At 47.2% G+C, this 143,609-nt stretch overlaps 6 protein-coding genes across 8 annotated transcripts in view; 2 read left to right on the top strand and 4 right to left on the bottom strand.

The window, feature by feature from the left end:
- Positions 1 to 8,041: 8,041 nt before the first annotated feature.
- LOC133418677 (ankyrin repeat and SOCS box protein 2-like) lies at positions 8,042 to 32,254 on the bottom strand. The gene is made up of 11 exons (XM_061707493.1): positions 32,099 to 32,254; positions 31,884 to 32,001; positions 31,273 to 31,396; positions 31,066 to 31,218; positions 21,888 to 22,057; positions 20,355 to 20,507; positions 12,664 to 12,909; positions 12,423 to 12,594; positions 10,352 to 10,922; positions 10,131 to 10,275; positions 8,042 to 8,777 (listed from the first exon to the last, which is right to left on the bottom strand). Exons 1-11 carry the CDS (start codon positions 32,252 to 32,254, stop codon positions 8,632 to 8,634), a joined length of 2,154 nt encoding a protein of 717 aa, XP_061563477.1. The 3' UTR covers positions 8,042 to 8,631.
- Positions 32,255 to 41,884: 9,630 nt separating this feature from the next.
- On the top strand, positions 41,885 to 87,062 carry ppp4r4 (protein phosphatase 4, regulatory subunit 4). The gene is made up of 25 exons (XM_061746873.1): positions 41,885 to 42,096; positions 53,440 to 53,513; positions 60,942 to 61,044; positions 61,149 to 61,296; positions 66,761 to 66,834; positions 66,970 to 67,076; positions 67,201 to 67,308; positions 67,989 to 68,110; positions 68,194 to 68,316; positions 68,603 to 68,745; positions 70,470 to 70,589; positions 70,784 to 70,861; positions 73,714 to 73,797; positions 74,450 to 74,623; positions 74,714 to 74,819; positions 74,917 to 75,064; positions 75,151 to 75,295; positions 75,405 to 75,443; positions 79,563 to 79,634; positions 79,708 to 79,771; positions 79,850 to 79,924; positions 79,997 to 80,087; positions 81,664 to 81,725; positions 81,801 to 82,191; positions 86,591 to 87,062. The coding sequence occupies exons 1-25, from the start codon at positions 41,989 to 41,991 to the stop codon at positions 86,631 to 86,633; spliced, it is 2,802 nt and encodes a 933-aa protein (XP_061602857.1). The 5' UTR covers positions 41,885 to 41,988; the 3' UTR covers positions 86,634 to 87,062.
- Positions 87,063 to 93,424: 6,362 nt separating this feature from the next.
- Positions 93,425 to 105,720, bottom strand: serpina10a (serpin peptidase inhibitor, clade A (alpha-1 antiproteinase, antitrypsin), member 10a). 2 transcript variants are annotated; one of them, XM_061746889.1, is made up of 6 exons: positions 105,639 to 105,720; positions 104,763 to 105,044; positions 104,007 to 104,300; positions 102,793 to 103,066; positions 99,933 to 100,080; positions 93,425 to 95,010 (listed from the first exon to the last, which is right to left on the bottom strand). In XM_061746889.1, the coding sequence occupies exons 2-6, from the start codon at positions 105,037 to 105,039 to the stop codon at positions 94,822 to 94,824; spliced, it is 1,182 nt and encodes a 393-aa protein (XP_061602873.1). In that variant the 5' UTR covers positions 105,040 to 105,044; positions 105,639 to 105,720; the 3' UTR covers positions 93,425 to 94,821. The 2 variants fall into 2 exon arrangements, with proteins under 2 accessions (XP_061602873.1, XP_061602874.1); XM_061746890.1 differs by having other exon boundaries at positions 104,763 to 105,047; positions 105,639 to 105,718.
- Positions 105,721 to 106,671: 951 nt separating this feature from the next.
- xrcc3 (X-ray repair complementing defective repair in Chinese hamster cells 3) lies at positions 106,672 to 114,178 on the bottom strand. The gene is made up of 7 exons (XM_061746892.1): positions 114,040 to 114,178; positions 111,021 to 111,158; positions 110,013 to 110,225; positions 108,357 to 108,511; positions 108,078 to 108,290; positions 107,095 to 107,132; positions 106,672 to 107,011 (listed from the first exon to the last, which is right to left on the bottom strand). The coding sequence occupies exons 1-7, from the start codon at positions 114,092 to 114,094 to the stop codon at positions 106,672 to 106,674; spliced, it is 1,152 nt and encodes a 383-aa protein (XP_061602876.1). The 5' UTR covers positions 114,095 to 114,178.
- A 262-nt stretch (positions 114,179 to 114,440) lies between these two features.
- Positions 114,441 to 143,609, top strand: part of brf1b (BRF1 RNA polymerase III transcription initiation factor subunit b) — a 50,313-nt gene continuing 21,144 nt past the window's right edge. Inside the window, exons 1-6 of the mRNA XM_061746877.1 lie at positions 114,441 to 114,895; positions 117,543 to 117,758; positions 129,840 to 129,920; positions 130,945 to 131,118; positions 132,079 to 132,110; positions 132,450 to 132,522. Of these exons, the coding sequence (XP_061602861.1) occupies positions 117,575 to 117,758; positions 129,840 to 129,920; positions 130,945 to 131,118; positions 132,079 to 132,110; positions 132,450 to 132,522 (544 nt within the window). The 5' untranslated portion in view covers positions 114,441 to 114,895; positions 117,543 to 117,574. The remainder of the gene's footprint in view (positions 114,896 to 117,542; positions 117,759 to 129,839; positions 129,921 to 130,944; positions 131,119 to 132,078; positions 132,111 to 132,449; positions 132,523 to 143,609) is intronic.
- The window catches only part of LOC133464396 (BTB/POZ domain-containing protein 6-B-like), an 11,215-nt gene continuing 3,971 nt past the window's right edge, over positions 136,366 to 143,609 (bottom strand). For both annotated transcript variants that reach the window (XM_061746333.1, XM_061746334.1), the window contains exons 4-6: positions 138,156 to 138,246; positions 137,908 to 138,026; positions 136,366 to 137,486 (exon numbers count right to left, since the gene is read on the bottom strand). In XM_061746333.1, coding sequence (XP_061602317.1) covers positions 136,454 to 137,486; positions 137,908 to 138,026; positions 138,156 to 138,246 — 1,243 coding nt within the window. In that variant the 3' untranslated portion in view covers positions 136,366 to 136,453. The remainder of the gene's footprint in view (positions 137,487 to 137,907; positions 138,027 to 138,155; positions 138,247 to 143,609) is intronic.

Raw genomic sequence — 143,609 nt, forward strand, 5'->3', positions numbered from 1 at the left:
CCTCCAGCTGTTTAACGCTCAGGCTTCCTGTTTTTGGAAATTTAAGTTGTCTGACCCACAGATCCAACAAAGGTTGTGGGTTTTATTCTTTTCCATAGTTCTTACATATATCTCACATTTGGGGCTGACAAATCTGGTCCTTCGGAAAGATTACTGCCAGAAGGTTTGTTTAAACTTGCCCCCATAGTTGATTTTCTCAGATGTTTGCAAGTGTAATTTTCACGAAAGGAAAACAATGGGCCACTCAAGGTTTACTCTTATCAGGGTCTGTGATGTCACAGAAGCCTGAACACTCGCGCAGCTCGCTGACGGAGATAGGAAGATGAAAAAAAAATGAGAAGGAGTCAAGGTTTAGATTTTACTGCACTCCCCATCTGTGAGTACTGAATCTTTTAAATCCTACAGAAGCAGTTAAGGTAGTACTTACGATTACCCGTTTGCTTCCAAATCTGCTTAAAGATTTTTAAGCACAATAAATTTAGTTTTGATTTTAGAATAACCACAATATGGATAATCTCTAAAACAGAAAATAAAAAATAGCACTGCTAAATTTTAATTTTAAATTTACCCTTTAACTTAAACCGGATTCCAGACGCAGCTAGAGGGAAAAAGCCGATTTGACTTTGTCAACAGGAAAAGCCGAGATACCAACTTTAATTACTTTTCAAAATTATTTTTGTTCTCCAGACAGTCAAAATTGTTATGCCAGACATTAACAGACAGCTCAGACAAAACACAAACTTTTCCTTCACCTGTCTTAGTATTTATAAGGCACTAAGTCGCCCCCAGACCCAGCCTGGTCACTCTAGATTCCCCGAACCCAGAGACCCCAAGTTCCAAACTTGGAGTAAGTCTACCACTCTCTGACACAAGGCCTCCGCCTGTATGGAAGCTGAGTATCCGGCAAGTCTGCCGACACTACTGCCGATTCAGTAGGTAGCGAGGAGACTGTCGCGCGCAGCTTATTTCGGCTGTTTCTTTCCTCAAAACTCACCCGAAAGAACAGCGAGGTGTTTCTTAAGCCACCGGGTTCGCTACACCCCAATCGGTGAGGGGACTCTCTCAAATTCTCCGGACGTCAGGCCCTCTTCTCGACCTTCACTTGATGGGGGAGTACGAGGTTGTTGCATGCACTTTAATCACCTTCAATCCAGAGGAAAAAAAAAATAATCCGCTCACAGATGGGGTCCCTTCGTGGTCGCCAAATTGTGGTGGCAAAAATTGTTGTTTGTTCAATAAAGGTGTTCAAAAATGAATCTCAGGACACACTTAGCAGTCTTTCTGGAGTTTTAATGAAAAGAGAAACATTCAATGAATGGAGGGTCATACAGTGCCGATCTGAACAGGTGCTCAGTCAGCCAGTAATGCCCTAGCAATGTTTAAGCACACGCTATCTTATAATGGGCAGGCTGGGAACAACTAGACACCCTGGCAACCATGCTAGACTCTGTGTCAAAGGAGTAAGACCTTGCCGAGGAATGTTCACTTGAAAACAGGATTTGTGCATTAGTGTTAAAGCATACAAGGCAAAAAATATTGTTATACCAAAATTTCCCATTACAACCCAAATGACAATTGTTGATTCTATAATCTGACCTTGACAGAGTGGCTTGGCAACTGGTCTAGCAATAATCTCCCTGGATGAATGAAAAAAAGACGCTCTGCTCTGCACCACTAGCCCTCCCCTTCCCCTCAGGACATCTGTGGACCTGTATCAGAACTATACCGAGCCGGCTGATAACACCAAGGGTGTCATTGTCCATTTGGAAGACCCAGTTGTGCCCAAGTTTAAGCTTCCTGGCTGAAGTTGCCTTAATATTTCCATGTAAAGTTCTTTCTTCATGATGCTGTCTATTTCATGAAGAGTTCCAGTTCCTGCAGGAGCAAAACAGCCCCACAACATGATGCTGCCACCTCCGTGCTTCACAGTTGGTATGTTGTTCTCAGGTTTACAAGCTTCCCCCTTTTTCCTCCAAATGTAACGTTGGACATTATGGCACCAAACAGCTCCACCTTAAGGCTGAATTATGGTTCTGCATTAAACCTACTCCATAGGGTACGCGGCTACGTGGGAGTCTCTCCGTAGCCTACGCCGTAGCCTGACGTGCACCTCCCAAAAATTGTAACTACGCGTCGCGGCGACGCAGACCCAACGCAGACCGAGAGGGCTGTGATTGATTTGCTTGGTAGCAACGCATTTCCGGTTCTGGTTCATGAAGCAGTAGTGAACCTTCAGCGCTATTTTCTCCGTGTGTGTGTGATTTTTTTTGTTTTGTTTTTTTGCACAATAGTTGTCCTTATCTCTTTGATTCACTGTGACCGGGAAAGCCGGAAGCTAAATAAAGTATCAACTAGTGCTCTGGGGGGGTATTGCACCGCGGCGAAATGGAGTGACGGAGAAGTCCGAAGGGTTCACGATGGCGTCACGGCAACGGCGTAGGCTCTACGTTGGTTTAACGTAGAACCTTAAATCAGGCTTTAGCTTCATCAGACCACAGGACATGTCTCCAGAAGTTAAGGTCTTTGTCACAAACTGTAATCTGGCTTTTTTATGTTTCTTTAGGAGTAATGGCTTCTTTCTCGCTGGACTCATGCAGGACTCGTTTCAATGTCGATAATGACTCTTTCTTACAACCTTCATCCAGCATCTTCACAAGGTTTTTAGCTTTTGTTCTGGGGTTGATTTGTACAAACCGGTTTCAGTTGAAGTTGGGAAATTGTGTAAAATGTAAATAAAAACAAAATACAATGATTTGACAATCCTTTTCAACCCATATTCAATTGAATACACTACAAAGACAACATATTTAATGCTCAAACTCATAAACTTTATTTTATTTTTCAAATAATAATTAACTTAGAATTTCATGGCTGCAACACATGCAGTAGAAGTTGGGAAAGGGCATGTTTACCACTTCGTTACATCACCTTTCCTTTTAATAACACTGAAAAAATTTTGGAAGAGAGGAGACTAAGGGCCAATCCCAATACACCCCCCTACTTTCTTCCACTAACCCTACTTTCTACCACTAACCCTCCCTCACTACCACTACCCCAAAAAAAGAAGCCACAGATTTTAGGGCACTTGAAATCTTCCCAGGGGCCTGTCCCAATACCCCCCCTACCCCTACTTTCAGCACCACCCCTAAAATCAGGAAGCTGAGATCCAAGAGCAGTTTTATTTCAGCTGTAGCGCTGTTAATATGCCACTTTATTAAGTTTTAATATTTTTTCAGGCGTAAAAGTAATAACGCCTGTTAAGAAATGATAAGATGATAAGAGCTGCCGGCTCGGAGCAGCAGCAGCTCACATACAGACGTTATCGCCAGGTCAACCTGCGCCGTCGTCCCGGGGAGAAACCTGCAGCTACGCCTGTCAGGATTTCTGCCTGCCTGCCGGCACGGGAGCTGATTTATGGTTCTGCGTTAAATCGACGCAGAGCTTACGGCGTAGGGTACGGCGTAGGGTATGGCGTAGGGTACGGCGTAGGGTACGGCATAGGGTACGGCTTACGGCGCACGTTGCCGTGTAACCTACGCCATAGGCTCTGCGTTGGTGTAACGCGGAACCATAAATCAGCCTTTATTCTGGCGAGGTTTGAAAAAGACTTGGCAACAACAGGCAAACGAGTGATTATGTACATTCACTGAGTGAATATTATGAAAGTAAAATATATATTTCTCGCTAGAAATGTAATCAAAACTAAAACTACCTCAAAATATTGATTTTATTCACTAAAAAATAAGAAATGTCCGTCATGTTTTTTTTTTTTGATTCAGTCCGCAAATGACGACGAAAAGCATTCTGGGAAATTTTTCTGGCCCTAGTTCACCTAGGGTGCATCCGAAAACCCTCGATCCGCAGGGCCAGATTCATACCCACTATACTACTTTTCTCCACTACCCCTAGGTGAAAAGAGGAATTGGGACACCAATACCCTCACGGGAACGCGCAAAATTTAAGGGTAGGGCTGAAAAATAGGGGTAGTGGGAGTATTGGGACAGGGCCTAATTCTTTTAGCTTCTCATGTGGAATTCTTTCCCATTCTTGCTTGATGAACCGCTTCAGTTGTTCAACAGTCCGGGGTGTTCTCTGTCGTATTTTACGCTTCATAATGCGCCACACATTTTCAATGGGAGACAGGTCTGGACGGCAAGCGGGCCAGGGGAGAACCTGGACCCTTTTACTTCGAAGCCACACTGTTGTAACACGTGCAGAATGTGGCTTTGCATTGTCTTGCTGAAATAAGCAGCGGCGTCCATGAAAAAGACGTGGCTTGGATGGCAGCATATGTTGCTCCAAAATCTGTATGTACTTTTTTGTATGTACTTCCTCTTTGGTCCGGAGGACACGACGTCCAGTGTTTCCAAAAACTATCTGAAAAGTGGACTCATCAGACCACAAAACACTTTTCCATTGGTAGAGTTTTAACCCGCACTTATTGATGTAGTGACGAACTGTATTTACTGACAGTGGTTTTCTGAAGTTTTCCTGAGCCCATTTGTTGATATCCTTTACACACTCATGTCGGTTTTTAAGGCAGTGCCGTCTGAGGGATTGAAGGTCACGGTCATTCAGTATTGGTTTCCGGCCGTGGCGCTTACGTGCAGTGATTTCATCAGATTTTCTGAACCTTTTGATGTTATTATGGACCGTAGATGTTGAAATCTCTAAATTCCTTGCAATTTTGCTTTGAGAAATGTTGTTCTTAAACTGTTCAACTATTTTCTCACGCAGTTGTGGACAAAGTATATATATAGTATATATACACACACACACACACACACACAGTATGTGTATGTGTGTGTGTGTGTGTGTGTGTGTATATATATGTATGTATATATGTATGTATGTGTATATGTACGTATGAGTGTATGTGCACGTATATATGGACATGCACCACTATATATACATATATGTATGTATATATATATATATATATATATATATATATATATATATATATATATATGTATTTGTACTTCTTTTTTTTTTTTTTTACTTTTTAGTATTGTTCTTTCTAATTTGCATATTCGAAATAAAGCTCAATAAAAAAGTGGTGACCCTCGCCCCATCCTTGCTTGTGAATGACTGAGCATGTTTGGGGAGGCTCCTTTTATACCCAATCATGGTTCCCACCTGTTCCCAATTAGCCTGATCACATGTGGGATGTTCCAAATAGGTGTTTGATGAGCTGTAATGGGAAATGTTGGTATAACATATATATTTTGTCTTGTATGTTTTAAGACTAAGGCACAATCCTGTTTTCAAGTGAACATTCCTATGCTGCCGAAGAGCCGAGGTCAAGCTCCTTTTGACACAGTGCCTGGCATGGTTGTCAGGGTGATATATATATATATTTTGTCTTTTGTTCCCAGCCTGGCTGAAACTATAAGATAGCGTGTCCCTAAACATCTCCAGTTCATTTCATGGCTGACTGCTCATCTGATCAGGCAGCTCTGTGTGATCTCCATTCATGAATGCTCTTTTTATTAAAACACCAGAAAGACAGCTGAGTGTGTCCTGACATTCATTTTTGAACACTTTTTTGAACAAACTCATATTCTCAGTATTTTTTTATTGCCACCTTTCCCAACTTCTACTGGACGTGTTGCAGCCATGAAATTCTAAGTTAATTATTATTTGGCAAAAAACAATTACGTTTATCAGTTTGAACATTAAATATGTTGTCTTTGTAGTGTATTCAATTGAATATAAGTTGAGAAGGATTTTCAAATCGTTGTATTTTTTTTTATTTACATTTTACACAATTTCCCAACTTCGACCGAATCCGGTTTGTACATTTCAGACAAAACACGTTCATTTCTGGGACACAGAGGCCGTCTCCTTCCTGGGTGGTGTGATGGCTGGACATTCCATGATGTTTATACCTGCATATAATTGTTTGAACAGAGGAATGTGGCACCTTCAAACATCATGTCCTGAAACATCATCACAACATGGATGAACCAGACTTGTGGAGCTCCCAATTCTCTCCCTGATTTCTTGGCTGATTTCTTTTGATTTTTCATGATTTCAAACAAGGAAGCAGAGTGTTTGAGGTGTAGTCTTAAAATACATCCCAAGGTGTGCCTTCAATTACCTCATATGGTGTCAGTTAACCTATCAGAAGCTTCCAAAGCCATAACATCATCATCTGGGCTTCCCCACGTTGTTTAAAGACATAGTACCTCAAAGAAGGTAATATACAATTCTTTAAGAAATTCTCTCTCTCATTATTATGGCATTTAGCAAAATGAAATAAATTTGGTAATCCTGACTGACCTGAAACGGGAGAGGTTTAGTCTGATTTAACTTCAGACAGAGAGACAAAAAAGGTAATGTGTCTTTTTACACAGTGTATGTGAACCTCTGGTTTACAAACACTGTGCGTTATATTTGCAGCCTTTGGGACTTACTAATTGCATTCTTTCATATCAGTCTTAGTGTTCATTATCAGGAACTTGTCTGCAGTGACACATCTCAAGAACCTCTACGGTGCTGGGGTTCGGTACTTCAGCGTGACCCCAAGAAAATGCTAGGATGGAGTTGTGTTGACTGTACTGTTTGGGTCTGCTTTAGACACGAGAAGACGTGCTGCCCTCTGTTAGGAGGTGAGTTGAGAGGACCCAAATGCAGGAGATCCACAGGAGGTAAGAAAAGTCCTTTATTTTAACAAATAAACGCTGCCCAGCAGGAATCCAAAATAAAAATGCAAAAAGGCCTCTAACAGGAAACAAAGAAAAGTCAAAACATGATGTAAGGCAGACGGCATCAGAAAAAAAGACAACACAGTTACATCCTCACGGGGGCTGATGAGACACAATCAGGATCATGGAAGTCCAAAAAAATAACTAAACACACAAAGACACACACATTCAAAATAAAACAGGAAACAAGTCACAAACACAAGAACAAACCTAAAGAACGCCATAAAACACAACAAAAGAAATCCCAAAACCAACAGAAATCCTAGACCATGACAGTCTCTCAATGTTTCTTTGAGTTTGAGTCTCCTCTTCTCATCCATCACTACCCTCTGCAGAGCCTGTAAGCACAGCAACCATCTCGGCTCCTTCCATGTTGATCTCATAGTTTTAGGTTAGTTTTAGCGCCTGTTAGTAAAATCTCTATGAATTAAGTAGATTCACTGACGTCTCGTGTAGAAGTTTTACTTGCAAGCAGTCATCAATACATACGCTGATGAGTAGGGATGGGAATTGATATGATTTTTACGATCCCAATTCCATTTTCCATTCTGCTTACCGATTCGGTTCTTTAACAATTCCCTTATCGCTTCCCTTTTGGAGAAAAAGGACAACAATGAGGCAAATGGCGCTAATATGATAGGGAGTGTTCACTAGTTAATTAGTTACCTGCATTAGTATTAGCCAAGGACATGCTAACGTTGCTGATGCTGGAAAACGCCACATTCCTTGATCATTATTGCTGCTGTGTGCGCAAATATTTTTGCATGTTTTTTCCTCCCTTTAACGAAATATTCACTTAGCAAGTATTGCAAATTAGCCTGTTATCGTCTTTTTTACGGAAATATAACCAGACTTTCGTACGTCTGTATCGCTTGGGCGCCATGTCTACTATCGACTGCAAGCTTACGCATGTTACGCAACATGCGTGATGACATCATTCTGGAATCGAAAAGGGAATCGTTTAAATAATAAGTAAACGATTCCAAAGAATTGAAACACTGGGAACCGGTTCTGAAAAAGAACCGGTTCTCGATTCCCATCTCTACTGATGTGAGTACAACACTGACTGGCTCTTCAGTCGGTACAGGCAGTATTTAAGGTTTAACCAAACCCTGACTGAGCGTGTGCACACGCACTCACACACACACGCACGCACGCACGCACGCACGCACGCACGCACGCACGCACGCACGCACGCACGCACGCACGCACGCACGCACGCACACACACACACACACACACACACACACACACACACACACACACACACACACACACACACACACACACACACACACACACAGACTATTTGTGAACAGATGAGATGTACGGGTGTACGGATAAAGCTGGGTTAGAGGCCCGGGAATTGAGGCATCCCAAATCACTGTGTACCTGCTGGACTCTACTGCCCTTACTTTTTAACAACTTGTGCTTTTCTATTATTTTACCTCTTTTCTTATCATTTTATTTCATTTTATTTGTTATTTATGTTTAAATTGTGTCTTGCCGCTTTTAATGTTGATGTAAAGCACTTTGAATTACCTTGTGTTGAATTGTGCTATATAAATAAACTTGCCTTGCCTTGCCTTAAAAGTTGTTGCAACACCATGAAAACTTTCAAAGAATGACTCTCTGACTCTGTGATTCCGACTGACTTACAAAATCACATGTTACATTTAGCTACTGCCTAAGGTGAGCTTCAGTTTGACGCTGAGCAATGTGAAGTTAGATTGTAGTTGCATTGAAGTTCATGTCAAAACACCTTTTTATGACTTTTTGCTCTTAATCCCATTCTGGTTCTGGTGACAGTGAACAGACAACTGGACCAGAACCAACAGTTTCAGGTGTTTGGTGTTGTTCATATCATCTTATAATGTTATTATCCTCATCAGGTGGGTTGACTAGGCTGTATCAGGTGACTTCAGCTGAGAAAACCCCTGACATCGTACTGCAGGAAGCGAATGAGTCTGCTGGGAATCGGCAGAGTGTGGAGATGTCTGAGTCGTCTGATTCCGAGCAGCTGTCGGATCTTCAGCCTGCAGAGTTGCATCAAAGGATGAGGAGGATCTAAAGCCAGAACACAGCAAGAAGAAAAGCACCAATGTTTCAGTCACAACAGAACCAAACGGGTTTCAGTGTCCAGTTAGAAACCAGGGAGAGACCCAGTAGAGACATAGTGGAGACCAGTTATGGCGCTTTTCCACTAGTACCTACTCAGCACGACTCGGCTCGGTTTGGCGGCTTTCCACGTGCCGAGTAGATACTTTTTCTGTATCTATTCTGCCGAGGTTCTAGCTCAGTCGGGCTGTATCTGACATCATCACACTACATGCCACCGATTGGTCGGGGGGTTGGCCCAATCGCACAATCAAGTACGTGACAGCAGCTTCGCTCCAACCCCGCCTACTTCTAATCTGGGAATTTAAAAAAAAGAAACGAGGGCAAGGCGAGTCAAGTCGAGACGAGGCGTGGCGAGTCTAGTCGGGCTGAGTAGGTACTAGTGTAAAAGCGCCATTAGAGACCAGGTAAAAAAACAGGTAGAGACCAGGCAGAAACCAGGTAAAAAACCAGGTGGCGACAATGTAAAAACCAGATAGAGAACCAACAAAGACCAGGTAGAGACCAGATAGGAACCCAATTGAGACCATGCAGAACCCCAGTAGAGAGTAGGTAGAGAAAATGTAGAAACCAGGTAAAGACCAAGTAGAAACCAGGCATGGATGGATGGATGGATGGATGGATGGATGGATGGATGGATGGATAGATGGATGGATGGATGGATGGATGGATGGATGGATGGATGGATGGATGGATGGATGGATGGATGGATGGAACCCTGATTAAGCAGACACAGCTAAAGACTACACTATTGATTGGTCATTGTAGTACATATTTTCTTCTGCTTTTCTGCCTTTTTTTTCCTGCTCCTCCAATGCTACCACGATCGCATTGCCAGCCTTCCAATCACCGGTCCTAACACTACAACTACCAGCATTCCTTAGTTCTCCTCATCACAGACTACACCTGTGCCCTCATCACCTTCATCATCTCTGTGTCATATTGTTTGGTCCTCATTTCTTGTGAGGTCAGTCCACACCTGTGCCTCTGCATGCGTCTTACCGCATTCAGGTTTAATAATAAACTTTTGTCTCGTCTGCGCTTGTGTCCACCTGCTGCTTGAAACGGACACCTAAGCTCTTTTGAAATCAAATTGTTAACTAAACTACAAACACTTCAAAGTTTTTCAAAAATCGAAAAAACCACTGAACCAAATATGTGGTTTCTTTTTTTAAAAAAAGGGTGCCGACTTTTGATTCTTTTCATTTCTATGTAAAAGTTCAACATTTTGTTTGATTTCATAAAGGAGGATAACAACTTGGATGTAAACTGGCAGGCGTTGGAGATGTTTTTGTTTCTTACAAGCTTTGAGTTTTATGTCTGCCCATTCACTGAGACCCTCCAGAATCGCAAGCAGCCGCGAGCAGAGCCGGATGTGACCAACGTAGTCCAACAGCATCTTGGTAATGGGACCGGACATCCGGCAGGTCGAGATGGCCTCACAGTACTGAAACGACACCACCCATTGTGTTACTCAGCCATCTGCACTAACGTGAATCTGTGTTTTGTATGTTAAGACTTGCCTGGATGCAGTGCTTTGACAGTGAATCATCGTGCGACTGCAGGTGTTCTATAGGACGTCGTTGTGGCCTGGCGGGTGGGTGTGGTTTCTGTCCATACAGACAGTCAAAGCAGAGCCGGGCGTCACAGCCGTGGTCCAGCAGCAGTTTGAGCATGCGCAGAGACTGCATGCCAAGCAGGATGGCAGCCGGGAACAAGGACGGCTGTGTGGACATCCGAGCGTTCACGTCGGCGCCGTACCTCACCAGCAGCTCGGCCATGTCCACCCAGCCGAACCGGGCAGCGATGAGCAGTGGGTTGAAGATGTCAAGGTTGGGGTTGGCTCCAGCCTCCAGCAGCATCTCTGCAGCCTCAAAGTTCCCGTTATAGACGGTGGTGTAGAGCACAGTGCTCCGCTTGTCCACGTACATCCTGGAGCGTTCATCTGACAGCTTAGCGTTGACGTCGAAGCCAGACTCGATCAGAAGCTCCATGATTGTGTCTCGGTTTCTCTCTGCAGCGATGTGCAGAGGACTGAGGCCACACCTCCGGACTCTGGTCCTGCTTGTGACTGGGATCAGCAGCGACACGATCCTGAAGATACACAAACCACCTATAAGGAGTCCCACTGGGCTTTTGTTTTTAACCACAGCTTTTTAGTCAATACAAACAAATTACAAAATAATGATGGAAAAGCAAAGAGCAGCCACAGCAGCAGTGTTGTCATTCTTCTGTGTCATCATGGAGCTTTGCATTCAAAACTTTCCTCAGAATTAAAGGGATTCTCCAACCCGGAGCTAGTTGAGTAACAAAATAAACTCCAGGATGTCCTCACAACGATGCAACAACCTTATAAACAAAAAAACAAAACACAAATGTATGTCAGCAGCTTCTCGTTGGGAATGTGAATGTTCTCCATTACGCCTAAAGTCGGTAAAGTCTAAAGTACATCATATTTCCAATGGACAGTTGGTTGTGACCTTGTCTTTCCAGGTCCACAATACTGCGGGGAGTCCAACCAGGAACATTCTTGCTATGAGGCAATAGCGCTAACAACTAAGACACCGTGTTGCTACTACAAACACCTTGGGATCCTGCAAGCAAATGGTAACTATGGAGAGGCTGCGAGGCAATGGGCCACAGCAATGTACCGGAAAGGTGCAAGACAGAACCTGAAGATCCACCTGAAGGGGAAGAACAAAGTCCAAGTGACAGTAGTGACCCGGTGTGGCCTTCTGCTGCTGTAGCCCATCCGCCTCCGTGTTGTGGGTTCAGAGATGCTCTTCTGCATACTTCGGTTTTAACGAGTGGTTATTTGAGTTACTGTGACCTTTTTATCAGCTCCAACCAGTTGGGAACATTCTCCTTCTCTTCAACAGGGCATTTGCACCCACTGAACTGCCACTCACTGGATATTTTCACTTTTTCGGACCATTCTCTGTAAACCCTAGAGATGGTTGTACGTGAAAATCCCAGTATATCAGCAGTTTCTGAAATACTGAATTCAATTAAATTTTATTTATATAGCGTCTATTACAACAGAAGTTGTCTCTAGGCTCTTTCCAGAGATCCAGAACATGACCCCCGAGCAATAATTAGATAAAAATAAACACTGCCAGGTAAAAACTCCCCTAGTGGGAGAAAAACCTTAAGCCAAACAGTGGCAAGAAAAACTCCCCTTTAGGAGAAAAGAAACCTTGAGCAGGACCTGGATCATAAGGGGGGACCGTCCTGCTGAAGGCCAGGAGGGTCCCCAGCCCGTCTGGCCCCCGTTCAAGGTCACCTTAAATCACCTTTCATCCCCATTCTGATGCTGGTTTGAACTGCAGCAGATCGTCTTGACCATGTCTACATGCCTAAATGGACATAGTTGCTGCCATGTCATTGGCTGATTAGAAATTTGCGTTAATGGCCAGTTGGACAGGTGTAGCTAATAAAGTGTCCAGTGAGTGTATGACAGTTAAAGAAAAATACAATGATATAATTATTTTTCTGATGTTGGTCTCTGCATCCAGTGCAAACCAGACACATAAAAATTAAGTCCCGGTTCAACCTCTGCGATTCACGTGCAGTGAAGCCTGCGAGGGTTCAGACCGTGGGTGGTTGTTCCTGACAGCCACATGTAGAGGCAGCAGACCCGATTTGTTGGCTCGGTTGGCGTCGGCTTTCAGCTGCAGCAGCTCCATCACTGCGGGGATGTGACCGTTCTTGCTGGCTTCATAGAGAGGCGAAGCTCCATCTCCAGCCTGTCCATTTATATCTGCACCTGAAAAAACACGTGTACATATGAAGCTGAGGAACACGCAACAACGGTTTGATCCTGAGCAGGACCGACCTCTCTGTGCCAGCAGATTGATGATTCCTGCATGGCCGTGCTGAGCTGCGATGAAGAATGGCTGGATGCCGTACATGTTTCTGGCGTTCATGTCTGCTCCAGCGTCCAATAGCATCTTGCAGATGTTCACACTTCCATGTCTGCAGGCTTCATGAATAATATTTCCTCCCTGACTGTACAAGCGATTCACCTGAGCTCCAGACTTCAGCAGCAGCTCTACGATGTCTTCTTCCATATGCTCACAGGCTGAAACACAACAGCAGATGGCTTTCATAAATTAGCATTAATGATCAGTCCAGCACATGGCTTTTCTGAACTGCATCTTTGTTATAACTGTTTCCAGCACAAAGATGGTGAAAAACTACAAATGTTCAGGTCGCTACCTCATCAATGTGGAATTTAGTTGTAATAATAATAACTTTCCTTTATTAGTCCAACAATGGGGAAACTCTTTCTCTGCATTTAACCCATGATCAGTGGGCAGCCATTTCTACAGCGCCCGGGGAGCAAGAAGGGGCCTTGCTCAGGGCCCAATGTGGTTGACCTCGGTTGCAATCCAGGTGCTTGAACCTGGGTCCTCCAGACATCAGCCTACCTCTGTAACCACTAGGCTACCACTCCCACTTCTGTGTTCTCAAGTGACCCCTGGAGATTTGTTGTCAGGGGAAACCAAGGCAAAATGGTCCTGGAGAAGGTTTTCACTCAAAATCTCACCATACATGGCCCCATTCATTCTTTCCCTTACATGGATCAGTCGTCCTGGTCCCTTTGCAGAAAAACATCCCCAAAGCATGATGTTTCCACCCCCATGCTTCACAGTACGTATGGTGTATAACATTCTCCCAATCCTCTTGTGCATCATCCAAATGTTCTCTAGCAAACTTCATACCTGGACATGTACTGTCTTCAGCAGGAGGAACGTCTGGCCCTGCAGGATCTGAGTCCCTGGTGGCGTAGTGTGTTACTGATGGTTCCTTTGTTACTTTGGTCCCAGCTCTCTGCAGGTCCTTCACTAGGTCCCCGTGTGGTTCTGGGAACTTTACTCACCGTTCTGGTGATCAATTTTACCCCACGGGGTGAGATCTTGGAGCCCCAGATGGAGGGAGATTATCAGTGTCTTGTATCTCTTCCATTTTCGAATAATTGCTTCCACAGTTGATTTCTTCACACAAAGCTGCTACCTATTGCAGATTCAGGCTTCCCAGCATGGTGCAGGTGTACAACTTAGTTTCTCACGTCATTTGACAGCTCTTTGGTCTTGGCCATAGTGGAGTTTGGAGTGTGACTGTTTGCGGTTGTCGACAGGGGTCTTTTATAATGACAACCAGTTAAAACAGGTGTCTTTTATACTGATAACCAGTTAAAACAGGTGCCATTAATACAGGTAACGAGTGGAGGACAGAGGAGCCTCTTAAAGAAGAAGTTACAGGTCTGTGAAAGCCAGAGATCTTGCTCCTTTGTAGGTGACCAAATACTTATTTTATCAAGGAATTTACCAATTAATTCAGTAAAAATCCTACAATGTGATTTCCTGGATTCTTTCTCCCCATTCTGTCTCTCATAGTTGAAGTGAACCTATGATGAAAATTACAGGTATATCTCATATTTTTAAGTGGGAGAACTTGCACAATTGGTGGCTGACTAAATACTTTTTTGCCCCACTGTATATACATACGGAGCTGTGTGCAAGTAGGCAGATACTGAATAATAAGTGATAGTGGTGCATGGCAACAGTGTCCAGGAATTGAAGAGCTGGACAGCCCTGGGGAAAAAAGGTCTCTCTTCTCCTCTGTGTCCTGCAGCTGGGACTGCGAAGCCGGGGTCCTGAGGGGAGCCACTCAACTCCTGCCCAGAGTTCATCAAGGCTCTGGATGTTGTAGGGCTGTCTTGGTTGGCACATTTCTGCAACATTGCGTGGACATCAGGGGCGGTCCCTCTGGATTTGTTTGAAAAAGGAAGGCGGGAGGGTGTGTTCCAGTTACAGGGGAATCACACCTCAGACTCCCTGGTGAGGTCACTGCAGGGGTGGTGGAGAAGACATTCTGATTGATTGTTGAACATCAGATTCTGGAGGAACAACGTGCGTTCCACTCTTGTTGTGAAAACCCTAAACCAGCCATATATCCTGGCTAAGGTCCTGGAGGGACCATGGGAGTTTGCCTGAACCAGTTCAGAGGCAAACTCCCTTGGGGCACCTTGTGGGGGTACTGGGTCCATTGCTACAAGCTATCTCACCCCTGTAAAAAGGCCTTGAGGGCCTGGTTCGCATTACTGGCAGCAAGTCAGATTTGTTCGAGGTAAAATGTGAACTCTGTCAGGGCTTCCCTCGGTCACGATTCTGTTCATAACCTTCATGGTCAGAATTTCTAGGTGCAGCCAGGGAATGGTAGTAGTCTGGTTTGGTGGCCAAAGGACTTTCTTTCAGAGATAGGGGTTCAGTCATCTGGGAGTAGTTTGAGGTGGAGTCACTGCTCCTCCTCATCAAGAGGAGCCAGTTGAGGTAGTTTGGGCATCTGGTGAGGATGCCCCATGGTGTCTCCCTTCGGAGGTGTTTCGGGGCATGTCCGACAAGGTGAGAGATTTTGTTTCTCGGCTGGCCTGGGAATGCCTCAGTATTGAACGAATTAATGAATGAATGTCTTTTTTGTCGTTGCACTGAAGACATTCCCCCTGAGGAGCTGGGGCAGATGGCCGGGAGAGGGAAGTCTGGGCTTCTCTGGGTAGCCTGCTGCCCCCACGACCCAATATACATAAAGCAGAGGTTAACCAATGGGGGGATGAATAAATCTCAACCATGAAAAGACTGCATTTCCATTAAGATGCTTGTTATACAATGAAGTCATGCTTTCTTTTCTTTTTTTTTTTTTTTTTTAATATTTTTTTTATCCCGGTTTTTTCCCATTTTTACCACCCCGTGCTCCTACCTACTGACAGTCCTGTGCATTGCCATCCTCTACCAACCCCGGGAGGGCCCTGCACTGAGCTCAGGTCTCCTCCTTAACCTGAGGAGTGAGCAGGCCGCATCTTTTCACCAGACAGGGTGGGGTTTCTCCGGCCGGACGTAGCGCGTGGAAGGATCACGTTATTCCGGCCGGATCCTCCCCACCCCATCTGGCGCCCCGGTTGGCCAGAGGGGGCATGTGTAGCCCATGCTTTCTTTTCTTGCATGAAAAGAAAAGAAATGTATAAAAAATTTATAAAAAGATGTATAGAATGTATAAAAAAGAACTGGACAAATGCTGTTGCTAACCTGTGAGGCTAGCTAACCTTTCATGCATTCTGATAAAATCTGTCTATCCATATCCATATCAGATCAATACCAAACTGGAACTGAAAGAGTGACTGGCGGTGGGTTGATTGGTTGCCTAGGAATCTGCCACAGTAGGCTAACTGTTGGCTAAAGCCTGAATTATGGTTCCGCGTTACACCAACGCAGAGCACACGCCGTCACCATGACGCCGTCGTGAAGCCTTCGGACTTCTCCGTCACTCCATTTCGCCACGGTGCCACCCACGACCGCTAGGGGGTCGCGATCTTTTCCTGAATGGTTTATCCGACTTTTCCAGTCACAGTGAATCAAAGCGATAAGGACAATTATTGTGCAAAAAAACAAAACAAAAGAAATCGCACATACACGAAGAAAAGAGCACTGAAAGTTCACGACTGCTTCACTAACCAGAAACCGGAAATGCGTTGCTACTAAGCGACCCAATCACAGCCCTCTCGGTCTGAGTCGGTCTGCGACCTCTCGACGCGTAGTTACAATTTGTGGGAGGTGCGCGTCAGGCATGGTGTGGTTTGCGGCGTGGGGTGCGCGACACGGCGCAACCTGTGGCGTAGGCATGGCGTTGATTTGTTGCAGAACCATAATTCAGCTTTAAGACTATATTGTGTTAGGTCAGAAATCAAGTTAATCTGAATATAAGTAGTTAAAGTGTCAGCTAGCTGTTACCACCACAAATTGTAATGTAGATGTCACTTAAAAAAACCTTATTATTTATGCATTACCAGCTTTATATAATGTTACCTGATGTGGTAAATAAAACCTCCCCTGTTCAATTGTCATGGATGTGAACTGTAGCAATGGCAACCAAAACTGTTCAGTGGAGAAACTATTGGTCTGGATCCAGAGACTCGGGAGCCACTTTAGCCGTCATGTGACATGGAGATGTGAAAAAGCTTTTTACACTATAATTTCATTTTTTACATATAAGTTCATTTTTGAACTGCTAGAAAAACCATCTCCTGGGAGCATAAAAACACGTTTTAGATGCATAAAAGAGTCTGTGTCATGGTTGGTTCTCCAGCCTTCAGTGGTTTTCCACTCCACTCTCTCTTGCTCACTCCATCTGCCAGCCACGCCCACCTCGTCACTCACTCCGTTCACCTGCTCTCTCAGCTCCAGCCCCTCTGCAATCAGGACAGCATAAAAGCTCCTCACTCCTGCACTGTCACTGCCAGATTGTCACTCTGTTTGTAGATGTAAGACCTTCCAGCATTCCCTATCTTGACCTCCCATTGCCGACCCTGCCTGTTCCTGGATCCTGCCTTGTCTCCTGCTCTCCGTTGCCTGACCTTGTCTTCCGAACCTGACACCGATTGCTGCCTGATCCTTGTCTTGCATTCCTGCCTGCTCTTCATCCCCGTTGAGGGTAATAAAGCAAACCAGACAAACTACCACCATGTGCTCTGTGTGCTGCATTTGGGTCCAAAACGTCACCCCGTAACAGTACGATCTGGCCAGTCGTGGACTCAGCACACCCTCCAGCCCAACAGAACGGGCCAGCCAGCATGGACCCACCAGGAAAGAACGTGGATCTGTTGGAGTTCTTTTACGGTGACCAAGTGGCGTTCTACCACCGTATGGTGAAGAGGACAGGGACCTGCTGTCAGCCCCAGCCTGTCCTGGTGGGGGTCCTGGATGCACCTCTTCCTGTTCCCGAGGTGGTCCCAGACGCACCCCAGCCTCTTTCCCCCTTCTGGGAAACACGCCTGGCTCGAGATGGGCCCTTGAGTCTCCAGCTTCAGGAGAAAAGACGGTGGCGGCAGTCCCAGCCTCTTCCTGTTCCCGAGGTGGCCCCGGATGCACCCCAGCCTCTTCCCCCTTTCTGGGGAACACGCCTGGCTCGAGATTGGGGCCAGGAGTCTCCAGCTCCAGGAGAGACGACGGCGGCACCAGCCCCAGCCTGTCCTGGCAGTGGTCCCGGAAGCATCAGTCTCTGTTCCTGCTCCGGCGGTGGTCCCGGACGCACCCCAGCCTCTTCCCCCTTTCTGGGGAACATGCCTGGCTCGAGATGGGCCCAGGAGTCTCCAGCTTCAGGAGAAAAGACAACGGTGGCGGCAGTCCCAGCCTGTTCCTGCTTCAACGGTGGTCCCGGGCGCGCCTCGCTCTGTTCCTGTTCCGGCAGTGGTCCTGGATGCATCAGCCTCTGTTCCTGTTCCGGCGGTGGTCCCGGACGCATCAGCCCCTGTTCCTGTTCCGGCGATGGTCCTGGACACCTCAGCCTCTGTTCCTGCTCCAGCGGTGGTCCCGGACCCCTCAGCCTCTGTTCCTGCTCCGGCAGTGGTCCCGGATGCATCAGCCCCTGTTCCTGTTCCGGCAATGGTCCTGGACACCTCAGCCTCTGTTCCTGCTCCAGCGGTGGTCCCGGACACCTCAGCCTCTGTTCCTGCTCCGGCGGTGGTCCCGGATGCATCAGCCCCTGTTCCTGTTCCGGCGACGGTCCCAGATGCATCAACCCCTGTTCCTGTTCTGTGAGATTAATCAATCTTTTGAATTAGTCCTGTCCTCATGAACTGTCACATGCTCTGTTAACAGATGACAGGGCAGCCACTTCCTGTGTATACTCAGGGGGTCGACTGTCCTGGGACAACTGTCCCATTGTCCTTTGGACGCATCTGTTCAGAGTTCCTGCTTTAGTCCAGAAGGCATTTGACCCCAGTGACCCATTGCTTTTAAAAACGTAGGTTTCTGCATACCAGGATTCGTTCCTCTTTAACTGAAAATGTCACATGTGTGACCTTTTAACCCCAACGTCTGTTCCTCCGTCTGTTTCCTCCCATTGTCCACTGTCTACTATTGGCTGTCTTTATATGGTCATTTTCCTGTCAAATTCTCAATAAAAAGCTCATGCAGGAGGAGGATCTTGGGGAAAGAGCTCAGGAGTTCTCCGTGAGGGCCTCGTTCCCTGCACTCCTCTGCTCTCCCCCCCCTTTCTGGAGAAAGCGCCTTAGAAATCATTTCTAACGGTCTCTGTGTCTTTCCTCGTTATGAATTTATGTAATGTTGATTTGGGACCCAACAGTTCCTGTTCCTGTTCCGACGGTGGTCCCAGACATATCAACCCCTGTTCCTGTTCCAAAAGTGGTCCCGCACACATCAACCCCTGTTCCTGTTCCAGTTCCGGCGATGGTCCTGGACACATCAACCCCTGTTCCTGTTCCTGCGGTGGTCCCAGACACATCAACCCCTGTTCCTGCGGTGGTCCCAGACACATCAACCCCTGTTCCTGCGGTGGTCCCAGACACATCAACCCCTGTTCCTGCGGTGGTCCCGGACACATCAACCCCTGTTCCTGCGGTGGTCCCAGACACATCAACCCCTGTTCCTGCGGTGGTCCCGGACACATCAACCCCTGTTCCTGCGGTGGTCCCGGACACATCAACCCCTCTTCCTGTTCCTGCGGTGGTCCTGGACACATCAACCCCTGTTCCTGTTCCTGCGGTGGTCCCAGACACATCAACCCCTGTTCCTGTTCCTGTTCCTGTTCCTGCGGTGGTCCCGGACACATCAACCCCTGTTCCTGTTCCTGCGGTGGTCCCGGGCGCATCGGCCCCTGCTCCTGTTCCGGACACACCTGCCCATGTTTCCCTGCTGAGATCCGTGGGCTCGGGTGAGCTCAGCTCTCCGGCCGTCACCCCGCCTCCCACCCGACTCATCGTTGGTGGGCGTTCGTTGAGGGGGGGGTTACTGGTCGCACCTCAACCAGTGCCTCGTATCCTTAGTCCCCGAAGCCGGCCCCTCGTATCCTTAGTCCCCCAAAGCCGTCCCCTCGTATCCTTAGTCCCCCAAAGCCGGCCCCTCGTATCCTTAGTCCCCCGAAGCCGGCCCTTTGGATCCTTAGTCCCCCGAAGCCGGCCCCTCGGATCTTTAGTCCCCCAAAGCCGGCCCCTCGGATCCTTAGTCCCCCGAAGCCGGCCCCTCGTATCCTTAGTCCCCCGAAGCCGGCCCCTCGGATCCTTAGTCCCCCGAAGCCGGACCCCTGGGTTCCCCCTGATCCGTCTGCTCGGACCCGAGACCGTCCCTCTGATCCATCTGCTCAGTCCCGAGACCGTCCCTCTGACCCGTCCGCCCAGTCTCGCGAACGGCCGTCCACTCAGTCCCGAGGATATGTATGTATGTGTATGCGTATGTAGGCGTATATATGTATATATATATGTATGTATATATATTAAATATAGCAGTAATGCACATATATATGCCTTTGGTTTTTACCTACATGGTATCAATCATTAATATGTGTGCAGACAAGGGAAAAAAAAAAAAAAAAAAGCCATGAAATGAGGGCGTTCTCAGTTTCCCTGTTGTATTTAGCGAGGTTATGCTCTAAGAGCCAGGAGAGCGCATCCACACCTCTGAACATCCTCCAGACCGTCTCTTTTCAACCACATCACAGACAGACAGAACCAACCTGCAAACAGGGGTGTCTCTAGGCATTTGCTGGCAGCATTCACATTAGCTCCATGTCTCAGAAGAAAGTCGACCAAAGACAGGTTTTCGCGAACAGCGATATGCAGGGGAGTTTCATTTTCTGGAGTACATCTGTCCACCGAGCCGGGATTAGCTGAGGACACACAGAAACCAGTCACCTCAGAGTCTGCAGGTCAACGATGACACTTTTTAGGCCATGTTGGATAACCCTGACCCCCCTCAACCGTAAATGTGAATCCATTTAAGCTAAAGAGGTTTGCAGCTGTGCTCAAAGGTTTGTAGACCCCTTATACTTTCACACACTTATGTTCAAACCTTTTCTGTTTTACATCAGTTATATTTTTGGTAATAAATCAGAGTACTAAGAGAAACGTTTTCATGACTCATCATAGTCAGAAGTTTACAAACCCTGGTATTTGTGAGAACCCCCATTCAACTGTTTAACTTGGCTCAAACATTGTGGACATCTTACCAGAAGCGTCTCATGAAGTGTTATTGATCAGATATCTGACAGAACCGCTGGATCAGAGTCCAGTTTTCTTCAGGTTTTCCATAGGACTGTGGTCAGGACACTCCAGTGCTGTCACTTTGTTGTACTCAAGTCACTTTACGACTAATCTGGATGAGTGTTTGTGGTCATTGTCCATTTGGAAGACCCATCCTCATCCGGATTTTAACTTAATGGCCGATGGCTTCAGTATATCCACCCATCTGCAGCAAAGCAGCCCCACATCATGATGCTGCCACCCTCATGCTTCACAGTTGGGATGGTGTTCTGAGGCCTGCGCAGTTACCCCTTCTTCCTCCAAACATAGCGATGCTCATTATGACCAGACAGCTCAGTTTTAGTCTCATAAGGCCACATCTCCAAACATGAAAATCTCCATCTCCATGTGCAGCTGTGAACTGTAATCTGTCTTTTTTTATTTATAAATGGGATTTTCGAGCAGTCGCTTCCTGCATCTGTGAGGTCTTCCAGCCCATGTTAGTGTTTCCCCGAGGATAACAATCCTCTGATCTTGTCCACAGAAACACAGAAGTGCAGGCAAAGCAATGCAATATGGGACGGTTCTGCAGAGCAGGAAACTTGTTTTGAAGGTTGCAGTCGTGATGCAGCTCTTGTATAAATCAAAATATCTTCAGCTAAATATAGAAGAGTTACAGTAGCAGACGGCTTCCTGACTTCACGTCTACGTACCAGACTGCTTTTAGCCGTCTCGAGGCTGGAACAGAGCACAAGTTCCACACACAACGGACAAATGCAAAACTTATTTATCCCTCTAAATGATGTTTTTTTCTAGGTGTGAAAACAAAATAGTGGGTCATAGTATGACACAAATACAACCTCAGATGAACAATAACATTCATTTTTTATTTCACAACAATGAAGTCCAAAAGAAATGTATCAAATCATTTGGAAAGTATTAAATACATGTGCATGTGCATGCATGATAACCCATGTGTGCCATGTCTTGATCAGGACATTCCAAACAGAAACTGGTGGGGTTCTGACCTCGGATTAGGATTCGGACGCACTCCAGCTGTCCGTAAAAAACAGCTTCGTGAATGGCGACCCAGCCCTCAGGGTTTGGCTCCGTCAGGCACCAGGGCTTCTGTTGGACCAGCTCCATCAAAGCCTCTGTATCTCCGTTCATGATAAATGTCTGTAGAGGGCTGAACTCTCTGAGGAGAAACACCAAGAACACAGACATGAAGGTGCCGGAAACATCTGAACAAACCATCAGAACTTCAAGCAAAGACTTATAAGTCATGACATTCTCACAGTTTTCAGTCTGGTTTTAAAACGTTGCACAGCATGGAAACTGCCCTTTTAAAAGTTTTTAATTACATTTTAATGGCAAATGATAGCGGCAACTATGCAGTACTTGTTCTGCTTGACTTGACTTCTGCTGCCTTCGACACCGTAGACCACAAGATCCTGCTAAATCGTCTACAGCAGCTAGTGGGTATTGATGGTAGTGCCTTGGACTGGTTTAGGTCCTATTTAGCAGACAGGACAATGTGTGTCAGTCTTGGAGTCTGTGAATCCTCCCCTGCTCCGCTTTTATACGGGGTTCCACAGGGCTCAATTTTAGGTCCCCTGCTTTTCTCCTTATATATGCTTCCTCTAGGATCTATTTTCAGAAAGCATGGTATTGATTTTCACTGTTATGCCGATGACTACCAGATATATGTCTCCCTTAGGAAGAGTGATGCCTTCTCCATCAAAGCCCTGCTGGCATGTCTTGATGACATCAAAGCCTGGATGGCCCTAAACTTTTTAAATTTTAATGAAAAGAAAACAGAGGTGATTGTATTTAGCCCTAGCACCTTCTGCTCATCCTCCTCTGTTGATCTGGGTCCTTTGGCAATTCATGTAAAGTCTTCTGTGACTAACTTGGGTTTTAAAATGGACAGTGATTTTAAACTAGAGAGCCAAGATAGCGCAATAGTTAGGTGGGGTTTCTTCCACCTTAGGCAGCTGGCTAAGGTGAAGCCTTTACTAGCACAATAGCACTTTGAAACAGTAATCCACGCCTTCATCACATCTCGGCTGGATTACTGTAACTCTCTGTATCTTGGAGTCAGCCAGTCCTCTCTTGCGCGTCTCCAGTTAGTTCAGAATGCTGCTGCTCGTCTGCTAACTAGAACGCGTAAGAGAGAACACATTACGCCCATACTGGCCTCCCTCCACTGGCTGCCTGTGAATTTTAGAATCCATTTTAAGATTCTCTTTTTTGTTTTTAAATCTTTAAATGGTCTCGCTCCACTCTTCATCTCGGAGCTTCTTCACCCACACGCCCCCGCCCGGGGCCTCAGGTCAGCTGACCAGCTGCTCCTCCAGGTACCGAGGTCCAAACCACCGCTCAGAGGGGACCGAGCCTTCTCTGTTGCTGCCCCCTAGTGGTGGAACATTTTACCTCTGCACATCAGACAGGCCTCCTCGATGTCTGCTTTTAAAACTGACCTCAAAACACACTTTTACTCATTGGCTTTTTTTTTTTTTTTTGATAATTTTATTTATTGAGCATTAATAGCACAGCACATGGATACTGATACAAAAAGGTTCACAATGCTCATTTTTATATTTTAACACCCCTGCCCTCCCATCCCCTGAACAGGTTGGACACCTAACCAACAGAATTGTAAAATTGAATGAAAAAAAAAATAAAAAGAAAATAAAACAGACCAATTATGAATATAGCAAGTCAACATGCACATAAGCACATATACACACACATACAGGGGGATGCTATGCGATATCTAAGTGGGCACAGTTCTAAGTTTGCTGATGTACAGTAACACCGGATCCCAGACAGAGAAAAACTTGTCCTTGGACCCCCCGAGAGTATATTTGATCTTTTCCAACTGTATGAAATGTGTCAGATCGCTAAACCATAGCGACACTTTGGGTGGATTTTTTGACTTCCAGTGCAATAGTATTTTTCTTCTTGCAAGCAGCGTTGTAAATGCAATAATATTTCTATAGCTTTTCTTTAATGTTGTATATCTAACACTTGTGGTACCAAATATGGCCATAGCAGCATCGGGTTGAAGATCAATATTCAGTGCTTTTGATAACGTTTTAAAGATGGTGGACCAGTAATTTACCAGGGCAGGACACAACCAGAACATGTGTGTTAAATCAGCAGGAGTGTTTTGACACCTGTCACACCTCGCATCTGTGTTAGGATATATTTTAGCCAATCTTGCTTTGGAAAAATGCATGCGATGTAGGATCTTGAACTGTATTACGTTTAATTTGGCACAGGAGGTGCTGTCATTAACTCTTAATAGAGCGCTTTCCCAAGTGTCCTCCTGCAAGTCCTCCCCTAATTCATTTTCCCAATCTGCCCTGATTTTCGTTAGGGTTGCGTTTTTAAAGGAGGTTATATTGTCACTTATTCTTGAGATTAGTTTTTTAGGATTGAACAGGGATTTCAACAGATCATCTAAACCAGAGGGCGATGTTATATGTGGAAAGTTGGGGTCTTGATGCTGAACGAAATGGCGAACTTGAAAATAACGAAATAAGCTAGACCGAGGTAGGCCAAATTTGCGTGAGAAATCATCAAAACTTGCAAAAACACGATTTATGTACATATCCTTAAAATTATGAATGCCTCGTCTCTGCCATAGAGCAAATCCAGAGTCTAACCTAGCTGGGGGGAAAAGGTGATTGTTGTGAATGGGACTTAGATGGAGAAGGTTTTTAAACCCAAAGCTCCGTCTAAGTTGAACCCAGATTTTTAAAGTGTTTTTAACTACAGGATTGCTAGTGTAATGAGAGATAGAGAGGGGAAGGCTGGAGGTAACCAGGGCTGCGAGGGAGGAAGAAATGCAAGATGAGGCTTCAGAGCGGCACCAGTCTGTGTCAGGAGTATGAAGCCAGTGCATGATTTTTTGAACATTAGAGGCCCAATAATAATGACAAAAATTAGGAAGAGCTAAGCCACCCTGACATTTAGGTCTCTGTAACAGCTCTAACCGCACCCTAGGATTCTTTCCGTCCCATATAAATGAAATTAAAGTCTTATCAATGGATTTAAAAAAAGATTTAGGAAGATACAGTGGGATACATTGGAACAGGTAAAGAAACCGAGGGAGCACATTCATTTTGATGCAGTTCACTTTACCTGCTAAGGATAGGTGAAGTACACTCCACTTCTTCAGGTCCAGTTTGACTTTCTCAAATAGCGGATTGAAGTTTTTTTGATAAAGACTCTGCATATCCCTTGTAATATTAATGCCCAAGTATTTAAAGCCATTTTTAGACATTTGAAACGGTAAAACACCGTCCTGAATGTGAAGAGCCAAGTCATTAACAGGGTAGCATTCACTCTTATTTAAGTTCAGTTTGTACCCTGAAAAAGCACCAAATCTCCTCAGTGCACAAATAATATGGGGAGCACAAGAGACAGGGTCAGATGCATAAATTAACAAATCATCCGCATAGAGAGATACTTTTTGCTCCCTCCCCCCCCTATGGATTCCAGTAATTGTTGGCAAAGTTTTGAGTGTAATAGACAAGGGCTCTATGGCCAAAGCGAACAGCAATGGGCTGATTGGACAGCCCTGACGGGTCCCCCTTGATAGCTGGAAATACTGTGAGCGCTTACCATTCGTAATTACAGAGGCTTTGGGTGATGTATATAACAGTTTAATCCATGAAATGAAATTAGGGCCATATCCGAATTTCTTCAAACATGTAAATAAGTATAGCCATTCCACCCTGTCAAACGCTTTCTGTGCGTCCAGCGCAATGACCACTTCAGGAACAGCACTGGACGCAGGGGAGTGGATAACATTCAACAGCCGACGAATATTTGTAAACGAGTGCCGGCCTAAAATGAAACCGATCTGGTCAGCTGATATCACATCCTGCATTGTTGTTTCTAGGCGTAAGGCGAGGGCTTTGGCCAGGATCTTCACATCACAGTTTAGGAGGGAGATGGGACGATATGAGCCGCAGTCTGTGGAGTCTTTACCTGGCTTTAGCAGGAGGGATATTGATGCCTCAGTTAAAGTCTGCGGAAGTGAGCCACGGGTCAAAGAGTCATTAAACATATCCAGTAAGAGTTTTGATAGTTTGTCAGAGAACTTTTTAAAGAACTCTATGGGGTACCCATCAGGGCCTGGTGATTTATTGTTCTGCATTGCCTTCATTGCATTCACGATTTCTGTAAGACTCAATGGAAGCTCCGTTCCAGTTCTATGAATTGCTGTAACAGAAGGAGCGTGAAGGTTATCAAAAAAAAAGTTCCATGTCGGAGTAGTCATTTGTCATCTCTGATGTATACAGGATTGAATAAAATGAGGTGAATGTTTCTTTAATTTCTTCTGGGTCAATGGTTAATTCCCCATCATTCTTCCGAATCTGTAGGATTTGTTGAGAGGCCGAGCGGCACTTAAGTTGGTGTGATAGTAAACGTCCAGCTTTGTCGCCATGTTCATAGACATACCCTCGTGCTTTTAAAAGGAGACGTCCTGTCTTTTCAGCAGATAGCAAATTATATTGCATTTGAAGATCCAGCTTCCTTTTGTAGATATCAGGGGAGGGAGAGACAGAGTACTGAGCATCAACCATAGATATTGCCTTAATAAGCTCCTCTTGTTTTAGTCTGTTCTTCTTATTTATTTTAGCCGAATACGATATTATCTCACCCCTGAGTATTGTTTTTAATGTCTCCCACAGGAGAGAAGGAGAAATGTCATCCTTTTGGTTGAATTCAATGAAATCATCTATTTTTTGCGATATCATTTGGCAAAAGCTCTCATCAGTCAGGAGGTGTCTGTCTAATTTCCAGGAGGACTGTTCAAATTGATAAGGAGGAAATGCAAGGTCTAATAATACAGGGGCATGATCTGACTCTACTATAGATGAATATTCAACTTTTTTAACAAATGATAGAAGGTTCCGGTCAATGAAAAAATAATCTATTCTACTATACGAGTGATGTACATTGGAAAAGAAAGAAAATGATTTACTCTGTGGGAATAAAAAACGCCAGGGGTCAACACCTCCTATTTGGTCCATAAACGCCGATAATAGCTTGGCTTTTTTAGAAATATTCGTAGAGGTAGAATTGGAGCGATCAAGCGCTGGGTTTATCACACAATTTAAATCTCCACCAAAAATCAGTTGTCGTGAGTTCAAATCTGGAATTAATGACATGATTTTACTCATGAATTTATCATCATCCCAGTTCGGGGCATAAATATTAACTAGAACCACAGGCTTATGGTGGAGGAGTCCTGATACCATCACAAATCGCCCCCGTGGATCCGAGATAACAGTGGTTGCATTAAACTGAATTTTTTTATGCATCAATATGGCTGTCCCACAAGTTTTAGAATTAAGGTTGGAATGGAATATATTCCCCACCCATCCTTTTTTAAGTCTGACCTGATCCTTTATCTGTAGATGGGTTTCCTGGAGAAATGCAATATCACACTTTAAATACTTAAGGTGATTGAATACCCTGGCTCTTTTAACAGGCCCGTTTAAACCCTTCACATTCCAACTAATGAATCGCATAGCAGCCACCCTTGCATTAATGTCATTTACCAGGTTTAATTAAAGAAAATAAACTGAACAGAAAGGTAAGTAATGTAAAAGTACAGCCGTGATCATGTTTAAGTGCACAGTTTGGTCCTTTTCTTCTCTTAAAGAGATAAGTATATGTTTCAAGAATGTGGCGGTGTCCCTTTTCCCAACCCTATCTAAGAAAAAAAACATAACTAAAACTAAGCCTATACCTGTCACTCTCTCTGAGGCAAGCTGCAGGCTAAACACTATTCCAAACAACTTCTGGTATAACATTTCCTTACTACCTCTGCCTTGCGAGGCTCCCAGTTTCTATAATAAACTATATCAAAGCCACTTAACACCACATATAAACAAAAGAGATGGTTGAGCAGTACAGCTACTATCAAAAGTAAATGTGAGCGCATATGAAAACGCATGCAACCTCAACATCACAGTAAAAAAAATAAAAAAATAAAAAAAAAATAAATAAACAAAAAAAATAAAAAATATTAAAGTATTTTTCTTTTCTTTTTCAATGATACAGCATCATATTGATTAGTCCACCAATACCATAACTGTCCATACCTCGGGTCCGCGAGCCGCAGGTTGACAATATGTCAGAGAGACGGGCACGGCCGCCGTCCAGATCAGGTGATGAACCGTTGCCAGGCAACGCAGCCCAAGCCGTGATATTCAGTCTTATTTTTTACCGAACCTCCGGTCGAAAAACTTCTGAGCTTCATCAGAGGAGTCGAAGGTAAACACGTCGTCTCCGCACATCACTCGCAGCCGAGCCGGGTAGAGCAGGTGGAAACGGATACCTCTGATACAGAGCCTGCTTCACGCTGTTAAACGCGGCTCTCTTCTTGGCCAGAGCTGCGCTGACATCCTGATAAATCCTCACGGTGGCACCTTGGTATTTGAGCTCATGATTCCTGGCCCAACGCAGCGCGGCTTCTTTCTGCTGGAACCTGGAGAAGCAGACCAGGAACGGGCGGGGGGAAGATCTCTGCGCGGCTCTGAAGGTCGGGGTCCGGTGGGCTCTCTCCAGTTCAGGCGGGGAGGAAAAAACATCAGGACCCATCATGTCCATCAGAACTTCTGACATGAACTTTACGGGATCTTTGCCGACTTCACTGCGTTCAGGGATATTCAGTATGCGGAGATTAGCTCTCCGTGAGCGGTTCTCCAGGTCGTCGCACCGGTCCAGGAGTGCCTGGTTCTGGCTCTGCAGCAGTTTGATGTCGGACTCCGCCGCTGTTAGCCGCTCAAAGTTTTCCCCGGCTACAGACTCGACGGAGGTAAGACGGCTCTGGAACGAGGTCACTGTTGACTGTAGTGAGTCCAGAGAAGCTTGTATTGGTCTAACAGCATCTTGAATCAGAGTAGAAACGTCCTCCTTGAGTGATGTTCTCTGTTTAGCGAACTCAGCCGACAGTTGGTCCATAGTTAACACCGCAGCCGCAGCTGCAGGTGCAGCAGCAGCGCTGGCTTCAGCTGCTGTCGGAGGATCTTTAGCTGCGAAGGCTGCTAGCTTACCCGCTGCACGTGTGGACGGGGTTTGCGAGTTAATAGCTGAATTTGCTTGCTTTGGCTTGCTCATCTCTGGGACAAAGTGGTCAGATTGATTTTACCTTGTAAATTACGTTGAGATTCAAGACAAAAAATGGTTCAAAAAGGAAGGTAATAGAAAATTAACCAGGAGCCTTCGCTCGTGCGTCCTCTCCCTACATGTCACAACCGGAAGCCCCTACTCATTGGCTACACAGTATGAGACCTCGCTCTGTTTTTAGTGGTTTTATGTAATTTTATTTGTTTATCTAATTGTTTTTATTGTCTTTTGCTGTTGATTGTTTGTCCTCTTATGTACAGCACTTTGTTTCAGCTGTGGTTGCGCTTTATAAATAAAGTTGAGTTGAGTTGAGTTGAGTTGAGTTGAGTTGAGTTGAGTTGAGTTGAGTTGAGTTGAGTTGAGTTGAGTTGAGTTGGACAATCCCTTAAATCAATTTCAGTACTTTCAAGCTCCTCCTCAGATGTTTTCTTTGCTTAATGCCGATAATGTGACCCTTCTGAAACAGATGTTCATCTTTTCCTCGACCACAGGATGTGTGTTCTGGCATGGTTGTTTAAGAAATTAATCCATCCATTTTCTATACCTGTTCAATCCAGTGCAGGGTCTGCTGGAGTGTGTCCCAGTACTCTGCAGGTGAAAGGCAGGAGTACACCTGGACAGGTCTCCAGTCCACCACAGGACCACATGCACACCAAAAACCACACACTCACTCCTGCGGGCAATTTAGAATCATCCTTCAGGCTGACAGGCCTCTGGACTGTGGGAGGAAACTGGAGTACCTGGAGAAAACGAACAGATGCAGGAGAACATGCAAAAGAAGACTCCTGCTGGGAGTCGAGGCAGCAAAACGTCACAACCACCTACAGGACTACAGGAGGAACGCAGCCCCACCTGCCCCCCTCACCCTGTGTGACTCCCCAGCAGACACTGTGGAGTCCTACCGCTTCCTGGGGACCATCATATCCCAGGACCTCAAGTGGGAGCTGAACATCACCTCCCTCACCAAAAAAGCACAGCAGAGGATGTACTTCCTGCGGCAGCTGAAGAAATTCAACCTGCCAAAGACAATGATGGTGCAGTTTTACACGGCCATCATTGAGTCCATCCTCACCTCCTCCATCACCATCTGGTACGCTGCTGCCACTGTGAAGGACAGGAGCAGCTGCAGCGTATCATCCGCTCGGCAGAGAAGGTGATTGGCTGCAACCTCCCATCTCTGCAGGACCTGCACGCCTCCAGGACCCTGAAGCGTGCAGGAAAGATTGCAGCTGACCCCTCCCACCCCGGACACAAACTGTTCCAGACTCTTCCCTCGGGCAGGAGGCTGCGGTCCATCAGGACCAAAACCTCACGCCACAAGAACAGTTTTTTCCCGTCTGCAGCTGTCCTCGCAAACAAGGCCCCAGTCCTCCCTCCCCCCCCCCCCGTCTACCACGGACTGCCCCCCCATCCCACTCTACGTTACATTAACGTAAAAACTCCAATCCTGTAACTTTTGCACAGACTCATATCCGGCACTTTACAAACCTCATTGTACATTTCTGTCTATACTTTGTACCTATCCTAAGTTCCTAAGTCACTTTTGTACAGACTCACCCGGCACTTTAAAACCTAATTTTGTACATTTCCGGTCTACATTTTATTTTACTGTTTATACTTTTTATTGTTTATACATTTCATTTTATTTTATCTCTTATATATTTGTTTTTATATTTGTATTGTGTTGCACCAATCCCCAAAACAAATTCCTCGTGTGAAAACTTGGCAATAAACCCTTTCTGATTCTGATTCTGATTCTGATTCTGCTGGAAGGCTTGGGTGAAGCGGAACTGAGAGCAGTGTGTTGTGGAGAATAAAGATGGACAGAAAAAGAAGTCTGGAGTCATCACAGTCTTCGGGGGAATTCGGTTAGAGTCCTAAACGGCCAAACTCCTGGTTTCTCCAAGACCTGATAGTACCTTGTGTTCCTAACAGAGCTCTCTGTTCTCAGAGTGCAGGTTTACACCAACATGATCCACTGACCTGCAGCTTTTCTCAGTGTTTGCTGTTGAGCATCAGCTGTGGACTGTCTAGTCTGGAGGAACTCACCTCTTAAAGCCTTTGTAGAGGAACTGTGACAGCGCCGTTGGGGGGTTCGCACAGTTCTGTTGAGACTGCGCTGGAGGAACCCGCCTCTGCTGTCTGGGTGGACCAGGACTAGGACCGGGATCAGGGCCGGGACCGGGATCAGCATGCCTTTGTCTGAAATCCAAAACAGCTGGAGCGGGGCAGGCTGGAGATGAGGACAAACTGGGCTCAGAGTCTTTCTGTTTGTCAGAAAAACTTCTCTCCAGGATGACATGCAGCAGCTCCTCCTCAGACAGCTGGCTGTAAACGCTAAAGTCTTCTGGCTCCGAGTCACTCATGATGAACTCAGAACCTGCGGTGCAAGGCAAGACCGGAGGGACAAGGGTCCTGTAAGTCTGCAGAAGGAGCAGCTCCTGACGTCAGTTCAAACTCCAGTGTGAGATCAGGTTCAGCCTGATCAGGTTATGGAAGTCAGCGGCGTTTCTTTCCCCTGGGTTGAAGCCAAAACCTTCAGGTGCTGTGACATCTGCTGATTTTCTACACAGGAACTCAAAAAAACCCACAAATATCACAGAAAGTGTAAGGTTTAAGACAGAGAAGTTGAAGATGCACCTTAAACTTCGACTAACCGACAGTGATCACACACATTCACGTCCTCACGGAAGCCTTACTTTATAACCTTCATTAAAACTATAAATAGAGACGTTCTGCTCCAGAGATGTAAAACATCCCTGGTGTCTGAGCACCAACAGAGCCGCCAGTATGGCACAGTCGCAGAGAAACACAGCAAAACAACTCAACTACACACGACAGCAGCTCCAGAGCTGCCTGAGACTGACAGCCAATCAGAAGACTGCACTCCTGACAGTCCACATGTTCACCATAGTTGTAGATCGTAGTTGTAGAGGACCAGGACGCCCCTCTGTGAGCTCTTTTCCCTGTTTCATCAGGAGGGAACTGGCAGAAGAACAAACTTGGCCACCAGCCAGATCATTTCCACACACCAGTTATCAGGAGTTCGTGAATCGTACTAGCTGATGCTGATTAGCTTTACCTGCCTCTCTCTTGACAATCCATCGGACGTTAACAACCTAAATGGGTTCAGCCAGAGCTGGAATGAGGAGCGACAAGAGATCCAACTGAGCTCTGCCGGGTCCAGGTGAACGTAGGCAGTGGTCCGGCAGGTCCACCGGGGCCGATGCAGGTCCATGAGGACCAAGACCTGTCAGGAGATGTTGCTTCCCTTTCAGAACCTTCCTGACCAATCCAGAACCTTCTAGACCCACTCAGAACCTTCCAGACCAACCCAGAACCTTCTAGACCCACTCAGAACCTTCCAGACCAACCCAAATGCTTCCAGGCCATTCCAGAACCTTCCAGACCCACTCAGAACCTTCCAGACCCATTTAGAACCTTCCAGACCAACCCAGAACCTTTGAGTCCCGGCTGACGGCCGTCACCCCGGACCCCCAGGCCAAGCCAGAGGCGGTCGTGGTGCTGTGTCAGCACAAAGAACCACACAATAAGCATAATATTATCCCCAAAATCCTGTGTATGATTCACTGAAAATGTGAAGCACTAAAGTGATAAAAGCTAGCCGTCAAAGCAGCTATCATAAGAAAAACTGTTAAAAAATGTAGTGATGGACTCAGACCTAGTGGTTACAGAGGGGGGCTGGGGTCTGGAGGACCAAGCCCCTGGATTGAAACCGAGGTCAACCATCTTAGGCCCCTGAGCAAGGCCCTTAACCCTTACTGCTCCCCGGGCACCGTGCAAAATGGCAGACCACTGCTCCTAGTTTGACTAGAGATGAGTTAAACGCAGAGAATAGGGAAAATTGTATTCATATTTGGAAAAACACATATGGCATGACAAAGTCAGCCTACTACCAGCTTAAGAAAAAACTTTGTCCTCATGGTTCTTTCTTAACATTAACATTACATTTATTTTTGTTGGCTTTGTACAAAAGTTGTTTAGTGTAAAAACCGACTAAATCTAAAAGCTTCAGCAGATGAGATTGTAGACTTGTGTGATTACTGCCCCCAACCTCTGTATCATAACATGACAAATCTACTGAATGATACAATATATGAAGAGTTATATTCCAGGACACGTTTTACCTTATTGAGACACTTTTTGAAACTTTATTTTGTACTCATTTGCTATGTGGTTTCCAAGTAGTCATTTATACCGTCAAAGACTATTCCCGAAAGTTTGTTTTCTGTCATCTTTTCTATTACAACTCCATCTATAGACTTTGATCCTTCTGAACTTGATTCCTTCATTATTCACAGAGCTCATAAGCTGATTGTAGTTTTCACTAGAATAAAATGTATTAGTGTTACCAGCAAATTATATCAATATAAAAAATTTAGATCAAATAAATGTTTATTTTATTTATATATATATATATATATATATATATATATATATATAATATATATATATATATATATATATATATATATATATATATATATATATATATATATATATATATATATATATATATATATATATATATACAGTATTTAGTCAGCCACCAATTGTGCAAGTTCTCCCACTAAACAGATGAGAGAGGCCTGTAATTTACATCATAGGTAACTTCAACTATGAGAGACAGAATGGGGGAAAGAATCCAGGAAATCACATTGTAGGATTTTTACTGAATTAATTGGTAAATTCCTGGGTAAAGTAAGTATTTGGTCACCTACAAACAAGCAAGATTTCTGGTTTTCACAGACCTGTAACTTCTTCTTTAAGAGGCTCCTCTGTCCTCCACTCGTTACCTGTAATAATGGAACCTGTTTTAACTGGTTATCAGTATAAAAGACACCTGTTTTAACTGGTTATCAGTGTAAAAGACCCCTGTCCACAACCTCAAACAGTCACACTCCAAACTCCACTATGGCCAAGACCAAAGAGCTGTCAAAGGACGTGAGAAACTAAATTGTAGCCCTGCACCAGGAAGACTGAATCTGCAATAGGTAAGCAGCTTGGTGTGAAGAAATCAACTGTGGGAGCAATTATTAGAAAATGGAAGAGATACAAGACACTGATAATCTCCCTCCATCTGGGGCTCCACCAAGATCTCACCCCGGGGGGTAAAAATGATCACAAGAACGGTGAGTAAAGATCCCAGAACCACACGGGGACCTAGTGAAGGACCTGCAGAGAGCTGGGACCAGAGTAACAAAGGAACCATCAGTAACACACTACGATCAGGGACTCAGATCCTGCAGAGAGCTGGGACCAGAGTAACAAAGGAACCATCAGTAACACACTACGATCAGGGACTCAGATCCTGCAGGGCCAGACGTTCCTCCTGCTGAAGACAGGACATGTCCAGGTCTGTCTGAAGTTTGATAGAGAGCATTTGGATGATGCAGAAGAGGATTGGGAGAATGTTATATGGTCAGATGAAACTAAAATAGAACTTTTTGGTGGAAACACAACTTTTCATGTTTGGAGGAGAAAGAAAGCTGAGTTGCATCCAGAGAACACCAAACCTACTGTGAAGCACGGGGGTGGAAACATCATGCTCTGGGGATGTTTTTCTGCAAAGGGAGCAGGACGACTGATCCGTGTAGGAGAAAGAATGAATGGGGCCATGTATGGTGAGATTTTGAGTGAAAACCTCCTTCCATCAGCCGGACATTGGAGATGAAACATGGCTGGATCTTTCAGCAGGACAATGATCCAAACACATCGCCCGGGCAACGAAGGAGTGGCTTCATAAGAAACATGTCAAGGTCCTGGAGTGGCCTAGCCAGTCTCCAGATCTAGAGGAGATCTGCATGGAGGAACGGGCCAAAATACCAGCAACAGTGTGTGAAAACTACTTATTTTCCACTATAATTTGCAAATACATTCTTTAAAAATCGGACAATGTGATTTTCTGGATTTTCTGGATGTATTTCTGGAAGCAGTTCAATGTTGTTGCCCTTTTTCTTCTAAGTGTGCTTGTTTTACAACAAAGACGGGATTAAAGAGGGTGTACAAACGTTTGAATGACTATATTCTAATGTAATCTGAATTTTCGGTCTCAGGAGGAAACGGTGATGTGTCGGCAGCTGCTCGTGGCTGTGAACAGTGTGGGCTGAAGTGAGTGGGCTGTTCTATATATTCAAGTTCTTTCAGATTTCCTGGACTGCCAGCTTTACAAGCCTGCCGACTCAGTGTAGAAATGTGCAGGAAGCAGCTTCCCTGAGCAGAACCAGCAGGAACTGTCTGGATGTTAGCTGTCTCCAGGTTTCACATGGAGCCGTACATTCAGCTGCTGCAGCTTCACATGATTCCCTGCTAAGCTGCTCCTAATTACATTTTATTTATATAGCGTCTATTACAACAGAAGTTGTCTCTAGACGCTTTCCAGAGACCCAGAACATGAACATAAACCCCCGAGCAATTATTACATAAACATAACATAAACAATGGCAGGTAAAAAACTCCCCTAGTGGGAGAAAAACCTTCAGCCAAACAGTGGCAAAGAAAAACTCTCCTTTAGAGGGAAGAAACCTGGACCAGGACCTGGATCATAAGGGGGGACCCTCCTTCCGGAGGCCAGCTGGGCAGAGCAGGAAAAGATAGATAGGAAAGAGAGGATGAAGAACAGAGAACCAGGAACCTTCTTGGTGAGAGGCAACAGCCACGTACAACTGCAGCTTCCTGGAAATATGAGTACAAGGCCTTTTACTTGTGGTTAAGTAAAATCAAATCAAAGTATTTTACTCTAGTAAAACCTTTAATTTCCTTTTCAAGCTGGCAGCTACAAATGAAGTAAAGTCATTTTATTCATCTAAAAAATTCTGTTTAAATGGGAACTGCTCTTGCAGCGATGGGGCCCTCTAGCGGCGGCGGCGGCTCCCTGCAGCGGAACAGTCTCCATCACAGACATGTCTCTGGTCTCCATGACGACAGAAAGCGTTCTCGCTGCACCGGAATTGACGTTTACAGGACTGTCTCAGAAAATTTGAATATTGTGATTTTCTGTAATGCAATTACAAAAACAAAAATGTCATACATTCTGGATTCATTACAAATCAACTGAAATATTGCAAGCCTTTTATTATTTTAATATTGCTGATCATGGCTTACAGCTTAAGAAAACTCAAATATCCTATCTCAAAAAATTAGAATATTCTGGGAATCTTAATCTTAAACTGTAAACCATAATCAGCAATATTAAAATAATAAAAGGCTTGTGATATTTCAGTTTTTTCATTTGTAATGAATCCAGAATGTATGACATTTTTGTTTGTTTAATTGCATTACAGAAAATAAAGAACTTTATCACAATATTCTAATTTTCTGAGACAGTCCTGTATTTAGCACAAAGAATGTACAGATCAAGGCGGGATGAAAAAGGTATAAAATGAGGAAATAATTACAGCAACAATGGTGAAGATAACAGATTCACACAAGAAACAAAAACAAACAAAAAGCACAAGGACAGCAAGGTAAAATAACATCAAAAGAGCAAGGACTGAGTTATGGATGATACAGTTTCTTGGCAACCCTATTCATAATATCAATCTTTTTCATAGATTTAAAGTAGTTGGTAAAAAAAATGTAAAAATATAGTAAAGGGGGGAGTATTTCCACTCCACTTACAAGTGTGAATATGATATTTACCCAAAATAATCACCAGGTTGATCATGTTTGAATATTTAGGATCCAAGTTATCCATATAATAAATAACATCATCGTAAGTAAAAACAGGAATTTCATCCATTTTTTTTTTTTTTTTTTTTTTTTTTTTTACCTTGTCTGCACACATATTATTGATTGATACCATGACGGTAGAAACCAAAAGTGTATATATGTGCATTATTACTATATTTAATATATATACATATATATACGCACACATATGCGTACACATACATAAATATACACATACAAACCCAGTGTTTTTTTTTTTGTTTTTGTTTTTTTTGTTTTTTTTTTTGAGGGGGGGGTGACGACATCCACTGCCAATCCAGGAAGCAGGAACACACGGAGACACACGTCAAGCACTGGAAATCTGCAACAAAAAAAAAACCACAAACAAAGCACGAAACCGGCACGGAGCCAACCAAAACAATAACAGCAATCGACCTAAATCTTGAGATCTGATCGCAGTCTGAGCTAAGCTATCGCTACCGCTACCTAAACCCAAAAACTAGAGAGCCAGCATGCAGGTGAACAAGCCAGTGTGTATGTCTATGTGTGTGTGTGTGTATGTATATGATCATGCGTGTGTGTGTGTGTGTGTGTGTGTGTGTGTGTGTGTGTGTGTGTGTGTGTGTGTGTGTGTGTGTGTGTGTGTGTGTGTGTGTGTGTGTGTAATAAACCAGGGGAGGGGGGGGAGCAACCCCGCCACCCGCGAGACCAGAGGCCGACACGGAAGAGCCCGGAACCCAGGCCACCGGCAACCCCACAGAGGGGAGAAGTAGGAGGCAACCCACCGCCTGCGAGGCCCCCCCCCCCCCCCCCGGCGGCGGCCGAGGGGGCCCGCGGGCGGGGCCCCCACGGCGCGGGAAGAAGCAGCCAGGGATCCCGCGGCGGCGGACCGCGACCCAGGCAATCCCCGGCCACCCGGTCCGGGCCGGACACGCGGACAGGAGGCCCTCACCCTTCAGGCCAACGACCCCCACCCGGCAGGGGGCCAGCCTGCCCGGAGAGACAGAGCCGCCCCGGCCGCCGACGCGGGCAGGTGCACCCGTCCCCCACGAAAGTGGCCCTCCAAGACCAGAGGGGCGCCCCGCCGCAGAGGCAGCGGGGGGGACCGGAGACGGGCCCGGAGAGAGGGAACCCCCCAACAAGGCGACACCCGTGCAGGCCCGACAACGGAGGGCCCCAGACCCAGGCATCCCATTCATTCATCCATTCACCTATCCGATACCTATACTAATAATAATATAATATACTATACATAATAATAATACTAATAATAATAATAATAATAATAATAATAATAATAATAATAATAATAATAATAATAACCATCTTTGTATAATATAATATTCATAAATTATTACGTTTTGATGTCCTGCCAATGGAGGCTCAGATCCTCCATGGCAGGACCCTTCCATACCGCATTCTCACCGACACAGACATACAATCACGCACCGTTTCCCCCTCCCCGGGGGGGTCCAGCACCGCCAGAAGGCACCCCAGGCTGCACGGCGGGCCCCGCCAGGCCCGGGTAACCCGACCCACCCGTCCCAGGCCGGTGAGGGAACGCGGGTGATGTGGGACCCCCTCCCGCCCCTGGTGTTGAGTGCGTGTGATTAATGCCATAAAAACAGGGAGGGGGGAGGGCCAAGTATCGATTGACACCGACCCCCCCCTCCTCCCGAAGTACGTGTCCTTGTCAGATGTATTTATTAAGTGTTGAATGTGCAGTGTCTATTTTGCTGTTAAAACCGTGAGGCGGGGAGTGCCGGGCCACGCGGGACAGTGCCCCCCACGACCCGGACCCCCCGCCCTTCGCCTATGTACGTATGAATCGTGTAGGGGGGGGAAAGAGGGGGAGCGGAGGCCGAAGCCAGGAAGCAGGACCAGCAAAGCCGGCCCTGATAAGACACCCGCGTCCCCCCACCGGCCATCCAGTAGACGGGGGGCGGCCCTCCGAGCCGGGCCAGGGCCCCACCGTACCTCCACGGGCGCCCCCGGCGCTGCCGGAGCCCCCAGACGGAGGGGGAAACGGTCCAACATCCTCCCATTCATACTGACAACATAAGACATAGATACCTGGGAATGGTGCCACCCCGCCGTCGCGCCCGCCCGTGCACCCCCCGGTCAGGGGAGGCCCGCTCCCCGGACCCGGCCCCACCCCCCCCCCGAGGCCACCCCGGCGGACACCCCAAGGGTCACGGAGTCCCCACATCCGCAGGGGCACTTGGCCCCCGCCCAGCGACGGAGGACCAAGGCAGCAATGCCCCCCCAGCGCAGACAGCCACCCCCCACCCAGGCAGGGTCGGGCCCTCCGGGTGGGACCCCCACGTCCACTGCCCAGCCCCCCCCGGGAGGCCCGGAGACGCCCAAGCCACAGCCCCCCGCCCGAGCCCTCCCCAGCCACCCCCCCCACCGCCATGAGGCAACCCCCCCCATAGGCCCCCAAGGCCCCCACCGGCTAGGGACAGGGCCCCGCGCCCCCAAGCCGACCCCCAACCCCAAGGGCTACGAGATCACCACCCCCCCGCCCCCACTAGGTAACGAAGCCAATAAACGGGGACCACAGAGAGTGCAATTCAGCCGAATGTTGTTCAGTGGAGGCAGACATTATCTCACTACTAATATGATCTGATAAAAGATTCCTAAAATGGTTGATACATAAACTGGATTTTTGTTTCCAATTTACTAGAATGGTTTTCTTTGCGATACATAAGGCAGTGAGAACCCGGTGTGTCCAATTAGGATCTATTTGAGTGTCTCCCAGGTGACCTAATATACATACCGTGGGGCACACTGGGATTCTGTGGTTGATCCATGTGGATAAATCCTCACAAATCTCCTTCCAGAACCTCTGTACCAGGTGTACAGAACCATAAAGCATGCATATAATTATCTGGGGTGTTCTCTGTGCACTGTGAACAGATATTAGAGGTGACAAAGCCCATCTGGAACATCCCTTGTCCAGTATAATGTATTCTATGAAGAACTTTGTACTGTATAACTTGTAGGTTTGGGTTTTTAGTCATAGTAAACGTATTTAAGCATATTTGTGACCAAGAAAACTGGTCAGTATTCAGAGAGAGATCCGCTTCCCACTTGGAGATCGGTAGAGAGACTGAATCGTCCAGTTTAGACACTAACCTGTAGAGTTTTGATAACAACTTTAAAGTGCTTAGATTCAATAAATCTATTATCTTAGCGGGAAGTTGTAAATCTAATTGGCTAATTTTGTATGTTTTATTTATTATTGCCTTAAGTTGTTGATACTCTAAAAATGTATTCCTGGTAACTCCGTATTGAACAATAAGTGTATTGAAAGGTACAAACTGTCCTCCTACAATTACGTGCTGTAAGTACCGTATTCCTTGATCCCTCCATTGAACGAAGTTAACCATCTTTTTATCATTTTTCACGATGTCTGGGTTGTTCCATATGGGTGTACGGTCACATGGAAAAAGTGAAATTTTAGCTATTTTAAGAAATTCCCACCAAGCTGATAAAGTGCTAATATTAATGCTTTTGAAACATTGATGATGTTTGATACTTTGACTAATGAATGGTAACTCTGAGATTTCTAGTTCATTACAAAACACTTGCTCTGAGTCCAGCCATTGACTATCTAAAGGATGATCTTTTGACCATTTTACAATATACTGTAACTTACTGGCTATGAAGTAATACTGAAAATTAGGTAATTCTAAACCTCCATATTCTTTGGATTTTTGCAATGTCTTTAAACTAATACGTGGAGTTTTATTTTTCCACAGAAATTTTGATACATATGAGTCCAACGATTTAAACCAGGATTGCATGGTATCATTGAGAAAAAATAATTTACTTTTGGTAAAACCATCATTTTAATGGTGGCTATTCTACCCATGAGCGAAATGGGGAGAGAGCTCCATCTGGAAAGATCATCTTCTATTTTCTTTATAAGCTGAACATGATTTAATTTTATTAACTCTGACAGCCTAGGGGAGATGTTTATGCCTAAATATCTAATGTTCCCTGATTGTAATTGAGTATTTGTTATATTCCTAAAATTGCAGTTTTCATCAATTTCATCAATTTTTAAAGATAACCAATTATGAATGTCAGACCAAAAGGACTTTGTAAAAGAGCAATTGAAAAGAAAGATGTTCAACTGTCTCGGCCTCAAAAGAACAAAATATGCAACGATCAACTTCCAATTTAAACCTTCTGTGTAACAAATCATTAACAGGATATATAGCTGATGCTATTTTAAAGTGGGTTTCCTTGACTTTAGGGGCAATTGGTAACGATACGTAAAAAGAGAAGGAACGTTTTCTTAATATAGTATTACCTATATTATCGCAGACATAGCAAGAGTTAAAATCTCCCCAGTTTTTCAGTTTAAAAGCCAAGCTGATTGTTTTGTTGTCACACTTTTTATCTAACAGATTTATATCCCCCACTTTTCCCATTGTCAACTAGTTTCGATCACAAACGTACGACGGAGTATAAGGCCCAAACTAAGACAAAAAGAAAATGTATGAGAACTCTACTAGGAAGAGCACATACGTCTTTTGGGAAGATGAGCTGTCTGGTATAGTATAGTATAGTATACTATAGTATAGTATAGTATAGTATACTATAGTATAGTATAGTATAGTATAGTATAGTATAGTATAGTATAGTATACTATAGTATAGTAGTGGTGACTGCAAGGCTAGCGGTGGTTCCATCTGCTGCCATTCATGACATAAGGGATGGAAAGGGGTGATGGCAGTTTTACAGGGGGGATGATTGACCGTTTTTATTTCAGGGGGGGATGATTTGGACCGTTTTTATTTCAGGGGGGATGATTTGGACCGTTTTTATTTCAGGGGGGGATGATTTTGACCGTTTTTATTTCAGGGGGATGCCATCCCCCCTCATCCCCCCTCAACTCCAGTACTGGGTATATGGTCCAGTTTCCTGGTGTTTGTAAGGACTCTGGCGGCAGCGTTATTAGTTCAATTATTATTATTATTATTATTAGTTCCCATTGTCAACTAGTTTGGATCACACACGAGCGTGCGGACGTCAGGGTTGCTGGATGTTTAAAGGGACGCGTGCGTGACGTTGCCTCCGCCGCGGCCAGGGATCTCCTTGGAAACGGATGCTGAGCATCCCTCCCCTCCCCTCCCTGCCTGCCTCCCTGCCTCCCTGCCTGCCCGGTCCGCCCCCGTCCTCTGCTCGGGAATGGCTGGCTGTGGAGTTCTCTCCCGCTCTCCCACAAGCAACCACCAGTGAGGAACTGGGCCGCCACCAGTAGGGAGCATGTTCCCCGGCAGGATGGCCCCGGGGCCCCCCGGGCTGCTGAGCGGGCCCCCGGAGGAGCTGCACGAACTCGGCTTCATCGAGCGGCCGATCCGCAGGAGCCTCAAGGTAAGATCACACTCACGGAGGAGAGCACGACGGCTGCTCTGCACACGTGAGACACGTATGAAGGGATGATGATGAGGGTGAGGATGATGAGGGTGAGGATGATGAGGGTGAGGATGATGAAGGTGAGGATGATGATGATGGTGGAGACTGGGTGAATGAGTGGGAGAGAGATCCGCGCAGGAGGAAGAGGGGAGACCCGCGATGTGCGCAGCATGACGCAGTTTGTCCGTGTGTCTGACTGGGCAGAGAGCGACAGACAGAGCAGAGGATCTCCTGTCAGAACCCGCTCAGAGCTGGAAGAGCCTCGGCGGGATCAGCACCGGGACCAGATGTGTGCAGAGCAAAGATGTTCTCACACCTAAAACAGATTGACAGAAGAAATGAGCAGTGAGATGAGGAAGAGCCGGTGGGATCACCGATACCGCAGGAACATCCCACTCTCCTGGATCCCAATGACTTTCAGCAGGCTGTCAGAATAAAGAGTTAGAAGTTAGTTCATGTGTTTTATCCTTCATATGAAGGTGTAACACCTGTACACTTGAGACACATAGACACAAGGACTTGGGAGTCCAGGAGGAAAAAGACTTTAAAGGTACACTATGTAACCGTTCCACTCCGGTCCAAAAGGGGGCAGCATACCACCACAAAGTTTTTTTTTATTTATTTATTTATTAACATACAGTGCAAACAGTGACAAAAGACGACATCAGTTACAATGATATGTATCTAGGTGTGTGTGTGTGTGTGTGTGTGTGTGTGTGTGTGTGTGTGTGTGTGTGTGTGTGTGTGTGTGTGTGTGTGTGTGTGTGTGTGTGTGTGTGTGTGTGTGTGTGTGCGTGTAAATAAGATGATGAAAGTAGATACATAAATTAAGAATATTCATTCGAGAATAAATAAGTAAACAAATAAATAATTATCATATAGAGTGGTGTAGCACAATATAATATAAATATAGCATAATAATATAGTAATATGCTAATATAACATAATCATTTTTATAATATTATAACATATAACAACACAGGCTATATAGGTGGCGGTTCAAGGAGGGGTTGTTCCCAACAACCCCTCCTTGAACCGCCACCCTATGTTGTCGGGGGCACTTACGCCCCTGGTAGGGACTCCCATGCCAAACAGGTCCTGGGTGACGGGCCAGACTAAGAGCGGTTCACGTGCTAATCATGGTGAAGAAAACAACAAGGACAGTTACGTCGCCCGGATTGGCGTCACTGGGGCCCCTCCCAGGAGCCAGGGTTGGGGTTGGGGCTCGTAGGCGAGCGCTTGGTGACCGGGTCTTTGCCCGTGGGAACCGGCCGGGCTCAGCCCGAAACGGCGGCGTGGGCCCGCCTTCCCGTAGGCCCACCACCCGCAGGAAGGACCATGGCAGGCCGGTGCCATGTGGACTGGGTAGCAGTCGTGGCGGGGTGCCTCGACGACCCAATCCCTGGACTAAAACCCTCACAGTGGGGACATGGAATGTCACCTCGCTGGGGGGGAAGGAGCCGGAGCTCGTGCGTGAGGTTGAGAGATACCGGCTAGAGATAGTCGGGCTCACCTCCACACATAGCTTGAGCTCTGGAACCCAGCTCCTTGAAAGGGGCTGGACCCTTCACTACTCTGGAGTTGTCCAGGGTGAGAGGCGGCGGGCTGGTGTGGGCTTGGTTATAGCCCCACAGCTCAGCCGGCATGTGTTGGAGTTCACCCCGGTGAACGAGAGGGTCGCTTCCCTGCGCCTTCGGGTCAGGGAAAGGTCTCTCACTGTTGTTTGTGCCTACGGGCCGAACTGCAGTGCGGAGTACCCGGCCTTCTTGGAGTCCCTGGGAGGGGTACTTGATAGTGCTCCAACTGGGGACTCCATTGTTCTACTGGGGGACTTCAACGCTCACGTGGGCAATGACAGTGATACCTGGAGAGTCGTGATTGGGAGGAACGGCCTCCCCGATCTGAACCCGAGCGGTGTTTTGTTGTTGGACTTCTGGTGCTGGTCACAGTTTGTCCATAACGAACACCATGTTCAAGCATAAGGGTGTCCATCAGTGCACGTGGCACCAGGACACCCTAGGCCGGAGGTCAATGATCGACTTTGTTGTCGTTTCATCTGACCTTCGGCCGCATGTCTTGGACACTGAAGAGAGGGGCTGAGCTGTCAACTGATCACCACCTGGTGGTGAGTTGGATGCGCTGGCAGAGGAGGAGGTTGGACAGACCGGGCAGACCCAAACGGATTGTGAGGATCTGTTGGGAACGTCTGGCCGAGCCCTCTGTCAGGGACATCTTCAACTCCCACCTCTGGGAGAGCTTCTCTCAGATCCCGGGGGAGGCGGGGGACATTTAGTCCGAGTGGACCATGTTCTCTGCTTCCATTGTCAACGCGGCGGCTCGAAGTTGTGGTCGCAAGGTCTCCGGTGCCTGTCGTGGCGGCAATCCTAGAACCCGGTGGTGGACACCGGAAGTACAGGATGCCGTCAGACTGAAGAAGGAGTCTTACCGGGCTATGTTGGCCGGTGGGACTCCTGACGCAGTAGATAGGTACCGGCAGGCCAAGCGAGCTGCGGCTCGGGCAGTCCTGGAGGCAAAAACTCGGGTCTGGGAAGAGTTCGAGGAGGCCATGGAGGAAGACTTTCAGTCGGCCTCGAGGAAATTCTGGAGGACCGTTTGGCGCCTCAGAAGGGGAAAGCAGTACTCTGCCGGTACCGTTTATGGTGCGGGTGGGGAGCTGTTGACCTCGACTGGGGACATCGTCGGACGGTGGAAGGAATACTTCGAGGATCTCCTTAACCCGACTGACATGCCTTCCACTGAGGAAGCAGAGAGTGGGGACTCTGGGGCGTGCTCATCCATCACCCAAGTCGAGGTCACTGAGGTAGTTCGTAAGCTCCTCAGTGGCAGGGCACCGGCGATGGATGAGATTCGGCCTGAGTACCTCAAGTCTCTGGATGTCGTAGGGCTGTCTTGGTTGACACGCCTCTGCGACATCGCATGGAGGAAGGGGACAGTACCGCTGGAGTGGCAAACCGGGGTGGTGGTCCCTCTGTTTAAAAAGGGGGACCGGAGAGTGTGTTCCAACTATAGGGGGAACACACTTCTCAGCCTCCCCGGGAAAGTCTACGCCAGGGTACTGGAGAGGAGATTACGGCCGATAGTTGAACCTCGGATTCAGGAGGAACAATGCGGTTTTCGTCCCGGTCGTGGAACATTGGACAAGCTCTATACCCTCCGCAGGGCGCTCGAGGGTTCATGGGAATTTGCCCAACCAGTCTACATGTGTTTTGTGGATCTGGAGAAGGCATTTGACCATGTCCCTCGTGCCATTCTGTGGGAGGTGCTCGGTGAGTATGGAGTCCGGGGCCCTCTATTAAGGGCTGTCCGGTCTCTGTATGATCGGAGTAGGAGTCTGGTTCGCATTGCCGGCAGTAAGTCAGACTTGTTCCCAGTGCATGTTGGACTCCGGCAGGGCTGCCCTTTGTCACCGGTCCTGTTCATAATTTTTATGGACAGGATTTCTAGGCGCAGCCAGGGGCCGGAGGGGATCCGGTTTGGGAACCTCAGGATTTCATCTCTGCTTTTTGCAGATGATGTTGTCCTGTTGGCTTCATCGGACCGGGACCTTCAGCATGTGCTTGGGCGGTTTACGGCCGAGTGCGACGCGGCAGGGATGAGAATCAGCACCTCCAAGACCGAGGCCATGGTTCTCCACCGGGAAAGGGTGGCGTGCCGGGTCCGGGTTGGTGGGGAAGTCCTGCCTCAGGTGGAGGAGTTCAAGTATCCCGGGATCTTGTTCACGAGTGAGGGAACGATGGAGCGGGAGATTGACAGATGGATCGGTGCACCGTCCGCAGTTATGCGGACCGTCGTGGTGAAGAGGGAGCTGAGTCGAAAGGCGAAGCTCTCGAACTACCGGTCAATCTACGCACCTACCCTTACCTATGGTCATGAACTTTGGGTAGTGACCGAAAGGACAAGATCGCAGATACAAGCGGCCGAGATGAGTTTCCTCCGCAGGGTGGCTGGACACTCCCTTAGAGATAGGGTGAGGAGTTCAGTCACCCGGGAGGAGCTCGGAGTCGAGCCGCTGCTCCTTCACATTGAGAGGAGTCAGCTGAGGTGGCTTGGGCATCTGTACCGGATGCCTCCTGGATGCCTCCCTAGGGAGGTGTTCCAGGCATGTCCCACCGGGAGGAGACCCCGGGGAAGACCCAGGACACGCTGGAGAGACTATGTCTCTCGGCTGGCCTGGGAACGCCTCGGACTCCCCCCGGAGGAGCTGGAGGAAGTGTCTGGGGTGAAGGAAGTCTGGGCATCCCTGCTGAGGCTGCTGCCCCGCGACCTGGGAACGGATAAAGGGGCGGACGATGGATGGATGGATGGAACATATAACAAAATTATATCACCATACTATAATATATAACAATATAATAACACTATAGTTTAACATCCCATGAGATTTCATAACTTAATATAATAATACACTATGAAACAATATATCATGATAATGCCAGGAAAAATGTTTTAGAGTTAGAATTGGTAATTTATATATTGCAATGAAGGGTGAGGTCAGACCGGGGCGTCGGGGAAGCAAGCAGGAGGCCCACACCAGCAGGAGGCCCCCACCAGCAGGGGACCCCCACCAGCAGGAGGCCCCCACCAGCAGGAAGCCCCAACCAGCAGGAGGCCCCCACCAGCAGGGGACCCCCACCAGCAGGAGGCCCCCACCAGCAGGAGGCCCCCACCAGCAGGGGACCCCCACCAGCAGGAGGCCCCCCACCAGCAGGAGGCCCCCACCAGCAGGAGGCCCCCACCAGCAGGGGACCCCCACCAGCAGGGGACCCCCAACAGCAGGAGGCCTCCACCAGCAGGAGGCCCTCACCAGCAGGAGCCCCCCACCAGCAGGGGGCCCCCACCAGACTCCAGTTGCCCGACCAGGAGCCCCAGCAAGAGGCAGGCACCACAAAGTTCCTGTGTTAGCACCTGGTGTCCTCAGAATGACATCACACCTGATCTGAGCAGGCATCAGCTGGTGCCGCAGCTCGTGCTTCACCGTGGCACATACAGCTTTATGTGCAGTATTGGTCGTACAGACAGGGTAGTGACCACAGGCTGGGGGAAAACAACCTGACACACCAGCGGTGACATCACAGAGCTTTTCTTACTACATGGGGCAGCCCAGTCCTGGTTGATCTCAGTGAGGGCGACGGGGTGTGATGGACAGTCCTGGAACACATCTGTTTCCAGAATTTAGCTGTTTTAGCTTACCTCATTTGTCTTTTGCCAAATAAGTTAAGCTAATTCTCTTAGGGTTTTGATAGTTCCTGTTTTATTTTGAAGCCCATGTCTTTGGCTGCGTCCAAAATCACATACTTCCACGCTAATGAGTATGCAAAATGAGTATGCAAGATTTTTTAGTGCGTCCGAAACATTAGAACATACATAGTATGTACTATCCATACTCAATAGTATGTACTATCCAAACTCATTCCGGAGAATTGTATTAGTGTGGATTGATGGACACTAGCTAAGCAGAAACTTCCCACAATGCAATGCAGCGGTTTTTGGTTGCTAAGTGATACATATATGTCATTATATAATATTAAGTATAATAATATTATTACATAATATTAATATTATAATATTGGTATATAATCATATTATATAATGTCATCTTGTTTCGGCCAGGATAAAGGGGAAAGAGCGGAGCGGAGCTGCTACTGCTGCTGTGACACGTCACTTTGAATAGTATGTCCGAATTAATGCACACTACTGATATTTACTCAAAAGTGTGCCAATTCTTTTTAGTACATACTTTTTAGTATGGCATTTCGGACGCACCGTTTGTGTTTCAGTTCTGGTTTGACTTTCCTGTTTTCCCATCTGCCCTGATTGTCTGCTCCTGTGTCTCGTTAACCCCTCTGTATATGTGGTCTTGTTTTTCCCTTGCTCCCTGCTGGTCTGTACTGTTTCCTTCCTCCGTGTTTTCATGTCAGGGTTTTGTAGTTTTACTTTTTCACGTTCACGTTCTGGTTTTTGTATCCTGCTCGGCAGTGCTTTGGTTTTGTTTTGACTATTAAATCACCTGTTTTTGGAACTCCTGGTCTCCTGCATATGGGTCCTCTTCAACCATTTCCTAACAAATTCATACTGATCAAATCTGCCCAGACGCCCGGCTTAGGCTGGCCAGTGTTAACCGCAGGGCTACCAAGCCTAGGTGCTGAGAGGACCAAAGTCTTCCCCGATTGGCTGCTTGTTTGCTAGTTCTCCAATAAACCACCATGTCCTGCAATCCAGGATCCAGCTGCTGCAAGAAGAGGGACCAGATCAGCAGAGGCAGTCCAGCTCAGGTCCTCTGGTGGATCCTGGATTGTAGTTTTCAACCCGGAAACATCCTTATTTCGCGTGTTTCTCCTGAATCAACGTCTGAAGTGAAGACTAGCAGAGCTCCACTGGAACCCCGTCATCAGTACTCGAGTTGTAAAAAACAATCAGGGGGGGTGGTGGATTTTATCATATGGGGACAGATAATTTGTGCTGATTACAAATAATATAATATATAACAAATAATAGCAGTGACCAAACCACCTGCAGAAATACTGCAGGAATGACATAGCAGCAGTTAAATGCAGCCTTCTGTAAGCTTTAAATATCCACTGGGCTTACATCAAATACATCAAAACACAACAATAAAAAACACTTTTCTGAACTTATCAATATGACTCTGTCCTTCACAGGATAAGTAAAATGGATCACTGCAAAAACTCACAATCTTAACAAGAATATTTGTCTTATTTCTAGTTAAAATGTCTCATTTTAGTGAAAAAATTCTTGTTATTGTTGTTATTGTTCTCTCATCACTGGAAAAAACAACAATTTTCACCTGTTTCAAGTAGATTTTCACTTGAAATAAGTAGAAAAATCTGCCAGTGGAACAAGATTTCTTTCCTTGTAATGAGAAGATAAATCTTGTTTCTTATTTCAACTGAAAATTTACCTGAAACAGGTGAAAATTGTCACATTTTTCCGGTGTTATTTTCTGGTGATGACTCTAAATGTTGAAATATCAGTAAAACCACATTCATTGATGAAATTACATAAGGGATGGAAAGGGGTGGTGGCAGTTTTACAGGGGGGATGATTTGGACCGTTTTTATTTCAGGGGGGGATGATTTGGACCGTTTTTATTTCGGGGGGATGATTTTGATCGTTTTTATTTCAGGGAGGATACCATCCCCCCTCATCCCCCCTCAACTCCAGTACTGCCCGTCCTTCAGGTCGCTCCTCGGTTGACCCATTGCGGATTGTAGATCCCACTCGGAAAGGTCCTGAAATGATCTGCTGCGGCTCCTCCTTTAGCCGGTCGGCACCGGCCGGCACCGGCAGAGCCGCAGGGCAAACTAGTGGCGTGAACAGTTGCAACATCATGTCCGGTTTCAGATGTCAATTCAGCAGCATTTAGCCAGAGTCACTTTCCTCAGTGTTGTGCAACTCAGGTAGCTTGGCTGTCCAGTTATCGAAGGTTATTAATAATCTTATTAATAATTATTAATAATTAATAAAGTCGACTATTTATCAAATTGAATGACCAAAATGATAAATAAAATCCTCGGGGCACCACCCTGTTCCTTAAGCAGGGAAATGATAACTTTTACAGCAGAATATCAGTCTCAGAAATTAAGGTTTATGCCTAGTATACAGTAATTGAAGGGTGAGATTCGAGCACTAGGCTCTGTCAAACAAATCAATTGTGACCAAACTGCATGAAACAACAGAAACCACTCATTAAAAATCAATCAGGATTTATTTACATACAGGTGTCAAAAGATCATAAACGCAACACCCCAAATAAAATCCTGATGGCAAATGCAAAAGTTCCAGTCATCCGTGTGGGGTGTGACTAGTGTGTGTGTGTGTGTGTGTGTGTGTGTGTGTGTGTGTGTGTGTGTGTGTGTGTGTGTGTGTTTGTGTGTGTGTGTGTGTGTGTGTCGGATCTCAGAATGGCTCGGGAATTTATGACCGAGGGGAGCGTCTGGGTGTGTGTGTGTGTGTGTGTGTGTGGGGGGGGGGGGTTAGTACGAGAGGAAGAGAGAGAGAGATGCAGAAGAAAAGTACAATAATAGACACTCTTAAATAATTTCTCACTACCAGAAACCCAAGACCTTCTGATCTTTCCCACACAGAAATGCCCCACGGTGAGACTAAACTTCACACGTGCGCTCTGGTCATTCAACCAGGAAATTTAGAAGGGCCTTGTTTTCGGTTGTCGAGAAGCATGTCATAACGATCCAGCAATGTGGATGCAGCCGTAGACAAATGAGAAGATGAACAAAAACACTTAAGTTAATAAACACAACTATGACGGGATCAGCAGTCCAGCTCACAACGTAGACTAACTTTTAAAGTGTATTACTAAGTTTTCTCTGCCCAGACACCAAAAACAGCCTCTCACGTGAATCTTTGCAGTTGAAGGGAAAAAGGGTGGTCGGTCAGCGTTCCTTGGTTAACAGCTGGGTGTTTACGCTCAGCAGGGGATCCTGATAAAGCAGCTATCACTCCATCATGTGTCCTTGCTGTGGATGAGGGGATAGCGGCTGGATGATGGGATAGCAGCTGGGCACAGCACTTGGCTTCCTTCAACTTCGGATCGGCGTCGCGTTCACGTCGAGGCAATGCAGGGTCCCTAGTTCGGCTTTCTGGGCTCGGAACTGCGTGGGTCGCTCGTGCAGCGCTGCAAAACGGACGCTCCTTCGTTCACGAAGGAGAAACCCGGCCCTTGGCTGGCTCCCTGGTGCTACAGCAGACCTGTGGGTGAGAAGGAAGAAGCAGAAAAAGAGAGAAGAGGCCAGAGAGAGGGGGGTCCTCTCTTTTATAGCTGCATACAGGAAGTTGATACCCCTTCCTGCAGCTTGGGGTCCTTGTCCAATCAAAGTGTGGTGCCTTATCACCAAGAGGGTCACATATGCAAATCCTGGTGTCCATGGGGTTTTTCCGTTCTCCAGACCACGCTGGAGGTGTCGTAAACTCACCATGAGGCAGGGATCATGAGACTTTAGCTTTGGCTTCGGCCCTTTACTGGTCCAAAATAAATGTTCACCCAATCATAAATGTCATGAATTCATAACCATATGGACGGTGGTCCAACATCAGGCTGCTGCTCTGTGTTAGGTTTGGTCCTCAAACCCTTCTAGACCCACAACCAGTCCCGGCGGTCTGGTGGTACCACCAAGACCACAATAGAACAGGAACCATTATGGCCGGTCCGCTCTTTATTCTCACAAGTCAAGTAGCCAAGCTGGTGACGGATGGACACGGGCAGTGCCGGGGAAAAGTCCAGCCCCCAAATTATACTTACGTTTGTTGTTGATAGTTTTACCTGAGAAGGTGTGAACCCTAGAGGAACCACAGGTCCAGATCCAGACCCTACTGGTCCTTAGAGGAACCACAGGTCCAGATCCAGACCCTACTGGTCCTTAGAGGAACCACAGGTCCAGATCCAGACCCTACTGGTCCTTAGAGGAACCACAGGTCCAGATCCAGACCCTACTGGTCCTTAGAGGAACCACAGGTCCAGATCCAGACCCTACTGGTCCTTAGAGGAAACACAGGTCCAGATCCAGACCCTACCAGTACCATGAGCAGAGGTGTCAAGTAATGAAGTACAAATACTTTGTTACTTTACTTAAGTAGAAATTTTGGTTATCTATACTTCACTGGAGTAATTATTTTTCAGATGACTTTTTACTTTTACTCCTTACATTTTCACGCAATTATCTGTACTTTTTACTCCTTACATTTTAAAAACAGCCTCGTTACTTTATTTCATTTCGGCCTTTAAAAAAAAACTATCCAGTTAAATTGCTCCATCCGGATAGAGTGAATTTGGTTGTGGTTGTTTCAGATGTTCTTGTCCAGTTTTGTTCTTACATCCGTTCCCTCAGATTCCTGCAACTAAACTTGGATGTACATTCCAATACAGGTTAGGATAAATGATAACATGCCTCTGAAGTTTGACTTTTTGGACCATTACAATACTTGCTCAATAGTACACATATATGCTTCTTTAATATATTTGCATTATACTAACATGCATTCATTTTCAATGGCTTTTGTCCTTAATGGCTTTTTTCCCCCTTACATTACTTTTACTTTTATACTTTAAGTAGTTTTGAAACCAGTACTTTTATACTTTTACTTGAGTAAAAAACTTGAGTTGATACTTCAACTTCTACAGGAGTATTTTTAAACTCTAGTATCTATACTTCTACCTGAGTAATGAATGTGAATACTGAAGACACCTCTGCTTCAGGAGTGCAGTCTGGTAATTATTGCACTTTATACCTCTATGCTGATCTTTTTTAAACATCTTTTTTGAAACAATTGTCTATTTTATTTGTTGATCAAAAGTGTAAAAACCTCCTGTAGTCCCCACACCAGTGGTGGTGGGGCTGCAGTACCACAGTAAACGTGTAGGTGTCCCCTCATCAGTACTTCTATCAACACAGCCAGGTCCCGTGTTTAACATGCTGGTTTCTTAACATCGTCCCATTCATTTGGTGGATTTTTACATGTTTATAAGTGTAATTCCTCAATGAGCTGAGACACAGTGAGATGTGAAGAAGACCAGTGATGATGATGATGATGATGATGATGATGATGATGATGATGATGATGATGATGATGATGATGGAGACTTATGCCGCTTTTCCACTAGTACCTACTCAGCCCGTCTCCACTCGACTCGCTTTGCCCTCGTTTCTTTTCCACACCCAGATCAGAAGTAGGAGGTTGGAGAAGCTGCTGTGACGTACTCGAATGTGCGACACAAACGAAGAAGTAACGGCGCCAAAGACGGAGAACATGGATGAGTTGATATATCTGCTGCTTGTTCCGTGGCATTTATTTGATAGAAATTTAAAACAACGCCATTGTTCTTCGAAAAAAATTAACAAGAAGCCAGGAGACGCTTTTGAAAGGATGTCACATCCTGACTCAGACATCTGATTGGCCAACCACCCGACCAATCGGTGGCCTGTAGTGTGATGATGTGCAGCTTAGAGCCTCAGCAGAATAGTTACAGAAAAGTATCTACTCGGCACGTTAGACCCCTAGTGGGAAAGAACCAAACCAAGTCAAGTGGAGGTGAGTCGGGCTGAGTAGGTGCTAGTGGAAAAGCGCTATTATTGATCATGGAATGTCCCAACGTCATGGTGATGGGAGGCTCCCGCTTCCTCTCACACACACACACACACACACACACACACACACACACACACACACACACACACACACACACACACACACACACACACACACACACACACAGATGTGAGTGATGTGTGCGATTTTTCCTTTCAGACGGCTGAGGAGATCGACCAGCTGACAGTGGACGAGGACCTCAACGACATCGAGAGAGCCATCTACCTGCTCAGGTGAGCCGTGACATCAGCCAGGCCTTTCAGCAGGTGAACATCACCTGAGGTGTAGAGATCAGGTGACTCCCCCACAGCTCACACACCTCCAGAGAGTTTACGCCTTTTGGTTTAAACATCACTGTAGCACTGCGCGTTGCTACGGGGGTCACACAGACAGCGGACACCGGGATCTTTGTAGAATTTATTTATTTCTACGTGCACAATAACGCCGTCAGCAGAGCTGCTCTTCCGCTCCGCTCTGCTTCCGTCCTCTCCCGTCTCCAGAGCCCGCACACTACTGAAATACACAGAGAGTGATTAGACACACCTGTGCACCATCAGCTGTTCCAGCCGCGTCACCTGTGCGCCACTCCCCCGCACTCCCTCTCTCCCCTGCAGACCACGCCCCAATCCTGCACCCTGCCACAATCACCTAACTTCCATCTGCAGAGCCACCGTCGTGTAAATCCCATCAAATATGAAATCTAATGTTTAAAATGCAACCTTGTTTATGGTGTGATTCCCGAGAGGACCAAGTTTCCCCTGCACAGCTTCAGAAAAGGTGCACTTCAGTTCATTAAAAGCCTGAACTGTGTGACACCACGATTTTGAAGGTGCATGATGCCAGGAATGAGCACGGTTACCTAGGCCTGTGTTGAAAAAAAAAAAATTTCCGATTCTAAATCGATTCTCATATTAAATCCTAAAAATCGATTCATATCACTAAAGATCGATTTTTTTTTTGATCATTACATTACAACTTTTGGTATTTTTTTGTTTATGCCAGAAAAAAAATTGTTTTGTTGGACACGAGCATAGCTAGTGCCATTTTTGTGCCTTTAAATATGTTTAAAGGTATGAAAACATTAAAGGTTTCAGTTATAATTGCATAGATTGTCTATATTTCTTTGCTTTATATGTACTGTCTTGGGGTTACATTTGCAAAAAATGCTAAAAACCAAATTCTCAAAAATGGGAAAAAAATAAAACCGATTTTCATACGTCCTCTGTTTGCTGCCCTGGATCTGTTTGGTGATTCTGCCCCACACGATGTTTCTGAAAGCAGTTCTATCAGCATTCTGGGAGCTGATTGGTCCTTACAGCATCATTAGATGCCAATACTTGCTGTTGAATCTCAATATAATACTAGTATTAATATGTTGCATAACTACACAGTTATATCATTCATGCAACAGCTGAAAAAACATTTTTAATAACACTAACCCAAATCAATATCGGATCGAATCAAAGCGTGATAATCGATTCTGAATCTTAAGAATCGGAATCAAATTGATTCTTGACATTTGAATGGATCCCCAGCCCTACGGTTCCCACCACCATGGGGCAGAGTTTCTCCTAACAGAAGTGTCTTTGCTGAGGCAGAGAACAGGAGACTTTCCTAGATGCATACAAGTCCTGCCGTGTTAGTGTCCTCAAGAAAACCCCTTCCTCCTGACATGAAAAGCATTACAGTATCTCTAATTCTGACCAGCAGAATAGAAATTAGCTCACTTTCATTCATCAGCTCCATGAACTCCAGTCGTGTTTAGTGGAATTTGTGTTTAATTTTGTACAATCTGGTCTAATATGTGTATTATTGCAGCCTTGCGTGGGTGGATTCAGTTACCTTCAACCGAAACATCTCAGGATGGAACCCCAGCACCATCATGTGGACCACACATGGTTGTTTAGATGCCGCCAAACCAACACGCAGTAGTGTCCAGGGTAGATTGCCCCTTAAAGAGCCCATATTATGGTTTATGTCAGGACTTTGAAAGGTTCAGCATGGTCTTAAAGTATCATATACCCAGTTTTCGGCCATCTTGCTGTCATTTTGACAGGTACAGGCCTGGTCAAGCTATACAGTTTTGAGGAGTACTCACACCAAGGGCTACTCTAGATGTTCTTCTTGTGATGTCAACACTGGTGTCTGCAGAGTAAAGCTTCCTTTTACTCGTACTGCATGGAACAGAGAGACCTGGGACGCAGGTGGAACATGTACTAGTGACCCACAAACCAGGACTAGTAGAGATGAAACCAGGACTAACAGAGCCAAAACAAGGACTTGTAGAGCTGAGACCAGTACTAGTGGCCCAGAAACCAGGACTACTAGACCTGAAAACAGGACTAGCTGACCTGAAACCAGGACTAGTAGACATGAAACCAGGACTAGTGGCCCAGAAACCAGGACTAGCAGAACACAAACCAGGACTAGCAGAACACAAACCAGGACTAGCAGAACACAAACCAGGACTAGCAGAACACAAACCAGGACTAGCAGAACACAAACCAGGACTAGCAGAACACCAACCAGGACTAGCAGAACACCAACCAGGACTAGCAGGACAGGGCAGAAACCGTACCAACATAACTGGCAGTAACATGTCTGATTGGTTGGAAGGTAATAAATTATTGCAGTGAGGAGCAGTGGGAGGAGTAAAGTTAACCACGGTGCTCATGGGAACACACAGAAAATACAGAATTCGGGTGGTACATTCTAACAGAGGCAGATGGTTTTTGAATTGCGTTAAAAGAAAAGCGACTCTGTTGTCGTACTGATGACTATAATTAGGGGTAAGAATTTGCATTATACGTACATGATCTCTAATATGCTGATGTTTGAGTTGTACATAGGAAGTAGAGAAAAGGAAGCTGAACACTGTTGGCAACAGTACTGCAGGAGAGAACCCAAACTGCCACCTAGTGGTTGATGGCGCAATTACAGAGTGACCCAAGCAACAGTAGACAAGTGCAGACCTCATCAACGAACCATCAGTCTTCACCTCCCAACACTGGAGGCGGCTGCTGTTGGGAAAGGAATGTAAAACTTTTAAGGTAGGTGTTAAGTGCCAAAATAACATAAATATGAAGGGCAAGATGTAGGCTTTCCCAACAGAACGTTGCAACAAGATGAGCAACGTTCACTCAAGCAAGCTGTCAGTGGTCGGAATGTCGTTTATATATATATATATATACGTATGTAAAATCAGTTTGCATTTGCGTCATCTCATTTCCGTCATCTCATGTGAGAATGAGTCAGGACAAACTGAGGATGAGACACGGCGAGACAATTTCAGGACTTATTTAGACCTCCTACCATCCTTGTCTGCTGTGACCCACTAAACTCTGTGGCTAATTAAGTCCTGGAACCAATCAGCGTCCCAGTCCCAGTGGATCCAAACTAGTTCACTGAACTGATTCAGAAACAATCCTTAAGTCTGCAGGACTACAGGGTTCTGGAACGGGATTCCAGACTGTCTCTGAATCCAGAAAAGAACCACACAACCAGAGTATAATCTAGTAGAAACAGATTCCAGATGTGGAGTCTCCCAGGGTTGCAGTTCGGGGCCTTTTACCTTTCAACCAACAAAGATTTTCATTTTAATACTGTTACTAAGATAACTACTACGAGTGCCACTGCTTAGTTAACTGGTGAGATGGGTCTGGTTTCCTTCCCATTCACAACCATTTCCAATGGTACCTGACACAATCAGGTACCATTGGAAATGGTAGGATCAAAAAAGTAATTCGCTAGCAGGTTAGTTCTATTATGATCTATCTATCTATCTATCTATCTATCTATCTATCTATCTATCTATCTATCTATCTATCTATCTATCTATCTATCTATCTATCTATCTATCTATCTATCTATCTATCTATCTATCTATCTATCTATCTATCTATCTATCTATCTATCTCCATCCATCCATCCATCGTCCGCCGCTTATCAGCAGGGATGCCCAGACTTCCTTCACCCCAGACACTTCCTCCAGCTCTTCCGAGGGGAGTCCGAGGCGTTCCCAGGCCAGCCGAGAGACATAGTCTCTCCAGCGTGTCCTGGGTCTTCCCCGGGGTCTCCTCCCGGTGGGACATGCCTGGAACACCTCCCTAGGGAGGAGGGACATGCCTGGAACTCCTCCCTAGGGAGGCGTCCAGGAGGCATCCGGTACAGATGCCCAAGCCACCTCAGCTGACTCCTCTCAATGTGAAGGAGCAGCGGCTCGACTCCGAGCTCCTCCCGGGTGACCGAACTCCTCACCCTATCTCTAAGGGAGCGTCCAGCCACCCTGCGGAGGAAACTCATCTCTAAGGGAGCGTCCAGCCACCCTGCGGAGGAAACTCATCCCTAAGGGAGCGTCCAGCCATCCTGCGGAGGAAACTCGTCTCTAAGGGAGCGTCCAGCCACCCTGCGGAGGAAACTCATCTCTAAGGGAGCGTCCAGCCACCCTGCAGAGGAAACTCATCTCGGCCGCTTGTATCCGCGATCTTGTCCTTTCGGTCGCTACCCAAAGTTCATGATAGGTGAGGGTAGGTGCGTAGATTGACCGGTAAATCGAGAGCTTCGCCTTTCGACTCAGCTCCTTCTTCACCACGACGGTCCGGTACATCGACCGCATAACTGCAGACGCTGCACTGATCCGTCTGTCAATCTCACGCTCCATCGTTCCCTCACTCGTGAACAAGACCCCGAGATACTTGAACTCCTCCACCTAAGGCAGGACTTCTCCACCCACCCGGAGAAGGCACGCCACCCTTTCCCGGTGGAGAACCATGGCCTCGGTCTTGGAGGTGCTGATTCTCATCCCTGCCACGTCACACTCGGCCTCACACCGCCCCAGCACATGCTGAAGGTCCTGGTCCGATGAAGCCAACAGGACAACGTCATCCGCAAAAAGCAGAGATGAAATCCTGTGGTTCCCAAACCGGATCCCCTCCGGCCCCTGGCTGCGCCTAGAAATCCTGTCCATAAAAATTATGAACAGGACCGGTGACAAAGGGCAGCCCTGCCGGAGTCCAACATGCACCGGGAACAAGTCTGATCCTACTGCCGGCAATGCGAACCAGACTCCTGCTCCGATCATACAGAGACCGGACAGCCCTTAATAGAGGGCCCCGGACTCCATACTCACCGAGCACCCCCCACAGAATGGCAAGATCTATCTATCTATTTAATTCAATTCAATTTTATTTATATAGCGTCTAATACAACAAAAGTTGTCCCTACATGCTTTCCAGAGACCCAGAACATAAACCCCCGAGCAATTATTACATAAACAATGGCAAGAAAAACTCCCCTTTAGGAGGGAAGAAACCTGGACCAGGACCTGGATCATAACGGGGGAAGAAACCTGGACCAGGACCTGGATCATAAGGGGGTAGAAACCTGGACCAAGACCTGGATCATAAGGGGGGGGCCCAGCAGCAGACAGCCGACATCCACGCAGGCAGGTGGAAGCAGCAGCGGGATGACCAGAGGGGTGTGGGGGGTTTGCAATATTACGGAGATGGAAAAACGCTATTTTACAAACCTGATTAACATATGGTTTAAACGACAAATCCTGATCGAAAATAACACCAAGGTTTCTCACAGTTGCACTGGAAGCCATCGCAACACCATCTAATCCCTTCCTAAGATGCTCTGGACCAAGAATGATAACCTCTGTTTTATCTGAATTTAGAAGCAAGAAATTTCTGGACATCCAGTCCTTGATGTCCCTAAGACATGCCTGAAGTTTAACTAACGGTTCTGTTTCATCCGGCTTCATAGACAAATAGAGCTGCGTATCATCAGCATAACAATGAAAGTGTATGCCGTGATTCTGGATTATACTTCCCAATGGCTGCATGTATAAACTGAACAAGATTGGCCCTAGCACTGAACCCTGCGGAACACCATAGCAGACCTTCGACTGTTCTGAAGAAACCTCATGTACATGAACAAACTGGAACCTGTCAGATAGATATGATTTAAACCAACGTAGGGCTGTCCCTTTAATCCCAACAACATGCTCTAACCTGTGCAGTAAAATGCTGATCTACAGTGTCAAAAGCAGCACTGAGGTCCAGTAGAACCAGTATGGACACTAGTCCCTTATCTGAGATCCAGTAGAACCAATATGGACACTAATCCCTTATCTGAGGTCCAGTAGAACCAGTATGGACACTAGTCCCTTATCTGAGGTCCAGTAGAACCAGTATGGACACTAGTCCCTTATCTGAGGTCCAGTAGAACCAGTATGGACACTAGTCCCTTATCTGAGGTCCAGTAGAACCAATATGGAAACTAATCCCTTATACTTGTTTTGTTTTTTGTGCATAAACATAACAATCATTTGTTCATCAGTGTAGCGGCTAAGCCCAAAACTTAAAGCCACTGAGGGGCTGCATAGACAGGCTGGATTTGATTGACGCGCTTGCTGCTCTACTGAACTTTGTGTCTGATGAAACAAATGACTATTAAACTTCACTTCTTTTGTGATGTTCTTTTATTTATTACCTTTTCACCACTACCAAACAAAGTCACAGATCGGAGCGGAGCAGAGCGTATCGTAGCGGTCAAAAAACGATATGCTCCTCCGTCTAGCAACACCTGCCAACTGATTGCAAACTCTCACCTTTATACTAATTGCAAGTGACACAGTGAGGACACCTACTGGCCCAATTTGGTATACACAAACACACACCCACATAGAAATGGCTCCTACAATCAGTATTGGCCAAATACAACTTCACATGTCCGGAATATTTTCCACACTTGAACGCTCCAGACCTGCAAACAAAACCCCTTAATTTACAGAGGTTTGCACACCTGCTGGCGATCAGTTCATCAATGATGGTGATCAGTTCATCGATGATGGTGATCAGTTCATCGATGATGGTGATCAGTTCATCAATGATGGTGATCAGTTCATCGATGATGGTGATCACTTCATCAATGATGGTGATCAGTTCATCAATGATGGCGATCAGTTCATCAATGATGGGGATCAGTTCATCAATGATGGTGATCAGTTCATCAATGATGGTGATCAGTTCATCGATGATGGTGATCACTTCATCAATGACGGTGATCACTTCCACCTGCCTGCTGTGTGCTGCTGACGTCCCTGACTCCCCCAGTCTGGCCTTCGGCAGGAGGGTCCCCCCTTATGATCCTGGTCCTGCTCAAGGTTTCTTCCCTCCTAAAGGGGAGTTTTTCCTTGCCACTGTTTGGCTTAAGGCTTTTCTCCCACTATGGGAGTTTTTACCTGCCATTGTTTATATAATAATTGCTCGGGGGTTTATGTTTATGTTTATGTTCTGGATCTCTGGAAAGTGTCTACAGACAACATCTGTTGTATTAGACGCTATATAAATAAAATTGAATTGAATTTAATTGAATTGAATTGAATTGATCAGCAGCACCTGACTGGTACTTAGGACTTCCAAAAATGTACAAGTGGTTGTTTGTCAGAGGTTTATTTGCATAATTCTGAGTCTCTATATGATTAAATAAATAAACAATTACATAATTACTACACAAAACAGGATTAAAAGAGGACTTTTGCACTTCTCTGTCAGTCAGACATTTAATGTGGTTAAATGATTCAGAGTTGTCAGTAAAAGTAAAAACTATTCTTCCGTCCTTCCTTTCCTTGTCTCTGTCCTCTGTCCTCTGTCCAGCGTGGGACAGGAGATCCAGAGAGTCAGCGTCATCAGCAACCTGCCCGGTCTGGTCCGCCAGAATCCAGCAGAGACCTTTCGTCGGGTCGTACCAAAAGTGCGGGTACGTAACACTTGAACCCTGTATGTCAGATGTGGACAGGATGTGGACATTAGTCCAGGTAACAACAGGTGTATTGGACAGGTATGTCTTGTGGTGTGATCCAGGAGGTCCTGAACGGAGCTGGCGCTGAACTCCAGCTGGCAGCAGCGGCGTCGTTTCTGACCATCCTGCAGGACGATATCATCCTGATCCACACGCACACGTACTCCATCTTGAAGACGGTCCTGCTGCACCTGAACCACAGAGACCCAGGTAAGCCTTGGACATGAAGACCAGGACCCTCTGTGACCTCCCCCACAGGTTTCTGGCCCCGTAGGCTTTTTTCAGATCTGTGGGAGGCGCCTTATTGGCTGGAACTGACCGGGTGTGGGTGTGTTCTTGGATGGGACACACCCACCCTACCTCAGTTTAGCCTAGCGTGCGTTAACCTGCGCTACGGAAACCACATCTGAAACAATCGCTAGAGCCAAGATTTCCTCTGGTTCTCTCTATGTTCTGCTTAGGTCTTGGTTTTGTTCTGCTCTTCTGGAGTTCTGTTTTGTATCTTAATTTGCTGTTTTAATTACAGTTTTTTCCAATTGCTAAAACACAATTTTGCAAACTAGGCTGGTTTTATCAAAATACTTAACACAATTCACAAAACCACACACCCAAACTGCAAAATACCTCATATATCCTGCAAAATGAAGCACTGCAACCAAAACTACATATAGCATTATCAAAATCAAACTTTTGCACCACATGGCACACATTCCATTCATGTTACCAGATTTTTGTCTAACCAACTACACACTGTTTGGTATAATGTAAAGCACTCTCATCTTTAGTATGCTAAAATAGTTCAGATTGTAGAGAATTCTTCAGATTGTTCTCATGCACAGATATTTGCGGATACACTCATATGCTGTTGAAACATTTTTTTTATTGTTCACCAAACAAGTCATACATTGGAATGAACAAAAATATCCTCACAAAAAACAGTACACTGAAAAAGAAAACTGCAGAAGAAGTGTGCAGAAAAAATGTTGGAAAAAAAAGAGGCAAGAAAAATAATTAGGCAGCATCTTGCCGCACAGCTGGGTCTGGCCACAACGCCTCGTCCACATCACAGGCAATATCTTCTCTTGCCAGACATCGAGGGAAGAAGCGCCTTGAGTGCCTTATCCATCCCTGAATCACACCCACATCAATTTCATCACATGCCTCTTCCATAGCCTGTACAAGAGGCATGCGCACAAAGGGCTGCTGGTCGTATACCTTCCACCGCCATGCCGAAAAGAACTCTTCTATGGGGTTCAGAAATGGTGAGTATGGTGGGAGGTATTGCATGAGAAATGCTGGGTGGTCAGCAAACCAGTTTTGGACTGGGGCTGCACGATGAAAGCTCACGTTGTCCCATACTACAACGTACCGGTTTCTTTGATGGTCTGCATCATTCATACGCTCTGGTGGTATGAGAATGTTGTGGAGTCTGTCCAGAAATGTGAGAATTTGGGCTGTGTTGTATGGTCCAAGGTTGGCATGACGGTGAAGGACACCATGCGTACTGGAGATGGCAGCGCACATTGTGATGTTCCCACCACGTTGGCCAGGAACATCTATAATGGCTCTGTGGCCGATGATGTTTCTTCCCCTTCTTCTGGTCTTTGCTAGGTTGAACCCAGCCTCATCTATAAAGATGAACTCATGTGGGATTGCATGAGCATCCATTTCCAGTACTCTCTGAAAACAAAAACCAAAAAAGCAGTCAATTTGGTGTTATCCAGTACACTGGGAAAAAATGTTGCATGTAGTGTACTGCAGTCAATATTGTACTTACATCCACATACGCTCGTCTGAGCTCTTTGTTTCTTTGAGAGTTTCTCTCAAAAGGCACCTTATAAAGTTGTTTCATTTCGATTTGGTTTCGCTTGAGAATGCGAGCCAATGTGGAAAGACTGACACGTTGAATGTTGTTGAATATGGTGTTGTCTTGGATGATGTGGCTTTGAATTTCCCGTAATCTGATTTCATTATTTTCCAAAACCAAGTTTACAATGGCAGCTTCCTGTACCCCGGTGAACATTTGGCCCCTTCCTCCACCATGGTTGCGTTTCTCAGTCCTTTAGAAAAACAAAAAAACAAAAATATAGGGCTTGGACAATGCAGCCTAAGGATATTTCCCCCACAGTAGAGTAAATTGTACAGGAAAGTTGTACAGTTAGTATATGGCATCAGCCATTCATGAAGTAAAAAGGTGTCACCCAACTGATACACTATGACATGGGGTGTACTACATAGTGTGAAAGAAAGTTTGGTTACATACCTGTGCTCCAGTCTAAATGTCCGGATGACAGAGGCGACAGTAAAACGGCTCAAGTTGGGCTGCACTCTCTGTCCAGCCTCTCGCATTGTCAGCCCATGGTTGATGACATGATCAACTAAGGTTGCTCTGATTTCATTCGAAAGTTGTTGTCTTCTTTGGCCATGACCTCCTCTACCAGCTCTACCCCTACCTCTCACTCTTCCTCCCCCTCTCATTTTCACCCTCCCTCTTCCTCTTCCTCTTCCTCTCTCTGCAACGTCTTCCATTGTTGTAAAAGAAAAAGGTGCTCACCTGTGGTCTTTTTATAGTGCTTACTTCCTGATTGAAGTGGTAACAATTAACCATTGAGGTGTTTGGCCAGGTGGCACATGTGTTGGCCAATTAGCTCATGCAGGGTCATTTTGAATGGCAGTGTTTTGAAATGGCAAACATGTGACTTTATGTCAGATTGTTGTGTCTTATGCAGAGAACCGTGTCCAGTGCATTTAAAAAGTGCCATTTTGAATTGCAAAATGTGTGTAAAGCAGAAAATGTGTTTAGAGTTTTGGAGACTTGAGAAGAGGTTTTGCTCTCTGTGTGTCAGTTTAAATAATTGTGCTATGCATGTCATTTTAGTGTGTTAGCAATTGGAAAAAACTGTAATAATAATAATACATTTTATTTAAAGGCGCCTTTCTTGGCACTCCGTACACAACACGTTGGTGAGGTAAACATCTTTGAGCAGATGAGTTTTGAGTTGGGATTTGAAAAGAGTGAATGAGTCAATGTTTCTGAGTTAGGGTGGTAATGAGTTCAAGAGACAAGGAGCAGAGCGGATGAATGCTCTGCTCCCCATGGTGGTGAAACGGGCGGAGGGGACAGACAGATCCCCTGGTGATGAGACGGGCGGAGGGGACAGATAGATCCCCTGGTGGTGAGACGGGCGGAGGGGACAGACAGATCCCCTGGTGGAGAGATGGGCGGAGGGGACAGACAGAGGATCTTAGGGCTCGGGAGGGAGTGTGGACGTGGAGGAGATCAGACAGCGAGGTTGTGGATTGCCTTGAATGTGAACAGGAGGACTTTGAATTGAATGCGGAACTGAACCGGGAGCCACTGGAGCTGTTGGAGGACAGGAGTGATGTGATGGATGGAGGGGGTCCGAGTTATGATGCGGGCAGCTGAATTCTGGACCAGTTGGAGTTTATGGAGGGATTTGTGAGGGAGGCCGAAGAGGAGAGAGTTGCAGTAGTCCAGGCGGGAAGTGACGAGGCTGTGAACAAGGATGGCGGCAGTGTGGGGGGTAAGGGAGGGGCGGAGGCGATTGATGTTGCATAGATGGAAATAGGGAGACGGATAATGTTATTGATGTGGGATTGAAAAGATACTGTGCTGTCCAGGATGACACCCAGGCTCTTAGCTTGGGGGGAGGGTGAAACAGTGGAGTTGTCTATAGTGAGAGAAAAACTGTCGGTTTTGGATAAAGTGGATTTGGTGCCAAGGAGGAGAACCTCAGTTTTATTACTGTTTAATTTAAGGAAGTTTTGGGTGAACCAGGTTTTTATTTCAGAAATGCAGTCAGTAAGGGAGGTGGGCGGGAGAGAGGACGAGGGGTTTGGTTGTGAGGTAGAGCTGGGTATCATCAGCATAGCAATGGAAGTGGACGTTGAATTTGCGGAAAATATTGCAGAGGGGAAGGAGGTAGATGATGAAGTGTAGGGGCCCCCGGAAAGAGCCCTGCGGCACACCAGAAGTAACTGAGGAGGGGATGGATTTTAGGGACTTGAGTTGAATGAACTGAGTGCGGCCAGAGAGGTATGATGTAAACCAGTCCAATGGAGTGTGGGTGATGCCGATGGAAGATAACCTGTTGAGGAGGGTGGTGTGACGGATGGTATCGAAGGCCGCACTCAGGTCAAGGAGGATGAAGATGGTGAGGAGGCCAGAATCAGCTGCCATGAGAAGGTCATTGTTGATTTTGATGAGTGCTGTTTCGGTGTTATGAAGTGGGCGGAAACCTGACTGGAACTGTTCATACAGGTTGTTATGGGATAAGTGAGTATGGAGTTGGGAAGCAACTGTTTTTTCAAGAATTTTGGAAATGAAGGGTAGATTGGATATAAGACGGAAGTTGTTGAAGTTGGAGGGGTCGGTACCGGGTTTTTTTCAAAATTGGAGTAATGGCAGCAGTTTTGAAGGATGCAGGGACAGTTCCAGTGGTGAGAGAGGAGTAGGTGGTGGCAGAGATGAGGGGAACCAGGTAGGGGGAGCAGGCTTTAACAAGCTGTGTGGGGAGGGGGTCCAGTTGGCAAGTGGATGGCTTGGATTTCTGGATGAGTTCTGTGATTTCTGAGAAAGTGGAGAGATGGAAGGAGGAGAATGGGTGTATGGATGGGTGAAAGTCGGCTGAGGAGCTGAGGTGAGAGATTGATCCGAGGTGCTTGTGAATGTTCTTGATTTTTTTCAGTGAAAAATGACATAATGGAATTGCAGAAGGAGGTTGTGTAGAAGTGGGAAGGGAGAGAGTCCTGGGGTTGGGTGATATTGTTAAGTAGGGAGAAGAGTGACTTGGAGTTTCTTTATTGGCAGTGATTATGCCAGTGAGTAGTAGTGAGTTTTGGTGCTGACAATGGCATCCTTATAGCATAGTATGTGATTATTGTACATTTTCTTATGAATAATGAGACCAGTTTTTCTATTTTCAATTACTTGAACTCTTCAAGATAGAACACGCTGTCCTACTTTAGGTTGTGGTTCATGCTTCACCTGCTGCAGCAGCAGTTTCCGTCAAAATAAAGAACATTATTTGCTACCATTGCCTCACACCGGACATGGTGACGGAGACTGCTGGAGCTCCAGGAGCTCTGCCAGAGAACCGTAGACAACCATAGTTAGCTAGCCGAAGCAGCGGGCAGCACCGGCAGTGGTTAAAGGATCTGAGGCTAAAGGTGCCCCAACTGGAACGTCTGGATGTTTGGGGGCAAAGGCTGCTGCTTGGCTTTCGGCTCCACCCAAGGCTCAGGGCTTCGCCCAGCCTAAAGGCTGCTGGCTGGTGAACAGCTGGGGTCTTCTGGGCCAACCCAGAGCTGCATGTGGTCTGTTCAAACAGTATTATCTTTCAAATTAGAATGAATATGATCTGATTCGATGCAGTTTTACCTGATGTTGTACGTTAAAGTCCCCGAGACCAAAATTATGTTTGTACCAGACTGTAAATATGTTTATTTTTTGCTGTAAAATTTAACATGGAGGTCAATGGAAATTAACTCCCTGTTGAATCCAGACCCTTGTGGTTAGGAGAAGATTTGCAGGTCTGGATCAGGACCCTAGTGCTCAGTAGAGGAACCACAGTTCAGGCAGGGTGATGCCCTGTGAGTTAAACTCTTCCTGTGTTGTTTTGCCTGTTGCTGATGTTGTCGTCTCCGTTGACAGTGGTGAGCAGCGCCTGGTTGGAGACTCTTCTGTCCGCCATGACCGCTCTACCCAAAGAGACCATCAAACAGGAGGTCAGCTGCTGATCAATACTTTCTAGACTGTTCTTGACTTCAGCGTTAGTTTTTATGGTTGTTGAATACTAGAGTTCAAACGAGTTTAAAGGTTTCTGTCCCACCTGTCTCACCTGTACACGTCTGTCTCTCCAGGTGCTCAACCCTTTCCTGCATCAGTCTCAGATGTCTCACTCTCCTCAGGCTCGTCTTGCCAGCTGTCGCATTTTAGGAAAAGTTGCCTGCAAGTTTGATTCTCATATGTGAGCCGCAGCACAGCGAGTTACACGATGCAGTCAAATCTTATCTCAAGTTGTATCACCTGTCGTCTCACCTGTCGTCTCACCTGTCGTCTCACCTGTTGTCTCACCTGTGTTTCTGTGTCAGAGTGAAGAAGGAGCTGCTGCCGTCAGCTCGGTCTTTGTGTCAGGATGTGGACTCTGAGGTCCGAGCCTGCATGTGCCGTCAGCTGGAGAGCATCGCCAGAGCTGTCGGGTAACTGCTCTCCAACCAAACAGCAGACATGCCGACACACAGATCCACTCAAAGTCCTGCCCAGCCAGAATTTATAGGGGGTCCACTTACATGCTTAATGTTGGGCTGCAAAATGGGTCCCAAGTTTGTCTGCAAGAACCATGCTGGTCCTACCTGGGTTTGTTCATTTGGACTCTGAGTGGGATCTACCTGGATTCCAAGACCTGCACTTCCAAACCAAGACAGACCAAGACCTACACATCCAAACCAAGACCAACCAAGGACTACACATCCAAACCAATGCCTACACACCCAAACTAAGACAAGCCAAGACCTGTACTTCCAAACCAAGACCTACACATCCAAACCAAGGCCAACCAAGGACTACACATCCAAACCAATGCCTACACACCCAAACTAAGACAAGCCAAGACCTGTACTTCCAAACCAAGACCAACCAAGGCCTACACATCCAAACCAAGACCTACTAATACAAACCAACACCGACCATGACCTACCCATCCAAACCAAGACCAACCAAGACTTACCCATCTAAACTTATACACTCAAACCTAGAACTCACAAGAAAAAGATGCATAAACTCAATCAGCACGACTCAAAACTCAGAGACTCAGTGTTGACGGAGACATTTTGCTCTGAAGTCTTCTTGTTTTGACATGATGTCTTGGGGTTTTCTGCAGGGAAGATGACACCAGAACTGAGCTCCTTCCTGAGCTAGTGGAGCTCGCTGGAGACGAGGACAGTAGCGTTCGCCTGGCTGCCTTCGACACACTCGTCAACCTGATGGAGATGATGGACAGCGGTGAGTGGGAGATGTGCTTGGAGCTCCTCAGATCTCACTAGCTAATTCTTAAAGGGTCATCTAAAGCCCCCTCTACTCCTCAGATGACCAGATTCATGTTGTTGTTCCAATGGTGATGGCGGTGTGCGATGCATCCATGCAGGTGGATGAAGCTGTTGTGGCTTCATTGTCATTCCAGTTTGGGAAGCTCTGCAATGAACTGGCAGGTGAGAGGGACCAGAGAGGGGTTTCTGATTCTGAGAGACAGACTGCTGAGATCCAGGGATCCAGAACCCTGGTGGCCAAAGTGGATCTTGATGTTGAGTGAATCATGACATTCCTGATTCAATTCAATTCAATTCAATTTTATTTATGTAGCGTCTATTACAACAGAAGTTGTCTCTAGGTGCTTTCCAGAGAACCAGAACATGAACATGACCCCCGAGCAATTATTACATAAACATAACAATGATGAACAAGAACGATGATGACATTATCGTTCTTGTTGTGCAGGTTCCCTGTCAGACGAGCAGAAGGCTCGTTTACTGCAGACTTTTAAGGTGTTGTGTGTTACCGGACTGCAACCTGAAGGACAGCCGAGAGATGGCGAGGACGAGGCCAGGCTGATCCGCTGCAACTGCTGCTACAACCTGCCGGTAGCACACACGCAGACACACACACACACACACACACACACACACACACACACACACACACACACACACACACACACACACACACACACACACACACACACACACACACACACACACACACACACACACTACACAACAGTGGTTTGCAAGTTCATACTTCTCATGAACTAGCTCAAAGTTCAGATCACATAGTTTAAAAATGAATAGTTAATGTTCATAGTTCACCATTTTCACTTTGATCTACTTGGTTGTGGAACTACAAATTCAGTTAATTTCAATATTTTTAGGTGAGAAGTACGAATGAAACACCAACCTATCGTAAAACTGTTCACTGTATACAATTATGTATTGCTAGCTTGATGAAGGAGGACTTTTCCACTTTACTCAGAGGCTGTAAATCTCCAACAATCAAGTCCATTATCAATGTGTCTACCTGTTGCTGGGAAATCACACCCCTGAAGGCTGCAGGCAGTGTAAATTGGGTCGTTTGGGGCTGTTGGGGGTTTCCTGATGACTTTTTTTGATTGTCAAGGACTTGCAGATATTTTCTCACACTGGACGGATACTTTAACTCCACATAACGTTTCAAATTTGAACCGTCGGACTCTTTGGGAGACAATGTGTAAAATTCCTGCAGATAATGATAAGCAGAGGCATCGTCTGTGTCTGCAACGTCTCTCTCCACTGGTCATGTAAAGATGCACCGAGCTCGGGCCACCGCTGCCATGCGAGCTGGTGTCCGTTGTTATGCTAGTGTGTGCACTGCATTGTGGGTAATGTAGTGTGAAGTAGTCGTCTCGTCGAGTATTTTAAATGTGCGCACCGCCCGCTGGTGAAATGTATTCCGCAATAATTGGACCTAAACAGTGAAGCTGAAACTCACATAATCTGAACAGTTCAAGTTCCAGTTCGTGATCTGCAGAATGAACAGTTCATGTTCAAGTTCTTTATTTGCAAATATGTTGCGTTCAGTTCAATGTTCTTACAGAAATGATTGTGTTCAATGAACGCCTTCATGCACAACACTGCTATACAAGATGGTAATGAGGGTGTGGACAGTCTGAGACTGTAGCTCAGCAACACACTGGAACCAGATCAACAATGATATCAGGCAGTTGCTTCTCCCGCATTCGTATCCAGATGTGCTCTGAACCAGATTTTGGTTACACCCCCATGTATGGTCTTCCACTGGAGACCTGCCGTCTGCTTGTAGGTCCACCAGCTGCCTCTCGGAGGAAAGCCTGGGCCCAAACACTCAATCCCCCCGAGTGCTGTCACCCCAGGCCAGCAGATAGCACAGGTTCAAGACCTTCACGCAGATCTTGCACACCGCCTTTATCTGCACAAACTGGAACGTACCCAGGATAAAGTAGTCCTCCCCTTCCCGCCCTCCCGCCCCCCGGTGGGGTAGTGGACAAGTCAGGGAAGCTGTACACACGCTCGTCATCTCAGTGGTCAGACAGTGCTGCTTTCTGAAATACTCTCAAGGGCTGTGTAGCACGTCTTGCTGCTACGGTGTCACCAGACAGGACAGCGGACACCGGGTTTCGGGGAGAATTCGTATTTTATTTATAATCAGACGTCTCAGCCAGGCACAGATCTCCCACAGCGCTGTAGTGTGCTATGACAGATGACAAAAAAAGCATCTATTCTATCCTATCCTCTTCTCTTCTACCCTACCATATTGTATTCTACTCTACTATACTCTATTCTACTATATCCAGGCTATGGTGGTATTTGTGGACTCAGCCCACTTCCCGTCTGAACTCTACCCATCGTTCTGCGGTCTCTGCAGCGACCCAGAAGTCAGCGTGCGGCGAAGTGCTGCAGCCAGTTTCTACCAGGTCTGGTTTTGTTCAGGGTTCATCCTCTGTGAGCAGGACTGCCCTTATAGCTGCCTTCTTGTGTCAACTAATGGTTCCCGGGTTAAATGTATTTTAAATGTGTTGTATCTCTTTATAAAACAACTTGCCTCGGTATCTCTCCCTGATGGCTGTTTCCTATGAAGTCCCATGATGCCCCTAAATCTTCCCGTTAGGTGGTGAAGCTGCTGAACTCAAACATCCACCTGGTGCACAACGAGCTTCTGTTGCTGCTGCAGGATGACGCTCTGGAGGTGAGAGGCCACAATCCCCAATGCAGCTTCAATCCAAATGCTTGTCCGGACTTCCTGTCACATAAGAGTCACATGTCTGGCCAGCTGGCTTTACTGTCCTCCATGTGTGGGTCATCAGTGAGTGTGCTTTCATTGGTGTGTCTGACCCGAACGCATCTATTACGTAAACGTAGGCAAGTGCAGGTCTGGTGATGATGTGGAACATCTGAACCTCCCAACCTCCCGTCTTCAGCTCGTTGATTCAATTTCTTTCAATTCAATTTTATTTATATAGCGTCTATTACAACAGAAGTTGTGTCTAGGATCTTGCGTCTATTACAACAGAAGTTGTCTCTAGGCTCTTTCCAGAGACACAGAACATGACCCCTGATCAATTATTACATAAACATAAACACTGGCAGGTAAAAAACTCCTCTAGTGGGAGAAAAACCTTAAGCCCCTTAGGAGGGAAGAAACCTGGACCAGGATTATAAGGGGGGACCTGCCCGAGACCAGCTGGACAGAGCAGGAAAAGAGAGAACAGACAGAGAGAATGAATAACAGAGAAAGGAGAGACACAGACACAATGGCCAGCTAGTGTACTACAGAGATAACTATATAAACAGATGTAGACAGCAGACACTGAGGTGATCAGAGATGGGGGTCAGGCCAGGAAGTCAGCAAGCATATAGCAGACATCGACACAGACAGGTGGAAGCAGCCAGGGGATGATCAGAGGGGGGGACTGCAGGTCAGCACGCAGCTCCTGAAGCTCTGGCCTGTAAACATACTGTTAGGAAAAAGGTTTTGGACCCAAATGCAGCACACGGTGGTAGTTTGTCTGGTTTGCTTTATTACCCTCAGGAGGGACGAAGAGCAGGCAGGAATGCAAGACAAGGACCAGGCAGCAATCGGTGTCAGGTTCGGAAGACAAGGTCAGGCAACGGATAGCAGGAGACAAGGAAGGATCCAGGAACAGGCAGGGTCGGCAACGGGAGGTCAAGATAGGGAATGCTGGAAGGTCTTGCATCTACAAACGTAGAGTGACGATCTGGCAGTGAGAGTGCAGGAGTGAGGAGCTTTTATGCTGTCCTGATTGCTGAGGGGCTGCAGCTGGGAGAGCAGGTGAATGGAGTGAGTGACGAGGTGGGCGTGGCTGGCAGATGGAGTGAGCAGGAGAGAGGGGAGTGGAAAACCACTGAAGGCTGGAGGACCAACCATGACACATACACAAAAGAGAAAAAGAGAAGAGAAGAAGGGTGAGAGGCATCGCTCAGCGGATCATGTCGGTCCCCCCTGCAGCATAGGCCTATAGCAGCATATCTACCGCAAAGCTCTATTTGAGACTAACTATTATAGTCTTGTTCTATAGCTGCAACTATGACTACTGACTCTAACACACTCGAGTTTACACTAACTAGAGGTTTACTAACACTAACTGGAGGTTTACTAAACACTAACTATAGGCTGTCCCTTTAATACCAACAACATGCTCTAACCTGTGCAGTAAAATGCTGATCTGCAGTGTCAAAAGCAGCACTGAGGTCCAATAGAACCAATATGAACACTAATCCCTTATCTGAGGCCATAAGAAGGTCATTCGTGACTCGAACCAGTGCTGTCTCTGTGCTATGATGCATTCTGAAACCTGACTGAAAGACTTCAAACAGATCATTTCTATACAAATAGTCACATAACTGGCTTGAAACTGTCTTTTCCAGAATTTTAGATACAAATGGAAGGTTGGAAATTGGTCTATAATTAGCTAAGATGTCCGGGTAAAGAGAAGGTTTTTTTAAGTAAAGGTTTAATTACTGCAACATGGTACACATCCTAAATTTAGGGATAGGTTGATTTGGTCCAGTATTGTCGTACCATTAAGAGAAAATACATTTTTGAATAGTTGAGTCGGGATGGGGTCTAACATACATGTGGTTGACTTAGCTCTATTAACGAGTGAGGTCAGCTCAGGGAGGTCTATAGAATCAAAACAGTCTAGAGTCAAGTCAGAGCCTAGGGAAGTCGCTAAAGCTGAAGAAACACCTACAACCGGCTGGTTGATTTCTTCTCTAATTCTCATGATTTTACTGTTAAAGAAGCTCATAAAGTCTTCACTACTGAGAGCTGCAGGAATGCACGGCTCAACAGAGTTGTGACTCTTTATCAGCCTGGCTACAGTGCTGAACAGAAAACGTGGGTTACTTTTGTTATCCTCTATCAACGTTGAATAATAAGCTGTTCTGGCTTCGCGAATGGCTTTTTTGTATACTATTAGACTATCTTTCCATTCCCGATAGGAGTCTACAGACTTACAAGAGTACCACTTCCTTTCCATGACAGAGACATCTGAATAACAGCAGTCAATGCTTCGCACTGACACACCTTACATGTTAAATCACAGTTGTTTGAGGTAATCGTGATAGGTGGCCTCTAGAAACAGCTGTAATGACTGTAAATGAAAGTATGTGACCGTTCCCCTACTGGTGCATCGTTGCATCCTTTCCTTTTGGTAACATTGTCCTCGCAGCTACAAGTTATGGTCCAACCTTTAAAACAAAGTAATCTTCAGACAAAGAGGAACACATGCAGATCTCCTGCAGAAGGAGTTTTATGAGCCCTGTCAGGTGGTCTCAGATTTCCTACAGTTCGAATAATGATATGGGGTAATCAGTATGCTCTAATAATCTTAGTCCATGGTCAAACAGGGTCTTACAGGGTTTAGGGCAGGCAGCAAATCTGGGTCCCAGTCTGTCTGTTGGGCTGGATGTGCTCAGGTAATGGTCCATTAAAGTTCCTCTGTAATGATCTCAAAGATGCAGACAGACGACGCTCCGGATGGAGCTGCTGTGTTCATGTGTGTGTTTGTGGTCAAGGTATTGGACGCACTGATGAACCACTTGGAGGAAACTCTGGAGCTGCTTCTGTCCACGGGAGAAAACTCCACGCTCAGTAATAAGGTGAGAAGGTTCATGTATCCTTCATGTCTTCTAATGTCATTGCTCTTTCTATGTGGTACCGGACGTCTGTGTCCTCCTGTGGGCCTCCTCTGTCATCCTGCGGTTCCCCTTCTATCCTCCCATGGTTCTTCCCATCACTCTCAATCTTTTTGGTTCATCTTGCATCTCATTCTCTTTCATTCCATATGTCCTCTTCTATCCTTCCTTGATTCCTCACATGGTTCCTCTGTCCTCTTCCGGTTCTTCCCATGGTTCCTATTGTCGTTCCCAAATTCATCCCTGTGTGGTTCCTCCCATGGTTCTAACCCAAATTCCTTCTCTTTTCTGTAATGGTTCTTCTACTATCCTCCCTTGGTTCTTTCCCTGGTTTGTCCCATGTTTCCTGCCCTATCCACCCTTGACTCATCCTGTGTTTCCTCCTCTGATTCCTAAAATTAATCCTACCATGGTTCCCCTGTATCTTCCCATGCTTCCTCCCGTGATTCCTTCTCTGTCGTTCCATCATTCTTCTTCTGTCCTTCCTTGATTGCTCCTGGGGCTCCTGCTTTGATTCCTGCTCTTTCCTCCCCTAATTCATTCTCTGTCCTCTGTGGTTCCTCCTGTGGTTCCTCCTGTGGTTCCTCCTGTGGTTCTCCCGTTCTGTGGTTCTCAGGTCCAGGAGCTGATCTCGGCGCTGCTGTTGGCCGAACAGAAGGTTGGATGTTCGCTGCGCTGGCGGCTGCATGAGAAGCTGCTGCAGCGCTACAGCTGCTTGGCCAGACTACTTCCTGGAGAGGTGCTGCACCAGAGTTTCTCCCCTCGTATCTTCAGCATCCTCACCACCAATGTATGAACCACGAACACCTGTTAGCGCTACACGATTACCACGGGAGAGCCAGGACACAGGCGAGTAACCCTGCTCTGATTTTGGTCGCAGAAAGTGTTGCCGGTGCAGAAGGAGGCAGCACGGACGTTCTGCACATTCTTACGCTACAACCGTAAGCAGGAGCAACGCCAGGAGATGATGGAGCGACTCATTCAAGGTAAGAGCATTTATGCTTCGGTTGGTCCTGTGCGAAAGTGGGAACAGGACAGGAGTGGGTCAGGACATCAAACGGATCGTGGTGTTTCTGATCTTAGATCTGGCACTCGGCCGCAGCTACTGGAACCGTCTGAGGTTCCTTGACGTTTGTGAAATTGCTACAGAGATCTTCTCCAAAAAGTACTTTAACAAACACTTCCTGGTGCCAGCTTTGGAGCTCGTTCACGACCCCGTCGCCAATATCAGGTAAGTCCCTGCAGCTTTACCCTATCAGACGGATTTAACCGGTGGCAGATACCCATCACCTGCCGGCCTGCTCACCTGTCTCTCAGGTACAAGCTGTGCCAGCTGCTGCCGAGGCTGCGCTTGTCGCTCCGCCTGCCAGCCGACAAACTGCTGCTGCAGAAACTTGACTTCTGCGTCCAAAAACTTCTGTGCAGGGAGAAAGACAAAGATGTGGTGGCCACGATCCGCAAGGTAACACCCACCAGAGATGAGTCCAGATGGAGAACCAGTTTAGCACGTCAGCTGTGACGGATCTTTGGTTCTCCGTTCCACGTTTAATTGTGTCTGTCGTGTTTTCTAGACAGTGTTGGAACTGGACAAACTGGACCTGTCCCAGCCTGTGAGCAACTGTTTCATGAATATTTCAACTGCAAGTACAAAAAAAGTAACTTTTTCTCTCCATTTTTGACAGTATAGTTGAGGTTCATTTTTATTCTTTTTTTTAATAAAATGTCAGAAGCTCTTTTTCAATTTCAACATCCGGTAAGTTAACTGTGGTTCGAAACAGCTTAAAACCCCACATGATGTTTTGGTAGTAGCTGCAGCTTCTGATAGGCTGACTGACTGCTGATCCCAGACAGAGAGGATCATTATCCACAGTAAAAGAGCTCACAGCGAGACAAACGCTGCTTCTAAACCACTGGATGAAACACCAGATTACGGTTTACAGCAGCACATGGAGACAAAGTTCTCAATTTCTGGAGACGTGTCCCGTGATCTGATGGGACTAAAGCAGGACTGTTTGATGATGATCATTGTTTATGTTTGAATGACAAACGAGGAAGCTCAGCCTAGCTGCAGCGGTGGCAGCAGCATGGTGTTTGGCTGCTTTGCTGCAGGAAACGCTGCGGCTCTTCACCAAACAGATGCCGCCCTGTGAAGACAAGATTCTGTAGCTGTAATTAAGTATCATCTGAAGATATGAGCCACCAAATAAAAGCTTGGTCATGCACGGATCTCCTTTAATCCTACAATACCAGTTCACTATGACAGTCATCTCAAGGCTCTTTACACAGAAGACAAGTCCAATGCGGTTCAGTCAAAGTTCATGCATCCATGAGACCCAGACCTGTCTCTCCCCAGACCACTCCCCCAGGGGATAGATACAATCTGTCCAGCATGTCCTGGGTCTGCCTCCAGGCCTCCTACTGGTTGGACAAGTCCAAAACACTTCCCAAGGGAGCTGGCTTCCTTATCAGATTCCTAAATCTCCTCAGCTGGCTCCTCTGCATGTGAAGCAGCACTGGTTCTTCTCAAAGCCCCCCCTGCAAACGAAACTCATCCACTATCTAATTTAGTCTATTTAAATTAATCCAGTTCCTCCCAATAAGAGTTCTGACCCCAGTCCTGAAGACTAATGTGTGGATGATACTGACTTTAGCCTGGCTACCCGTCCACTTCAATCCAAAGGATCAGTCTAGTTTCATTGGGATTTCCAGTGGGCGGTACCAGTGGACACAGACGGAGCCGGCGCTGGACACCTTTGTCTCTGTCACACCTAAGTTCTCTAACTGGTTCTGTCTCTGTCCTGGGTCCAACTGAGACCTGTCACCTACCCATCATAGGAATGGGCCTGGAGGCAAGGAAAGGCTGGACAAGGCTAGGAAAGGCAAGGCAAGGCAAGCCAAGGCAAGCCAAGGCAAGCCAAGGCAAGGCAAGCCGAGGCAAGCCAAGGCTAGGCAAGGCAAGCCAAGGCTAGGCAAGGCAAGGCAAGGCAAGCCTAGGCAAGGCTAGGCAAGGCAAGGCAAGGCAAGGCTAGGCAAGGCAAGCCGAGGCAAGCAAAGGCTAGGCAAGGCAAGCCAAGGCTAGGCAAGGCGAGTGAAGGCTAGGCAAGGCGAGTGAAGGCAAATGAAGGCAGGGCAAGGCTAGGCTAGGCTAGGCAAGGCAAGGCGAGTGAAGGCAAATGAAGGCAGGGCAAGGCTAGGCTAGGCTAGGCTAGGCAAGGCGAGGCAAGGCTAGGCAAGGCAAGGCAAGGCAAGGCAAGGCGAGTGAAGGCAGGGCAAGGCTAGGCTAGGCAAGGCAAGGCAAGGCTAGGCAAGGCAAGGCAAGGCTGGGCAAGGCAAGGCTAGGCAAGGCAAGGCTAGGCAAGGCGAGGCGAGGCGAGGCAAGGCAAGCCAAGGCTAGGCAAGGCGAGGCAAGGCAAGGTAAGGCAGGGCAAGGCTAGGCAAGACGAGGCAAGGCTAGGCAAGGCTGGGCTAGGCAAGGCGAGGGTTGCTCTGTGGCGCAGTGGGTTAAGCAAGTGGTTCATATACTGAGGCTACAGTCCTCCTGCAGTGGTCGCAGGTTTGAATCCTGGCCTGCGCACCTTTGCTGCATGTCATCCTCATTCTCTCTCTAGACCCCTTCCTGTCTGTAACTTCAATGAATTCAATTCAATTTTATTTATATAGCGTCTAATACAACAGAGTTGTCTCTAGACGCTTTCCAGAGACCCATACCCAGAACATGACCCCCGAGCAGTTATTACATAAACAATGGCAGGTAAAAACTCCCCTAGTGGGAGAAAAACCTTAAGCCAAACAAGGCAAGGAAAAACTCCCCTTTAGGAGGGAAGAAACCTTGAGCAGGACCAGGCTCATAAGGGGGGACCCTCCTGCCGAGGGCCAGACTGGTGGGTCAGGGACGGCAACAGCACAGCAGGCAGGTGGAAGCAGCAACGGGATGACCAGGGGTGGGGACCGCAGGCCAGCACGCAGCTCCCGAAGCTCCGGCCCAATCAGCAAGTCCCAGGTTGGGGTGCAGGGTCAGGGAAAGACTTGTGCTCCGTAATGCAACCTACAAGCCACCCACGACCACCTGCAGGTTCCGGTGTCCGGCAAAGGATGCTGCAACATGGACAAAAGAGAGAAAAGGGAGGAGAAGGGGGGGCCAGCACAAGAAACTACAGGCACACTAAAGTTTACACTACCTAGAGATTTACCAACACCAGCTAGAGGTTTACTAAACACTAACTATAGGCTTTACTGAACAGAAATGTTTTAAGTTTAGTTTTAAAGGTGGAGGTGGTGTCAGCCTCCTTAACCCAGATTGGAAGTTGGTTCCATAGTAGTGGTGCCTGATAGCAGAACGCCCGCCCTCCAAATCTACATTTAGATACTCTAGGAACTACGAGTAAACCTGCACTCTGAGAACGGAGAGCTCTGACAGGAACATAAGGCACTATCAGGTCTTGCAAATAATGCGGAGCTAAGCCGTTTTGGGCTTTATACGCAAGTAATAAAATTTTAAATTGGATTCTGAATTTTACGGGTAACCAATGGAGCGACGCTAACACTGGAGAGACGTGGTCTCTCCTGCTAATTCCTGTCAGTACTCGTGCTGCTGCATTTTGGATCAGCTGGAGCCTATTCAGCAAATTACTTGGACATCCTGCTAACAACACATTACAGTAATCTAGTCTAGAAGATACAAACGCATGAACTAGTTTTTCTGCATCACTCTGCGAGAGGATTTTCCTAATCTTTGCAATATTACGGAGATGGAAAAAGGCTATTTTACAAACCTGATTGACATATGGTTTAAACGACAAATCCTGATCGAAAATAACACCAAGGTTTCTCACAGTTGCACTGGAAGCCATCGCAACACCATCTAATCCCTTCCTAAGATGCTCTGGACCAAGAATGATAACCTCTGTTTTATCTGAATTTAGAAGCAGGAAATGTCTGGACATCCAGTCCTTGATGTCCCTAAGACATGCCTGAAGTTTAACTAACGGTTCTGTTTCATCCGGCTTCATAGACAAGTAGAGCTGCGTATCATCAGCATAACAATGAAAGTGTATGCCGTGATTCTGGATTATACTTCCCAACGGCTGCATGAAGGGCCACTAGAGCCCAAAAAAAAATCTTAAAAAAAAGGATAGGCAAGGCTAAGCAAGGCAAGGCTAGACAAGGGAAGTTTATTTGCAGAGCACAAGTCATCCACAAGGCAATTCAAAGTGCTTTACAGCTACATGAAATCCCAAGAAGGCAAACAAAACCATTCTATAAAACATAGAAATAATAATTAATTAATTAATTAATTAAATTAACAATAATATCCTGTCAGTTGTCATGTCAGCTAAACAGAACCGTTTTCAGCCTGGAGTTGAACATTGTCAGAGTTGAGGTCCGTCTCACATCTTCCGGAAGACTGGTCAAGGTTTTCGGAGCATAAATCTGAAATGCAGCTTCACCTTGTTTAGTCTGGACTCGGCCCCAGCAGTAGACCAGTCCCTGAGGTTCTCAGAGCTTCAAGTTAACTGTATCAAACACTAACCAAGGGTGTGTAAACCCCTGGCTTTGATGTCAGAAAAAGATCTCTCGTTCTTCTGACAAAAACTGATCTACAACAGGAAAAGTTTCATCAACTTTGCTGTCAGACATGAAAAGAAAACCATTATGGGTGTTTTGCCAACATATGAACTCAACTGTGCATCCAGTTCACTCCTGTTCTGCAACACCTTGGTGTCTTTCAGTTTCACAAGAGTCAGGAGCGGGATCTACTGGACCAGAAGAAGGAGAAGGAGGAGACGCTGCTCCTGGAAATGGTGAGTCAGAACCTGGCTGGTCTTCACTCAGACTGGATCTGCCTTGTTTAAATATCATCTGCTGCGTTGTCAGGAACATCTGGAGCGCCAGCAGGCCGATGGAAAACCCAACTCAGAGAAACACACGCAGAGAAAACGTGAGCGTAACCTTCACTTTTAACTGAGATACAAGAGACGATCACATCTCCACTCTGTGAAACTCTTCTCTCCAACAGGAAGAGACAGTAAGACCAGTCTGTCTTCCACCAAGTCAATGTCCGTGTCCTCGTCTGCAGCAGCCCCGTCCTCAGGTAAGGTGATGATGATTGTGATGGTCTTGATGGTGAGGAGGAGGAGGTTGACAAACTGTCTTCTCTGTGCAGGTAAAGAGATGAGGAAGGCTAAACTGTCTCGCAGCCGGTCCCTCAGCAGTCAGCCGACGACATCCAAACCTGTGAGCTCAGACAGACTTCCGTAAGAGCCACCGTCTCCCCACCCTCCATTCAGCTCGACTAATGGAAGTTCCTGGTTTCCAAACGATGCCGCGGACAGACTAACTTTTGTTGATGTGTAAATTATAGACTGCATAAAAGACCTGGACAAACCCCAACATAGCTTAGATAAGACTTTAGCTGGGCTTATTTAAAGATGAGATGTGTTGTTGTTCTGTTAAGGGGCTTTGACCTGGAGTTGCCGAGGGGGAAGGTTAGGCATGAGGCAGGCAGCAGCACCTTTTGTCTACGAACGAAGGCTTCTACCTGGCCCAACCAGATCCTCGCAGCTAGCCTGGCAGCAGGAGGAGCAGCCGACTTCGGCCCAGCCAACCTCCAGGCTGGCCGGAGACCCCAAGGCTGTGGTCAGTTTGCCAAGTGTTGGCACGTTGAGGTTCATGCTGGTCCTCAATCAGAGCTTCACCAGTCCCCAGTTCAGCTCCAACTGCTCTCATTTCAAATGTAGTTTAGTAGCAACATCAGAAAAGAGGACGTTGGGACAGATTCAGTCAGAGGATGGTAACCCCAGTTATCATCATAGATTAGTGTAGCACGGCGGGTGCCATGGGGCCCGACCGACAGGATAGAGAGGACACGGAGCTTAGTGCAGAACCCTTTTTATTATAATCACCCACACGCCCAGGACATAGTACACAAGCACCTCACACCAGCAGCACCTCACGATCAGCAGCTCCAGCTTCAGTCTGACCACCCGTCTCAGCAGCAGCTTCTCCTCTTATAAGGCTGGCAGGGTGGAGAGGCTGACGGGCCACACCTGTGTCCCATCAGCCTGAGTGGCTGCAGCTCCTCCACTCTGCCACAATTAGCATGGGCTATTCCAAGCTGAAGTGGATCGCTGGTTTTAACTGAGCCAAAGAGGGTGGTCCAGGCCTCCAGACCTCTCAGATTTTACCAATTTTTGGATTAAATGTTGTTGGTTGGACAGTGAGGATGAGGTAAAAGCACTGATAGGAGTACGGTCTGATGAAAATGATACAGGAACAATGAAGCCTGCAAACTAACTAGCAGGGAAGTAGCTCTGCAGTAACCAGGAGATAAACGGGAGATAAATCTTCCTCTTCATTGTTTGTCATGTCATCTCCTTCAGTACTGCAGCAGAGGACGGGAACACGTCATTCAGAAGGTTCGGTTCACTTGACAATGTTCAGCGCAAAAGCAAACTCAGACCAGCTGAATGCTGCAACCACATACGTACTGAGTCTATTAGGCCTGAACCCAAGTCTCCAGAAACCTATTGTTGAGCACATGGGTAGGCTAAGCTTCCACGGTGTTCCCCTCGGCTTCGTGCAACCAACTCCAGGCTAAGTTCAGCCAGGATAAATCACGTAAACCTTATGATGGTTTTTTTTTCAACAGCCTTCTGGTCTGGAATGCCTGCAGGCGACAGATCAGAGGCCAGTCCTGGTTTCCCCATAAACCCCCATAAAAAGGTCAAACAAGACCTCAGCCTCAGGTTTCAGTCCTAGAGATCATCTGATGATGTTTGACACACTTGATTAAACACAGTTTACATGTTCTAAATGTTTTCTGTGCTGCAGGAAGGTCAAAGATCTGAGCACCTCGTCAGGTTCTGGGAAGTCCTCCATGTTTTCCAGCAAAGGTATGGGCACATCTTACTCAGGAGGTATCCCTGTGGGTTTGTCTCCACTATCATATCTGTTCTTGTGTCCCACAGATGACTCCATGAGGTCCACCCACTTCACCTTGACCACCCAGTCCACTTCCTCCATGCCGGTCTTGATCCGCAGCAACACAACCAGCCTCCTGGACAGGGCAAGCATGGTGGACCACAGGACTAGCAGCCTGGACCATAGGAACAATATGATGGAGCACAGAAGCAGTACCTTAGACCAGAGAGACTACAGGACCAGTACCTTGGACCAGAGAGACCATAGGACCGGTACTTTGGACCAGAGAGACCACAGGACTGGTACCTTGGACCAGAGAGACCACAGGACTGGTACCTTGGACCAGAGAGACCACAGGACGGTTACCTCGGGCCAGCGCAGTAAAACCATGGACCGCGGTTGTGGGATGAAGGACAGTCAGTCCAGGAAGCTGTCGATGTGAGTCCAGACAGATGCTGGAACCCTCAAAGGAATATTCTGTATTTAAATCAACCCTAGGTCTATTACTAGATTACAGTTAGTGTAAACTTCACTGGGAACCAAAAGGATTTGAATCAAAGATGTTTGGAGTTAGAAGAGTAAATATGCCACTGATGTAACAAGTGTCTAGTGACGAGACCCAGAGCCATCGTTCCACCTAGAAGATAGTATGAAAAGACTCCTCACCTAAGAACAAAGAGTTATTTTAACTTTGGAAGTGTTCAAAAAAGTCTTTAAAATGGTTGCACAATTATCCACACCATCACATGGTGGAACAAAGTGTTTGAAAGGGATCACAGGCTTGAAATTAGCAGTTCAGTCTGACCGCACGACTCAGCTTTTGGGCATCGGTTGAACTTCTTCAATTCAACACTGCCTACGGTTTATTTACTTCCAGAATATTCTTTTAATGGCACTGTGTGGTTTTCAGGCTCCATAAACTGTATGAAACTAATACCGAGGTACATTTTGGGTGTTCTGTTGAGCTTCGTGGTGTCGTCAAATTAATTTGATCTCAGATTACCCTGAAAGCTCCTCACATCCCCAAAACCCCACTTTTGAACATTGAAGAACAAGCACTGACCTGATGTTAAGGCCTTGTGTCAGGACGCTGTTTAGTGTCAGGGTTAGCTCGGGATCAGCCGTACCAACCCCTGACCCTGCTTCAGCACTAGATTCTACGCTGACTTCCACTGTGGTATAGTTATGATTTACCCCCAACTTTACTCCTAGTTTCCATCAACGTGATCCAAGGTTGAAACAGAAGGGTCTGGAACAGTAACAGGTCCAACCTGCTCCTCAGTTCTTTCAGCTTTCAGACACTGTCTACATTACAGGGCATGTGTCCATCAAGAAACAGGCTAAATAGTCCATAAATCCAGTCAAAATTTAAAAATATCTGGCCCAATGGGGTGAGACAAATTCCTGACTATAATTCCTAAAACTTAAATAAAAAATAATTTCAAAAAGTTGAAATTTTCTTGAGACAAGGCTTTTCTATTTTCTTAGAGATTAGTTCTTGAGCGTGAGACCAGTGAGACCAGTGAGACCAGTGAGACCAGTGAGACCAGTGAGACCAGCGAGACCATTGAGACCAGCGAGACCAGTGAGATCAGTGAGACCAGCAAGACCAGTGAGACCAGTGAGACCAGTGAGACCAGTGAGACCAGTGAGACCAGTGAGACCAGTGAGACCAGCAAGACCAGTGAGACCAGTGAGACCAGCAAGACCAGTGAGACCAGCGAGATCAGTGAGATCAGCAAGACCAGTGAGACCAGCAAGACCAGTGAGACCAGTGAGACCAGTGAGACCAGTGAGACCAGTGAGACCAGTGAGATCAGTGAGACCAGTGAGACCAGTGAGACCAGCAAGACCAGTGAGACCAGTGACATCAGTGAGACCAGTGAGGAAGGAGCCCAGGTTATTGCTGTGTCGGCATGGTGGTGGTGAATGAGAAGGACATCAGGGGAACGTTTTCTCCTGTCTGCAGCAGACCCATTCAGCTCTGTGTGAACACCCCATCTAGCAGTTTTTCAGAGACACATTTAACTGTTCAAGCAGATGAACATCCAGTGGTTGATCCAGTGGATCCAGTCCTGTGAATCTACATCTTCGTCTCACCAGATGAAGATCTGAGCTTGGCCCAACTTTATCCGTGCTGATGTCTGCGTTCAACGCAAGGGCGTCCCCCAAAGTAGACATGGTACACTGGATAAACAGGGGAAGTTCACGTGTACGTCTCTCGACTATGACCTAGGGGAAATGATGTGTGCTAGTGATGTAACTGCCTGGACCACACTAGTCCTGGCAGACATATCCGGCGTTCCTTCAGTACGTCAGCCCTGCATGTCCTTGAATAAATATGTAACGCGTAGATAAGAGGCGATATTCACTTACAGCCTAGAGGCACTAGGGTGGGTCGGAGCAGCATTTCACGGCAAGTGGGAGACCAGGGAGGTCATGGAGGTCAGGGAGACCAGGGAGGTCAGGGAGACCAGAAAGGTCAGGGAGACCAGGGAGGCCAGGGAGGTCAGGGAGGTCAGGGAGGTCAGGGAGACCAGGGAGGCCAGGGAGGTCAGGGAGGTCAGGGAGGTCAGGGAGACCAGGGAGGCCAGGGAGGCCATGGAGGTCAGGGAGACCAGGGAGGCCAGGGAGGCCATGGAGGTCAGGGACACCAGGGAGGTCAGGGAGGTCAGGGAGACCAGGGAGGCCATGGAGGTCAGGGAGACCAGGGAGGTCAGGGAGGTCAGGGAGACCAGGGAGGCCATGGAGGTCAGGGAGACCAGGGAGGTCAGGGAGGTCAGGGAGACCAGGGAGGCCATGGAGGTCAGGGAGACCAGGGAGGTCAGGGAGGTCAGGGAGACCAGGGAGGTCAGGGAGGTCAGGGAGACCAGGGAGGCCATGGAGGTCAGGGAGACCAGGGAGACCAGGGAGGCCAGGGAGGCCAGGGAGACCAGGGAGGTCAGGGAGACCATGGAGGCAATGGAGAGCATGGAGACCAGGGAGACCAGGGAGACCAGGGAGGTCAGGGAGGTCAGGGAGGTCAGGGAGGCCAGGGAGGCCAGGGAGGTCAGGGAGGCCAGGGAGGTCAGGGAGGTCAGGGAGACCAGGGAGGCCAGGGAGGCCATGGAGGTCAGGGAGACCAGGGAGGCCAGGGAGGCCAGGGAGGCCATGGAGGTCAGGGAGGCCAGGGAGGCCATGGAGGTCAGGGAGGCCAGGGAGGCCATGGAGGTCAGGGAGGCCAGGGAAGCCATGGAGGTCAGGGAGGTTAGGGAGACCAGGGAGGTCAATTCAATTCAATTCAATTTTATTTATATAGCGTCTAATACAACAGAGTTGTCTCTAGATGCTTTCCAGAGACCCATACCCAGAACATGACCCCCGAGCAGTTATTACATAAACAATGGCAGGTAAAAACTCCCCTAGTGGGAGAAAAACCTTAAGCCAAACAGTGGCAAGGAAAAACTCCCCTTTAGGAGGGAAGAAACCTTGAGCAGGACCAGGCTCATAAGGGGGGACCCTCCTGCCGAGGGCCAGACTGGTGGGTCAGGGACGGCAACAGCACAGCAGGCAGGTGGAAGCAGCAACGGGATGACCAGGGGTGGGGACCGCAGGCCAGCACGCAGCTCCCGAAGCTCCGGCCCAATCAGCAAGTCCCAGGTTGGGGTGCAGGGTCGGGGAAGGGTTGAAGGGAAGGGATCAGGGAAAGACTTGTGCTCCGTAATGCAAGCTACAAGCCACCCACGACCACCTGCAGGTTCCGGTGTCCGGCAAAGGATGCTGCAACATGGACAAAAGAGAGAAAAGGGAGGAGAAGAGGGGGCCAGCACAAGAAACTACAGGAGCGACTCTGACACACTAAAGTTTACACTACCTAGAGATTTACCAGGGTCAAGGTCAGGGAGGTCAAAGGTGTTGTGCTGAATAGGAGAGTCTGAGGAGAAATTGTGTCAGTGATTCGTCTCATCAAGTTCCTCACCATCAATCAGCACAAGAGAAACAAACTTTCCATTATACCAATGGCAAGATGTACCAACCCAACACCATACCCAATGGTGTTGGTGTTGCCATGACAAAAAAAGCAGGAAAACAATAACGTCCAACAGCGTCACCATATTGTATAGTTTCATTTCTGACTCTGGGTCAGTATTCTGCCTCCAAGTGGAGACATCCAGTATAACGTATGTACGACCCAAGTAGAACCGAGGCAAGAACCGTCCACAGCTGGTGGTGCGGAACATACGCCAATGCTTGGCGAGCAAACAAAACACGGCACAGCGAGTGGTGGTGAGAATGCAGCACGGTGGCTGTTTCCCAGCAAAAAAGAGAAGCACAAGTTAGAATATGAAGGAGCAGAGATGGTTTCTGTGTTGGAGATTTCAGATTCAGATTCAGAAAACTTTATTTATCCCCGAGGGGCAATTTCAAGGCAACTGAGCAGGAAGACGTTGAAGTATGAAATAGGATAATAAAATAAAATAAAATTAACAGATAAGATAAATATGTACAAGAAATGTGCAAAAAATGTACCAAAAATATATAAATATAAGAATGTCAGAAAAAATGTACATTAGAGTAACTGTGGTGTATAAAAAAATATACAGTGTAAAGTGGCAATGTAAAGTAAAGTGTCGACAGTGTAACAGAAGTATGGAGTAGTCCGGGGGGGGGGGGGGGGGTCTGTGATGGTTGAAGGTGAGCTCCTGCCTCCTGTACAACCGGTGAAACCTAACTATGTAGCCCAGGACTGGTTTTTGTACCAGACCAGGCTTCAGCCAAGAACTTCTTCAAAGCTCTAAACTCCGTCTATTTCCAGGTTTGAATCATTGGTGTGTTTGTTTTCATTTTTCACTCACAGATCTAGGAAGAGCTCTTTCAGCCTCCAGTCGGGACGAGACTGAGGATGATGATGTCGTCACTCCTCCACCGGGCCAGCGGCCGGTCAACGGAGCAGTTGGACATCAGACAGCACCTTTGGGACATTAACCAGAAACCAGAACATCAGCTCTGCTTTTCAGTCGCGGACGAAGACAGTAACGTTTGACTGTGTCTGTATCCACTGAGCACTGTGTATTGTAATGATCTCATGGCTTCACCTGAACGGTTCAGTAAACGATACACAGCAGCGCGTTGCGTCTTCTTACTGGCGAGTGTCCTCAGATGCTGCTGTTTGGATAAACTATGATGACATCAGGTTGGTCTCGGTGTGGACTTCAGGAAGATGACCGCATAACTTTCTTCATCTTGCTTTTACTTGTTGAACAAAACTGAAGCCAAAAAAAATTAACAAATCATGCAGGAATGTTGCTGCTTACATGATTCAGTAGATTGTAGATCCACCTTAAGCAGCACTTCAACCAGGTCCAGGTCTGGACTTGGACCAGGTTCAGGTCTGGACTTGGACCAGGTTCAGGTCTGGACTTGGACCAGGTTCAGGTCTGGACTTTGACCAGGTTCAGGTCTGGACTTGGATCAGGTTCTGGTCTGGACTTGGACCAGGTCGTTCTAGGACCTGGATTCTTTCATTTTCATCATTCTGATGTAGATCTGCTGTTGTGTTTGGGATCATTTCTTGTCACATGACCCAGTTTCAGTCAGTCTTCACCAGTGTTAGTAACTAGCACCAGTGTGCTAGTTACTGAAAAATAGTAACTAGTTACCGTTACTAGTTACTTCATTAAAAAAGTAACTCAGTTAGTAACTCAGTTACTTAGACCAAAAAGTAATGCGTTACTATGAAAAGTAACTATTGAGTTACTTTAAATAAAAACATTATTTTAAATGCTCCATTAATTCCCCTCTAGCCTTCATTTCAGCAGGTACTGTATGGATTTACGTTGTGCATCGTGTTCTGCATTCTGATTGGCTAAACAGTCTCCTCACTTCTTCACTTCCTGTGTCAATAATGTTGGTTGCTTAGCAACAAGCTGAGAACGACCAATGAGCTTCAGCAGCAGCTCAAGAACGGGACCTTTGATGAATCGTTCATTACAGTCTCAGATATAATCCATGGCGACATGTCGGTTTTTAAGAATCTTTTTGCCCAGAAGAAAAAAGAGCGACAACAACGACCCATAACTAGTTTGTTCTCTCGAAAAAACTCACCTGCACCGCGGCTTTAGGAGAAAAAGACGCTACAGAGTCGGGATGTAGCGGCTCAAAAGAGCAGTGGAATACGTGCGAGGCGGTGCTGATCTCTGCAATTTGAAGCCTTCTATAATAATTGTAAAAAGAATTTCACTTATCACGGGTTCTTTTTGGAACGTAACCCCCGCGAAAAACCAGGGATTGCTGTAATGACAATATCTCCAGGTTGCGAAACTCGCCTTCTCTTGGCTCATGACCGTCATGTTTTTAAATGCACACACACTACACTTCCTCTGGTCTCCGTGCAAGGAAAAAAAGCTTCACTGTAGCCAGAAATAACGGAGTAATGCACCGTTTGGTAACAGTAACTGCGTTAGTGAATTTAAAAAGTAATGCGTTAGAGTATTAGTTACCGCAAAACTAACGGCGTTACTCTAACGCGTTACTAAATAACGCGTTAGTCCCAACACTGGTCTTCCCCCATCAGACAGATGTCCTCACATGTGTCTCTAGAGGACTCTGGTCTACAGAGGAGTTCATGGTCCCCTCAGGGACTGACAGGTGTCCAGGTCCAGACCAGCATCCGTCCACCACCGTGCTTGACAGTGGGTCTGATGTGGTTCTGCTGGATCCAAACATGGTTCTGGACAAGAAGACCACAAATGTCCACGTTGATCTCATGTGTCCAGAGGACATGGGTCCAGAAGTCTGCAGGTTTGTTCAGGTGCAGGTTTGTGGACCTCAGTCCTGCTTCCATGGTCTTGTCAGACAGAAGAGTTTTCCTCCTGGAAACTCCTCCAAGGAACCGCCCTGGTTCCGTCTTCTACTAAGATGGAACTCTTGGGTATTTCCTGTTATGTGTTTATTCTTTTAAGCATTTGAGGGTCGGATGCTGATTTAAACCCAGTCCAGTCCACTCCTGGGAAGACTGACAGCTGTCTTGTTTGGAGACGGTTTAATCTTTCTTTCCAGATTGAAGTGCAGACCATCGCTGATGTCTTTCCCCCTTGGCATTGTGTTGATGACCATTTCATCAGTGATGATGATTGGCACCATCTGACTATACTGTACCTTCTTAGATCCTACAATAAGGTGCAGTAAGATAGTATTTAGGATTAGTACGGGGGGGGATGGGGGGGCTTAATATTTGTTAAATAAACTACGGCACGATGAAAAAGTTCTGTTGTCTGATGACAGTGACATAAACGCCGTCTGGGTTCATCTCACCTAAAACCTGCAGGGACACGCCCCCAGGGCCGAGGAGGCGGATTCATGTTTAACACGTTTTAATTCTGATCAGTGATGATAAAAAATACAACACATACGTGTGGTGTCGCAGGGAGTCATACTAGCATGCTAAATAGCTTCAAACACCAGCTGAGGCTGATGGAAAATAAATCATTAGTTGTCATAGTCATATATGTGCAACTTGTACTGGATTTCTATTATTATTTACAGTCTTATCATTCTGGGACTGGGAGGTTTTTGTGTAAAAGGCAAGGCAAGGCAAATGTATTTATATAGCACAATTCAACACAAGGTAATTCAAAGTGCTTTACATTGACATTAAAAGCGGCGAGGCATAATTAGACAGTAAATAATTCGACATAATTAGACAGTAAATAACAAATATGATTGAATAAGATGATAAGAAAAGAAGTAAAATAATAAAAAGCACAAGCTGTTAAAAATAAGGGCAGTAGAATACAGCAGGTAAGTTTAATTTAGGGTTACGCTTGAGTAAACAGTAATGTTTTTAACCCTGATTTAAAGGATCTACAGTTGGAGCAGACCTCAGGTCTACAGGAAGTTTGTTCCACCGGTGAGGAGCAGAATAACTGAACGCTGCCTCACCTTGCTTGGTTCTGGTTCTTGGGACACACAACAAACCAGATCCAGAAGACCTAAGGTATCTGGGAGCTTCATAGGGAACTAACAGATCAACCATGTATTTTGGTCCAAGACCATTCAGTGCTTTGTAGACCAGCAGTAAGATTTTAAACTCTATCCTTTGACTCACTGGAAGCCAGTGTAGTGATTTCATGACCGGTGTAATATGGTCCAGTTTCCTGGTGTTTGTAAGGACTCTGGCGGCAGCGTTCTGAATCAGCTGCAGCTGCCTGATAGATTTCTTGTTAAGGCCTGTAAAGATGCCATTGCAATAATCCAACCTACTGAAAATGAATGCATGAATAAGTTTTTCCATGTCTTGTTTAGACAGAATCCCCTTAATTCTAGCAATGTTTTTCAGGTGGTATTATGCAGATTTAGTGATAAACTTTAGATGGCTGTTGAAGTTCAGGTCTGAGTCAATAATTACACCAAGATTTCTGGCTTGATTTGTAGCTGTCAATGACATGGAGCCAAGGTGAGCGCTGATCTTTTCCCTTTCATTTTTAGGGCCAAAAATTATCACCTCTGTCTTTTCTGCATTTAGCTGGAGAAAATTCTGGCACATTGGCACTCATTGATTTGGTGAATACAATTACTCAATGAGATCAGGGGACTGTAGTCATGTGGTGACACTGAAATATAAAGCTGTGTGTCATCGGCATAAGTATGGTAGGAAATGTTGTGATGTTCCATAATCTGAGCTAGGGGTAGCATATAGATGTTGAATAGAAGCGGTCCGAGAATGGACCCTTGAGGAACCCCACATGTGATCTTGGTTCTCTCAGACTCATGGTTTCCTATTGACACAAAGAAGGCCCTATCGTGCAAGTAAGATTTAAACCATTGAAGCACAGCGCCGGTAAGTCCCACCCACTTTTCCAGTCTGCTGAGAAGAATGTTATGATCAACTGTGTCGAATGCAGCACTCAGATCCAATAATACCAGAACAGAGGATTTGCCTGCATCATTATTCAGATGAATATCATTTAGGACTTTGATGAGTACAGTCTCAGTGCTGTGGTGTGGCCGAAATCCAGACTGAAATACATTAAAGAGGTTGTTTTGCATCATAAAGCATGGATTTGCTGGAAAACAACCTTTTCAATGATTTTCCCCAAAAATGGCAGATTTGATATTGGCCTATAGTTACTAAGTGTTGTAGCATCCAGATTTGATTTTTTTAGAAGAGGTTTTATTACTGCAGTTTTCAACGCCTGGGGAAACTGGCCTGTTTGAAGAGAAGTATTTATTATCTGCAATACATCTGGCGCTATGCAGTTAAAAACTGTTTTAAAAAAGTTTGAAGGCAGAATATCAAGAAAGCATGTTGTGGGCTTTAATTTTGAAACTGTTTCCGTTAGGGTTTTGTAATTTAAAACGCTGAACTGTCCCAGCTTTACTAAAGGATAGGAAGGCCAGAGTGTTATCATTCCTGAGGGGGAGCTGCACATTGCTTGTCTTATCTGTAATATTTTGTTTGTGAAAAAGTCAGCAAAGTCGTTACAGGTCTTTTTTGACAGCAGTTCAAGTGGGATTGAGGCTGCGGGGTTTGTCAGTCTTTCTACCACAGAAAACAGTGTGCGAGTATTATTACTGTTTCTATCGATAATCTCTGAAAAATACGATTGCCTTGCATTCTTCAGTTTCTGGTTATAGTTGCGAAGACTTTCTTTATAAATGTTGTAATATACCTGAAGTTTGTTTTTGCGCCACTTGCGTTCTGCTTGTCTACATATCCTTCTCTGTTTTTTAACCAGTGTGGCGTTTCTCCAGGGTGACTTTTTCCTCCCAGACAGAACTTTGGTCTTAATTGGGGCGATAGAATCAATAACAGTCATAACATTGGAACTGAAACTGTTAACAAGGTCATCAACTAGAACTGAGGGAAGGGTTTGTGATGGTGTAAAACCCTGGATGAATAATGCACAGGTGTTATCATTTATATAACGCTTTCTGATTACCTCTGCTTCACCTTTCATAGGATTGGCAACAGTGGTCATTTTAAACAAAACACAGTAGTGATCAGACAGAGCAACATCGTTCAGCACAACCTCTGAGATATTAAGACCTTTGGAAATAATTAAATCTAAAACATGTCCTCGGTTATGCGTTGAATCTGTGACATGTTGGGAAAGTCCAAAATTATCCAGAATATTTAAAAGTTCCTTAGCACATCCATCTTTGGGATTATCAACATGAATGTTAAAATCCCCCACTAAAACAACACAGTCAAAATCCATGCACATAATTGACAGTAGTTTGGCAAACTCATCAAAAAACCTTGCATCATATTTGGGGGGTCTGTAGATGGTCACTAAGATTGCTCGACAGGGGGATTTTAACTGAATGGCAACATGTTCAAAGGAATCAAATTTACCATAAGACATTTTCTTGCATTGAAAGCTGTCCTTGAACAGAGAGGCAACTCCGCCTCCTCTCCTATGTATTCTTGCTTCACTAAAGAAACTAAAATTCTGCGGCGTTGACTCAATAAGAACTACTGCACTATTATCCTGACTTAACCAAGTTTCAGTTAAAAACATAAAATCAAGGTTGTGCTCGTTAATAAAATCATTGATTAAGAAAGATTTGCCAACCAGAGACCTGATATTTAAAAGGGCTAAATGTACATGTAAATCCTTAACAGGAGACACTGGTGAGATTCGAGGATGACATGCTATACTCAACAGATTAGCAGATTTAACTGAACTTTTTTCATTTCTCACCAGTTTGATACGTTTTCTGTTACCTATTATCACAGGAATAGAGAAAGCTGATTTAACTCCATGGGGCCCAGACTTTTCATGGGACAGAACAATGTTAATATTGACATCACAACCTGGACCCGGCCCATATCAGACATCACTGATATGGTAGTTCAGAGGAGGTGAGGGGGGGTGGTGACTTTTGGTTAGCTGCTTTGTCCGAGGTGGTGGTTTGGGAGGGGGTGGGCGTGGGCCATGTGGGGGGTTAGATAAAGGATTTTGGCACGGTGTTAGTTGTAATCCAATATTCACCAGGCTTTTCATTCTGTCAGTGAATTCCAGGAGTGGGGAGTCCTGACTGCCTGGAGACAGAAAGCTGGGTGGGCTGGGTGGGCTCTCGTGGGGTGAAGGTTTGATGTCTCCTGTTGGGGCTGGGGGAGACTCCCCCTGTTGGGGTGAGGATAAGGATGATGATGCAGTTTCTCTCTGACTCTCTGACTCTTTTCCATGGTCAGTCCTTGTCTCAGTGTTCTCATCACAGCGCCGCCTTATCAGTTGTTTTGGAACATCCCGCCTCTTGTTGTTGGTGGGGGCCTGTTTGTGACGTAGATGATAGAAAATGTTGCTGCAAAATAACTGTCCACCAGCCTTATTCAAACGAGAGCCACCTGCCTTAAAAAGATGCTTGCGACCCCAAAAGATGAAGAAATTATCAATAAAGTTAATTGATTGAGCAGCACATGCATCTTTAAGCCATCTGTTTAACGCCATCAGCCTGCTGAATCTCTCATCTCCCTGCCGAACCGTCGGTATTGGTCCACTGAAAAAAGAAAAGAAAATAGAAAAGGTCTTGTTTTGTCCCTTTTGTCCAGCTTACTGAGGTGTAAAGTAGCTGAGGGCTCCTGTCTCTTTAAAACTTGCTTGTCCTCTGATTGGCCGTCCTCTGTGCGAGCTGTGCGAAGACTCGAACGAAGAATCGGCGATGGAAGAAATCCACTGTAATCTGATTACTTTCACGTTATTATAACTTTTATTTATTCACATTTACAAGAAAAATGGGACACGTTGATATTGGATAAGTGACAGAACACAAGGAAAGTCAAAATACACGCATTTTAACATCTCTGACACCCTCCAAAAAACTCATCACTTCCTTTACTGAGTCTGAGAAGGCAGAATGATTCAAACTGAAGCCTTCCCTCCAGCAGGGGGCAGCATGCTGCAGGATAATCATGACGGCACACTACTGACCAACAAAGTACTGTTGCATTCACCTGAAAACAGATGCTTTAATGGCAAATGAGCCAAATATGAAACCGTACACCAGAGCATCCCAGACTTCAGGAACTTTAGGGTGTTGATGTTTTAAGACAACACAGCGTTGATATGTAACTAAACTCATATCAAGTTACCGCCGCAGTTCTGTTTGTGACTCAATGCAGGAAATGAATCCAGTCCAGCTAGATGCTCACACGGTGATGCTAACAGCAATCTTAGTTGAGAATGAATACAACTGTTAATCTGAAGGTAACGACAAATCACATGACTATGAAGTAGAACCCTGAGCAGCATGCTAACACTCGTGAGGCTCACGCAACATCCAGCTAGCTTGATGTTAGCATGGTGCTAATCATTATAAAAGGTGCTAATGTAAAAATAACATGATACCCAGGGGTGCACACAAGCCGGGACTCGAGGGCTAGTCTACTGCATGTTTTAGATGTTTCCCTGTCTTCAACAAACCTGATTCTAATCACTGGTCGTCATCAACATGTCATCAAGGTTTACACAACTCTGTTGGTGACACAGCCTTGTCTATCAGGGTTGTGTTGAGGCAGGGAAACATCTAAAACGTGGAGTAGACTGGCCCTCGAGTCCTGGCTTGTGTGCACCCCTGATGATACCAACATTAACATGAAAATAACTCCATACCATAGTTGGATTTGCATGACAGTGGCATAATAGCAACATTAGCATAGTGTTAACATGCCATGATAACAGATCAATGCTACTATTAGCATAATGTTAACATAACAACAAACTAATATTAGCATGATAATACATGACAAACAGAATTATGCTAACAGCATAGCGTTTATATAATGTTCCCATTAGCATAGCTACATTAGCATAATAATAGCTGATGCTAATATTAGTATTTCCATTGTTTTTTTATTACTTTGACGCAGAAAACAACTACATTTATGTTCTTTTCATGGCGAGAACCACATAAATATCCAACTTTAAAGTTCCAGCCGAAGATAAATGTTAGATTTTTTAAATGAAGGCCCTTCAGGCACCTGTAGGGGCCCTCCTCCAGAAAAGAATCAACATTTGAATATGACCTGCGTATTTAGCTGTAGTAAGACCAACGGGATGGGCGGAGCTTGTTCCCCTGTCAGGTTTATTTCTGGGTGGGGTTGGCGACTCGGCCCATGAAGAGCAGCGTGCCGCTGGTCTCCTGGTAGATGATGACGAGGAAGGGTCTGTTGAAGGTCAGTCTTGGTGGAGGTGATGACGATGTGTTAACTCCGCCTCCTGAGCTGATGGCGCCGCTGCTCTCGTCAGCGGCGATGACACATTTGTGATAAACCTGACAGACAGAAGACAATCAGACAGCGACTCTTGGTGAGCTTTAAGAGCGAACGAACAGAGAGAAGCATCGGAGCAACGGAGACGACTGGACGAGCTGCTTCAGAAGGTCTCAGATCTGACGTCCTGGTCTCACTATACGTTCACATGCAGCGATTCAACCTGGTTGCAGATCGGTTGCAGACATCGTTCCGACATTTAAACTGCATGTAAACACCTCAACCTGGTCAAGTCAACCAAGCCGGATTCATCAACCAGTTTGGAGCACCTATATAAGCCAGTCGCAACCAGGTTGTTAACGCCATGTATACGGGGACATGGATATTACAGTCTGCGCATGCTCGAGAATTTCCCCCGGGTGGGGTTTTCCCCCGGGGGAGGGGATTCACCCGGAAGTGAAAGGAGACGACGCGTGCTCAGTAGTTGAAAAGGAGGCGGCGCGTGTTTAGCCATTCTTTAATTCTTCAAAACATGTCTACAGGAAGAACTGTAGGTTCGAGGTCCGAGGTGCTCGGACGCCATCTTTCTTTCTTGTTGTTGGTAAGCGGAGGTCAACCGGAAGTGGCTCTTTGTTGAAATGGTTACCTTGGGTACAGCGCCACCTAGCGTCACGGAGTCAGCCATGCTCTGGTTACAGTGGCTTATTCAATCTGATTCAGTCTGATCTCAGAACAGCATGTGTAATCAGACAAGTGATCCAATCTTCTGCATGTCATTATGTGATATGATCTGCAACCAGGTTGAATCGCTGCATGTGAACGTCTCTGTTGTAACTTGATTTGGACTGATCTGATCTGGATGTTCAGTAGTGATGAAGACAGATCTCAGGTCTTCTTCACGTTACCGACTTGATGACGGTTTGCCCTCGATCACCTCTGGAGACCTCCTCGCCATCGCGTCTCATCACTTTGATTAGGGAGAAGTCAAACATCACTAGGGGTGTAACAATATATCTGCCAAGAAATTTCGCAATACAAAAACGTCACGAAACGTGTCGTGGAGGTGACAAGGTGTATCACGATATTGGATTATTAATATTAATCTATTGTGTTGACTAGTAACGCGCATCCGACCGCGCCTCGACCCACGGACCAAAATCTTCCTCCACTCAGAAGAAACTAGTACCGTTTTGGTCCCGATCACGGGACTTTTGAGGGTTTTAAACTCTGAACTTTTATGTCTGGTGTAGAGTTAAGCCTTACCTTATTAAATTAAACCTTTTTGGGGTTGTGAGTAGGATAAACACGGGGACAACTTCTGCTGAGTTCCAGTGTACTTTAATGTCCCTCAAAAGTGTAGGATTTTAGAACATCAACACAGCACCTAGTGCCGTACTGTGGCGTATCACTCCGCCCAATCTAAAACAGACTAATCACTACAGATAAACTGACTAGTGTCATTATAGTCCCTGATTTACATCAGAATATAAAGAATATATTTATAAAATAATCAACCCTGAATTACCAAAATAACCTTCTTAACGAAAATAAATCTCCTCTTACACTTATAAGGTGAGCATGAATCAATCTTTTTTATGATGTAAAATTATATGTATTTATTTATATATTTAATTTTAGTTGTTAAATTTCTGGAAAAGAAAAAAGTCAAATCATACATGAGAGAAACTATTCAGTTTGTGGCAAATTATTTCTACTTGTATGAAACTGAAGATGCATAATGCAAACCTGACATTTACTTTTAGTTCAGTTTGTGGAAAATGGTTGGCCTGGCTTTCTCTTTAAAACTTAAACAGTTATTACATTACAAACTGTAACAATAGGGAAAATGCACAGCATTGTTTTGTATTTTGTGTCTTTCAAATAAAAGACCATTTTTTCCAGTCATATGTTCCTCATTCAAGGTTGTTAAAAAAATACTGCTATAATATCGTATCGTATCGTGACCTCAATGTCGTGTATCGTACCGTATTGTGAGATTAGTGTATCGTTACACCCCTAAACATCACTGAACTGAATTGTGGGTCCAATCGAGGGCGACGTTGTTTCTGTCTAAAGGTGGGAGATCTTCACCTTTTTTCACGCTTCAGTGTGGGCGTCGGCCAGTCCCTGCGGTTACACAGCCAATGAAAATTGCACGCGGTGGCAGAAGGGAAAAGGACGGCCTGCAGGTAATCCAGATCTCTATGGACCTCCAGACAGACGTGAAGTCTGTGTTTGACTGGCAGGGCTTCGTATTTTCTTAACGTGAATATGAAGTCGGAGCCGTCCAATCCACAGCTGGACTTCAGTAACGAGGCCTCACAGTTTAAAGTCTGCCATCAGGCCATGTGGAGGACAAAGACTGAAATCATCTGATTTAAAGGAGCATGAGGCAGGATTGAGGCAGGATTCATGAAAAAAATCTGTATACGTTTTAAGTTTTCTAGTAATAATGTCAGATGAAGCGTTCCAAACCAAAAAGAATGAGCCCTCTAGCGTATCTCTCTGTTGCCTTGAACAGGCTGTGTGCTGCAAAATGTGCTGCAATTGTCCCCGGAATTTCCCGCGCTGTCCTGCGGATGTGACGTCACATGACGCTGCATGCGCCTTCTCCCCGTTCTCCCGTGCCGGCTTCACTGTTGGCTGCAGTACCCCCGGCGACCGTCGTGGCGCTAATGAGTCTCATTTCTTATTCTTGCCTCAAGCTCCTTTAAAGGTGACCTATTATGGCATTTAATGTATATTTTAAACAGGCCTTGAATGTCTTAAAAACAATCTAAAGCTTGTTTTTTCTACATAAATCATAAATCCAGCCTGTGGGCCCTGTCACTAGTTTTACCGCTTCTAACCCCTTTTTCTGTGCCTCATTTTTAGGGAAGGGGGGGGTATGATAATGAGGCTCTGTGCTGATTGGCTCCCTGAATGATGTGTAGCAGGGGAGGAGCATAAACCTCGCTCTGCCAGAGCAGCCCGAGCCTGTAAATAAATCCCAACACTGAATTTTCACAAATGGCAACTTTATTGTTAAAAAAATAAAATATGAGTTGTATATAAATAACATTTATGCACTATTTAAGCCGGATCTACCCGGCGGATGCTGAACGCTGGCCGCATCACCGCGGCTTTAACGGGGGAATCTGACCGGTTCCGACCGGCCAGGACCGCAGGAACCCGCCTGGACTGGTAGCAGGGACTCCCGGGGACCGACCAGCGGAATTTCAGCCGGATCTGCCCGGCGGATGCTGCGCGACGGGCGCCGCAACACCACGGCGGGCGCACAGATCCGCTCCGCGGCGCATCCGCGGCACATCGCCCGTTATCGGGGATCAAACCGACAGATTTGCCTGAAAATCTCGGAGGGTGAAGCTGGTCCGACCTGGGACAGACCCCCGAGGACCCAGCTCCCAAACCACCCGGGAACCTGGATGATTTAACCCGGATCCGCTCCGCCGCGGCGCCACGTCCGACTGGCTTAAGGATGGACCGCTCCAGCAGCGGAGAGAGCTGGTTGTGGGCGTGGTTTCAGCAGCGGGGGCTGAACCTCTGGAAATCTGCTCCCGTCGTTACGTAACGACGGGAGCAGATTCTAATCGACTCAAAAAAAACCACGTGACACTGGGGGACTCTGTCCGGCGGGGGTCAGACACCTTGCAGAAATTCATGGTATTTTGTCTCCCCTGTGCTGGCAGGGTGAGGGGAGACCACTTTATATATGTTAAAACAAGAAAAAACGTGTTTTTCATAATAGGTTCCCTTTAATATTGTGTTTACGGTTCTAAAGATAGCTTAATCCAGGTTTGATTAGGCAGTCCAGAGCCAGGAAAAGTTTCACAGATCACAAACTGTCTTTTATGTCATCTTTAGCATATAATAGTTTATTTAATCCAGATTTGGTTTTTCTTTGGGACCTGGTCTGAGGAGGTCTCAGAGCTCTAAAAAGCAGTGGAACCGTGTTTTGGACTTCTGACCAACCAGAAGCTGAACTGTGAAGACGTGGCGACCTGCAGTGGCAGCAAACGCCCCAGAAATCAATCCCCAACGGCGTTTGGTGATCCTAAAGAATAAAGAGACGTCCGTGGAGATAAAAGTATGGCAACGCGCAGCGAGATGTGACGCCGGGTTCTGGAGAATAAAGGGGGGAAGCTGACGAGGCGTCTGCAATCCGCCCACCAATCAGAACTTAGAAAATAACCGGACCATTGATCCGTGTAGAAAGATGATGCTTTGCCCTGACGGTCGGAGCGGAGAAGAGTTGCCTCTGACTGGGTGGAGTCCACCTCTGACTGGGTGGAGTCCACCTCTGACTGGGTGGAGTCCACCTCTGACTGGGTGGAGTCCACCTCAGACTGGGTGGAGTCCACCTCTGACTGGGTGGAGTCCACCTCTGACTGGGTGGAGTCCACCTCCGACTGGGTGGAGTCCACCTCCGACTGGGTGGAGTCCACCTCCGACTGGGTGGAGTCCACCTCAGACTGGGTGGAGTCCACCTCTGACTGGGTGGAGTCCACCTCTGACTGGGTGGAGTCCACCTCAGACTGGGTGGAGTCCACCTCTGACTGGGTGGAGTCCACCTCTGACTGGGTGGAGTCCACCTCTGACTGGGTGGAGTCCACCTCTGACTGGGTGGAGTCCACCTCTGACTGGGTGGAGTCCACCTCAGACTGGGTGGAGTCCACCTCTGACTGGGTGGAGTCCACCTCTGACTGGGTGGAGTCCACCTCAGACTGGGTGGAGTCCACCTCCGACTGGGTGGAGTCCACCTCCGACTGGGCGACGCCCACCTCCGACTGGGCGACGCCCGCTGCCATCAGCCTGCCGCTCTGGGCTCCGGAGCCTCCACTTGCATTTTAATCATGACTGAAGTATCACATGGGAAAGGATCAATACTCAACGCTGAGTATTTGTAACTCAGCGATCCGACTTTGTCGTGTTTGTTTGTATGAGGATTTAACTTTTGTGCGTTTAAAAGTGTTTGGTCACTGACCTGTGTGAGTTTGGGTCCATTAGTTCCGCCCATGTTGCTGAAGTCAGGGTCGTCCTGAAACACCTGAGTGATGTCCAGACTCTGGAGGGCGTCTCTGAGAGAGTAAGAGCGCTCCAAGGTGAAGCGAGGAAGCTGCACCTCCAGGTTCCTGTTCCAAAAAACAATTTAGATTTGTTTGTCGTCATAAACATCGGTAGAAATAAGTGGGATGGGGTTAGATGGTGGAGGTTGGGGTTAGATGGTGGAGGTTGGGGTTAGATGGTGGAGGTTGGGGTTAGATGGAGGTGGGTGATTGCCTGAAGGGAACAGCTGGAAGGAAAAGTAGAGCGGACAACAGAGGGATGGAGGTTGGAGCGCATGTACGAGTGTTTCTGGTGGTACCAGGACCTCTGGAGTACGACCACAGACCAGATCCACCAGCGCGTCTCACGTGTTTACAGTCTACGGTCACACATCGGTCACCGCAACGTCTCACGTGTTTACTGTCTACGATCGCACATCTGTCACCATAACATCTAACGTGTTTACAGTCTACGATCGCACATCTGTCACGGTAACGTCTCACGTGTTTACAGTCTCAGTCACACATCTGTCACCGTAACGTCTCACGTGTTTACAGTCTACGATCACACATCTGTCACGGTAACGTCTCACGCGTTTACAGTCTACGATCACACATCTGTCACCGTAACATCTAACGTGTTTACAGTCTACGATCGCACATCTGTCACGGTAACGTCTCACGCGTTTACAGTCTCAGTCACACATCGGTCACCGCAACGTCTCACGTGTTTACGGTCTACGATCGCACATCTGTCACCATAACATCTAACGTGTTTACAGTCTACGATCACACATCTGTCACGGTAACGTCTCACGCGTTTACAGTCTACGATCACACATCTGTCACCGTAACATCTAACGTGTTTACAGTCTACGATCGCACATCTGTCACGGTAACGTCTCACGCGTTTACAGTCTCAGTCACACATCTGTCACCGTAACGTCTCACGCGTTTACAGTCTCAGTCACACATCTGTCACCGTAACGTCTCACGTGTTTACAGTCTACGATCACACATCTGTCACCGTAACATCTAACGTGTTTACAGTCTACGATCGCACATCTGTCACGGTAACGTCTCACGCGTTTACAGTCTCAGTCACACATCTGTCACCGTAACGTCTCACGTGTTTACAGTCTACGATCACACATCTGTCACATCAATGTCTCACGTGTTTACAGTCTACGATCGCACATCTGTCACCGTAACATCTAACGTGTTTACAGTCTACGATCGCACATCTGTCACGGTAACGTCTCACGTGTTTACAGTCTACGATCGCACATCTGTCACCGTAACGTCTCACGTGTTTACAGTCTACGATCACACATCTGTCACGGTAACGTCTCACGCGTTTACAGTCTACGATCCCACATCTGTCACCATAACATCTAACGTGTTTACTGTCTACGATCACACATCTGTCACGGTAACGTCTCACGCGTTTACAGTCTCAGTCACACATCTGTCACCGTAACGTCTCACGTGTTTACAGTCTACGGTCACACATCTGTCACAGTAACGTCTCACGTGTTTACAGTCTACGATCACACATCTGTCACATCAATGTCTCACGTGTTTACAGTCTACGATCGCACATCTGTCACCGTAACATCTAACGTGTTTACAGTCTACGATCGCAGATCTGTCACGGTAACGTCTCACGCGTTTACAGTCTCAGTCACACATCTGTCACCGTAACGTCTCACGTGTTTACAGTCTACGATCACACATCTGTCACAGTAACGTCTCACGTGTTTACAGTCTACGATCACACATCTGTCACAGTAACGTCTCACGTGTTTACAGTCTACGATCACACATCTGTCACATCAATGTCTCACGTGTTTACGGTCTACGATCACACATCTGTCGCGGTAACGTCTCACGTGTTTACAGTCTACGATCACACATCTGTCACAGTAACGTCTCACGTGTTTACAGTCTACGATCACACATCTGTCACATCAATGTCTCACGTGTTTACGGTCTACGATCACACATCTGTCGCGGTAACGTCTCACGTGTTTACAGTCTACGATCACACATCTGTCACATCAATGTCTCACGTGTTTACGGTCTACGATCACACATCTGTCGCGGTAACGTCTCACGTGTTTACAGTCTACGATCACACATCTGTCACATCAATGTCTCACGTGTTTACGGTCTACGATCACACATCTGTCACGGTAACGTCTAGCGTGTTTACAGTCTACGATCTCACATCTGTCGCGGTAAAGTCTCACGTATTTACAGTCTACGATCACACATCTGTCACCGTAACGTCTCACGTGTTTACAGTCTACGATCACACATCTGTCACCGTAACGTCCCACGTGTTTACAGTCTACGGTCACACATCTGTCACGGTAACGTCCCACGTGTTTACAGTCTACGATCACACATCTGTCACCGTAACATCTCACGTGTTTACAGTCTACGATTGCACATCTGTCACCGTAACGTCTCACGTGTTTACGGTCTCAGTAACACATCTGTCACGGTAACGTTTCACGTCGGATGTCGTTCATTCTAAAACCCACCGCAATCCAACCATTTTCATGATACTCGTACACAAACAAACACTCCACATGCAGTAAAGAGGGAAGGAGAGAAGGAAGAGAAGAGGGGTGAGAGTGCAGACAAGAAACAAAGTTACAGAAGAGTGAAGGGAAGAAAAAAAGGAAGTAGGAACAGAAGGAGGAGGCGCCAGGTGAAGGAAGTGAAGATGTTCGGGAAAAGAAAGCAGCAACGGAAGGATGAAAGAGGACAGGAGGTAAGAGAGGCTCTCACGTCTTCTTCAGCTGTCTGATCCAGGTCTTGATCTTCTCAGATGTCACCTCTTCCTCCACAGCCGTGACATCCACGTCTTCATCAGGCAGTACCGCCAACATGGCTGCCCCATCCGTCATGGGCAGCTTCAGCACGCCAGCCTTCACCGACCGGTCGTAGGCCAGGAAGTACTTATCGGCCCGGAACATCATGGGAACCATGGCGACGTGATACTTGTCCACATAGAAGCGCTCATCCTGGGTGGACGACGAGTTGAAGGGTGGGTTGAACCGAGCTGAAACAGAAGTGGTTAACTGAGAAGTAGGGCTGGGGATTGATTCAGTTTCTTAAGATTCAGAATCGATTATCAAGATTTGATTCGATCCCATTCCGATATTGATTTGGGTTAGTGTTATTAAAACTGTTTTTTGAGCTGTTGCATGAATTATATGACTGTGTAGTTATGCAACATGTCATGTTCTACTGTGGGACTTCAACGCTCACGTGGGCAACATATTAATACTAGTATTATATTAAGATTCAACAGCAAGTATTGCAGCTAATGATGCTGTAAGGACCAATCAGCTCCCAGAATGCTGATAGAACTGCTTTCAGAAACATCCATGGGGCAGAATTACCAAACAGATCCAGGGAGGAAACAGAGACGTATGGAATCGTTTTTAATTTTTAACACATTCTGTTTTAATTCTTTTCCATTTCCGGTTTATTTCGGTGTTTAATTTTTGAGAATTTGGTTTTTAGCATTTTATGCAAATGCACGTGTTTACAGTCTACGGTGGCACATCTGTCACGGAATTTGGTTTTTAGCATTTTATGCAAATGTAACCCCATGACAGTATATAAAGTAATGAAATATAGACAATTCATGCAATTATAACTGAAAACTAGACATAAAAGGCAAAAACATGGCAGTAGTTATTCTTGTGTCCAACAAAACATTCCTTTTTTGGACATGAACCAAAAAATACCAAAAGTTGTAATGATGAAAAATAAAAATCGATCTTTAGACATACGAATCAATTTTTAGGAATTAATATGAGAATCGATTTAGAATCAGAAAATCTATTTTTTCCACACAGGCCTACTGAGAAGTACCCGGAAGTAAAGAGTTCTGGTCCAGCCAGGACCAGCCCCTGTCTGAAACCTGCACTTTGGTAGAACTAGCGGGCCACGCCCTCCGAGCGTGTGCCGCCGCAAACGTGGGTGTTACATACTCTGGTAAGACGCGACGGTGGCAACAAGCAGCTGGGTTTGGGGGTCCAGGGAGGACACGAGCTCCTGGACCTGGTCTCCGGTCTGCTCCTGGGCCCAGCGGTTGATGGTGTCGGCAGCTTCGTACGGGGTTGTGTAGGCCAGACTCTGGGCCTTGCCCCCGAACTTGGTCCGGACCACATCCAGGTACGGTGCAGACATCTGGAAGTCATGTGGAGGGAAGATGGCCACGCCCTGCTTGAGGTTCAGGGGGGGGTCCGCCTGCAGGACCAGGTTCCTGAGAGTCTGGAACAAATCTGGGAACAGAAGTACAGGCAGCAGTTTAGCTCCTGATCCTGATGTTAGCCCCCGATCCTGACGTTAGCCCCCGATCCTGACGTTAGCCCCCGATCCTGACGTTAGCCCCCGATCCTGACGTTAGCCCCCGATCCTGACGTTAGCCCCCGACGTTAGCCCCCGACGTTAGCCCCCGACGTTAGCCCCCGACGTTAGCCCCCGACGTTAGCCCCCGACGTTAGCCCCCGACGTTAGCCCCCGACGTTAGCCCCTGACCCCGAGCTCCGGGGTCTCCGGACCGGCCCCTGCTCTACCTGGGAGGGCCTGCGGGTCCTGCTCTACCTGGGAGGGCCTGCGGGTCCTGCTCTACCTGGGAGGGCCTGCGGGTCCTGCTCTACCTGGGAGGGCCTGCGGGTCCTGCTCTACCTGGGAGGGCCTGCGGGTCCTGCTCTACCTGGGAGGGCCTGCGGGTCCTGCTCTACCTGGGAGGGCCTGCGGGTCCTGTCCGGTCAGCGTGAGTCCCTGCAGCAGCTGCTCCTGCGTTAGCCCGCCGGCGGCGGTCAGCAGCGCTAGCAGCCCGCCGGACAGCGTGAACGGAGAGAGGAACACGTTGTCGTCGGTCCGGCCGGCCACGGCTCGGTACAGCCGGGTACCGAAGTCTGCGTTCCTGCTGGTCAGGTCCTGCACCGCGGGGTCGCTGGTCCCAGCCCGGGTCAGCAGGAGGAGCAGGACCAGGGAGACGGGGACAGGTGGAGACATGGTGTCTGCTGGGAGACAGAAGAAACAGTTGAAGAGCAGCCACCTCCACCTTCCACCCTCCACCATCCAACTCACCCTCCACCATCCAACCCCACCCTCACCCTCCACCCCCACCATCCACCATCCACCCCCACCCTCACTCTCCACCCTCTACTTCTACCTTCCACCCTCACCCTCCACTCTCCACCCTCCACCTTACCACCACCGTCCATCTCAACCCTAACCCCCACCCTCCACCATCCAACCCCACCCTCCACCCACTTCTACCCTCCACCCTCACTCTCCACCTCACCCTCCACCCTTGTCAATAACGTCATCGATCAGCTTTGCAACACATCCGGTCTGCAGGGCCACACCCTCAACGTATGACGTCATTTCGAGGTGGGACAGAAACGTAAACAAAAACAGACTGTTTGAACCAGTAGTTAGTGTTTGATCAGCTCCTGCCGATACCAGGCATCGATCAGCCATAAAACACTCACGTCATCGTGAAGTCCGCCATCATAGTATCAGTGACCGACCAGCAACACACAACAAACAAACAAACCAACAAACAAACACACAGGAGCAGAGAAACAGACAACAAACAGCTGACTCACCGCACAAATTATCTTTGATCAGGCTGCTCAGACGTTCACGCGCTGCGCATCCCCGTGAAGCTGCTCCGATTAGCGCTGAGAGCGGAAGTCCCAGCCCTTCCTTTCAAAATAAGAGTCCCGCAGACAGGACAAGGCTGGGCAGGGAGGAAGGACGTCTGTGTTCACATCCTCTAGTTACAGGACTGTCTTAGAACATTAGAATATTGTGATAAAGTCCTTTATTTTCTGTAATGCAAAACTGTCATACATTCTGGATTCATTACAAATCAACTGAAATATTGCAAGCCTTTTATTATTTTTATATTGCTGATCATGGCTTACAGTTTAAGAAAAATCAAATATCCTATCTCAAAAAATTTGAATATTCTGGGAATCTTAATCTTAAGATGTAAACCATACACTGAATTTCTGCTCACTATTCTTCACAAACTCTTCATTTATATTTTTCTTAATACCCATTTTATTTAAACACGTTCAGTCTGAATATCCAAAGTCCATAAATAAGAGTTTAACTTAAACAATAATAATAATACTAATGATAATACTACTACTACTAATAATAATAAAGATAAAAAGATACAATCTTAACTAGGAGTGGAGAGAGAAAAGAGGACGGTGCTGGAAAGTGACTGTCATTGGTGCTGAAGCTGTAACAATCAATATCAGGAAGAACTCACACATTTAACTTTGGTTGAAAATGTTCCAGCAGTTTTATTGAACAACTGTTAAGAAGAAAAAAAACATCATGGATGAGGCAGCACTGCCTGGTTTGTGTCATTGATTATTGCCAGGCTTTTATTTTGACAGGGAAGAAGTCGTTAACAACCGTTACTTGTTTAGCTTCACTCCAGTAAACCGCGCAGGCGCACTGACGGAAGCGAGTTAATGGTGTTCCCTGTTTAGATGTCAGTGGGAGCGCGCACACACATCCACGCAAAAACGTTATATACATATATACACACTTATAAATAAATCTCCACAGGTTATCTTGCTCCCATCTGATTTAGTTGCGCACGCACGCGCACACACGCCACTAAGAAACGGACTGTCCACATGCATTCAGGCTTCCATTAGGCTCAGCAGCACATGGTGACATCACCGATGGGGGCGTGGCCATGGACTGTTGTGCCTCGGTAGAGTTGGGGGTCCGCAGGCCCTCGGCCTCTTCCACTCCACGGACACCCTCCTTCCACACGGCTGCGTCCCGACCATCGCGGGCCAAATGAGGAGCGAACACCACCTCCAACCTGCGCAGAGTGCTGCTCTGGTCGCCACGGGAGACCGTCCCCTGGAGACGCCGCATCATCAGCCGAACCATGACCTGATTGGCCCACGCCAAACCCAACGCAGGGGCCACGGAGGACGACGACGGCCTGCGAAATGCACCCAGTTAAACCTAAATAAATATTTGGAACAATTATTTTGTAATGATAATCAATAATGGAACTGTGTTTACCCGAAGCTGTCGCCTGACTGGCCGAAAACACTGGTGACCTGAAAGAGACAGACAACAGCTGTTGGTGCAGGTGTGTGTGCAGGTGTTGGTGCAGGTGCTGGTGTTGGGGCAGGTGCAGGCGCAGGTGCAGGTGCTGGTGCAGGTGCTGGTGCAGGTGCGGGTGCAGGTGCAGGTGTTGATGCAGGTGTAGGTGTTGGTGCAGGTGTTTGTGCAGCTGCAGGTGCAGGTGTTAGTGCTCGTGTTGGTGCAGCTGTGAGTGTGTTACCTGGTGTGAGCGTGTTACCTGGTGTGAGCGTGTTACCTGGTGTGAGCGTGTGTTACCTGGTGTGAGTGTGTGTTACCTGGTGTGAGTGTGTGTTACCTGGTGTGAGTGTGTGTTACCTGGTGTGAGTGTGTTACCTGGTGTGAGCGTGTGTTACCTGGTGTGAGCGTGTTACCTGGTGTGAGCGTGTTACCTGGTGTGAGCGTGTTACCTGGTGTGAGCGTGTTACCTGGTGTGAGAGTGTTACCTGGTGTGAGCGTGTTACCTGGTGTGAGCGTGTTACCTGGTGTGAGAGTGTTACCTGGTGTGAGAGTGTTACCTGGTGTGAGCGTGTTACCTGGTGTGAGCGTGTTACCTGGTGTGAGCGTGTTACCTGGTGTGAGCGTGTTACCTGGTGTGAGCGTGTGTTACCTGGTGTGAGCGTGTGTTACCTGGTGTGAGCGTGTTACCTGGTGTGAGCGTGTTACCTGGTGTGAGCGTGTTACCTGGTGTGAGCGTGTTACCTGGTGTGAGCGTGTTACCTGGTGTGAGCGTGTGTTACCTGGTGTGAGCGTGTTACCTGGTGTGAGCGTGTTACCTGGTGTGAGCGTGTTACCTGGTTTGAGCGTGTTACCTGGTGTGAGCGTGTTACCTGGTGTGAGCGTGTTACCTGGTGTGAGCGTGTTACCTGGTGTGAGCGTGTTACCTGGTGTGAGCGTGTTACCTGGTGTGAGCGTGTTACCTGGTTGATGCAGAGGACAGGTGCGGTGAACTCGTGGCTCAGGCGGTGCACTGTGGACGAGAAGGAGATCAGCTGTCTGTTCCTTTCCAGCCAATCGTCTGCCTGGAACTCGCAGCGGAAAAGCGCGGCCACCGAGTCCACCACCACCAGCCGGACCAGGCCCCGCGCCAGCAGCAGGGGGGCGCGGCTGTGCAGACAGACATGGAGGGAGTCCTGCAGACACACGGACTCATCAAGCCGCCAGAGGGGCAGGACGTCAGCTTAGCAGGGGGAACTCACCAGGTCGGCGGTGTGTTCCACGTAGACGTGGTCGCTGAAGCGCAGGGCCCCGAGCACAGACGGGGGGACGTCAGGACGCAGGAGCGGCTGCTCCGAGATCAGCTGCTGCAGACGTTTGATGGGGAACGAGTCCTCGGTGCAGATGTACAGCGCTCCTAGAGAAAATCCACACATTCACCACGCTGGTACGCTTCACCAGATATCCATCACCACCCGGTGCTGCGTTCACGACCCGGTGCTGCGTTCACGACCCGGTGCTGCGTTCACGACCCGGTGCTGCGTTCACGACCCGGTGCAGCGTTCACGACCCGGTGCAGCGTTCACGACCCGGTGCAGCGTTCACGACCCGGTGCTGCGTTCACGACCCGGTGCAGCGTTCACGACCCGGTGCAGCGTTCACGACCCGGTGCAGCGTTCACGACCCGGTGCAGCGTTCACGACCCGGTGCTGCGTTCACGACCCGGTGCAGCGTTCACGACCCGGTGCAGCGTTCACGACCCGGTGCAGCGTTCACGACCCGGTGCAGCGTTCACGACCCGGTGCAGCGTTCACGACCCGGTGCAGCGTTCACGACCCGGTGCAGCGTTCACGACCCGGTGCAGCGTTCACGACCCGGTGCTGCGTTCACGACCCGGTGCTGCGTTCACGACCCGGTGCTGCGTTCACGACCCGGTGCTGCGTTCACGACCCCATGATGCGTTCACGACCCCATGATGCGTTCACGACCCCATGATGCGTTCACGATCCTATGATGCGTTCACAACCCCATGCTGTTCATGACCCGGTGGTGCATTCATGACCCCATGCTGCGTTCACGACCCGATGGTGCGTTCATGACTCCATGATGCGTTCATGATTCCGTGGTGTGTTCATGACCCGGTGGTGCATTCACTGACCTGACGGTGCGTTCACTGACCTGACGGTGCGTTCATGACCCCGTGGTGTGTTCATGACCCCGTGGTGTGTTCACGACCTCATGGTGCGTTCACTACCCGGTGGTGCGTTCATGACCCCATGCTGCGTTCACGACCCGATGGTGCATTCACGACCCCATGCTGTTCATGACCCGGTGGTGCGTTCATGACCCGGTGCAGCGTTCACGACCCCGTGCTGCGTTCACAACCCCATGCTGCGTTCACGACCTCATGCTGCGTTCACGACCCCATGCTGCATTCATGACCCCATGCTGCGTTCACGACCTCATGATGCGTTCACGACCTCATGATGCGTTCACGACCTCATGATGCGTTCACGACCTCATGCTGCGTTCACGACCCCATGCTGCGTTCACGACCCCATGCTGCGTTCACGACCCCATGATGCGTTCACGACCCCATGATGCGTTCACGACCCCATGATGCGTTCACGACCTCATGATGCGTTCACGACCCCATGATGCGTTCACGACCCCATGATGCGTTCACGACCTCATGATGCGTTCACGACCCCATGACGCGTTCACGACCCCATGACGCGTTCACGACCCCATGATGCGTTCACGACCCCATGCTGCGTTTATGACCCCATGCTGCGTTCATGACCTCATGCTGCGTTCATGACCCCATGCTGCGTTCACGACCCGGTGGTGCGTTCACGACCCGGTGGTGCGTTCGCGACCCGGTGGTGCGTTCACGACCCGGTGGTGCGTTCACTGACCTGCTCCCAGGCCTCCGTGCTGTGCCGGGTACTGCACAGACAGGCAGAGCTGCAGGGCCAGCTGGGTCTTCCCTGCTCCACTCTCCCCCGACAGCTCGGTGACCCCCCCCACAGGGAGACCCCCCCTCAGCAGCCGGTCCAGCACCGGACAGCCCACGCTGAGTCTGAGGACGGACCCGAGGCCGGGACACTCGCCCCGCTGCACCTGTAGGGCTGAACACAGAGGGAGGGGGGGGTCACACCCCCAGGAGACCCCCCCAGGTGGGTCAGACCCGGCCTGAGACCCCCCCAGGTGGGTCAGACCGGGCTGAGACCCCCCCCCCCCCCAGGTAGGGTGGACGGTATGGACTAAAAAAATGTATCACGATAATTTCTGGCATTTATCCCGATAACGATAAAAATGACGATAAAAAAAATACCAATTCAACTCCACCTTTGTAACTATAAATCTATTACCACATTCAGTCTTTGGAGCCCCCAAATCACTCCTCTAAAACAATACTGAATGCTACTAAACTACACCAATTAAATTGAATTAATAAAAACCAATTAAATGAGTCCACCTGTACTGCAAAACTGGAATGATTCAAATGAAACAAGTTTGAAATGTAAGAACTGTATGGCTTAAACAGTGGGATAACAGCGCAAACAGCAACAGTACCATTGTCCTTCAAGTTTTCCTAGCTTATAAAATCACAAAGTAGAAAGAAATACAACCTGATAAATAAAGAAACAGGACAAATAAATAAAAGTTTGTTTAACAACGAGCTCCTCGCTCTCAGATCCGCCTCATGCCATGTTTGTTAACCTGATTTATTCTTCTGCGTTAAATTGACGCGTCGATGTAACGCAGAACCATAAATCAGCTTTACACAAAAACGTCATCAACTGGAATTTATCGTTTTTACAGCGAGATGACAAATTCTCACCGTGGGGAATTTTTTTGACGGTATATCGTGAACGGTAAAATATGGCCCATCCCTACCCCCAGGTGGACCGTCCTCTCACCTGTGACTGGAGGGCGCCCCCTGCAGGCGTGGGCGGCGGCAGACAGCAGCTGCTGCACCTCTGGGCTGGCCAGACCCGTCAGTCTCTGGAGCTCGGTCTCGGAGACACACAGCACGTCCTGGACGGAGGACAGCTTGGCTGATGGAGGAGACACCCGTGGTTACTACGGCAACCCCAACAGTGTCCACACAAATCTGACCATTCACGACTGTTGTCAGAATCAGAATCAGAATCAGAATCAGGTTTATTAGGTCAGCTTAGAAAAACTGTTTTTGACTTCGGATACAGCAGCGGCGGCACGATGGTATTGTGCGCCTATTTTCCAAAGGGTAACACTGGGATAGGCGGCGGGGGGAGGAGAAAAAAAAATACATCTTCACACTGAATATCATACAATACACACAGTATCAAGTTGCAAAAAAAACACCTCAGCAGCACACAGAACAAACAGACACCACGAGACTTGCATGTGGGTGTGTGAGTGGGGGGTGTGTGTGTGTGTGTGGGGGGGGTCCCCGCACAGTACATCCAAGTGATCGCCGTTGTGGCGCTCGAAACCCGGAGACTGTTGGGGGGGGCTGATAAGAGGGAGGAGCCAAGGAAGGCGTTGAAGTTGAGGGAAGTGTGTGTGTTTTTCAGTAGGTGTCTGTGACGCGATAAGTCCGTGAACCTTCGCCCAGAGCTGCTCTCAGCCAAATGTCCTTGATGTTATCAGGTAGCTTGGTATAGTTCTGAGAGGGATCCGCAGATGTTCGTGGGAGAGGGGGAGGGTTAAGTGGGGGGCAGAGTCACCTTGTTTACATTCCACCAGGAAGATTGTGACCGGAGAGGCCTGCCAAGCCGCTCTGTCAAGGGCAGATTATAGAATCAACAATTTTCTTGAAAACAGGCAGCCCAGTAATTTTCCGTCTGCCTTTCAGTCTCTGGATCATCAATAGCAACTCCAATCAGACGAATTTGTGATCACTTCCCGCCAAGCCGAGCTTCCAACTTCTCCAGGGTGTTATCAATCTTGCCAATGAGCTCAAACACCGCCGCTAACCTGCGATTCTGTTCGAGAATCGCATCTATCTTACGGCCCTGCTCCCCCAACGTCAGAGTCTGAGCATTGGTCGCCTTGCTTGACCCTTCAGCCACGTCCGGCAGCTTTGAAAGAGCCAAAACAGCTGTCGACGTCTTACGCGTTTGTCGCGGGAACCCCACCCCCTCCGATCAGGAGAAATCCTGCTATCATAAATCCAATTATGAAGGCATCTACAAACGTCCTCGACAGTCAGAATCTTGAGACACTTCCAGTATTTGTAGGAATCCATTGTGTATCCAGAAAAAAAATGTCCCGTCGGGGCAGGAGGGCTCCCTTACTCCCTGTCTTCTGGTCGCAAAAATTTGGTCAATTGTGCTGAGAGACCAGTTAATCAATTCCATGTTGTAGAGTTTTCAGAGGAGTGAAAAAGAAGAGACTCTGAAGACGAGACACACAAAGCAGGGCAGGCAGAAAAGGGAGAGAGTAGAAAAGCGTCCGCCTTCGTCGAGAGCCGGAAGAAGAAGGTCCTGGCTGACACCACTAGAGTTAAATCCTGTCGTCTGAACCAAGACTGGCACACAGCCCATCATCAGAACATTCCTGTCACGTCTCCCATTTTGGCCGGGAAACTACTGTATTTCACCCCTCTTTCCCGTCCTCCTGTATTAGTATTTTCCCGTAAATTTTCAAACTGAATTGTCACTGGCCTCGCGAGAACTGACCCCTGCTGCAGCCTGGGTGGCAGTTCTCGCGAGGTTGGTGGCAACAACGGGAACAAACTCACACACACACACACACACACACACACACACACACGACAGAGTATTAGGGCCAAACTAAGACAAAAAAAATGGAAATTACGAGAATAAAGTCATAATATTACGAGAATAAAGTTGTAATATTTTGAGAATAAAGACGTAATATTACGAGAATAAAGTCGTAATATTACATATATTATAAATATAACTTCACAAGATGCTCAATATTCCTCATTTTAACACAGGGAGAAGAAGCTGTTCCTGTTAGAGTTCTCATAAATTATATTCTCATAATATTACGACTTTATTCTCATAACATTACGACTTTATTCTATTACGACTTTATTCTCGTAATGTTACGACTTTATTCTCGTAATATTACGACTTTATTCTCGTAATGTTACGACTTTATTCTATTACGACTTTATTCTAGTAATATTACGACTTTATTCTCGTAATGTTACGACTTTATTCTATTACGACTTTATTCTAGTAATATTACGACTTTATTCTCGTAATATTACTACTTTATTTTCGTAATATTACGACTTTATTCTCGTAATATTACGACTTTATTTTCGTAATATTACGACTTTATTCTCGTAATGTTAGGATTTTAATGTCGTAATGTTACGACTTTTTTCTCGTAATGTTACGACTTTATTCTCGTAATGTTACGACTTCATTCTCGTAATGTTACGACTTTATTCTATTACGACTTTATTCTCGCAACATTATGATTTTATTCTCGTAATTTCCAATTTTTTTGTCTTAGTTTGGCCCTAATACTCCGTCACACACACACACACACACACACACACACACACACACACACACACACACACACACACACACACACACACACACACACACACACACACACACACACACACATATATATATATAAATATAAAAAGTTTGCTCCCGTTGTCGCCACTAGCCTCGCGAGAACTTCCACCCAGGGCACTCAACAACAAATCAGAGATGGATGGATGAAACCAGAGAGAAGACATTTCTGCCCAAAAAGTGAAGACTTCGTTTAAATACATCTCTAAATGCGAAACCAAATGTACTTTCCTAAAGAGGAGCAGGATGGGGCTCAGTTCCGCTCTGGGAGAGTTATTTCAGCTGGTGGCAGCTCTGATAGTCCAAACTTGACAGCTCTGCATCAGCCCGACCCGAACACGTGTGTTTGCAGCTATAATAATATATAATATATAAATATATAAGTGGTTACCTCTCCTGGCCGCGGCCACGATGCTCGGCCGCAGCTCCAGCTGCTCCCACATCATCCCCGAGCCCGGACTCAGAGACACTAGTTTGACTGAGTGAATGATTCTGGTTCTGTTTTCATCAGTTTCTCCTCACAACAAACGCCCGCCTTGGCCGTGACGTCACCGCCGGTCGAGACCACTGGGCCGGGTTTAGGGGGGGGGACTGGTACCGGTACCGGCCCTCTAGAACCCAGCCCAGCTCCACATACTCCACTAATAAGAACTAATAAGTATTTCAAAGTACTTGTGACAGAAACGGGGGCGTTAGAGCGTGTCAGTGCTCGGTTCCGGCCCGTTAACCCCCCCCCCTCGCTGGTTCGACCCCCCCGGGAGTGGCAGGTGGACCTGCGTCACTTTAGAGCGCCCGGGCTGGAAAACAAACCGGGACCCGGCTGATCAGAACCTGATCAGAACCCTTTCTGATCAATAAGTGATCACCAGATGATGCTGGTGGTGCATGTGCAGCTGGAGTTTAGTGTAAACATGGAGGTTCCTGCGAGGTTCTGGTGATATAACTGGACTCTGACTGGTCCTGGTCTGCAGTTCTGGTTCTGGTCTGGTCCCCAGCTGCGGGTCCAGTACCTGGTCCAGTACCCGGTCCTGCAGGAGGACCCGGGTTGACTTGTTCCCGCCCTGAACAGGAGCTGAGAGCCGTGTCGGTGGAGGAGCGGGTCCGGTTCCGGTCCCCGGTCCCGAGGCTGCGGGTTCGAGCCCCGTTCCCGGTCCCGGTCCCTGCTGCAGTTGGGCCTGGGTCCGAAACCTGGTCCTCGAACCTGGACCTTTTACTGCGTCCTGAGAGACAAGCAGACCCCTGAACAGGTGAGTGGAGGCGGGTCACGTGGTCCGAGCCTGTACCTGCAGAGTAAAGTACTGGAAAAAAGTAACTAAGTAAAAGTAGAAATACCATAACTGAAAAAAACTTTGGTAAAAGTTAAAGTCACCCATAAGAAAATGACTTGAGTAAAAGTCTTAAAGTAGCTCACATTACAGGACTGTCTCAGAAACTTAGAATATTGTGATAAAGTCCTTTATTTTCTGTAATGCAAAAATGTCATACATTCTGGATTCATTACAAATCAACTGAAATATTGCAAGCCTTTTATTATTTTAATATTGCTGATCATGGCTTACAGTTTAAGAAAACTCAAATATCCTATCTCAAAAAATTTGAATATTCTGGGAATCTTAATCTTAATTTGTAAGCCATAATCAGAAATATTAAAATAATAAAAGGCATTACCGAAAATAAAGAACTTTATCACAATATTCTAATTTTCTGAGACAGTCCTGTATTTGCAGAGGTGCATAAACAGTGGTGCACACAAGCCGGGACTCGAGGGCCAGTCTACTGCAGGTTTTAGATTTTTCCCTGTCTCAACACAACCCTGATAGACAAGGCTGTGTCACCAACAGAGTTGTGTAAACCTTGATGACATGTTGATGACGACCATTGATTAGAATCAGGTGTGTTGAAGACAGGGAAACATCTAAAACATGCAATAGACTAGCCCTGGAGTCCCGGCTTGTGTGCACCACTGTGCATAAAGTACTTGAAAAAAGTAACTAAGTAAAAGTAGAAATACCATAACTGAAAAAGACTTTGCTAAAATTTAAAGTCACCCATACACTGAAAAAAATAAATCTAAGCGCATGTAAATATAACATATTTAAATCTGTGATATTAACAATTAAAAATGAAGTTTGTTGCTTTACATGAATACATCTAGTTTTGAACTTAATCTGAATTTGTTCAAAAAACAAGACATTGTGCATGTTTTCCTTAACCAGCAGTATTTATGTAATCCCAGGAAATCTTTTCATTTACACACAAACAACAAGCAATGATCTTGGGCAGATTGACCAACGTTTAGAAGACACATGCTTTATTTGTTTAAGTAGAACACCACAGTAAAAAATATCTTGCTTGATCTACTTTAAAAAAATTAAGGCAACTTTTTCGCATGAGATTTTTATGTAGATCAAGAAAGACTAGTCTTTGTATAAACGACTACATTTTTAGTATGTACAAAGTTAATTTGCAAGTAAAGTCAACTTAATTTTGGTAAATAAAGTCAACTTAATTTTGATAAATAAAGTAAACTTAACACAATTGCAAAATGTATTATTTGCATACAAAAAATTAAGTAGTTGACTTATTTTTTTTAAGTAGATCAAGCACAATATTTGTATCAGTGTAAGAAAATGACTTGAGTAAAAGTCTTAAAGTAGCTCACATTAAATGTACTTAAGTATCAAAAGTATCTTGTGAAAAAATATACTCAAGTATCAAAAGTAAAGTACAAGTATTTTATTGTACGCATGAAAAGAAGCAACACAACCAAAAATTATCCTTCCCATGTTTTTTGAAATGTGGTATAGAAAACCACCAAACACCAAAAATAAACTCTTTCTTGCAAAATAGAATTCTTTGATTATGTTAATTTGTAACGAGTGACGAGGTGGCAAATGTCAAAGTAATGAAGTAAAAGTATATTTTTTAACCTTTAAATGCAGTGAAGTAAAAGTCCTGCTTGAAAAAAACGTACTATACACCTCTGGTGATGCGTTTACCTGCCGGCTAAAACGTTTACAGAGTTCACACAGGAACAAGAAAGATTTGAAAGATCTGCGTGTTCATTTGTCTGGTGTCCCCTAAGAAATCCAGGGAACAGAATCAAGCTTTATTATATCATCCACAATGTTTTCCCGCCAGAGGTAAACCTCTCTCAAACCACAAAGGTAGGAGAGAAATGCACACGGTGGGCATGGATCCAGTCGTATTTATACTAAAAAGGGAGGTGTTTGTACGTGAACCCCATCTGCCAAACATCAGACCTTCAGCCGTATGTCCCCGTCTATTGCTTCCTACTTAAGATGTCCACCCAGATATCGGATGAGACCCATCAGTGTTAAAACATATGTTTCTCTTCATTGTCTTCACCTAAAGAAACACTATTTAACAGCGTGGTCATAAAACCCGAGTTGGCCCTGCAAATAGAGAAAAACCACCAGTGTACAATCTTATAGAAAAACCCTTCAAACTTTTAAACAATTTCATAAAATCCTAACAACTTCTACCACAACAGCAGGAAAGAAGGATACTGCCTCTCCAGATACCTCCTGAGAGAAAACTGAACAATTAAACCCATAAACGGCTACATTTTAAGCTGAGGGTATTGATAAAGTGGAATAATTAATATAAATCAGTAAAAGCAGTCCCTGCATTAATGAGGCGGTTATAAATTAAAAAAAAGATTTAATTAAAAGTCTGGAGTTTAAACAAAGTACCTTTAACATTTAAACAATCGACTTCTAAAAAGTAGTTAAATTGACTGTAAAAGCTTAACATCCAAGTTAAATCCATCTTGAGCTGCTTTTTGAGACTCTCAGCTCAGGTCACCAGTGAGGAGAGGTGTCGCCATGACAACGGACCTTAGCTCTGACACCTGTGACCTCTCCCCCCCAGGTGAGCCCACCAGCCCCACCAGCAGCCCCACCATGAGCTCCCGGGTGTGCGGGACCTGCGGGGGGTCCGACATCGACGTGGACCAGGCCCGGGGCAGCGCCGTGTGCACCAGCTGCGGCTCGGTTCTGGAGGACAACATCATCGTGTCTGAGGTCCAGTTTGTGGAAGGAAGCGGAGGAGTGTCGTCTGCCGTGGGACAGTTCGTGTCTTCTGATGGTGAGAACCGTGTCCTGGGGTCCCTGTACCTGGACCACAGGTGACCCGTCTCACCGGCCTCGCACACGTCCAGCTCCACAGCACCAGCATTTTATTCAGTACAAGACAGTGGTACCTGTAGCCAGGAGCTAGCCAGGAGCTAGCCCCCCCCCCCCCCATTGCTCCCCTAATTTTAGTGTTCTTAAAAAGATACAGGACTGTCTCAGAAAATTTGAATATTGTGATAAAGTTCTTTATTTTCTGTAATGCAATTTAAAAAAAGTCATACATTCTGGATTCATTACAAATCAACTGAAATATTGCAAGCCTTTTTTTTTTTTTTAATATTGCTGATTATGGCTTACAGAATATTCAATTTTTTTGAGATAGGATATTTGAGTTTTCTTAAGCTGTAAGCCATGATCAGAAATATTAAAATAAAAGGCTTGCAATATTTCAGTTGATTTGTAATGAATCCAGAATGTATGACATTTTTGTAATTGCATTACAGAAAATCACAATATTCTAATTTTCTGAGACAGTCCTGTATATCATATACTGAGGCTACAGTCCTGCAGTGGTCGCAGGTTCGAATCCCGGCCTGCGCACCTTTGCTGCATGTCATCCCCGATCTCTCTCTCTACCCCTTGAATGAAGGGCCACTAGAGCCCAAAAAAAATCTTTATAAAAAAAAAAATACTAAAACAAATTACTACTCTGCTGAAAAGCCTCTTAATGTAGTGTATAAGGAATTCATTTTTTTTTTTAAACAAAAAAATCATCCCAAAATACTTCCCTATGCCCCCCACATGCTGTGTGGATGAGAGCAAGCTGGAAAACATGTTGGTTCAATAAGCTTCCATGGCCCACAGGTGATATTTTCATTTTTAAAGATCAAGTTACATTAAACCAAGTTGTATTTCAACAAGGAACCATCGGCCGAAGGCGTCTTCGGTACCCCTGTTAACGCTGGTCAAATCGGGCTATGTCATGTCCAGAATTGTCGCAGCTGGCTCACGCATGGAGGGCGAGACATGCATTTCAACGTGTTTACACACCACAGCGTTTCTCACGCTGAGAAATCATTAACGTCACTGCACAGAAATTCCAACAGCCCATCTTACGAGTCAAAGGCAGACTACGCTGATATGAGCGCTCCTACAGCTCAGGGCAGCGGTCTGAAGTTACTGACCTATCAGAAAAGAGAATTTTAGGGGTTCAGGTGTGTGGGGGTGGGGGCACTGAGGGAGGAACAGAGCAGCAACTAAGTGAAGACAATGGTGTGATGGATTTAGACAAGAGGGTATCAGGAGGTTCAGGAAAAAAGACAGATACTGACGAAGTGATGACGATGACAGATGGCAGGAACATCCCTCAATTTCAGCTGAACCAACTGTTCCAGTGTAGCAATATGATACTAAAAATAAAGCACTTTAAGAAAAATCCTGTTTTAAGGTTAGATGTGTGAAGCTTTACAATCTTATTTTCTCCAATTTTAATTAACCACATCCTGTAGCAGAGAAACATTTCAGCTGCATTTGCCAATTTTGTCACCGTTAGTTTCCCAGACGTCAAAATGCAAAGGCGATGTAAGGAAGTGTATCAGAGCACTGAACAACGATACAATTGAGGGAGAAGGAATAAAAAAAATTTAAGTCAGAGTTCTGACTTCTCAGATTGTATTTTTCTTCAGGGTCCTGGTACCCTCCGTAGTGGTGCACCAGTACAACCCAATTTAAAGATGTAACCAAACCCTCCAAGGAGCAGCAAAAAGTTGACATTAGAATCTTACTGCTGATGTTGTCCACGCCATCCAGTGAAAACCCCCTCTCCCCCAATGTACATTAGCCTGGATCCACAGGTGACTGTAGCTAGCAAGAGTTTGACTCATGTGGTTCTGGCATGGACAGGGGGTTGTTAATACATCATTTCATGTAGCACTTTGTGGGGACCAAAAAAAGAAACAACCCCCCCAGACAAATCCAAGTGTGAAGACAAGGAATCTGCTCTGAGACACTAGATGCTCATCCCATTTGGAAGGACAGGAAATAAGAACCACAACTAGAGCTGGATTAAGAAGCTTTATTGAATCTGAGCCTGCAGACCCCAGGATGAGTTCAGCTGTTCTGTTTACCTGCAAGACAGAAAGGCCGTTAAACTCTGTTGTTTACTATCAGTTTCTCACCAGCCTGCACAAAATAAGTTACAATTTAGGTTTATTTGAGTCTACAATATGCAAACCATCCCTTTTGCTTCTTCCAAGGCTTGAATGAGAGTATTTGTAGTTAAAGGTTAACTAGGAGTCAGACAAGCCTGTTCCCATCAGGTTCTGGTGGTTCCAGCAGAACAGTCAGTGCTCAAAAGGACAAAAGCAATACCACTGGGAGCCCAACAGGCGGTACTGAGTCAATCTGGCAAGAACTGGCAGACATCTCAAGGGTACATAGTTCAGGCATGGTAAAACAAGTTCTGATCAGTGGTCTAGTACACCAATGTTCTTGAGCCAATTCAAGCCCTAAAATGACCAAGTGTGTCTTAAACCGACAGTTTTTACATGATCTAAAACAACCTGAGCAGGTGTCGTACCTCTGAGGATGCCTTGGTGAACACTGGCCCCATGCTGACTGGTTTCTCCACTACAGCCCAACCCGCCTTGGCCCGTCAGGTCTGAATCTGAGCCTTCCCGAACCATTTGGACCTGACTAGACCCAACTTGTCCAGTAGGAGTTTGAACGTTGAAGGCCACAGGGCTGGTGTTGGTCTGCGGCACAGAGCTTTGGTAGAACAGTCTACTGGGTATCTCTTTGGTCATGGAATCTTGGATCTGTAGGAGTTTTGGCTGGTTCTGAATCTGCAGTCTCAGACCAGTAGGTCTGACTGTTGGTCTCTGAGACATTCCTGATAGGGAGATAGTGATTAGTTGGGGAAGAAAGCCACCAGAGTCATAGGTTGATCAGTTCCTACCTGGACCATGAAGGGCATCTCTCAGATGTGACACAAGTTCTGGTCTGATGCCTTCTGTCTCAATCAGTGCCGGATCTAGTTTCTGCTGGTGTCCTGCCCAGTTTGGTTTGGTGATGTTGATCTGAACACCATGAAGACCTTGTTGTCCAGCACCTGGCTTCTCCTGTTGTGAACTTGAACCTTGGTGCTCAGGTGTTTCTTGAAGATTAGGGGAATCTGAGCTTAGAGAGTATGCGGGTTGAACAACAGGTTTCTGGTTGAGACGGTGGCTTGAAGATGCAAACTTGCTGGGAGGTTTTACTCTGATGTTCTGCACCCTGCTCTGAACATTTCTTCTTTCCACAGGGATGGTTCTCTCCAGGTTTTGGCGCTCTTGGCCAGCTGCAGTTGTCAGTCTGTTGCTGAATGATTCCTGCAGTAGCTCTGGCCAGGCAGGGCTAGGATTTTTGAACGTGGTGTATATGGACTCAGCAGGGACATGCGTTTGGTATTTGCTGGGCTGGAGCAGTTCATTCCTGACGTGGTCCTGTGGTTGCAGAAATTGCTTAACCTGAGTCGTCTGGGGGGGCTTATACGCACCAGGCGGCTGGTAAACCGGCTTCACCACATTGGGCATTTCCATCCCAACTGATAACCCATGGAGACTCAAACCTGGCTTGGTCTCATGCAGCCGTTTCAGGTCCAGCGTGCCAAGAGAGAGGATACGTTTCAGGTCTTGTTCCTGCCCAGAGGCCCAGTCACCTTCAGCTACACTGTTCATGATCTGCCTCCTGCTTTCCAACGGCTCACTGACTGGAGCCTCAGGAATCCTTTCAAAGGGCTTCAAATTTCTATCTGGTTCTGAAGTCGCCTCACTCTGTCCATGGAGATTCTGCTGTAGTCCTTTGAGACGAAGCCACTGGATTCTCCCATCTGGTAACGTGTTCAGCCTGTAAAGAGGTAGCGAGTTAGAACCAGCAGACCCCTCCCATCCCGGACATAAACTGTTTCAGACTCTTCCCTCTGGCAGGAGGCTGCGGTCCATCAGGACCAAAACCTCACGCCACAAAAACAGTTTTTTCCCGTCTGCAGCTGTCATCAACAAGGCCCCGGCCCCCCCCCCCCCTCCTACATTTTATCTCGTACATTCTGGTCCCTCTGCAATGTGATCCGACAGGGATGAACTGAAACTTACTGAGGGACTTGATGGGTTTGAGTGTCAGGGGAACCAGCTCGGTTAGGAAGGACAGAGGACTGAAGTGCATCTCCTGGTACTGAGAAATGGCTTGGTCCCTGGTTGGGTTGAAGCTCAAACGGGGAGGGGGGCAGGGCTCCTACTGCAGCTGTGCTTGAGTGGCGTTGAGCTGGGACAGTGCTGGTGCTCTCAGGACAGGGTTTCTTCTCCGAGTCTGCTGGAAAAGGAAGACTGTTAAACCTTTGACTGAAACCAGAACCACCCATTGACCCACCTACACACCTCCGTTGCTCTCAAAGACTTTGAATGATCCAAAACCAGGAGTTGGTGTGTCTGAGATGCGATCCACAGAGACCCTGTTGACCTCAGTGAGGGGGTAGAAGCACCTCACCGTCACCCTGTTGAGAGTCAGAGGCATCTTTGTTACACGGCCAGGAGGACTTATTCAGATCTTGACCCGAGTTCTTACTTGAACTGAGGTTCTCTGGAGATTAAGTTGGGTCCGTCAGCAATTAGCTGTCTGTCATGGAGGATTTCATTTTCATAAACCACGTACCACTCCCCAACCTGTGAAAAAGAGCACCAAAGCGCAACCTTATGCTTACCCAACATGTACTGGGTTTGAGTGTTGATGGTTCTGAACATCTAGACAACTGTAAACATTACGACCAAAAAGGTACGAGGTTGACGGCTTGAATAAGGCCCCATGGATGACAACTTTAACCTTACCATGGCTCGGGTGCCACAGGAATTCAGCTTGAACTCAAACAGGACCCTTGTTCCATCCGTGTATCTGGGTCTGCAATTGCGGTCTAGCAGACTGGTTCTCTCAGGTTGCACCAAGGGCCAGGTGGAGGTTGGCGTGGACACCACTGTCATGGTCCCATCTGATGAACATACTGAGAAGACCGAGGGCAGCATTAGTCTCATTTCTGCATCAGCAGCTGTACCAGCATGTTGGGAGGCCTGGTCTGAAGAAGGCTTTATCAGGCAGACCGGCAACTTACCTATCATGTCCTGAGTTCTGAAGAGGCAGCGTTTGGATGTAGACGCCTGGACCTCCAGGGTTTTGGAATCTCGTAAAACCAACTTAAATGTTGCGTAGAAGTTGGAGAGGTTGATTTCCTAGAGACATCAGGATGGAGCGTTTGGATCAGTTTAGAAGGTTCAGGAGTTGTTTTACTTCACAAGTTCCAACATTCAAACTTCCAGATTGTGACATTAAGACTCCAGTGCCAATCCCCGCCCTACCGTCATTGGTCATGAGTGTGGGGATTGGTGTGGCCATGGCATTTGTAAAGTTGTGTCAACGCTGACCAGGCAGTTGTAGCTTCTCTACCAACAATGTAAAAATGTCCAACATTGGACTTTAAAGATGCAACAGCATAATCATTTACATTGAAGTGAATGTCGGTTTTACTAACAGAAGATGTCTGGAAGGTTCCCTGACAAGCTAACATTTAAACATACCAGTAATTTTTGCTACCAAGAACATGTGGAGGGAAAGAGGGTCCTGTTGCAAGTGTTCACTAGCAGCTCCTCCAGCATTTTGATTTGACACCAGTTTTACAACTCATTGTAAGGTGAGCCACCAGCTTCACTTTCAACTCCTCTGATTATGAATCTAAATGCAAATACGGACATTTAACAGTTCACCTGAGATCAGGTTGCTTCTGAAGACAAGGGGACGATACCGTGCCACGATTCTTACTTCGTAAGTGTACCCAACAGAGAAGATGGGGATTTCCAGGGTGGTTCTTTGACTGTCGTTGTGGAGGCGGTACCCTCTTTGGGCCACCAGCTGTGGCGTCAGAGCCTCCTGGTCGATGCCCACTTCCCACAAGCTCTGAGCTGGTCTGACCACACTGAAGGCGAGTCCTCCTTCCAGACACTGTGCTGTGATCTCTGGAGGAACTGCAGCAACAAGGACAACAGGTTCACCCCTCTTTGGATGAGGACAGGTAGTCCATGGGCCAGAGCCCAAAATGTCACTTGTCAGTACCACTCGAGGTGACCAAACTTGCTTATAATTTTTGAAAAGATCCATGTCTGTAGATGATATGGTATGATAACCTTCCTGAGTGGCAGCTGGATCAGAGTTATCAGCTCATGAAGTTGCCACCCCCTTCAGAAAATTACATTTTAGATGCTGCTGCATATCCTGGTTTAGACTCATGTACAGGAAATCTGTTAATGTTTCACAATATTGTGTTTGGTATCATTTTAAAGGGGACCTTTAAAGCATTCATTCAAGCTAAGATGTGATACATTTCCTGAATCCTTATGGTCCTGTGAGTATTCAAGTTTTTGTATCTCTGTTCCTAGTTGACACAGGGTTAAAAGATAGTATATCATTTAGGTGAAAATTGTGTAAAAATGTGTGTTGTTTATAGTTTAAAGAGCTGCAGCGACCTCGATGTTGGTCAGAAAGATTCACATCTTAGCTTGAATGAATACTTAAAATGATACCAAACACAATATTGTGAAACATTAACAGATATCCTGTACATGGGTCTAAACCAGAATATGCACCAGCATCTAACATGTAATTTTCTGAACTTCATGAGCTGATAACTATGATCCAGCTGCCACTCAGGAAGGTTATCATACCAAAATATCTACCGACATGGATATTTTCAAAAATCATAAGCAAGTTTTGTCACCTTGAGTGGTGCTGATATCTGGCCTGGCCCATGGACTAAGGCTGGTATGCTACATTTGCCCACCACGAAGACCATGAAGTGATTTTTATGTATAGAGGCTTCCAACTCCAGCACATAAGTCCACATAGAACCGTACTCACAGACATTCAATACTTCTGCTGTAATCCGAGTGTGGTGGTGATAAGACTCTCTCTGGGGCATGAGGAGCAAAGTAAATTCCATGTCGATGGAAAACTGCACAACACCTCCACCCACATTCTGTTGGAGAGACGGACAGAAGTGACACGAGCTCTATGCAGAAACAGGCTGGATTACCATAAACCAGGATCCGACAGATGTGACGTGGTGCTGCGCTCACCGTCCGGCGCACAGCAGCATCATCGAAGGGCAGCTTCAGTTCGTAGGCTCGGCTGCCGTTCACGTGAATGAACGGACTAACGCTCAGGCTGGGTTGCGGCTTCCCAGAGATCAGCAGCAGCTTCCCGTTGATCTTCACGTCCTCCAGGACGACATTAGTAGGAATGTTTCCCAGGTAGACTTTAAACACCTGGTGCTCACTGATGGTCTCTGCAGGAAGATGTCATGATTAGCACGTATGATCAGGAGCCTCAGACCTAATAGGAAGGGTCAAACTAGATGCAACGGCATGCTTAGTCAGACCTCTAATGATGTGAAAGCCTTACTGTTGATGGTGAAGGGTGGGTGACAGATCGGTGGGGTTTCCAGTACTTTCAGCATCCTGTGTTTGGTGTTGATGCTGCTGCCGTCTTCGTACATCAGAGAGAAGACGTGTTCGTACAGCACGAGGACCATATACACCTCCTTGTACGAGTTTTCTACAACCAAACCCTACATAGAAAAAGTCAAGGTTAATCCATTTGAAGTAAAAAAAATACTTGGACCTTGGCTCGCCTGAGCAACCAGCATTTAAACCTTAAAAAAAGACCATGAGCAAGACCCATGCCCCTCCAGTTAACTAATAAAGACTACAGTAGAGCTTCAGCTCAGTCTTTAAAATTAAAGTGCAATTACCAAAACCTCATTCCTCAAGATAGCATGGAGTAAGTTTTACCTTCCTGTAGCCACCTTCTGCCCCAAAAGGAACCCCAATCTTGACCAGTCCCCCCTGCTGAACCATACTGAGTCCTCTGGAGATGACACTGGGTTTGTCCAGCAGCACTCCCTCGAGCCCCAGGCTGAAGTTTTGACTCTCAAATCCTGCCCCCTCCCCAATTAGAGAGGGTAGGACCTGGGGGACATCCCACCGCAGCCGGGTGCCATCAAAGGAACCTGAATCTGACAGAACCAAAACAAACGTATGCTTAGATCACTTTCAGACAGCAGCCAGCTTCCTGTTGGTTCCAGTGGCAGGGACTTACTGAGTGGGCAGGCCATGGACATGTCAATCATCACCACCAGCAGCTTCTGCTTGAAGAACAGAGACACCTGGACAGCCTCCACAGGAACACCATCCACCTGAAGGATAAGACTTAGCTTCATCTTCCAGCCTGGGCTTGTGCATTTCAACCTCAGAATTCCTAAAGTGTCTAAACTTCGAGTCTCTTAAGTCAAAGTGTTGGCTTTGTCAGGTCTTGGCAAGACCTCAGAATGACTGTCCTTAATAAAGTCTGTAGGTACATAAGGTTAGAACTCAAGATAGTTGACTGAAACATTGAAAGCCCAAAGTGCATGTGGTGGTGGAAAATGATCAAACTAAAAATCTGCTGAGGGGAAGTGGATTTGAATCCAAAAGCTAAGTGTTCCCCAGTCCTGGATTTAAAAGTACATCCAAGTGTTAGAGCAGAAGAACATTAAACCCCCCCCAACTGCATACAATTGAGTTGACTGTTGAGCTTCCTCTTTTTGCAGCAGCGAAGAATGTCCAGAACCTATTTTTAAAAAACATCAATTTCTGCCATTTGCCCATGTCCTCCACCAAGGACTTCCAACACTTATCCCAGGGACTCCCTCTGGGAGTTCAGTGCACAATGTCACAGCAGTGTATGATAAATATACAACTTAAGCTACTCAAGGCAACAACTTGTTGACCTGCCACGTCACGCCCAAGGGAGCCCAGTTTTACAGGATGTTTGACCCGATGTGCAAGAGAGTATTGTGGCTGTTTCTCACCGCTGTGACCTCGGCATGCGGCTGTCTGTACGGAGAGCGAAGGACCACCCTGTTGGTGGAGGCCATCAGGCTATAGCCCCACCTCTGGGCTTCAGGGAAGGACATGGAGGAAGCTCGACCATCACTCTGCAGGAACATCAGCTGCCATGTCCAGGTGGCCTTCCTCTGAACCTGAACACCAGAAACCAAGCCATGAGTCCTCGTACCGAGCTGCAGACCAATCAGGGCCCAAACGCTTGAATAGACATGCTGAACATGGGATGGTCCACAGGCTCCACGGTGGCCCCATGTGAACTGCTCAGGAACAGAGGTGATGAATGGGCCTAAAATAACCATCTTACCAGGGTCCCACTTAAGACAAGCAAACCCACATAGGCACCGATGGAACCAGTGGACTGACTCAGTGTTGGCTGTGATTTACCTGAGAGAGGACCTCCTGCCACGCCTGTTTGCTCTCTCCCCGCTGGCCTCCACACGAAGACTCCCTGTTCACGTTCACCTGTCAACGACAGCTCTTAGACCAGGCGTGTTTCCAACAGAAGAGGGTGGTGGAATGTGGTCTGACCTCCATGTAGTTCTCCTCACAGGTGATCTCTCTGTGGGTCCAAGCAAGACCGGAACAGACTGCAGAAACGGAGCGACTGATCCACCGGCCGCCGCGGTCACTCACCATCACGTTGAACTTGAAGACGAACGCCTCGTCGTTCTGGAGGGGGAGGGGAACTCAAAGTTATTCCTGCATGCAGCACCCATCAGAACCTCAGCAATGACCAACAGAGCGGCTTCAACAGCCGCACCGTGGACCAGAGTCATAGGGCTTGGTGGACTGAATCATCAAGCTGAGCCTGTACATCAGAACGTGACCAGAGAACCTTTGAAGGGCCAGGCCTTGAACCAGCTTTGCCTCGTTACCTTTCAATGTCATCTAGAGATGACAAAGCTATCTTCAGGCACAACCGCAACCTCACTCACCAGTTTAAAAGAGCTTGAGGCAGGATTTATGAAAAAAATTCGTATACGTTTTAAGTTTTCTAGTAATAATGTCAGATGGAGCGTTCCAAACCCAAAAGAATGAGCCCTCTAGTGTATCTCTCCGTTGCCTTGAACAGGCTGTGTGCTGCAAAATGTGCTGCAATTGTGGGCCCGAATTTCCTGCGCTGTCCTGCGGATGGGACGTCACATGACGCTGCATGCACGTTCTCCCGTTCCGGCTTCGCTGTTGGCTGCAGTACCCCCGACGGCCGTCGTGGTGAAGGGTGGCGCTAGAGAGTCTCATTTCTTAAAAGGAGCCTCATTGTCCTTTAAAGGAAAAATTCAGGGATCATTATAACTGGGGCCTGGGTGGACACAGCACATCGCCAATTAAAACACCTGGGAGCGGCTCGGAGGCTGTGGAGTCACCTGGTTATCGGTTCTGATCTCTACCCTGAAAATGGGTCTTTTTACCTGCCAAAAATTGATTGAAGGCCAAATACAGTTAATGAAAGGTTGTTTCTACCTAAATAGGATTTGATCTCATTCTCATCCAATTAAAACACCTGGGAGTGGCTCGGAGGCTGTGGAGTCACCTGGTTATCGGTGAAGCAGGAGTAGTACGAGGCCCTGAAGGTGGTGAAGCGGTCCGTCTTTAAGGTGCTGATGGTGTAGCCGCAGCGCGAGGCAAGCTGCTCATTGATAGAGTGAACTTCATCTCCATCTACAGAAGGGATGTTGCAGATGAGACATTTAAAACAAATGAAAGTGTAAAAACCCTCTCAAACAGCAGGCGTCAAGATGAACTAACCGACGGCCTCAAAGAGGGGCGTCTGTGTCGAGGCCACACGGATCCACAGGTATCGATCCCGACACTCGGACCAAACAGAACCTGCTGAGAAAGACAGGAAACACATGCAGCACCTCCAAGAAAGAAAGAAGCAGCGAGGCATCTGAAGAGCCACTCACCGTCCAGCTGGTCTCCTCTCGTTCCCTCCATGAAGCCACAGCAGAGCAGGACCAGTCTGAGAACACACAGCAGACACATTCAGGGTTCAGGTCAGGCCATGTTCCTACAGCCAGAAGAAACTAGGAGCAACTCACCCAAAGAAGAGCGGAGCAGCGTTCATGCTGAAGCAGCAGACCTCCCAGATGGAGGAGTCTTCAGACTGTGAAGGAGAAGCTGTTCCTCCACAGGTGAGCTTATCACCACAGAGACGGTCCCAGGTGACACTGATTGACACTGATTACAGCTGCTCTGTGATGCAACCTGTCAATCAAGCCGTGTCCACCTACCTGCACTGTAACATTCAGAATTGACTTTAAGGTCCTACTCCTCCTACATACAAAGGCCTAAATGGACGAGGACCAAGCTACATCTCCAACATCCTAACAAAGTATGTTCCAAAAACAACCCTGCGGTCATCAGCTGCTGGTTATTAGAAGCTCCCAGAAACAGTCAAAAGAAGATCGGTGATGCAGCTTTTGTCAACTACGCCCTAAAACTATGGAACACACTGCCCAAAAACATCAGGGAAGCCGAGTCGGTAGAAATCTTCAAAAGAAACTTAAAACCTCTCCCTTCACTCAAGCATTTAAGCATGAGATAACCGGGTGACAAACCGCGCCTTAGTTGCCACTTTCCTTTCATCTATATATAATTGATTTTTACTGTCTGCATTACTTTTATACTTTTAAATGTTTTTATATGATCATTTTTATCTTGTACTCTTATTTGTTGATATTTTTATCTTTTTATTTTTCATTTGCATGGTTTGACATAGAGAGTCGTGGGTGGTGTCATCAGATTCTGTATGGAGTCCTTTACCTTCATTGGCCTGAATTAGCCCCGCCCCTTCTTCTGATTGGTCGTCCCTTTTTTCTGCTATATCTTTGGAATGGTTTGACATAGGAAGTCGTGGGTGGGGTCATTTCTGATATGCTTATGGGGGCGGTGGCCGTGAGTGCGAGGGCCCGTTCATCGCTGCCTGCAGCTTTAATTTACTTTGAAACTGTTAGATCTGTTCATGTGCTGAGGACAAAAAGAAAAGCAGCCTTCCAGACTGACCTAAATAGGCTTGTGTCATGGGTTCTACCTGCATGGGTGTTAGCTGATTAGCTGGCTGGTCTTCACATGAGTCCAGATTAGATCTTTTCTTTCTGCAAAATGTGAACAAACAGCTGCGTGTCCATCCCCAGGTCCAGTGAAAGCCCCCCTCCTTGGTTCTGGCTTCCACACCAGCGTGGGGAAGGAGTCCCGGGCTCAGACGCTGCAGAACGGTGAGTCCTGGTCCTGGTCCTGGTCCTGGTCCTGGTCCTGGTCCTGGTCCTGGTCCTGGTCCTGGTCCTGGATCTGGTCCTGGTCCTGGTCCTGGTCCTGGTCCTGGTCCTGGTCCTGGTTCTGGTCCTGGTCCTGGTCCTGAAGCTGGTCTCAGGAGTGACGAGCTGCTTATATTCAGTACTCGAGTTGTAAAAAAAATTCAGGGGGGATGGTGGATTTTATCATATGGGGACAGATCATTTGTGCTGATTACAAATAATATAATATATTACAAATAATAGCAGTGAACAAAACAGCTGCAGAAATACTGCAGGAATGACATAGCAGCAGTTAAATGCAGCCTTCTGTAAGCTTTAAATATCCACTGGGCTTACATCAAATACATCAAAACACAACAATAAAAAACACTTTTCTGAACTTATCAATATGACTCTGTCCTTCACAGGATAAGTAACATGTATCACTGCAAAAACTCACAATCTTAACAAGAATATTTGTCTTATTTCTAGTTAAAATGTCTCATTTTAGTAAAAAAATCTCATTACACTTAAAACAAGACTCATCACTGGAAAAAACAACAATTTTCACCTGTTTCAAGTAGATTTTCACTTGAAATAAGTAGAAAAGTCTGCAAGATTTTTTTGCTTGTAATAAGAAGATAAATCTTGTCCCACTGGCAGATTTTCCTTATTTCAAGTGAAAATTTACTTGAAACAGGTGAAAATTGTCGTTTTATAAGTTATTTTTCTGGTGTTATTTTTCTGGTGATGACTCTAAATGTTGAAATAGCAGTAAAACCACATTCATTGATGAAATGACATATGGGATGGAAAGGAGGGATGGCAGTTTTACAGGGGGGATGATTTGGACCGTTTTTATTTCAGGGGGGGATGATTTGGACCGTTTTTATTTCAGGGGGGATGATTTGGACCGTTTTTATTTCAGGGGGGATGATTTGGACCGTTTTTATTTCAGGGGGGATGATTTGGACTGTTTCAACTCCAGTACTGCTTCTCTCCGCAGGGAAGCGTCAGATCCAGCAGCTGGGCAGTCAGCTGCAGCTCAACCAGCACTGCCTGGACACGGCCTTCAACTTCTTCAAGCTGGTGGTCAGCAAACACCTGACTCGAGGACGCAAGTCGGAGCACGTCATCGCCGCCTGCCTCTACCTGGTGTGCCGCACGGAGGGGACTCCCCGTATCCTAGCAACCACGGTTATGTGTTGGAACGCTTTGTGTTCTGAAAACAGGCCTGCAGTCTTTTATTCTGAAAACACTTTTACACCTGTACACTCTGCATCTGTGACAAGTACAAACTCAGACATCAGCGACACAACCTTTTTTCACCATAATGTTTTTTGTGTAACAAAAATTAAGCCAGAATGTCAACACTCAGTGACGATGTTTAGGAGCGCCTGATTGGCCGATTTCTTGTTAAATCCTATGGACTTGGTACTTATTTCCCACATGATTTGTATTTCTCTTCGCCTAAATTGTGATAAATACAGGACTGTCTCAGAAAATTAGAATATTGTGATAAAGTTCTTTATTTTGTGTAATGCAATTAAAAAAACAAGAATGTCATACATTCTGGATTGTTTTATTCTTTTATTATTTTATTATTTTAATATTGCTGATTATGGCTTACAGATTAAGATTCCCAGAATATTCAAATTTTTTGAGATAGGATATTTGAGTTTTCTTAAGCTGTAAACCATAATCATCAATATTAAAATAATAAAAGGCTTGCAATATTTCAGTTGATTTGTAATGAATCCAGAATGTATCACATTTTTGTTTTTGTAATTGCATTACAGAAAATCACAATATTCTAATTTTCTGAGACAGTCCTGTAATGACAGGATGTGCTGTTCTCCTAAGTTTGTATTTCTCAAATACTAAGGGCTCACGGTGGGATTATTTTAATCAAAGCTTCATACCAAACAGGGTTAAAAGACAACTGATGACATCATTTTCAACAAAGTTGAATGTCAAAAGTTTCAACCTTGGGGGAATCCTGCATCTCTTGTCTTTCTGTAAAGGATGCTCCAGTGGTTCCTGGAGGAGACACTGAAGGAAGCTCTGGAGTTCCGGTTCTCTTTAGGCCCTTTAGTGTGAACATGTTTCCCCTCAGTCGTTCTCCTCAACCTCCTCTCAGACATGTTACTGGACCTGAGTGACCTGCTGCAGGTACGGCCGAGCTCCATCCAGACCCATCAGACCCATCAGACCCATCAGACCTGATCAGACCCATCAGACCTGATCAGACCCATCAGACCCATCAGACCTGATCAGACCCATCAGACCTGATCAGACCCATCAGACCCATCAGACCTGATCAGACCCATCAGACCCATCAGACCTGATCAGACCCATCAGACCCATCAGACCCATCAGACCCATCAGACCCATCAGACCCATCAGACCCATCAGACCCATCAGACCTGATCAGACCCATCAGACCCATCAGACCTGATCAGACCCCAGCAGACCTGGCAGGACTCACCACAGCTTGTTTTGTGTCCCCAGGTCAACGTGTACATCCTGGGGAAGACCTTCCTGCTGCTGGCCCGAGAGCTCTGCATCAACGCGCCCGCCATCGGTGAGCTCTTCCTTTTATTAAACATCAACACAAACAACTAGGGCTGGGGATCCATTAGGGGTGTAACAATATATCGTGCCACGAAATTTCACGATACAAAAACGTCACAATACGTGTCGTGGAGGTGACAAACTGTATCGCGATATTGGATTATTAATATTAATAACGCGCAGCCGCAGCGTATTGGTGCCGACCGCGCCTCGACCCGCGGACCAAAATCTTCCTCCGCTCAGAAGAAACTAGTCCCGTTTTGGTCCCGATCACGGGACTCTTGCAGGGTTTTGAGCTCTGAACTTTTACTTATGTACGGCTGGTGTAGAGTTAAGACTTACCTTATTAAATCAAACCTTTTTGGGGTGGTGAGTAGGATAAACACGGGGACAACTTCTGCTGAGTTCCAGTGTACTTTAATGTCCCTCAACAGTGTAGGATTTTAGAACATCAACACAGCACCTAGTGCCGTACTGTGGCGTATCACTCCGCCCAATCTAAAACAGACTAATCACTACAGATAAACTGACTAGTGTCATTATAGTCCCTGATTTACATCAGAATATAAAGAATATATCTATAAAATAATCAACCCTGAATTACCAAAATAACCTTCTTAACAAAAATAAATCTCCTCTTACACTTATAAGGTGAGCATGAATCAATCTGTTTATGATGTAAAATTGTATGTATTTATTTACTTTTATTTATTTATTTCATTTTAGTTGTTAAATTTCTGGAAAAGAAAAAAGTCAAATCATACATGAGAGAAACTATTCAGTTTGTGGCTAAATATTTGTACTTGTATGAAACTGAAGATGCATAATGCAAACCTGACATTTACTTTTAGTTCAGTTTGTGGAAAATGGTTGGCCTGGCTTTCTCTTTAAAACTTAAACAGTTATAAAGCATTACAAACTGTAACAATAGGGCAAACGCACAGCATTGTTTTGTATTTTGTGTCTTTCAAATAAAAGACAATTTTTTTCCAGTCATATGTTCCTCATTCAAGGTTGTAAAAAAAATACTGCTATAATATCGTATCGTTATCCTGACCTCAATATCGTACCGTATCGTGAGATTAGTGTATCGTTACACCCCTAGGATCCATTCAAATGTCAAGAATCTATTTGATTCAGTTTCTTACGATTAGCTTACTTCTCGCCCTCTCCATTATCAGGATTTGATTCGATCTGATTCGATCCGATATTGATTTGGGTTACTGTTATTAAAACTGTTTTTTGAGCTGCTACCTGAATTACATTACTGTAGTTATGCAACATATTACTACTAGTATTATATTGAGATTCAACAGGAAGTATTGCAGCTAATGATGCTGTAAGGACCAATCAGCTCCCAGAATGCTGATAGAACTGCAAACAGAAACATCGTGTGGGTCAGAATTAACAGATCCAGGGCAGCAAACAGAGGCTGTATGAAATCGTTGTTTTTTTTCCCAGATTCCGTTTTTATTTTTCCATTCTCTGTGTTTTCGGTTTTTAATTTTTGAGAATTTGGTTTTTATCATTTTATGCAAATGTAACCCCAATAAAGTATATAAAGCAATAACTGAAAACTTTAATGTTTTCATACTTTAAATTTTACATACATATTCTCATGTCCGACAAAACATTCCTTTTTTGGGCATAAACATAAAAAAATTCCAAAACGTATTTGTATGAAATAAATAAGAAATAAATAACTCAAATAGGCCTTTCAATATCCATTTAAAGGGCAAAAAAAGAAATTTGCAATTTTTGTTTTAATGTTAACTGTGAGTATGGAAATCTCAGTACAACATATTATACAATGATTTATAGTTAATATGAACCAAGTGGTGTCACAATGGGGGAGTACCGCCGCCCCCTGAAGCCCCGCCCCTGCTACTGATGAAACTGCAACAGCTTCACACTCATTACCAGCAGTCCTGTCATATGATTAACAAGAATTTCCCTGAACGCTTCTGTTAAAGCAGCACTATGTAACTTTTCCACCTTAATATCATATTTCATCATCATCATTGTGATGGTACATCAACTTCCAACAGGTTTAATGAACCTCTGTCATGGTCTGAGGGGTCTGTATCGCCTTCACTGGCACTATGTAACTTTGAGGAGCATGGTAGGAACCCTGCCACACTAAAAAACTACAAATCTTTACGGCTTTGACTGCTTTACGGCAAACATCACTTCCCCCTCCTTCACGATTCGTAGTCCAGACGAAAATGGGCGGGGCGTGGAGCGCAGCTCCACAGAAGCTGGTAACCCGTTGCTGTGTTGTGGCTGCAGCAGCTCCACACAACAGACGTGGGGAAAAGATCAATAATGGTTTAACTTTTCAACACTTTCCTGCTCGGAGGCAGAACCACGGAGAGTGGCCAAGTATCTGATAACAAAGTAAAAGAGTAAAAGAGTCGTCGGCTCGATTGGATCGCGGCTGTAACGACCAAACATAACGTTCCTCAGTAAACAAACAAACACGCACATAGACGGGCGTCGGATCATTCAAACGGGTTTTATTCCCCACTTCTCCAGCTAAACGCAGTTGCTGGCCAGCTCTCTGCGGTGCGATTAATTTTGTTGAGGAAAAAATATTAACTCTTATTTGTAAAAAATATGAATGTTTGAAAAAAATAATCTCACGAGGAAAACAAAAATATTGTTCACGCCTCAGAGCCTCTTCAGCATAATATAGCAGTCAAAAAAAGAAAAGAGAAGGAAGAGTGATACAAAACATGTACTTTATGTTGTACTATTATACAAATTTATTGAAACACATGGCGAGTCAAACATTTACCAAAGCAGCTGCCAAACACTCCTAAACAAGGTAGCTGGAGACGGTGGTTCTGCAGAACTGCGGCAGTAAATCCTTCTAAAGAGTGCAGCTCCGACGAGGAGCTCCATTCTTTAGTAGGGATTTCATATGGATCCAGACCGTTAGTAATCATTATTTTCTCCATATACCGCTCCCTGGCTTCCTTGTTTAAGGTATCCCGGTAAATTCCAGTTCCTTTCCAGCAGTTTAACATCTTTTTTTTTGCGTTCCGTCTGTTCACTTGGTGAAGCAGAAAAGCGTCCCGTCTTCTCTCAAAACAAATGCACGTGACGGGACAGGAGTTTTCCGGCAGTATGCGCTGGTGCTTATAGGAAACGTAGTTTTCTTTCTGGTAAAGCACTACCGCTTTTGTCCAAAAGATGCCGCCAAACTCAACAAAAGCTGAAAGTTACGTTGTGCTGCTTTAAATGGCATGCTGTTGTTCGTCCGAGGCTGCGACCACTTACAAGACCCCCCACCACAACCAGACATGTTTAACATTAAAAACTAAACCAGAACTAAAAAGCAAGCTAAAGAAGCTAAGCAAGCTAATGCTAAAGACTCAGCTCTTTAAGAGCACTTGGGCATCTAGTAAGATGCATGCACTTATGACAAGATGGTGTCTTCTTGGACCTAACTTTCTTATTTAAAGAAAAAGGAAAAAAAAAAAGATAAATATATTCTAGCAGTGGCATTGCAGCACCTGTGTCCAACTGGACTCTCAGCAGTCTGACCAGCACTGATCCAGCTGGAATTGAACTATGTAGTAGTAGTAGTAGTAGTAGTAGTAGTAGTAGTAGTAGCAGTAGTAGTAGTAATAGTAGTAGTCTGACCAGCACTGATCCAGCTGGACCTGAACTATGGGATTTTGTGCTTGTGTTGTTCTCTCAGATGTAAGTCGCTTTGGATAAAAGCGTCTGCTAAATGACAGTAGTAGTAGTAGTAGTAGTAGTAGTAGTAGTAGTAGTAATAATTGTAGTAGTAGTAAAAAACAGGGAACTAACTCAAAAAGAAGGACTCAAAGAAACAATGACGCGCTTGAGATTCAGACACAAACTTTAATGGTCGTCGTTCTTTGAACAAATCACAATCAGGAGCTGGGTTTCTGGGGGGGGGTTGGGGTTTCTCAGCAGTAGAAGACCAGTTCTGGGATCTGCCCCCCCTGCACGCCGGTACCGTTGGTGCTGTCCGACGAGCACTGGAACTGAAAAGTGACTTTCCCAGACTGCACCTCGGTCATCCCCTCCTGACCGAAGTAGCTGAGCTCGTTGCCATCCAGGACAGCGCTGACCGTGTAGAAGGTGTCCTGCTCCACCTGGACTGGGTGTTCGAACCACACGGGGAACGTGCTGCTGGACCCGTCGGACAGGAACTTGGTGATGTTCTGAGCCAGAACCGTGCCCTGCCTCTTCAGTTCGATCTTCACGCTGTACTCCGCCTTGCCGCTGCTGGAGCCGTACAGGCCCAGCCCGGCAATGAAGATCCGGCGGTCCACGGCGAACTGGATGCTGTCGCAGCGGCCGCGGTAGCGCCACTGGTTGCTGCGGTAGGCCGAGGACTGGAAGCGGTGGCACCTCTGCAGCGCCAGGCCGGCCCGCTTCACCGCGGGGAACTCCAGCTCGGGCTTGCTGGTGGCCGTGAACCACAGGAAGACGTCGTACGTCTCTTGCAGCGTCAGCACGCCCGACTGCGCCGGCCCGTCTGCAAACTCCTGCAGGGACATGGAGGGAATCCGGACCAGGTACAGGGCCTTGCCCAGCACCTGCCGCTGGTTCTGGGGGTTCACCGCCAGTTCCTGCCGCCGGCACTCAGCCGCCGCCCAGCTGAGCAGCGCCTGGAACACGACCACCTCGCGGCTGTTGAGCGTCTCCCTCTGCAGGATGATCTCCAGCGTGGGCTTGTCGATCTCGCAGAAGCCGTCGGAGCGCAGCGCCAGCTCGGCCTGGGCGTCGATCACCTCCCAGCAGCGCTGCGTCAGCTCGGGCTCCTCGAACAGCCGGCTCTGGGACAACAGCACGCAGGCGTTCTTGGCCTCCAGGCTCGTCTCCAGGAAGCTGACGCAAGCCCTGGCCAGCGCGGGGACGATGTACTTCTTAGCGGCGTACAGGGTGGCCAGCACGGTGTCGGCCTCCAGCTCGATCTCATCGCTGTACATGTACCTGAGGGAGAACCCACAGCAGCAGCGCGTTAGGAACCCAGACAATTCAGGATAGGACTCAAGAGAACTTCAGGTCAGCTTGAAAAACATGACTCAAATGAGTCAAGCTCAAATAAGAGACATTGAAACAGAGAAGATAGTTTAGAAAACAGTCAGGTTGTTCTCCAGTCCAACTCAAACCAGCGTCCATATATCTGATACTATATTCATTACAAAATGAAAACAAGATAGTAAGTTGGGTTCAAACAAGCCAGGCTAAAAAAAAGCTTGGCTTAAATAAAGAAGTCAGGGAGAGTCTGGGAGAGGTCTGGGTGAGGTCTGGGTGAGGTCTAGAGGTCTGGGAGAGGTCTAGAGGTCTGGGTGAGGTCTGGGAGAGGTCTGGGGGATGTGTGGGTGAGGTTTAGAGATCAGTCTGGACTCACTTCAAGAGCATGAGGAAGGCATCTGGCTCCACGTCAGGGATGTGGATCACAGACTGTCCCTCTGCCAGATCTCCATAAAACATGGCTCCAAACACTGAGCTGCCGACCGCTAACACGTACTGCAACGGTGAGAGAAAACCAGTCGGAACTAGAACCACACATGAATTCAGGGGACAGGACTAAGCTACAAATCAGAGCCCTGGGTTAGTCCGTTTGAGTCTACGATCACTGTGGACCAGGTTCTGTACCTTATGAGCCGGGACCGTCTGGGTTTCTCCCGGAGGACCGACCACGAAGTGAACGTCAGCCATCTGCTCGTTGTTGAACATCAGTGCGTTCCTGCAGGAAGAGACAACAGGAAGTACTCCCGTCAGCAGCCGTCTGAACCACGCAGTCTCACCGGTGGCCCTCGGCAGGAGGGTCCCCCCTTATGAGCCTGGTCCTGCTCAAGGTTTCTTCCCTCCTAAAGGGGAGTTTTTCCTTGCCACTTTTTGGCTTAAGGTTTTTCTCCCACTAGGGGAGTTTTTACCTGCCATTGTTTATGTAATAACTGCTCGGGGGTCATGTTCTGGGTATGGGTCTCTGGAAAGCGTCTAGAGACAACTCTGTTGTATTAGACGCTATATAAATAAAATTGAATTGAATTGAACCGGTGGAGGGACCTGAAGGGGTTTTTACCCAGAGTTCCTCCCCGTCCAGGGGGCGGAGCCAACGGGGGCGGAGCCAACGGGGGCGGAGCCAACGGTTGCTCATCAAACCGCCTGTCCTCCCAACGGGTTATTGCTACGACCAATCAGAGCAACAAAACCAGACCGGGGCGGCCCGCGCGTCTCAGTACCAAACTAGACCGGGGCGGCCCGCGCGTCTCAGTACCAAACTAGACTGGGGCGGCCCGCGCGTCTCAGTACCAAACTAGACCGAGGCGGCCCGCGTGTCTCACCATTAAACCAGACCGGGGCGGCCCGCGTGTCTCACCATTAAACTACACCGGGGCAGCCCGCGTGTCTCACCATTAAACCAGACCGGGGCGGCCCGCGTGTCTCATCATTAAACTAGACCGGGGCGGCCCACGTGTCTCACCATTAAACCAGACCGGGGCGGCCCGCGTGTCTCATCATTAAACCAGACCGGGGCGGCCCACGTGTCTCACCATTAAACCAGACCGGCCCGCGTGTCTCACCATTAAACCAGACCGGGGCGGCCCGCGTGTCTCACCATTAAACCAGACCGGGGCGGCCCGCGTGTCTCACCATTAAACCAGACCGGGGCGGCCCGCGTGTCTCACCATTAAACTACACCGGGGCGGCCCGCGTGTCTCACCATTAAACCAGACCGGGGCGGCCCGCGTGTCTCACCATTAAACTACACCGGGGCGGCCCGCGTGTCTCACCATTAAACCAGACCGGGGCGGCCCGCGTGTCTCACCATTAAACTACACCGGGGCGGCCCGCGTGTCTCACCATTAAACCAGACCGGGGCGGCCCGCGTGTCTCACCATTAAACTAGACCGGGGCGGCCCACGTGTCTCACCATTAAACCAGACCGGGGCGGCCCGCGCGTCTCAGTACCAAACTAGACTGGGGCGGCCCGCGCGTCTCAGTACCAAACTAGACCGAGGCGGCCCGCGTGTCTCACCATTAAACCAGACCGGGGCGGCCCGCGCGTCTCAGTACCAAACTAGACCGGGGCGGCCCGCGTGTCTCACCATTAAACCAGACCGGGGCGGCCCGCGTGTCTCACCATTAAACTACACCGGGGCAGCCCGCGTGTCTCACCATTAAACCAGACCGGGGCGGCCCGCGTGTCTCATCATTAAACTAGACCGGGGCGGCCCACGTGTCTCACCATTAAACCAGACCGGGGCGGCCCGCGTGTCTCATCATTAAACCAGACCGGGGCGGCCCACGTGTCTCACCATTAAACCAGACCGGCCCGCGTGTCTCACCATTAAACCAGACCGGGGCGGCCCGCGTGTCTCACCATTAAACCAGACCGGGGCGGCCCGCGTGTCTCACCATTAAACCAGACCGGGGCGGCCCGCGTGTCTCACCATTAAACCAGACCGGGGCGGCCCGCGTGTCTCACCATTAAACTACACCGGGGCGGCCCGCGTGTCTCACCATTAAACCAGACCGGGGCGGCCCGCGTGTCTCACCATTAAACTACACCGGGGCGGCCCGCGTGTCTCACCATTAAACCAGACCGGGGCGGCCCGCGTGTCTCACCATTAAACTACACCGGGGCGGCCCGCGTGTCTCACCATTAAACCAGACCGGGGCGGCCCGCGTGTCTCACCATTAAACTAGACCGGGGCGGCCCACGTGTCTCACCATTAAACCAGACCGGGGCGGCCCGCGCGTCTCAGTACCAAACTAGACCGGGGTGGCCCGCGTGTCTCATCATTAAACTAGACCGGGGCGGCCCGCGTGTCTCATCATTAAACTAGACCGGGGCCGCCCACGTGTCTCACCATTAAACCAGACCGGCCCGCGTGTCTCACCATTAAACTACACCGGGGCGGCCCGCGTGTCTCACCATTAAACTACACCGGGGCGGCCCACGTGTCTCACCATTAAACCAGACCGGGGCGGCCCGCGTGTCTCACCATTAAACTAGACCGGGGCGGCCCGCGTGTCTCACCATTAAACTACACCGGGGCGGCCCGCGGGGCGGCCCGCGTGTCTCCCCATTAAACCAGACCGGGGCGGCCCACGTGTCTCACCATTAAACCAGACCGGGGCGGCCCGCGTGTCTCACCATTAAACCAGACCGGGGCGGCCCGCGTGTCTCACCATTAAACTACACCGGGGCGGCCCGCGTGTCTCACCATTAAACCAGACCGGGGCGGCCCGCGTGTCTCACCATTAAACTAGACCGGGGCGGCCCACGTGTCTCACCATTAAACCAGACCGGGGCGGCCCGCGCGTCTCAGTACCAAACTAGACTGGGGCGGCCCGCGCGTCTCAGTACCAAACTAGACCGAGGCGGCCCGCGTGTCTCACCATTAAACCAGACCGGGGCGGCCCGCGCGTCTCAGTACCAAACTAGACCGGGGCGGCCCGCGTGTCTCACCATTAAACCAGACCGGGGCGGCCCGCGTGTCTCACCATTAAACTACACCGGGGCAGCCCGCGTGTCTCACCATTAAACCAGACCGGGGCGGCCCGCGTGTCTCATCATTAAACTAGACCGGGGCGGCCCACGTGTCTCACCATTAAACCAGACCGGGGCGGCCCGCGTGTCTCATCATTAAACCAGACCGGGGCGGCCCACGTGTCTCACCATTAAACCAGACCGGCCCGCGTGTCTCACCATTAAACCAGACCGGGGCGGCCCGCGTGTCTCACCATTAAACCAGACCGGGGCGGCCCGCGTGTCTCACCATTAAACCAGACCGGGGCGGCCCGCGTGTCTCACCATTAAACCAGACCGGGGCGGCCCGCGTGTCTCACCATTAAACCAGACCGGGGCGGCCCGCGTGTCTCACCATTAAACTACACCGGGGCGGCCCACGTGTCTCACCATTAAACCAGACCGGGGCGGCCCGCGTGTCTCACCATTAAACTACACCGGGGCGGCCCGCGTGTCTCACCATTAAACCAGACCGGGGCGGCCCGCGTGTCTCACCATTAAACTACACCGGGGCGGCCCGCGTGTCTCACCATTAAACCAGACCGGGGCGGCCCGCGTGTCTCACCATTAAACTAGACCGGGGCGGCCCACGTGTCTCACCATTAAACTAGACCGGGGCGGCCCGGGTGTCTCACCATTAAACCAGACCGGGGCGGCCCGCGTGTCTCACCATTAAACCAGACCGGGGCGGCCCGCGTGTCTCACCATTAAACCAGACCGGGGCGGCCCGCGTGTCTCACCATTAAACCAGACCGGGGCGGCCCGCGTGTCTCACCATTAAACCAGACCGGGGCGGCCCGCGTGTCTCACCATTAAACTAGACCGGGGCGGCCCACGTGTCTCACCATTAAACCAGACCGGGGCGGCCCGCGTGTCTCACCATTAAACTACACCGGGGCGGCCCGCGTGTCTCACCATTAAACTAGACCGGGGTGGCCCGCGTGTCTCATCATTAAACTAGACCGGGGTGGCCCGCGTGTCTCACCATTAAACTAGACCAGGGCGGCCCACGTGTCTCACCATTAAACCAGACCGGCCCGCGTGTCTCACCATTAAACCAGACCGGGGCGGCCCGCGTGTCTCACCATTAAACTAGACCGGGGCGGCCCGGGTGTCTCACCATTAAACCAGACCGGGGCGGCCCGCGTGTCTCACCATTAAACCAGACCGGGGCGGCCCGCGTGTCTCACCATTAAACCAGACCGGGGCGGCCCGCGTGTCTCACCATTAAACCAGACCGGGGCGGCCCGCGTGTCTCACCATTAAACTACACCTGGGCGGCCCGCGTGTCTCACCATTAAACCAGACCGGGGCGGCCCGCGTGTCTCACCATTAAACTACACCGGGGCGGCCCGCGTGTCTCACCATTAAACCAGACCGGGGCGGCCCGCGTGTCTCACCATTAAACTACACCGGGGCGGCCCGCGTGTCTCACCATTAAACCAGACCGGGGCGGCCCGCGTGTCTCACCGTTAAACCAGACCGGGGCGGCCCGCGTGTCTCACCATTAAACTACACCGGGGCGGCCCGCGTGTCTCACCATTAAACCAGACCGGGGCGGCCCGCGCGTCTCAGTACCAAACTAGACCGGGGTGGCCCGCGTGTCTCATCATTAAACTAGACCGGGGCGGCCCGCGTGTCTCATCATTAAACTAGACCGGGGCGGCCCACGTGTCTCACCATTAAACCAGACCGGCTCGCGTGTCTCACCATTAAACTACACCGGGGCGGCCCACGTGTCTCACCATTAAACTACACCGGGGCAGCCCGCGTGTCTCACCATTAAACTAGACCGGGGCGGCCCGCGTGTCTCACCATTAAACCAGACCGGGGCGGCCCGCGTGTCTCACCATTAAACTACACCGGGGCGGCCCCCGTGTCTCACCATTAAACCAGACCGGGGCGGCCCGCGTGTCTCACCATTAAACTACACCGGGGCGGCCTGCGTGTCTCACCATTAAACCAGACCGGGGCGGCCCGCGTGTCTCACCATTAAACTAGACCGGGGCGGCTGTGTGTCTCACCATTAAACTAGACCGGGGCGGCCCGCGTGTCTCATTTAGACCGGGGCGGCCCACGTGTCTCACCATTAAACCAGACCGGGGCAGCCCGCGTGTCTCACCATTAAACCAGACCGGGGCGGCCCGCGTGTCTCACCATTAAACCAGACCGGGGCGGCCCGCGTGTCTCACCATTAAACCAGACCGGGGCGGCCCGCGTGTCTCACCATTAAACCAGACCGGGGCGGCCCGCGTGTCTCAGTATTAAACCAGACCGGGGCGGCCCGCGTGTCTCACCATTAAACCAGACCGGGGCGGCCCGCGTGTCTCACCATTAAACTAGACCGGGGCGGCCCGCGTGTCTCACCATTAAACCAGACCGGGGCGGCCCGCGTGTCTCACCATTAAACTAGACCGGGGCGGCCCGCGTGTCTCACCATTAAACCAGACCGGGGCGGCCCGCGTGTCTCACCATTAAACCAGACCGGGGCGGCCCGCGTGTCTCACCATTAAACCAGACCGGGGCGGCCCGCGTGTCTCACCATTAAACCAGACCGGGGCGGCCCGCGT

The sequence above is a fragment of the Cololabis saira genome, chromosome 18 (genome assembly GCF_033807715.1).
Source record: "Cololabis saira isolate AMF1-May2022 chromosome 18, fColSai1.1, whole genome shotgun sequence".
Lineage (NCBI taxonomy): Eukaryota > Metazoa > Chordata > Actinopteri > Beloniformes > Belonidae > Cololabis > Cololabis saira.

Coding starts and splice junctions, on each gene's coding strand:
- LOC133418677 (XM_061707493.1), bottom strand. CDS start 32,254: ATGGACCTGCATCGGCCCCGGTGGACCTGCCGGACCACTGCCTACGTT. Junction 31,397..31,883: donor GTGCAGTCTTCTGATTGGCT/GTCAGTCTCAGG, acceptor CTTGCACCGCAG/GTTCTGAGTTCATCATGAGT. Junction 31,219..31,272: donor GACAAACAGAAAGACTCTGA/GCCCAGTTTGTC, acceptor TTTGGATTTCAG/ACAAAGGCATGCTGATCCCG.
- ppp4r4 (XM_061746873.1), top strand. CDS start 41,989: ATGTTCCCCGGCAGGATGGCCCCGGGGCCCCCCGGGCTGCTGAGCGGG. Junction 61,045..61,148: donor GGGTCGTACCAAAAGTGCGG/GTACGTAACACT, acceptor GGTGTGATCCAG/GAGGTCCTGAACGGAGCTGG. Junction 68,746..70,469: donor ACTGCTGCTACAACCTGCCG/GTAGCACACACG, acceptor TACTATATCCAG/GCTATGGTGGTATTTGTGGA.
- serpina10a (XM_061746889.1), bottom strand. CDS start 105,039: ATGTCTCCACCTGTCCCCGTCTCCCTGGTCCTGCTCCTCCTGCTGACC. Junction 104,301..104,762: donor GGACCCGCAGGCCCTCCCAG/GTAGAGCAGGAC, acceptor TTCTGTTCCCAG/ATTTGTTCCAGACTCTCAGG. Junction 103,067..104,006: donor CACCGTCGCGTCTTACCAGA/GTATGTAACACC, acceptor CTTCTGTTTCAG/CTCGGTTCAACCCACCCTTC.
- xrcc3 (XM_061746892.1), bottom strand. CDS start 114,094: ATGATGTGGGAGCAGCTGGAGCTGCGGCCGAGCATCGTGGCCGCGGCC. Junction 110,226..111,020: donor GGGGCGCCCTCCAGTCACAG/GTGAGAGGACGG, acceptor CTCTGTGTTCAG/CCCTACAGGTGCAGCGGGGC. Junction 107,133..108,077: donor CTGTCCTCTGCATCAACCAG/GTAACACGCTCA, acceptor TGTCTCTTTCAG/GTCACCAGTGTTTTCGGCCA.